Consider the following 144,179-nt stretch of genomic DNA (forward strand, 5'->3'; position numbering starts at 1 on the left):
AACACTCCATATTTAAATTTCACCAATGGTAGAGATTTAAAAATGCCCTATTGTATAGAGTACCCTTGACATAACTAACTCCATCTTTGAATAAGTCTCCATTTTATGTTTCACAGGGCACTCTGCCAACAAGGATGTTTTGTTTAATAAAAAGATAAAGACTGCATCCAATCAGATAAAGACACAAACAAGCACACTCATCCATGATCAGTTCTCACCAGAGGACTCTGTGACTTTAAAATGTCAGACTTTCAGCAGCTCAAAACGCAGCTGTCTTAACTGACACTGTCTTGCAGTCACTCACGATACGAACTTAGCATCTGCTTCTGCCACCTCAAACACTCTTCCTTGCAAGACCGACCTGCTTCCGCTGGACTGGTTCCTTAACCCTTTCTCCTATCTCTTTCTCCTCTTGATGTTCAATGCTACTTTGTTTATTGTGGAATGTTTAATCTGTAACATGTGTATATTGATTAAGCATACTATTATGTGTGATTTGCCATATTGACTGGCTTGTGGAGTGGCTCAAGCCTGTGTGCCTGCGGCTCTGACTACCAAGAGAACAGGAGGTACTAAAGAGAATTGCCTCCTTGGGAATTCCATGTAACTCCTGGCTTTTGTGACTGAATTAGCATCAACAAAAGCCTGACATTGTGGAAAGACACAAGCATGTGTGGACCTCGTTATTTTTAACCTGGCATCGCTCATGACACCTATCTTCAAAAAACGTTTTTTTTTCTTTTTAAAACTGCTATTGGGGCATTATTCAATGTCTTCAAACAAAGAATCCTTGACAAATTTCCTTCAGAACCAAGCACTGGGCAAAAATTTCTTCCTCCTGACGAACTCTTTCCTAAAATTGCACACAAAAAAGAATTCTGCAGCCAGTTTTCTTTTTCTAGGTTGGTGGGCAGCTCAGAAGTAAGTTTCATATTTAATTGCTCTTATTCCTCTCATTCAGAATTTATTGCTAATGTTTCTTCTTTATCCTTTACTTTTTGGTTCATGTTGGTTCTTAAAACTGTTTTTACAACCTCGTTTTTTTTTTCTCAAGTGGGTGGCATAAAAAAAGTTGCAATTAATTTAAGAATTAAAAATGTGGCTCCTAAGACTTTCTTTCTTTCTTTCCCTTCTTTCTTTCTTTCTTCTCCTTCTTTCGTTCTTCCTCTTTCTTTCTTTCCTTCTTCTTTCCTTCCTTCCTTCCTTCTTCCTTCTCTTTCTCTCTCTCTCCTTCCTTCCTTCCTTCCTTCCTTCTTCCTTCTCTTTCTCTCTCTCTCCTTCCTTCCTTCCTTCCTTCCTTCCTTCCTTCCTTCCTTCTTTCCTTCCTCTTTCTTTTTTTTTGATAGCATCTCACTCTGTCACCCAGACTGGAGTGCAGTGGTATGATCTTGGCTCACTGCAACCTCCATCTCCTGGGTCCAAGCGATTCTCCTGCCTCATCCTCCCGAGTAGCTGGGATTACAGGCATGTGCCATGACACCCGGCTAATTTTTGCATTTTTAGTAGAGACAGGGGTTTCTCCATGTTGGCCAGGCTGGTCTCGAGCTCCTGACCTTAGGTGATCCACCTGTCTTAGCCTCCCAAAGTACTGGGATTACAGGTGTGAGCCACCACACCGGGCCTTATTTTCTAGTGGCACTGCATTCCCCTGGCAGAATATTTGCTCCTCCCTCTCCATTGTTTATTTACTTGAAGTGAAAAAGGACAAAAAAGCAAAAGACAGCAAATTGAGGGCAGAAGGTTTGCCTGGAAATTCACGAGGAACAAAGAAAGACCTGGCAAATAATGCCCCCTGAAACAAGTCCTAGGGAGAAATATTATTTCCACGTTTGCAGACTCTCTTTCTCTTGTACAGATGGGTTGGGAGCTGGTTTTGGTTCAGTTCTTTCCTCAATACTCAGGAAACAATTGAAATTACAAATGTGCCCCAGGTGCTGTCTTCACCACCGATGCATGGAAATATGAATGTGTTTACATGTGGTTAGGGGCTGGAAGGTGGAACTTACAAAAGGATTGAAATTAATATGCAGAAGAGGACCTGGGAGAGTTCCCTATCCTTCCTGCTAAGTGCATCCCCAGGTTTCTAAAACATTCATTCAGATCTTTCTATTTGTTTTAATTTGTCCAGAGTTATTAACAAGATTTTAGAAATTAATTAGTTATCTAGTTGGAAGATTACCCATTAGGTAGAAATACAAGAGTCTTGGGGCTATTTCTATTCAAATAGGTAACTTTTGACTTTTGTGCATGTATCTAGTTTTGAGGAGGAAAGATCTGATGTCTCCTAATTTTCTTTGTGTGTTTTTAAAGGCATAGTAACAAATATTAACTATAGTAAGTAGTAGGTGCCAATAGATGTGTTAAATGAGGTTTTAGAAAAGGAGACTTGAAGGAGGCCTGAACGGCAGAGGGAGTACTGGCCTGGGAGTTGAAACACCTGAATTCTATTCTTGCCTTGCCAGTATCCAGTACAGTAGGAACAGTGGGCTGTTTGCCACCTGGCATCCCATGCATTCTCTACCTCCTCCCTGCCCCTGGAGGCTGATCCTTCAGACTGCATCACCCAAGGTCCCTTGCTGTCTGGCATCCTATTAGGTTGGAGATGGGAAACAGAGACTCCATCTCTGGCTGTAGAGATCTCAGTGCAAATACCTCCTGTATGTTTCCCTGTCCCGCTGTTCTGGCTCTTGCTTTTGTCCTTGTCACTCTTTGTTCTCATAACCCTGATCACACCTAGCTAAGTGGTCCCTTTAAGGTCTTTTCATCTGAGCCATCTGGGGTGGACTCTGTTTTCAGGCACGTCTCTGAATGATACAAATGGCAACCAGCTTTAGCAAACTGGAAATGGGTTTGAATTCCAAACCACTGGGATCACAGCGACTGTGTCTGGATTCTTTCCAGGAGGCTTCCAGGTGGGAAGAGAAACGGGGAAGATTAATTGGTACCCACTTGCCTGGTCCTTTGTAGACTGCTGCTCTATCTCCTGAAAAGCGTAAGACCAAAGACAGGTCCGTTTTACCCACCAAGCATATTAATGCACTCAGGCACTTAAGGATAAAGGGCTTTGCTCATGACTCAACCAAAAAAATTTTTAATGGAGTTTTCTTCTTTTTTTTTTCTTTAAATAACAATTTGACAAAAGGGTGAAGAAATCCTAAACAAGGTATCGAGGCCAGTGTCCAGGCTGCATTCTGTTCACAGAACTGTCCTCAGGACGTTGCATGGAGCTAGAAATGTACATAATTATGGAAGAAAACAGGGAGGACTTGGTGCAGAGAGACCAGTGTGGACGGGCAACAGCATCCTTAGGCTTTCGTATTTATATATGGTATATGTATTTTCTATATATATATTTATATATTTTACATCCAGGTATACCAGTCATCTGTACCATTTCCCAGGGAGACATGGGCGCTTCCAAGGCAAGACAGGAAAGGGTTAGGCAGGGAAGGGGCAGCGACAGTGCAGGCTGGGGCTTGGCTCACAAAAGCTGCAGGAGCTTCAGCGACTGTAAAAGGGCCCCGGGCTCCGCGGACGCCAGGTACTGGCAGCAAAGCCAGTCCTCCAGCTCCACGCCCCGCCTGCGATCCACCGCCTTCTCCGCAAACTTCATCATCATCAGGGCCCGCTTCATGTCGATCCAGTTGTGCAGCGTGCCGCACAGCGCCTCCTCCGAGGTGCCCGGCTGCTGCACCAGCTCGCGCCGGGGCCCCCACAGCAGGCACTGCAACACACGCTTGGCCTCGCCGATGCGGATACGCTTGATGGGGTCGGCCTCCAGCAGCAGATGTGCCAGCTGCTGCAGACCGGGTGAGTAGAGGGACAGCGCAGGCAGCGGCGGCAGGTCCTTCTGCCGGTAGTCCCGCTCCCGCAGCTGGGCGCGCACCTCGAACGGGTTGGGCTGGTGCAGCAGCTCGTAGATGAGGATGCCTGTCTGGAACTCATCGAACTTGCGGTACTGGGAGGCAGACACGATCTCGGGGGCCAGCCGGGCCTGGCTCTTCTTCTGCTGCAGGTTTGGAGTGCCGCCTGGCTTCTGCTTGGCCTTCAAAAAGTTGCTGATGATGAGTCTGGGCAGCTGCTTCTCCCGGGGCCCTTCTGGGGAGGCGGGGCCGGCTGCGGGGCTGAGAGTGCCACCAGCGGGCAGGGCGGCAGAGGAGCAGGGAAGCGCGGCGGTGGCGGGGGTGGGCCCAGGGGCGGCCTGGGGGGTGCAGTGCACCAGCAGCAGGTTCTCCAGGCACAGGTCCCGGTGGATGATGCCGTGCTCCTTCAGGTGCTCCAGCCCGTTGCAGAGTTGCAGTAGCAGGAAGCACACGCGCCGCTCGTACGCCTCGGGTTCCGCCTGGTGGCTGGCCGCCGAATCCCGCACGAAGTCGGAGGCGGTCTGATGCGGCACCTCTCGGGTGATGACGACCACGCAATCCTGCTCCTGGGCAGGGGGGTGTGCGGGCAGGGTAGGCACGGGGTCCTTGGGCGCGTCGGGGGAGGTGAGCATGCTGGAGGGCACCGAGGCGACGAAGTGGCCGCAGTCCTGCTGGATGTTAAAGTGCACGGGCACGGACGGGCTGCAGTAGGAGACTGTTTTGGGCTCAGGGGTTTTGCAGATCTGTGGGGAGAAGGAGAAGTGAAATCAAGAGTGGGGCCCATGGTTCTGCCCAACAAAGAGTGTGGAACATTTGAGTATCTATGTGCAATAAACCTATCCACATATGCTTGAGGGTAAGAGCAATCCATACACATGCTAGAAGAAAACATGGGACAGAAATTTTGGGGCCTTGGGTTGGGCAAATATTTCTTAAATACCACACCAATAGCATCGTTCACAAAAGAAAAAAAATCACAAACTTAACCTCAAAGTTCTAAACTTTTGTGCTTCAAAAGGCACCATTAAGAAAGTGGAAAGACAAGTAACAGACTGGGAGAAAATATCTGCCAAAATGTATCTGATAAAGGATTTGTTTCCGGAATTTGTATATAAAAAAACCACTCTTTTACAACTCAATAATACAAACAAAAAAGGATACAGAATCATGGCATAGAGAAAAAAGAAAAAAAAATGGGCAAGAGATATGAATAGGCAATTCACCAAAAAAATTTGTAAATGGCCACAAGCATGTGAAAAGATATTGGACATCATTAGTCATCAGGGAACTGCAAATCAAAACCACAATGAGATATCAGTCCATGCCCACTAGAATGAGTTCTAATAAAAGACAGTTCCTAGCGTCTATGAGGATGAGCAGAAATGGGAATCCTCACACATTGCTGGTGGGAATGTAAAATGGGGCAGACCCTTTGGAGCAGTTTGTCAATTTCTTAAAAAGTTAAACATAAAATGACCATACGACCCAGTGAGTGGGGTCCCTGCTGAGCAACACACAGTGTGGTAGGGAGGTATTGGTAGGAAACATCCCTTTGTGCACAGTGTGGACAAATTCTCACAAAGCCGAATAGCGTTTATAAGAAAGCAGCCTCACTTCCCACACACTTTTCCTCCAAGGTGAGTCACAGCAGCTGAAAGAAACCAGAAAGTTCTCCAGGGAAGAGGGGACCAGAAGGAACCCTCAGAGGAACCCCAGGGCACCCTCTGAGATGAAGGTAGGAAAAACAAGATGGAAGATCTCAAGCTCCTCTGTGGCAAGGGCAGCTGGGGATCCACACAACTGTGTCTTTCTCGCCTCCTCCATCTCTTCTTACACAAATGACAGTGCCAGCCGCCTGGGGACCTCTAGCTATCCTAGTCCACATCTGGCTGCCACTCAACTAGAGAGTCTTGAACCAGCCATAATGGCCCTCTGTCAGGCCTCAATCTCCCTGTCATTACCCTGAAAGGGATTGAAGTCTCCCTTCTCAAATGAATATTATGATGCATCCTCACCCAGGCTTTGTAGAAAAACAAAGATCAGATGTGAGAAGAAAGGCATCTCACATCTACCCATAAAATATTATCCTGCAAACACTCCCAAAATAACCCTGCCTTCAGCCTGCAGTGTTGGAATGATGATGAAGCAGTGTTTTTGAAGTGCCTCAGTGCTTACAGGCGATACTTTTAGAAGTTCTATTGCAAGCACCTTTTCACGGAGATTTATTTATATTGCAGCTGTACAAACCTTCTCAGCATGAAACCTGGCATACAAGAGCTCAGCCTCCAAGAGATGTTTTTAAAGCTAATTGTGGGGAATGGTGGGTAACACATTAATTTAGTAATCTATTATAAAAGCAGAATGGTAATAAAAGGGAAAGACATTTACCCCAGACATTGCTTCCTATTACACTAACAAAAACGATTTTGAAATACATGTCTAAAAGGCATTGTTCAGGCTCTTTCTTATTCTGGCCTACTCAACAGTACTCGGTTTTTATTTATTTTTTACTTTTTGAGACAGGCGGGAGTTCAGTGGTGCAATCACAGCTCACTGCAGTTTTGACCTCTCAGTTTTAAGCAATTCTCCTGCCTCAGCCTCCTGAGTAGCTGGGATTAGAGGTGTGCACCACCATGTCCAACTAATTTTTGGAATTTTTGTACAGACAATGTTATCCCATGTTGCCCAGGCTTGTCTTGAACTCCTGGGCTCAAGTGATCTTCCCACCTTGGCCTCCCAAAGTGCTGGGATTACAAGCGTGAGCCACGGTGCCTGGCCTGCACTTGGTTTTTAAATGGCAGGCTTCTGGAGCACTATTAAACTAAAGGAAATTTGCGGCAATGGAGGGGGTCCTCAAAGAAAGCGTCTTGCATGTATGCAGCTGTGTTGTCAATGGAGATGTGGGAAGGACATCACTGTTATTGTCTCACCCCTAACACATACAGATCGGGCTCTTGCATGTGCAAGGACTGTGCCAATGGTGAGGGCTCCATGCAGCATCCCATTCAATCTCATTAAATCCAAGGAGGAAAATGCTATTACAGAGGAGGAAACTGGGGCTTCCAGCGGTTAAATTATTTGCTCCAGACTATACAACGTAGAAGTGTTCCAGAGGTCAAAAGCGCGGGCTCTGCAGTGAAAAAAGGCCTAGGTTGAAGTATTAGCTCTGTAACTGTTGGCAAGTTACAGGGGATTTTCATTATTTACAGAAGTTATGTTCTATGAAGAAGCCATAAACACTGAATTAGTGAATAGAGAACCATTGCTTAGGGGAAATACAAGGTAAGTTTCCTGGGAACTTCTGGTCACAATATTTTCATTAACTCACCAGTGTTCAACCTTGTTTCATGTGTGCTTCTGTTTAGAGATACCTTGTTTAATACACATTACATGTTTAAAATACATTAACACGTTACATGTACATTAACATACATTAACATGTTAATATTCATTAACATGAATTCACAGGCAACAGCACTAGAGCTCATCCCTGAACAAAGCTTATTTAACACACACGTTTTTATCCGTGAGGCACATCCCAGCCTTGTGGTGGCTGGGTATACTAGACAGCACTTCAGCCCTATGCTGGGACCATTTTATTTTATTTTATTTTATATATATATATATATTTTTTGAGATGGAGTCTCTCTGTCACCCAGGCTGGAATGCAGTGGCATGATCTCGGCTCACCACAACCTCTGCCTCCCGGGTTCAAGCGATTCTCCTGCCTCAGCCTCCTGAGTAGCTGGGAGTACAGGTGCCTGCCACCACACTCGACTAATTTTTTGTATTTTTAGTTGAGACAGGGTTTCACCATGTTGGCCAGGCTGGTCTCGAACTCCTGACCTCAGATGATCCAGCTTCAACCATTTTAAACAGCAAAATCAACAACATGTAAACCCAAAAATAAAATTCTAAGGCCTTCCAACGATCTGAAATGGACCCTTCCTCTCAGCCAAGGGCATTCCAAAGTTAATCTAAAAAAATGAGTTCAGGCCATGATGGGAAGGGGGAGCTGGGCATGCCTCATGCTACCCTCCTCCCTGTTAGAATTACTGATAGAGCAGACTCTTCAAGTCTGATAAAAATATTTACAATTTGTTCTCACTGAAGCCTGCTACCTGGAGGCTTCATCTGTATGATAAAGCCTTGACTCCATAACCCCTTCTCATAACCCAGACATTCCTTTTTAAGGATAATAACTCAACCAAGTGCCAATCAGAAAATCTTTGAATCCACCTATGACTTGAAAGCTTCCCCTGGCCCCCTCAACTTCCATGTACATCACACATGTATTGATTGATACCTATGTCTCCCTAAAATGTACAAAACCAAGTTGTGGCCCGACCACTTTGGGCACATAGTCTCAGGATCTCCTGAGGGCTGTGTCATGGGCCACAGGTGACTTATATTTGGCTCAGAATAAATCTCTTCAAATGTTTTACAGAGTTGGACTCTTTTCATTGACAAACAAAAAGCACATAAATGTGAAAAACAAGACACTAAATAGACTGCAAAAAAACGCCCTTGCTTCCAGGATGAGGGCTGAAACAAGATGGGAGACTGTCGCCTCATTCCCCTTCAGCTGGAAACATGCACGTTGGGTGATACAGTTTGGCCATGTCCCCACACGAATCTCATCTTGAATTGTAGTTCTCATAATCCCCACGTGTGGTGGGAGGAACCTGGTGCTGTTCTCATGATAGTGAGTGAGTTCTCATGAGATCTAATGGCTTTATAAGGTGCTTTCTCCGCTACCCCCACTTTTTTTTTTTTTTTTTGAGACGGAGTCTTGCTCTCTTGCCCAGGCTGGAGTGCAGTGGCACATCTTGGCTCACTGCAACCTCCTCCTTCCGGTTTCATGTGATTCTCCTGCCTCAGCTTACCGAGTAGCTGGGATTACAGGTGCCTGCCACCACACCTGGCTAATTTTTGCATGTTAGTTTTTAGTAGAGATGGGGTTTCACCATGTTGGTCAAGCTGGTCTTGAACTCCTGACCTCATGATCCACTTGCCTCAGCCTCCCAAAGTGCTGGGATTACAGGTATGAGCCACCACACCTGGCTGCTTCTCCCCTTTTGCTTGGTTCTCCTTGCTGTCACCATGTGAAGAAGGACGTGTTTGCTTCCCCTTCCACCATGATTGTAAGTTTCCTGAGGCTTCCCCAGCCATGCTGAACTGTGAGTCAATTAAACTTCTTTCTTTTATTAAATTACCCAATCTTGGGTATGTCTTTATTAGCAGCGTGAGAACAAACTAAAACATCAGGTGACTCACATTTTTCTTTGCCTTACACATATCCAGAAATCACTGGAAAGTGCTTCGAGTATTGATTTTGGAATTACAAATAAATTTGAGCGGGTAGATGATTTTGCAAACACAGAATCCATAAATAATGAAGATGGACGGTATTTATCTCAAAGCATGTTTTCTCCTCTGAATGACAGGGGCAGGGATAGTACTTCCTCGTGGGGCCATTGTGAGGATCAGATGAAATGATGCAGGCATGGCTCTCAGCGCCAGGCCCAGCCCAGGGCCAGGCCCAGCCCAGGGCGAGCACAATGGGAAGGGTTGCTATGGTGACTGCTCTTGCCATCTCGGCTGTAGCCCTCTGGTGGTGCGGAGGCATCCAGAGCTGGCTTGCAGGTATTGTGCAAACCCGAAGAGCACAGCTGCCCAGGGGCCTGGGAAGAGTTTCCATGGCCCCTTTTTCTCAGGGGTATGAAAGGCCCGGGCCCAGCAAACACTTGAGACCTGGAACTCCAGTCAGGCTGCTGACATTTTGCACAGAGATGTAAATGAAGGAGCAGAGTAAATGGCAACTGGGTTGGATGCATTTCAAAATCAGTGCAGTGGGCCTTTGGCAAGACCCGCAGCTTCCTCAAAGCCCAGCAACGGAGAGGGCTGCGTAGGGCGCATGCTAACCAGCCCTGTGAGTGAGCTCTGGGCCCTCGCCGGAGATCATTCTACAGTACTGGATGGGGGAAGAGGCGGTGGCGGGGGAGTGGCTTCTTCTCCATCTCCATCTCCCTACTCCCCGCCCCCACCCTCATTTCATTTTCAGGGGGCCCTGCACTCGGATTTTTAGCTCTAGAACTCTACATAGACCCTTGGTTCAGCTCAAGTTTCAAACGTTTTGCTGAGCCAGGACTCATTTAAACTTTGGAGTCAGGGCCTCATTCACAGGCGAAAGTCTGGGCTAAATCATGTCTGTGAAATAAAAAAGGCCCAGCAGCTTAAAACGGGTCCCTAATCACCAAACTAGAATTACTGTCTAGATGGCTGAGAAATGAAACTGCTTCGAAAACGCACACACAGCTAATGGATTTTTTGTTTTTTTTTTCCCTGTCACCTATTCATGCGGTGGAGCTACAAGAACCAGTTTTATCTCCTCACTGCTGCAGGGTGCTGAGCCCAAGGTAGTAGGTTCCAGTATCAGCAAGGAGCAGGTGTGAGCCTGCTATTGTTAACTGGAACTCCGCAATCGCAAATGAGGCTCCGTCTGCCTTCAGTGCCGGCTCCCTGCTTAACATGCGCAGATGAAATGCGCTCAGTCTCAGACAGGCAACAGCTCGCTGGCTGGGAAGGGAGACCCACTCCCCCTCTTGCGGATCCCCAGATGACTGTATTTCGTCTAGACTGGAGAGCTAATGAAGTGGAACAGCTGCCCCTGCGAGATGATGCTCCAGGGCCCCCACGGCCCACCCCCCAGTGACCAGGCCAGGCACATTTGCAAATTGATACTGTTCCTGGTAACCTCGTTCCAAGAATTACCATCCTCTGCATATTGGATGCTAGTCTCCAAATTTCCTTTTTCACGTGGCACAGAGATGGTCCTTGAGCTACCAGTCTCCAGCAAATTCAAATAGGAAACCCCTGCAGCTCTTGTTTAGAGGGCAAAGGCTTATCTTTTGGTTTCTGTGTGGCTTCTATTGCTAATGAAATAAGGAGCAACACTTGTTTTTAACATTCTTAAGGAAAATTAAATTTCTTTTGTGTTGTTTATTAGAGAATGCGGCTAATTCTGCATGAATATATGGGGCCCTAGAATCCAAGCTGCACAGCACAATTATTTACGGATGTGAAAAAACTGTGGCGGGGCACGGTGGCTCACACCTGTAATCCCAGCACTTTGGGAGGCCGAGGCAGGCAGATCACAAGGTCAGGAGTTCAAGACCAATCAGGCCAATATGGTGAAACCCCCATCTCTACTGAAAGTGCAAAAATTAGCCAGACGTGGTGGGGGGCGCCTGTAGTCCCAGTTACTCAGGAGTCTGAGGCAGGAAAATCGCTTGAACCCGAGTGGTGGAGGTTGCAGTGAGCCAAGATCACACCACACACTCCAGCCTGGGCACAGAGCGAGACTCTGTCTCTAAATAAATAAATAAATAATAAAAAAGTAAAAACAAAACCATTTGTCCCAAGGGCTCCTTCTTGCAGAAGGATCACCTCATTTTCTATCCCATGAGCAAGAGAGATTCAATCCCTTCCACCAGGCTTTTTCCTCTTCCAAATAGAAAGGCCAGCTCTCTCTTGATACTGAATAATATTATTCAGTACATATTATTTATAATAATACTATTACTACTACTATTGATAATATTCAGTACATATAAATAATAATTATAAATATATAATGAACATTAGTATTACTACTATTAATTATAATTACTATATATTATTTATATATACTGAATAATATTATTAATAGTAGCAATATTATTACTTAAATATTATTTAATGTTATTTTTTAAATGTTAGCAATATTATTTTAGAAAATTGTTGGTAAGCAAGCTGCCCCACCAAGGCCATTTCAAATTAGCTTATTCTTCGCACTTTTCTAACTGGAAGAAAAAGGATGTCTTAGGACAGGGGATGAGAGAAAACAGCTCAGGGTCTCCCTCCTGACTCCCAATAAAAGCCTACATTTATAGAAGGGCCAGGGTCTCAATAGGTAATCAAGGAACAGCAAAAGATGAGAAATAGGGCCACAGGAAGGACTGGAGTTCATGGTAGAGACCCCAGTGGCCCAAATGGGTGCAAATGGCTCAACTAGTTCACACAGAGCTGCACTCTGACAGGGCAACGCAGGTGCGGGTAGCAAGAGGCCTGAACCAGCATCAAAGGTTAAAGAGCTGTGCTGCCCTCAGCTAGTCACTTAATGTCTCTGAGCTTCATTTATCTTAACTGGTAGGGACATAACTTAGGCTTTGGAGACAAACACACCAGAGCTCAAATCCTTTCAGTCACCAACTAGCTATGGGCAAATTACTTAACTACTTTAAGCCTCAGATCCCCCATCTGTAAAACCTACCTAACCTGTAGGATTACTGTTAGGATTAGAGGTAAGAGTCTAGTTGTAGAGTGAAGGCTCACACAAATGATATTATTACTATTATTGTTTAAGATGATTCCTAGGTCGAATGCTCCTTCTGGATCTAACATTAGAAGAACGACCTCATTATCCATCTCCCTCACTACATCATAGCTCTATAAGGAAGCTTATATTCACCCCTACATACTCAGATTATGGCAAAGTACCTGGCATATAGTAGACACTCAATAAAAACCTGGTCAATACATGAATAAACTCTCTGTTGCACTAAAAGGCAACTGTTTTCTTAATTCAGCTAAAGCACAGAATGTGTCTTATATTGATACTACAAATCTCATTGCACCATGTCCTGGGGCAGAGAGAGAGTGAAATTGTTGAGCACTAAGTGTTAAAAGAATGCTTAGGGGTCAGGGGTGGTGGCTCACACCTGGAATCCCAGCATTTTGGGAGGCCAAGATGGGTGGATCATCTGAGGTCAGGAGTTCAAGACCAGCCTGGCCAACATGACAAAACCCCATTTCTACTAAATATACAAAAATTAGCTGGGCATGGTGGTGCACACAGATAATCCCAGCTACTCGGGAGGCTGAGGCAGGAGAATCGCTTTAACGTGGGAGGCAGAGGCTGCAGTAAGCCAAGATTGTGCCACTGCACTCCAGCCTGGGCAACAAAGTGAGACTCCTTAAAAAAAAAAAAAAAAGAAAAAAAATCTTAAAAAAAAAAAAAAAAAAAAAAAGAATGCTTAGGAATCAACTCCCCTCCTAATGCCCAGACAGGAGAAATGACTTGCTCAAGCCACAGTTCTGCCCAAGCCAGCACCAGCCAGTGGCACAGCAGAATGGAAAGAGGGAGTGGTACCTACTTTCACAGCATAGGTGCTGCCGGGGTCCTCAGAGCAGGTGGCACAGTAATAAATGGCATCCCCCGAGTCACAGCAGGGTTTGTTACAAGTCAGCTTGAAGAGTGACCAGTTATTCTCATTGAAGTGGAGCTCCTTTTTCTGGCCGCCCATGAAGAGGTCCTCACATTTGGCTACAAGGCGGGCCAGGGACTGGGTGTAGAGTCCCCCCAGCTTGGCGTAGGTGCCCTCCTTGCTGCTGATGTTGCTTAGGAGACCGTGCAGCTGAAACTGGGTGCTCCCGGTGGAGGCTTGACTGGACACACTCAGCTGGGAGGACGAGGCGGATGGGGTCCCTTTGCACTGGAGGCCAGGGCTCCCACAGCCACCTCTGTTGCCCGCCAGCCCTGCTGCTGGAACCCAGTGGCCACTGCCTTTGAAAGCTTTCTCCAGAGGATCAGAAGAGGAGAAGACAGCATGGTGGCGGTTCCCGGGGCTCAACGAAGAGCTAAAGTGAGACTCGTCGTGGACGTTGGTTTCTGAGTGGCTTAGATTCAGTTTGGGGCTTGCTGTTTGGGGCTTGGGGGAGCCTTGGGTCCAGAAGAAGCCATCCGGCGAAGAGGCTGCCCGGCTCACTATCTTTTTCTGGGGGAGTGGAGGGGGTTGCCGGGGTCCACTGGGGGACACATCCTCAGTGGAGCCTGAAGGAAATGGAACAGGAGCAAAGAGCTTCTTCCCACTGTTGGTGGGCGAGTGAGCCAGCTCAGACGAGGGACCTGAAGAGGAGAGACAGAAACCATCAGGCCAAGCAATGCCACTCAATTCCAGGATCCTGCAGACTTTTTTTCCTTTATTTATTTATTTGGTCAAAGCAATTGATTTTATTTTACTTCTTTTCTATTTCTCGAATAGACAATATATGCACAGTGGAAAAAGTGAAAATGCAAAAAAGGTATAGATTGACCATTAAGTCTTCCTCCTAGCATGTCCCTCAGCACCCAGCCTCTCTTATCAGAGGAAACCACTGCCAGTAGTGTTTCATGCATCCCTCCAACAATCCAAACAAATGTGCACACGCACACACACACACACACACACACAATTACATAGAAAAGAGCAAAGAGTGGCTACTGTTTGGAATAATGCTTTTCTTTCACATCTTGGAGAGACTTTTTAATCAAATATTCAGATCTATTTAATTATTTTAAACAGTCTTACCATAATATATCATCATATGTAAGTATCATAATTTATTTAACCATCCCTTTTTGATGGACACTTAAATTGTTTCCAATATTTTGCAAACAATGCTGCAACAGCAATAACAAACTTGAACATGTGTGGTTTCAGTGGAATTTTTAAACAGTCAGGTTTATAGAGGGTGTAATTGACCAATGGTAAAATTCTCCCTTTTGGCTGGGCACGGTGGCTCATGCTTGCAATCCCAGGAGGCCGAGGTGGGCAGATCACCTGAGGTCAGGAGTTCGAGACCAGCCTGGCCAACATGGCGAAACCCCCATCTCTATTAAAAATACAAAAACTAGCCAGGCGTGGTGGCAGATGCCTGTAATCCCAGCTACTCAGGAGGCTGAGGCAGGAGAATCACTTGAACCCGGGAGGAGGAAGTTGCTGTGAGCTGAGATCACATCACTGCAATCTAGCCTGGGAAACAAGAGCGAGACTCCATCTCAAAAAATATATATAAAAATAAAAAGATAAAAAAAAAATTCTCCCTTTTTAGTATGCAGTCACTGGAGATTTCACGCATACCCTGCTGGCTAAGTGAGTAAGGCAGGCCCACAGAGATTTTAGAAAGCAGGAAGGTCATGATTTTAGAAAAAGGAAATGGATCTTAAAGAAAAGTGAGTCTTTTCAAGGCCCCACAGTTTCCGGAGTGGTGCATACGGATAAAGAGTCTGCCTGGGCAAAGGCTCACTCAGGGCCACAGGTGTCTGCAGGGCATGGGGACAGTCAGAAAACCTTTCTAGGTAGCGCGCAGAATGGTGAGATGAAGGTCCAGTCTCTACAAAGGTGAGGGCTGACCTCACTCTTGGCATCAAGATATAAAATAGTGGCTTCACAATGAAAGAAGAGTTTAAGTTTATATATATATATATGAGATATACACTTTTATATATATGTGTGTGTGTGTATATATATATGAGATATACACTATTAGAGCCAAGGGCAAACTGAAATAATACTCATTTCCTATATTCTCAGGACAGCTCTAAGGTGTTATCTGCTATTTTAATAACAGCTTTTAGGGGGATAAAAGAAATAATAAATCATATTCATAGTCTGTAAAATGCATCCTATTATCTTGAGGGTTAAAATATGAAAGAAATATGGCTTGCAGACTGGGTGTGGTGGCTCACACCTGTAATCCCAGCACTTTGGGAGGGTGAGGTGGATGGATCACTTGAGGTCAGGAGTTTGAGACCAGCCTGGCCAACATGGTGAAATCCCATATCTACTAAAAATACAAAAATTAGCTGGGCGTGGTGGTGCGTGCCTGTAATCCCAGTTACTAAGAAGTCTGAGGCAGGAGAATCGCTTGAGCCTGGGAGACGGAGGTTGCAGTGAGCCAAGATTGCGCCACTACACTTCAGCCTGGGTGACAGAGTGAAACTTCATCTAAAAATAATAATGATAATAATGGGTTGCAGCCCTAAGAAAATACGTACTTAGGATGTGTACCCCTCATTGAGTTCTCCGTGCCACATCACCCTAATGGCAGAGCATGGAGTGTCTGTATGCCTTTCCACACCTTGGCAGTGGGGCCAGAAAACAAACAAACAAAAAGGCAGAACAAATGCATAGGAGCAGACAAGGGGTAGAAGGCCCCAAAGGAAGCAAATTATGAGTCTTGTGTCACCGCACTCAGGTGCACAGGACATTTCCAGGGCTTCTCCTGAACAGTTAATAACCTTCTAGCTCACACTGAGCCCTTCTCTGCTTTCTCCAACCCAAGAGGGAGCAGAATAGACCCCTGAGGCTCAAACACCAGTTGCAAGCCGCTCAGATGAAGACTGGGTCTCCCTATTTCTGCTGCTGCACAGGGAGGAGGGTCTCTCTAGGGAGCAAGATGGATGGCCATGGGCTGACATTCATGCCCCAGCCTCGGTGACCAAGGCTGCATTAGTGAGCGACGGCAGGGCAAAACCTTGAATGCAACGCTCACAGGAGGACAAACTCAGCACATGCAACGTGTTGAACACAGGAGCTGAGAACCAATGGGTTCAGGCAAAGAAAAGCGCTGGGCAGCTGAACAAGACTGTGGGGTCTCTGCACCAATATCCTCCTGGGCTCTATCATCTATCATAAACGCAAGAGGAACTGGGCACGGTGGCTTATGCCTGTAATCTCAGCACTTTGGGAGGCCAAGGCGGGAGGACCACTTAAGCTCAGGAGTTCGAGACCAGCCTGGGCAACATGGCGAACCCCCAACTCTACAAAAGATACAAAAATTAGCTGGGCGTGGTGGTGCACACCTATAATCCCAGCTACTCAGGAGGCTGAGGGGAGAGGATCGCTTGAACCCAGGAGGCAGAAATTGCAGTGAGCCGAGATTGTGCCACCGCACTCCCACCTGGGCTACAGAGTGAGACTGTTGCAAGTGAAAAAGAAATTCAAGAGGGGAGCGCCGTGTTTCTTAAGCTCCCCTTGCCCACTTTCCCATCTGCAGTAAGCAATCTTTGTTTCCCTGTGGTTCATCAAGATCATAGGGAGTTGTCCTTCCCATTTGCTAATGACAGGCGGGGCCCCTGGCAGCAAGGCTGAGTGAATGATTTACACCTCTTCCAGGAGGGCTAAAGTTAATAATAAATCAAGCAGTGATGGTGCAGTCTGGACCAGTCACTTTTATATGCCCACAAATTTTCCCCTCAATCGTCAGAATGGAGGATGCACAAGAAATAGCAAGCCAGAGGAAGGAAGATCCAGATGGCAGTGATTTCAGCAGGTGCTGAAACCCTGCAGTCCACAGGTCTCCCCATCCCACGCTCCCCAGGAAAGCAACGGGGACAAACGGAGGCTAGGGCAGATGATTCACTTCCTCTCCCTCCTCCCTCTAGCAGAAGAGGCTGAGAGGAGGAGGAGGATCACTTGCCATCTCCTAGATAAAAAAGGGAGGGCAAGACCACCTACTTATGGGGCTCTCAAAGGACTGTAAGCCTCAACCACCAAACTCCCAGCCTGATGAGCAGGAGAAAAGGGAGTCGTGAGCACACATCCACTTCCTGACCTTTCTGCATTCTGGGCAGCGGAAACCGTCACCAGCGAGGCCTTTGATTCTCAATTTATCATCAACACGACAGAAGCTGAGGCTGGGGGATGGGAGGGGGGTGTGATCAGAGCCCTGGTCAATGCTTTCATCAGTACCCTCAGAGACAAGGACAACCTGCCTACGTTCAGGACTCCTTCCCATCCCCAGTCCAGTTGGTCAGAGAGGTTCATAACAGATTGGTTTCCTGGCTGGTCTCTTCTTTAGACCTTAGGCTTATCTCCCCATGTCTACTGGTTTTGTCTTCCTCGTCTTTACTACAAGGCTCTCCTGATGCCACCAGTATGCCCCTTTTTGCTTCTGCCCCAATTTGAGGATGAGCAGTGGAGTGAACACTTCCCCAGCTGTCAGCCTGCCCCGCCTGAGTTTCCTCCTTTAGAAAATGGCCAATGACATCATTGTGAAGGCCCCTTGCAGCGCTAATAGTCTATAATTTCAGCTACTCTCTCCATTTTCAACCTCTCTAAACATGCATTTTATCTCAAAGCTGCCCCTGAAATCAAATAGCTCTAGGCAGATCGTTATCTTGCTTCAATTGTTCTTCCTTCTATCTCTAGTTCCCACAAATTGCCACTGGTATATTTTTCCAATCTGTGAGGAGACCAGGGATCTTTTAGCAACATAATCAGTAACACTTCTAATTCCCTAGATGACCAAAGAGAATCAAGAGGTTCTGCTTTAGACTGTATGGTAGGTCTCAGCACAAAAAACACTTCGTGTGTTCAGGCAGCTGGAAGGAAGCGATTTTCTCCTTCCTTCTGTTTTCTCTTGCTTTCCTGTGGGAGCTGTTAGTCAGTGACTTTGATCAGATCTATACCCTTTCACTACTTACCTATCATTTACTGGGTAAATCTGACAAGGGATACTATGTATTAGGAGGGAAGCTTGACTTCAAGGATTAGCACACGCGCTGATTAATTTTTCTTTATTTCTTAGATGGATATGAGTTTGGGGCACCAAACTCAGTACTTGCTGCATTATGCACATACTCATCAGGGGCTAGCACTGCATACCCAAACATTCCCTACCCACGCCCTTGCCCAGCAGAAGTAAAGGCATGTAGCTACACAAACCTCATCAGGTGAAATACAGCTCCCTGAAATGTGGACTTTACAGGGATAACTGGGCATTATCTACACATATTACAATTTTTTTTTTTTTTTTTTTGACGAAGTGTTGCTCTTGTTGCCCAGGCTGGAGAGCAATGGTGGGATCTTAGCTCACTGCAAACTCCGCCTCCCGGGTTCAAGTGATTCTCCTGCATCAGCCTCCCAAGTAGCTGGGATTACAAGCACCCACCATCATGCCCAGCTAATTTTTTATATTTTTAGTGGAAACAGGGTTTCAACATGTTGGCCAGGCTGGTCTTGAACTCCTGACCTTCAGGTGATCCACCCACCTTGGCCTCCTGAAGTGCCAGGATTCCAGGCGTGAGCCACTGTGCCCGGCCTATTATGATTTTTGTATTCAGAAAAGATGTGCCTGGTTCTATGACAAGCATACTACATTCCAACCTAATGCATCCTTCCTCTGAGCTTACAGATCCTTAAAGCTCTCCAGGTGTGGAATTACAGCTGATGAGAGGTCAGAATTCACTCTTGGAACCCCCACCCCTGCCTCACCACCTCCAGGCCACTCCAGGCCTCTGAGGATCCTATAGTTTCTCAGGTATTAATATTCTTGGGGATACTTTGAAATAGATGCCAACATGCAGCCCTTGTAGATGAAACTGATTTCTCCACTACATGGCAAATGGTAGCTGTCTTCTGTGGAATCTGAAGGCACTCCTAAAGACCTCCTCTGGCTAATTATCTTGACTCGTACCTGGGGAACTATCTCTCCATAAACACGGCCTTAGGCAACACAGCAGCTATGTTCTTACTGCCTGCAGCAGCTGCCACATTCTGGATTAGGAAAGCCGGAAAGAACACGGAACAAAAACACCCTGACACCTAAAGTAGTTCCAAATTCACAGGCAAACCACTGGTTCAGAAAAGTCTGCCTAAAAAATCCATCCACAACTTTAGCCAACAGCCCATATTCTTGGATGTCCCATGGGACATGAGACTAATTCAAACACATCCTGGTTTGATGCTGGTGTTGGACTGCTGTTTCCAAATTCTGCCTTACAATTAAGGGTGTAAAATGGGTAAGAGGGGAGAACATTTTTCTGGGACCTTGGCCTATGTCTCAGTTGCCTCGTTTGTAGGTTTTTAATAATTTTGCATGCTAATTGGGCCAGAGGGCTCCGAACCCCAGGTCCTAAGTTTTCCTTCCAATTTCCAATTCTGCATATAAAGGAAGTTCCTGGCTATACAGTACAACATGCTCCATGCCTTTAGTGAATGTGCTTCAGGGAAGAGAAAGCATTTCTAGTGGGAAACTACATATCACGTATGCTGCACTGGATGGGATCTTAAAAAGACCAAGGGAAGGTGCACTAGTTTGGTGTCATTATATTTAGAAAGCAGAGACGAGAAATCAGGATTTCAGTGGTTGGGAAGAACAGCTTAACCTCTCTGCAGAAATGCAGGCCAGAAGTTCAAACATGGTACTCTGAGGTTTTCCTTATTATAGAGTCCTCTCTTCTCGCTGGGTTTTAATAGGCACTTTCATTATTCTCTGCAGCCAAAATGAGAGCTGAGTTGACAGAGGAAGTGGTCAGTCCTGTTTTGGCTCTTTCTGTGCACAGCTCTGCTGTCTGATAGCAGCTGCGTCAGAACAAATGCAGAGGCAAAGAGCAGTGTCCCAACTAAGTTTCCCCAAACCTTTAGCTTTTGTGTTTGACCATTCTCCAACTTTAAGTAAGGTAAAGCAAGTGGAATATGGATGGAGAAAACTTCACCCATACTGTGCCCTGTGGCCCTAGTGCAATTCCCTCATGTGAGAGGTGCGAAAACTAAAGCCATCTGCACGGGCACCTTCCAATATCACCCAGGAAGTGGCTGTCATGCAGGTTTCTGCCAACCCCAATTAACTATTCCTGCATCAGAGAGTATGAAGGGTGGGGCCGAGGGATGCTTTGGCTTTACATGGACTTGTTCCTCTGAAGGCAAGTGTTGCAACCTCTTATTTGGTTCCACAATCAGAGCAGGCTCAACATTAAATATAGAAAAAAAACAAAAACAAAAAGCAAAGCAGGCCGGGCTCGGTGACTCACGCCTGCAATCCCGGTATTTTGGGGAGCTGAGGCAGGCAGATCACCTGAGGTCAGGAGTTTGAGAACAGCCTGGCCAACATGGTGAAACCCCATCTCTACTAAAAATACAAAAATTAGCTGGGTATAGTGGTGTGTGCGCCTGTAATCCCAGCTACTCAGGAGGCTGAGGCAAAGAATCACTTGAGCTTGGAAGTGGAGGTTGCAGTGAGCTGAGATTGCACCACTGCACTCCAGCCTTGGTGACTGAGTGAGACTCTATCTCACACACACACACACACAAAAGCATTTCTTTAAAAGAAACCTTTGCTTTTTTTCAAGAAACTAAACGTGTTCTGAAACTGGAAGCAGGTTATTAGCATTTTACAACTGGATGGAAAATGTGGCATTTGTGAGGAGTCTCTCCAGACCACTTAATCATCCCAGGAAACAATAATCAAGATGTGAATGTGATTTACATGCGAAAGAAGAGAAAGCTCTGCCTCACTTTGGAAAACAGGCTCTAGGTACCTCGAATGCCCTGCCTACAGCTCACATGTGGTCCTGGAATTGTGATCTTTCAATCTCCTGTTATAACATAATCATTAAGGGTTTTCTTCCGAGTTAGTAAAATTAAAAGTTAATTCAAAGCACTTTCCATGCCGGGCGCAGTGGCTCATGCCTGTAATCCCAGCACTTTGGGAGGCCGAGGTGAGCAGATCACTTGAGGTCAGGAGTTTGAGACCAACCTGGCCAACATGATGAAATTCCGTCTCTACTAAAAATACAAAAATTAGCCAGGCATGCTGGCATGCCTGCAGTCCTAGCTGCTGAGGCAGGAGAATTGTTTGAACCCTGAAGGTGGGGCTTGCAGTGAGCAGAGATTGTGCCACTCCAGCCTGGGCAACACAGCAAGACTCTGTCAGAAAAAAAAAAAAAAAAAAAAAAAAAAAAAGCACTTTTCAGATGCTGTGATGGAAAGTACATTGACATTTTTAGAGGATACTTTGGTAATATCTATTTAAAATACACATACAGTTTGATATGTCAGTTCCATTTCTTCTAAGGATTTATCTTATAGATTTGCTCACCAAATCATGCGAATGTATGACACAGAGTCTTACTGTAAGTCTTGCAAAAATCAGCCTAGACATGCATCAGCAAGAGAGGGATTTATAGCCAATTCATACAATGAAAAAATAAGCAGCAATTTTGAAAAACGAGGCAGTTCTAGGGGTTCTGATTTGAAAGGCCTCAAGATATGTGAAGTGCAAACATGTGTAGAACTGAATTTTATATTTGACATATGGATACACATTTTTGGGATGATACAGAAAACAATCTTAAAAGTGATGGTAGGAGCTGGGACGGGGTGTCAGAAAACTGACTTTTCATTTTAACCTTTCTCCATTGTTTGAATTTTTATAAGAAATGTATTAACTTTATTGGAGCAATAATATATGATTTAAAATTCAGTTTAATGAGGAAGGTTTAAGTTAGGTTGAAGCTTCACTTCAGTGATATTATGGCTTAGACCACAGAAAATTTTTTTAAAAATAAACGTTTTTTTCCTTTGGAGCACTCCTATCCCTCCCCACCCTGTTCCTGGCTTGATTTTTCTCCCAGCACTCACTGCCCCTCTGACCAGTAGCTACTTTACATCTTATCTTTCTTATTGTCTATCTCTCCCTACCAGAATGTAAGCCCCTTGAAGGGACTGGGAATTATTTCCATTACTGAAACTTCAGCATCTAAAATTGTACCCAGCACAGAGTTTACACTCAACAGTATCTGTCAAATGAATGACTGAATTAATATACATTTTTAAAAAATTTGCCAGTAGTAGTCAGCTTATTGAGAAAAACCAGCTGACTACCGTCAATATATTTAATTAGTGTTCTGTATCTCTGGTTTGCCAGCTATAAAAATAAGAATGATGTCACTGCCCTGGTTCATGTATTCATGCAAGTGAGAATATCTATATGAACTGTATTTTCAGACCTCTTATCTATTGCTGGTGCCAATGGTTTCAGTTCAACAGAGAACTCTCTAATCTCCTCTAATCTCCTGGCATTCAGAAATGTTTGCTGAACTGTTGAACTGAATTTTAATGTTATCCTACATCAAAGAGGGAAATTATCTCAATGAGACATTAGGTTTGCATATTTACAAGTAACCACTTAAAGCAGAAGGGTCTCCTGATGACCATTTCTGATCATCATTTCCCTCACACATCCAACCATCCATTCCCTACAAAAACCTTCCCCTTGGCAGCCTTCATGGATCTGTCCTGACACATGCAGTCTGTCCCTCCTAAACCAAGCATAAACCAAACAACTGCTTCGACAAATTTTCCTTGCACTGAGTTGACTGGCTGTTCAATTGACTTGGACAAATGGGATAACAGATGCACTGGAGGAATATGAAATCTGATACAAGTATAAAGAGGTGAAATTAACATTGATACAAAAGTGGCATTTTGCCACTGTAACATTTAGAACAAACACCTGTTTTAAAAATGTAACAAAGTTAGAGATTTTGATTAGGTTTTCCTTACACAACTAAAACCATCCCCCCCCATAAAACTTGAATCACTAACTTTAGCCATTAACCCTGATACAAGTATAAAGAGGCAAAATTAACATTGATACAAAAGTGGCATTTTGCCACTGAAACATTTAGAATAAACACCTGTTTTAAAAATGTAACAAAGATAGAGATTTCGATTAGGTTTTCCTTATACAACTAAAACCTTCCCCGCCCTGCCACCACCCCCACCCTCCACTCCTTTGCCCCTCCCGCCATAAAACCTGAATCACTAACTTTAGCATTAACGCTATTACATTTCCAAGAAGTTTACACAAACTACTATCATGATATGCCCTGTAATGACTTTTTCCTCCACTCATTCAGGGCAGCCTATACTGTGGATGGAAAAAGTCAATGAAACACAAAGTTTTCACTAGTGGATTCTTACTGACAAAATAAATGTAGAGTCTAATGGTATCTTTTGGCTTAATGTATAATATTAGAAAGGCAGACACTACATGCAAGTTTCAAAGAACTTCAGTGTGAACTGCTTCTACTTCTATTTGGATCTAATCTCTCAGCTTAGGTGCTACATGCCAAATAGTAACTAAAGTTGCAATGGATAAATATTTCAGTTACAAGATAAAAGTGAGTTAAGGACCCATGGGACTGGAAGATAATTGTGCAATAACAGATCTAAGCTGCCTTAGTAAGCGGTGAGAAGTGAATGAAGGATTTCTCATATTACATGACCAGTAGTTCTGTATATTCTCCAGATTAATGATTAATGTTTAAAAGACATCAAAAAGAAAAGAGAGAGAGAGAAGAGAGAGAGAGAGAGAGAGAGAATGTCATGCCTTTGGTCTTTTGCCAGTTTCAAAACATGGTTCCTGGTACAGAGCCATGCCCAGGGGCAGAAGATAGAAAGGTTGGCTCTCAGGGGCCAGAGTTCAGTGACAAGGTACATATCTTCTTATTGACCTGGGAGTCCAAGTTTTGAAGTGCATTTCCACTGAACAACTAGCTTGTGATAAAGGAATACCATGGCAATGCATTCATTTTAATTCATGTTATTCAGAAATGAACATGAGAAAATGTCTGAAGAGGCTTCCCCATTGAACTCACAAACCTCCAGCATTGAAGTCACAAACCTCCAGCAGCTCTCTGTCTCCCATCTGCACAGATTGCTGTGAGAGTCATGTACAATTCAGCCCCTGCTTCCCACCAAGCTCATGTCCCATTTCCCCTTGCCAGTGTCTATTGAAGCGCGTCAGACTGGTCTCATCCTTCTCCCATGTGCACTGCCATCCCTGCGGCTTTGTTTCTCTTTTATTGTTTTCTGAACCTCTAAAGCCCTCTCCTCCTCACCCGCTATCTCCCCAGTTCTGGCCACATTTCAGATATGATCTCTAAGTCCCATGTTCTCATAAAGTCTTCCCTAAACCCTCCATCAGCCTTCATCGATTTCTCTCTCTTCTGGAAGCCTTTACAAGAAGCACTCATGTTCTGGGCTGCCCAATTTCCTACCGTATCCCATCCACCCATGTGCCATGTGTTTTAACCCTATCTTTCCTAGTTAGTTCTTAAGAACCCTGCGAGCAGACATCATGATTTACTGGTTTTGAGAAACAAAGTGGTGAAGCCATGAAGTCCAGTTCGCCTGACACCCGCTGGCTGGTGGCTGATGGTTCATTGTAGATCACTCCCCAGAAGTGGTTACAATCCCCAAGAGAGTGGATCAGAGCTGACCAGCACACAGGCTCATGGTCGAGATGCCGTGCGCTCTATGGAATAATCTGCCTGTTGAATTTGTTGGACAATGGGCTGGGAAAAGGAAGAAGATAAGAGCCTAGAAAAATCTACAGAAAAAGAAAATCTGTTGTTGCTACATTCCTCCCAAATCAAGACTAAGATATTTCCTGTTTTTAAGTAAGAACTGTCAGAGGTTTCTCCTCAGAACACACCACAGACTGCTTATAACACACACTTTTGTCTCAGGCAGTACCTATTGTTTAGGCAGAAAAATGTTGCTGACAGTAAATTTGCAATAGAACCCTCCACTGTGTCATTGCCTACTGAGAAGAAATACTTTCATAGAAGTGAAAAAGGAAGCCATGTGAGTACAAGTCTAAATCCAACATGCTAACGCATGCCTGAGAGAAACACAGGAGAGGACACATACACAAAGAATGCTGAAAGGGTGAGAGGGTTTAAATATGACCCATCCAGGCCACAACTATGGAAAAGCAAGAGTTCTTTTTTAGGGATATGCCCGATGGAGGACAGACCCACCCATAGGCTTTAGAGCTTAATCCAAAAAGCAGGCTAGATGGTAGCCTAATGAAGTCTTCATGCTTAATTCAGCAAACATTATGCAAACATCTGCGTGCATGCACATGTAGATGCAAAAGAGAGAGAGAGAGAGAGAGAGAGAGAGAGAGAGAGAAATGTGTGGTTTAGGACTAATCCTGAGGACAGAAGTAGAAAGCAGGCCTGTACATAGATGGCTCATTATGGCTCATTACCCAAGCGAACAGGAGCCTTTCAACCTCATCTTCCTCCCACCATGTTGCCACGTCCACACACTTATAATTTGGAGAGGGCAATATGGATGGGTTGGCTTGCCATATATTCAGTAGATAATTTACTTCAACAGCTCCCTGGAAGAGTCTGCTTCATTGAGAAAGCAGGACCAAGACAGTAGTCCTTGCTCAGCCCTTCCAAATCCTGCAAGTAACCCACGACTGGTCTGGAAGGTCCAGGAGAATCTAAGCCTCTCCGTCAAGGTCAAGTTTGTTACCTCCATCGCTGCAGGTCCTGGAGTCTGAGGCCAGGCTGTCCGTGGAGCCGGTGGTGAAGCTGACGTGGACACCCCTGAAGGATGGACTGAGGCTCTCTGCAGAGCCCTGGCTCACTTTTTCCAAATCAGAGCTGCTCTTGTTCATTTTTAAAAGGTGCCTGGAAAAGGTAGGAACAAACAATACAAATAACTCATTCAGTTTCCATTCAGAAACCAGGCTGATGGATCATGAATCTACCATGCTCTTGAAACTGGCCAATGTCAGCAAGTTTATTTAAAAAAAAAAAAAAAGGTTTTGGGGAGAAGGTAGAGGTTCTCTTCTGAGTCCTTATGTGCAAGAATGGCAGGAGACTTCCTGAGACTCCTGAGAGGTTAGGAGAAGCGAGTCTATTAAATTTAAACAAGCACCAAAATTCTTATATGGATGGAATTGCCTTCACATTCTGACCCCCTCTGCCAAAACATTTCTGTCACCTATTATATCCTGTGTAAAATCTCTACAAAGAAAAATCAAGATATTATCATACACACCAATGTATAGAGATACATAGAGATGGGGTTGTTTTTGCAAGATGCCAGGACAAATGAATTGCAAACTAGGCCTTTACAAGTGGGATTTCTTTTTTTACCTGGTACTCTTTTGCTAAAGCTTCAAAGGGTCTAGGTTGTTTCTTGGAATTAAGGAAAACTTTAAATGTGAACCAGACTTCCAGTGACATGCTTAGATAGAACCAAGTTGACATAACCCTTATTCCAGAACAATGGAACCAACCTTTGCTTTTCTATGAAATCTTTTGTTGCATCTCTAAATAGCATCACTGACAGATCAAGGACAGAAATACCAACTTCAAGAGAAAAACACTCGCATTGGAGAAAACAGTTCTATTATTAGGTTGGACGTTTAGCTTATTGATTTCTCCTTCTCACTTTCCAAGGGCCACATGAATATTCATTTCTGATCTGATACTTTCATCAAGAAGGGAGACAGATCACACCAGGTCCAGCTCTTTCCCTGTTGGTGGAAACCCACATTTGTCTGAACTGATATTTCCTGATGACATTCCTGTTCCTACTACAGCAGATCCATATCTCAATATCTGCTATGGGAAATATACAATACAGTATTGATTTGACATCAGAATGGCCTTATTTCATGCACATGACCTTACAGTCAAGAATTTATTGGCTGTTCTTTGTGTTCAACATTGCCAGGCCTTGTTTTAATTTTCATAGGCACAGGAATCCCTTGTTTACTAACAGGAGGGTTTAAAGTTTGTTTGTTACCACAAAAAGTGCTCCTTAGAAAACACGTCCTTCTCCCCACTCCCAATCTTTAGAATTGCATTTTAAAAATGTGTTAAAGCTGTCAAATAAAGTGTGACAGTGACGGCAACGTTACGATGGCAACGTTACAACTAATCTTCACCTTTGTATCTCAGTGTCACTGTGGGAATCTTGGAAATATCAGTTCCTTAGGAAATGCTATGGCAGTAGCTGATCTTTATCTAACCTGCTGGCAAAATAAAATCAAAGACAGTTTCATACAATATTCTTATATCCACATCAGATCCACCACTAATAGTTTTCTCCAAGGGAAGCCAGGATATGAAGTCATGCATAACAACTCCTCAGTCTAGGAGAGAAGTCAGCTCTGTGGTTATCCCACTACGTTGCCCCCTCCAAAGTGGTCTCTAGAGTTTCTTGGTCTTCAGGCCCAGAAAATCACTAAGGGAGAAACTCCAGCACCATGGCTACGGAGCTGGCCCAGCTTCCCACTCCACAAACTTCATGAAATGGATGTAAATAGACAAAACGAAAAAATACATAGATATGTGTATGTATGAGCATATATATTCATATACATATGCACACACACACACACACACACTCTTATTTAAAGTAACAGCCACGATTAAAAGAAAGAACACTTCTCAGGTGCCAGATACAGGGGGAATGCCACACACAGGCAGTACAAGGGATACTTCAATACTAAGTGTATGTTTACTATAGGTTTCAGTAGACGTTCTTTATCAGGCTAAGGATGCTTATGTCTATTTCAAGTTTTCTAAGGTTTTGTATTTCAAAATCATTTTTGGCTATTAGGGTTTATGAAATGTCTTTTCTACATCTATGGGGAAAAAATTGTAACATGTTTCTCCTTTACTCTGTGAATGTGATGAGTTATGTTAATAGCTTTTCTTAATTAAGCCATGCTTGCACATGTTGTATGAACTTATTTTACTACACATTGCTGGATTCAGTTTTATTAATATTTAGTTTAGGATTTTTACATTTACATTCAAATAGAGGCTAGCCCATAATTTTTCTTTCTTGTCCTGTCCTTGTCCAATTTGGACATAAAGGTTAAATTAGAATTATAAAATGACAGCTGGGTGCGGTGGCTTCCTCCTGTAATCCCAGCACTTTGGGAGGCAAAGGCGGGCAGATCATTTGGGCGGCAGGAGTTCAAGACCAGCCTGCTCAACAGGCCAACCCCATCTCTACTAATCATACAAAAACTTAGCCGGGCATAGTGGCGTGTGCCTGTAATCCCAGCTACTCAGGAGACTGAGGCAGTAGAATCGCTTGAACCCGGGAGGCGGAGGTTGCAGTGAGCCAAGATGGAGCCACTGCACTCCAGCCTGGGTGACAGAGTGAAACTGTGTCTAAAAAAAAAAAAAAAAAATTATAAAATGAATTGAGTAACTTTCACTTTTTCAATTATCTCATGTAGGTTTTTCTTTTTTTTTTTTTTGAGATGGAGTCTCACTCTGTTGCCCAGGCTGGAGTGCAGTGGCCGGATCTCAGCTCACTGCAAGCTCCGTCTCCTGGGTTCACACCATTCTCCTACCTCAGTCTCCCGAATAGCTGGGACTACAGGCGCCCGCCACCGCGCCCAGCTAATTTTTTGTATTTTCAGTAGAGACAGAGTTTCACTATGTTAGCCAGGATGGTCTCGATCTCTTGACATCGTGATCCGCCAGCTTACGCCTCCCAAAGCGCTGGGATTACAGGCGTGAGCCACCGCACTGGGCCTTATCTCACGTAATTTTTATAAGATAAGCATTATGTGTTCTCTGGAAGATTGCAAAAACTTGCCTATAAAACCATCAAGGACCAGTTGCTGTATAAGTGAGATCAGTAAAGATCTGGTTCTGATAAACCTAGGACCAACATTTTCAAGACAGAGACCCAAGAAACAGACTGGAGGATTAACAAGTCAATTCATGGTACTCACACCAGCTATTTATGATGTGAAGAAAGAAAGAAAGTAGAGCCATATCTCATACCATAGAGAAACATGAATTTTCAACAGAAAAGAAACACCCATTAAATTTTAAATTCATCAGAAAAAATAACAGAGAAAACTTTATGAACTTGGGGTAGGAAATAACTTTTAAAATAAGGGCTAAAAACAGCAATATAAAGAAAAAGATAAATCTGACTACTTTAAAACTTAAAACTTCTGCCTGATAACATAAAAGGCACCGTTAAAAAGTGAAAAAAACCAAACCAAAACAAAAAAAAACAAACCTTGGAGTGGCCAACTCACATCTTTGCAACCCACATAACTAATAAAGTATTGGTATGCAGAATAGAAAAAGAGTGCCTATAAATCTAAGAAACAGACAAATGACCCCATATTTAAAGTGGAAATGAACAGGCAACTCACAAATGAAACATGAAAGGCCACTCAACACATGAAAAGATGATTAAATTTATGAATGATCAGATTATAAATAAAACAGGATTTCATTTCATACCCATCAGATCGGACTGGCAATATCAGATTTTGTTAAACATCTAGGGAACTAGGAACTCTCTCACACTGTTTGTGAGACTGTAGATTGGTAAGCTCCCACACAGGACGACAATGTGATGAATCTTGCGAAGTTAAATACACACATTCCCATAATCCAATCACTCTGTTTTTGGGTATATATATTCTTGAGCAATGTCACTTAAATAACTAGGAATGAATGAATGGCTAAGTCACTTGAGTGGGTCACTAGCAGTTTATTGACCAGCAGTTTATTTTAACAAAATAGAACAGAACAGAAAATATGAAAATATATAGAAAGGATTTGTGAAACTTCGTTTTGTAAAACTTTTGTTTCAGATGTGTGTGTTTGTTGGGTCATGATATTAAATATATTTCTTACTGTTGGTCACGGTTTTTTAAAAAGGTTAAAAATTACTGCTCTAGAATATGAGTCAACAACCTTTTCCTTAAAGGGCCAGATGGTAAATATTTTAGGCTCATGAACCATAAGGACTCTGTTGCAACTATAGAACTCTGCTGTTGTAGCTGGAAAGCCACCATAGAAATTAGTGGCATGAGGCCAGGCGCGGTGGCTCAAGCCTGTAATCCCAGCACTTTGGGAGGCTGAGACGGGCGAATCACGAGGTCAGGAGATCGAGACCATCCTGGCTATCACGGTGAAACCCCGTCTCTACTAAAAAATACAAAAAACTAGCCGGGTGAGGTGGCGGACGCCTGTAGTCCCAGCTACTTGGGAGGCTGAGGCAGGAGAATGGCGTAAACCTGGGAGGCGGAGCTTGCAGTGAGCTGAGATCCGGCCACTGCACCCCAGCCTGGGCGACAAAGCGAGACTCTGTCTCAAAAAAAAAAAAAAAAAAAAAAAAAGAAATTAGTGGCATGTTTTCTAATAAAGCTTTATTTACAAAAACAGATGGCTGGCATGTGGGCAATCAGTTACTGGTTGGTCTTGACCAGCCTTGTCCAGTAGAATTATAATGCAAGTCATATATATAATTTAAAATTTTCTAGTAGCCACATTTAAAAAATATAAAATAAATGGGAAAAAATAATTTTAGTAATATATTTTAACATCATGTATTCAAAATATTGTCATTTTAATCTGTAATCAGTATAACCTATATCAATTATTAATGAGATATTCCATATATTTTTTTCATTCTAAGTCTTTAAAATGTGGCATGCATTTTATATTTACACACATTGCAATTCTGACTAACCACATTTTAAACTAGTGGCTACCACACTGTGCAGTACAGAGCAAGAGAAACTCTTATAAGTGGAGAAAGGTGTTCACAATGTTACAAATAGCAAATAACCTTGTAAACTGTTAAACTGTGCTTCAACAAAAGAATGAACACATTGTGGTATAGTCTTTTAGTGGGATGCTTTATAGCAGTCAAAAAAAATGAACTGGATTTTAGGGTAGCAATATGAAAGAATATCTTAAAATGCTGAGTATTAAAAGTAATTTACTTTTAAAAGGCTCAAGTAAAGTGTGATGCCATTTGTATACAGATTAAAAACATGTAAGGATACATACAGATTTTATGGAGCATGTAATAAAATGTAAATAGTACTCATCAACTTTAAGACAGTGATTGCTCTGGGTAGCAATGGGAGGTTGAAATGGGAATTGGATAGGGAGGGATCTTCCACAGTAGCAGTAATAGTTTATTTTTAAAAATTCTGAAGCAAATGGCAAAATGTTAATATTTGAAAAATCTCAGGGAACACCTGCAGGTCAGTTAAATTATTATCTGAACTTCATTGCATGCTTGGAATATTTGATACACTAAAAATGAAAATTTCTAGTGAGAAAGCAAATCACAGGGCCTGAATGAGGGCAGGGGGTGACTGCTCCTGTTGATCTGTTGTTGTGCCTCTGGGAGGCAAGGAACACACAAAATAACACAGTGGGATTTCCATCAGACCCCTGAGTGGGAACAGGTAGTCTCAACGAGGGTTGGTTTCACTACAGAGCACCGCTGTGGCTGGAAACAGTTGCATCATAGACCTAACTACTCTTTTAAGACTTGGGAGTTAACGCTTCTGTCTATAGTTATTATGAGGCAGAAGTCACCGCTGTGAAAACTCTCATCAAGTGAATGCAGACAAAATTAGTCTATCCCTGTAATTACAGGATAAATTATCCGCAGGGTGTATGTGTGTGTGTGTGTGTGTGTGTGTGTGTGTGTGTGTGTGTATTAGGGAGGAAGGGAGCCTCCCAAAGTGGACTTTGGTAAATCTTAGTTTCTAAGCCACAAGTGGAATTTTCATGACTTTTGGGATCTAACCGCTGCTTCTTTACTGGAAAAACTCGAGAAATCCAGGTATCCTGCCAGGTCACTAAAACCCAATAGGTGACCAGGCATGGTGGCCCAAGCCTGTAATCCCAGCACGTTAGGAGGCTGAGGTGGGAGGATCACTTGAGCCTGGAAGTTTGAGACCAGCCTAAGCAACATAGTGAGACCCTGTCTCTATAAAAAAAGAAAAAAAAAGAAAGAAAGAAAGAAAAAGAAAATCAGAAATCAGTAGGCATTTGGAATGCTCTGTTGTAAATGGGGATATAACATGTCTTCTAATACACATGTAGGTGACCCTTTTGCTTAATAGCAAAATCTTAAGGCTGGACACAATGGCTCACACCTGTAATCCCAGCATTTTGGGAGGCAGAGGCAGGTGGATCACTTGAGGCCAGGAGTTCAAGACCACCCTGGCCAACATGGTAAAACCCCGTCTCCACTAAAAACAAACCAAAAACTTAGCTGGGCATGGTGGTGCATGTCTGTAGTCCCAGCTACTCAGGAGACTGAGGCAGGAGAATCACTTGAATCCAGGAGGTGGAGGTTGCAGTGAGCTGAGATGATGCCACTGCACTCCAGCCTGGGTGACAGAGTGAGACTCTGTCTCAAAAATAAAATAAAATAAAATAAAATAAAATAAAATAAAACCTTACAACGGATGACTCTTTCCTATGAACTGCATTAAAAAGCATCTGCCCTGGAAACCTGTACAATCTGTACTTTTTGAGAACTGCCACTTTAATGAGGGCATGAGCAAAACCACATCAAATTTAAAAATGAAAAGGAAGCTTGCCATCAAAGCACAGACTTACAATCAAGTTGTTTTTGTGTCTTTACACTGCGTGTAAAACAGACTTCTTAAGAATCCCTGGAAAAGGCTTACTATTGCAAAGGTGACTTCTCTGAGCCCTAATGGATTGTTCTATCAGACGTGAAGCCAAATGACAATGAGTGTACTCAACACGGTATAGCAAGGCTACTTCGTTTTTTTAAAGGCACTTTTCCCTCATTAATAATACTTTGATCTGTCTTTCACAAAACTGGTGCAAACCATCTGCAAAATACTTCCACGGACAAAAACCTCATACTCCAGTCTTTTGTCTCTGGTTGGTGAATAACATTCTTATCAGCTACAGTGAGAGTACAGTCTCCACAGATGTCTTCGCTCACGTAGTGTGATAAAAGCCGTCTTGTGCTTAACCTCAAACTTCCTTTCTGCCTCCCACTGTTGATTACATACAGTCCAGGCGGGCAGGGTGAAATGTACAGGCCAGTGGCACAGCGTCCTCGGAGCCCCAGCCCTGCAGCTGCTGCCCAGTGTTTTGAGAATAGCTTTTCCCTCCATTGTCCTTAGAGAGAGAGGTCTTGCCAGAGTGGTCTCCATACTATGTTGGTAGAAAGCTGGAAAAAAAAGACTCCAGCCGGAAGAGCCATCTGCTAGACTTCCTCATTTGTAGGAACAAGCCTCATCTAAAAATACCCTTGAAGCTTTCAGAATGAGAGCTTTCAGAATGCCCACAATCCTTAACGGATGCCGGGCCCCAGTGTGCAGCAGAGAGTGAATCTCAGACTTTCCGTGGCTGCTAGAATCCTCATATGACAGCAATATTCAAAGTGTGATTGAGGCCAATTTTCATTCTCACTGCCCCTGACTTTTGTTCGGTGCACATACATTTGGCCGAGAGCTTTCTGCCACTGGAGCGGAACCTTTGAAAACCCACATAGTGCCAGCGTGCAGTTTCAGACGGGCTCTCTAAATCCCAGCATGCATTCACACCACTGGCTCTTGGGATTGGTCAAATGTACTAGTAAGTTTAGCCAAAGGATCTGGAGAAGATCTAAAGGAAAGTTTTAGAGAATCAAATGAATGCTCTGAAAGCACGAACAAGCTTTTAAAAAGTCTATACATGCTTTTTCAATTAAGAAGAAGAAAGGAAAAGACTGGTTTTAAACTCAAACAACCAATAATTGTCTTAATCAAAGACTTGAGAACCTCTTACCATTCTAGACTCGGGCCCGTGGTGCCGTCCTCATCAGTGAGGCCTCCCCGGCCTTGTGACCAGCTGGGACAGTGACTTCAGGGTCCCAAGGGGCAGCCCTTGGGTGTGAAGAGCAAGCTTCAGAGGCAGCTGGAATGCTTCTCCAGGCTGCTGTGAATTCACCAGCTCAGAGCTCTCTGTTTCCCTTCAGTTCCTCTCTGACTTTTCTATAAAATGCACTTCCTGCAAAAGCACAGGAAAACAGGGACGGCTCTGCCTCTCTGACCTGCAGCTTTCAATCTCCAATTGTCTTATTTGGCTCCATGATTCAAAGCAATTCAAATATGCTCTAGAATACAGTAAGTTTCTCTCCATTTATTCTCTACTATTTAGCCACTCACTAAAGTCAAAATCGTTAAGCAAATCAAGTTTTCTTGGTGGATAAGAACACCCTGTTTTTAACTTATCATATGCCTGTATTACCTGCGGTGGATCTTCCTCCTTGTCTATCCTCAATACCTTTCCCAGACTTTTCAGCATTAAGTCTACTTTGTGCCAAGTACTGTTAGGTGTTGGGGATACAATGGTTAACAGAACTGACAAGATCCCTGTGCTTGAACAAACCTACAGACCTAGAAGAGAAATATTTATCAAGCTCCTCTAGTGAGAGACCAATTAACATCTTCTTTTTAATTTTTTTTTTTTTTTTTTTTGAGGCAGTCTCACTCTGTCACCCAGGCTGGAGTGCAGTGGCATGATCTCAGCTCTCTACAACCTCTGTCACCCAGGCTGGAGTGCAGTGGCATGATCTTGGCTCACTACAACTTCTGCCTCCCAGGTTCAAGATATTCTCATGCTTCAGCCTCCCGTGTGGCTGGGACTACAGGTGCACGCCACCACACCCGGCTAAGTTTTGTATTTTTAATAGAGACAGGGTTTCTTCATGTTGGCTAGGCTGGTCTCGAACTCCTGAGCCGAAGTAATCTACCTGCCTCGGGTTTTCAAAGTGCTGGGATTACAGGCATGAGCCACTGCACCCAGCAAGCCACATCTTCAGAGAATATTTGCAACTTTGGTAAAAGCACCCTGACTCAAAATCTTTGTAAAATACTGTTCTCATAATGATGGACGATCCTGTAAGAGTCGTACCTGGCACTCCTATAAGGATTCTCTCTAGCTTGGCCACCATGTTGGATTGACTCAGGTCCTCTGTAGTGGCAGAAACACACATCTCAGATTTTCTTTGACAATCTCAATTTCAAATATTCCCCCTATAGTCTATTCTTTCAATTGTATGCATTCCAACACATTCCTAGATTTCTGGTTTAGAAAACAAAGTATCACCATTTTGGTTAACATACTGCTACTTCCCCTCCTAACTCCTCTGTTCCAAGCAGCCTCGTCTTTGTCTTCTGATTGTCTCCAAAGCACCAAAGTGCTCCTTCTTTTTTAGAGAATCCTAAACATGGCTCAGAGGAAATGCTCCTGTCTGCCTTTCAAACCATCTCCATCCTCAAGACCCAGCATCAGTTTCACTTACCTACAAATTCCTCCCCAACTATTTCAGTCTTCTCTGACCCTTCTCATCCTTCTGGAACTCACACTGCACTGAGTCTGAATCACATCACTGAGCATTTGGTTATAACCCTGGTTAAATTATTCTAATTGTTTGATGTGAAATAGACTTGTAACCATCCCAAAATTATAAATGGTTTGAGGAGCTGTGTCACAGTCGAGACGTGCTGGAACACAGAGTCATTATTAAATAGTTCTTGATTAAGTTTATCTGCCTCTGTTTTGAGGCCACGGTGACATCTGGGAGAATAAATGTTTCCTTTAAGAAAGAATTACACTTGCCCAGCAAAACTTGCAAAAGGCAGGAACACAGAGCAACTGATAACCATCAAGAATACTGGATTCAACAGCTGAAACTTTCTCATATCTACTTGGTTGGTGCAAAAGTAATTGTGTTTTTTGCTATTACTACAAAAACACCCGTTCTAACATATTCTGAATTTTCACAAATCTTGTAGTTTTTAAATGCTTTTTTATCCAGAAGAGAGGATGAGAAAGGCAGATAACTAAGCTGGGGAGGTTGCTATTATTATTATTATATTTATTTTTTTTTTGAGACGGAGTCTTGCTCTGTCACCCAGGCTGGAGTGCAGTGGCGCGATCTCGGCTCCACCTCCCGGGTTCACGCCATTCTCATGCCTCAGCCTCATGAGTAGCTGGTACTACAGGCGCCTGTCACCACGCCTGGCTATATTTTTGTATTTTTAGTAAAGATGGGGTTTCACCGTGTTAGCCAGGATAGTCTCGATCTCCTGACCTCGTGATCCACCTGCCTCAGCCTCCCAAAGTGCTGAGATTACAGATGTCAGCCACCGTGCCTGGCCAGTTTCTATTATTTTTATCATTGGAGATTTTTGATGAAGATGCTAAGGGAGCTATTTTGCAAATGCCTAAATGCCACCTGAAAAAACTGATAGGGCCAATCTGCTCTGGGGGGATGTTTTCTCCCCGCTGATTTATTAGCATGCATAAAAATAGGAAATCAGTTTCATCTTTGGTCAGATGACCTTTGTGGTCCCCAGGGTGCAGGCCTGTTCATTTGCATTTTCAGTTAATGCACTAGTGACTCTTCTGGAGCTCTGCAAGTTTAAAAGCCCTTTGTTTCAACTTCGCACTCAGTAGAAACCATTTAACACAGGAATAAAGTCATAGTTACATTAAAAGATAGGAAAATACACACACACACAAACACACACCACACAAACACACATACATGCACACACACACATTTGGGTTACTGGTTGGTTTCAGTCAAGGATAAAAATTCTTAAATTGGTCAGATGGAAGTCTGCCCTGACTACATACAGATATACTTTAGGATGAGAGATACAAACAGTTTTTAAAGATGACCATTCAGATTTCAGAAAAGCAAGTCTTTTATTTGTGACCCCAGCCTACACAGTGGTGGAGTTTTCCAAAGAAGCGCTGGGCTGCCTGCTGCAGGAGTGAGGATGGCAGACGTTTAGGGGTATACAGGTGCGGAGGTTTCAGCTGAGGCTGCAGACAGGGAGAGGGAGCTGCTGATGAGCAGGTAAGAGAGTGATGAAGAACTCATAGCTTGGCTCCATCACCCTTGTACAGTACACTTTCATCTCTAAAATGATCACCTAAGAACAACGTGTTCCAACTCATGGCCTGGAGAGTCAAGGAGGAAACTCACATCTGTTCACACAAGAGGAGCAGATGGGAAGAGAAGGAGATGAAAAGAGAAAAAGTGGGAACTAAAGACAGAGTAACTGCAATCCACAAAAGGGCCTCTCCTACCAGCTGCCTTGCCTATAGGCAAGCACAGTGTCCCAGGGCCCTCAGGAGCTACTGGGAAGAACAATGATGCTAGCGGTTGAATAACTTCCTAGACGGATTTCAAAGTCACCAAGGATGGCCAATGGTGTGCTGGTTAAGAGCATGAACACTGCTGCTTCACTGCCTGGGTTCGGGTCCTGACTCACTGCTTACTGGCTGTGTGTTTTGGAAAAGGCCCTTAATCTCTCTCTGTTTCAGCTTCCCATCTATAAAATCTGGATAATGACAATACATACCTCATGCAGTTCTGAGAAAGATTCAATGAGTTAATATTTATAAACTGCTAAAAACAGCACCATATATATAGAAAGTGCTGGTTAAATGGATGGATGGATGGATGGATGAATAGATCAATGGATGGATAAACAGGCAGACAGAGGACTTCTGCAGTCTCCAGTAAACTGAGTGTATTAGTTTGTTCTCATATTGCTATAAAAAAATACCTGGGACCAGGTAATGTATAAAGAAAATAGGTTAATTGGCTCATGGTTCCACAGGCTGTACAGGAAGCATGATGTTGGCATATGGTGGGCTTCTGGGGAGGCCTCATGAAACTTACAAACATGGCAGAAGGCAAATGGGGAGTGAGCACTTCACATGGCAAGAGTAGGAGGAAGAGAGTAAGGGAGGTGTCACACACTCTTTTGAACAACTGGATCTCATGAGAACCCTACCATGAGAACAGCACTAAAGGGGGAAATCTGCTCACATGATCAAATCACCTCCCGCCAGACCCCACCTCCAATACTGGGGATGATAATTCAACATGAGATTTAGGTGGGGACACAGATACAAACCATATGACTGAATAATCTTTTTGCTATCGACAGAAGCAGAAATCTTCAGATAGTCTAGAGGTTCACCCTACCTTGATGTCTCTACTTTTACTACAACATTTAAAAGATCTGCAAGGAAAGATAAATAGAGTGATGCTTTGAGGACATGCGTTATTCTAAAATCACAAGAAAGAGTTGATTTGTCCATTGACCAGACCTCATTTTGAATTTCAAGAACTAGATAATTTATACTATAGCTCTAGATCCAGGAGTTGACATATTCCTCAGCTAATCAGGTTGTTTAGCTCTATCACTTCCCTTTCAGTATATGAAAATCTAGAAAGAGAACAACCTATTTAATTACATCAGCTTGCCTTCCCCTTGCAAAAAAGAATCTCCCATGAGTATCCTTAGCCTCCTAGAATTTTCCTTTCTCCCTTCACACCATCTCCTCATCCCCCAGCACACACCTACTTTGTTTAGTTAAAACTACTTTGTTTAGTTAAACAAAAACACTAGTGAGTTGTTACCCACTTGTGAGTCACTGCAGTCCTGGGCCTGATCGATTCCTATTGAAATCCCACCAAGATCTACTGTGCTTGACCAGAATCTTTGTGTTTCTAGACTAATGGTTTTGGTGACCTTGCTTTCAGAATTCTCAGACCCCACTTTTCTTGATTTGGTGAATATTTCAAATTCACTTTGTTGACCCAGCTTCAGTGTATTTTATAATAGACTTCATTTCTACCCACCTAGCTTGGGAGGTTATTTGGACCAAAGCTCTTAGGATGAGCTACTTTGCCATTCTTCATGCTGGGGCAGACTTTTGCCCAATAAGGACCAGACACCATCACAGGTTCTCTCCACACTCCCTGATCAATTCTTCACTCTCTTATCTGTATCTCAACAGGTCCAGCTCCCAGACTCAGTTGACCTCCCCATTCTGGATATCCCCAAGCATTTTCCATCCTCATTCCTGTACCAGGCAGCCCAGTGCTTCTCCAGGAAAGTCCACAACTATGCAGATTGGGGCCACAATTAATTCATACTAGCTCTCAGGGCTCCCTGGTAATGCTTGTACTTGACCCAAATCAGCTGTTCCAAGCATTCGTCACTTTTATTCATCTTCTTAGTCACCATACTCACCTCTCAGGTAAGTCCTCTCTCTATCTCTCCATGACTCATAGTTTCTTTTCCTGTTAGTTCTTAAGTGCAAAGAAGTGAGATGATCATATGTCTAATTAATGATACATTTTTACATTGGTCTGCATTATTTTAGTTTTTCCCTTCATCTCTAGCCCTACTCTAATTACCCACTTTCCCAATATCTCACTTTTAGGTATACACATTATATTTGGTATATCTGCTTATTTGTTGTATATCTTGAGTTTTTCTTTGAATAAAGATTTTATACCTGCTTACAAAAAATCCGTTTTAGCTTTAAGGGCATGCATAAGCTGAAGGTGAAGGAATGGAAGAAGATATTCCATGTAAATAATAACCAAAAGAGAGCAGAGGTGGCAATATTTATATGAGACAAAATAGACTCCAAGTCAAAAATGGTTACAAGAGACAAAGAAGGGGATCATTTAATAATAAAGGGGGTAATTTATCAAGAGGACATAACACTTGTAAATACATATTTACAAACATTATAGTATCTAAATATAAAAGGCAAATATTAATGAACATAAAAGAAGAAATAGATAGAAATATAATTATAGTAGGAGACTTCAACACCTCATTTTCAACAATGTGATTGATCAACCAGACAGAAAATTAATAAAGAAATACTGAACTGGAATTAAACTTTAGACCACATGGAACTAAAAGGCATATATTGAACTTTGCATATAACAGCAGCATTCTTCTCTAACACATAGGGAACATTTTCTAGGATAGACCATATGTTGGGCCATAAAACAAGTCTTATCAAATTCAGGAAAATTGAAATCATATCTAGTATTGTTTCCAACCACAACAGTGTGAAATTAGAACACAATAACATGAGGAATTTTGCAAAAATCACAGATATGTGAGAATAAAACAACATGCTCCCACAATAACCAGTAGTTAAAGAAAAAAATCACAGAAATTAAAAAATTATCTTGAGAAAAATTACAATAGAAACACAATATATCAAAATGTATAAGATGCAAAAAAAGTAGTTCTAAGAGGAAATTTTATAACAATAAATGCCTTTGTTAAAAAAGAGAGAAAAAGCCGGGCGCTGTGGCTCACACCTGTAGTCCCAGCACTTTGGGAGGCCAAGGCAGGCGGATCACGAGGTCAGAAGATCGAGACCATCCTGGCTAACATGGTCAAACCCCGTCTCTACTAAAAATACAACAAATTAGCCAGGCGTGGTGACAGGCGCCTGTAGTCCCAGCTACTCGGGAGGCTGAGGCAGGAGAATGGCATGAACCCGGGAGGTGGAGCTTACAGTGAGCCGAGATTGCACCACTGTACTCCAGCCTGGGCGACAGAGCAAGATTCTGTCTCAAAAAAAAAAAAAAAAAAAAAAAAAAGGAGAGAGAAAGATCCCAAATAAATAGTGTAACATTATATAACTCAAGGAAGTAGAAAAAGGACAAAACCAGTGTTGTGGCTTATGCCTGTAATTCCAGAACTTTGGGAGGCCAAAGCTGAAAGACTGTTTGAGCCTAGGAGTTTGAGTCTGCAGTAAGCTATGATTGATCCACTGCAGTCTAGCCTGAGTGACAGAGTGAGGCCCTGTTTCAAAAGAGAAGAAGGGGAAGAAGAGAAGGAGGAGGAGGAGGAGGAGGAAGAGAAGGAGAAGAAGAGGAAGAGGAAGAGGAAGAAGAAGAAGAAGAAGAAGAAGAAGAAGAAGAAGAAGAAGAAGAAGAGGAAGAAGAAGAAGAAGAAGAGGAAGAGGAAGAGGAAGAGGAAGAAGAAGAAGAAGAAGAAGAAGAAGAAGAAGAAGAAGAAGAAGAACTAGTAGTGGAAGAGGAAGAAGACCATCATTAGAACAAAAATAAATAAAATAATAGAAAAGCCACATAAGGAAAAAAAGTCAATAGAACTGAGAATTGCTTCTTTGAAAAAAACAGGCAAAACCAACAAACCCCTAGATAGACTAAGAAAATAAGCAGTGAAGACTCAAATAAATAAAATCAGAAATGAAAGTGGGGACATTGTAACAGATGTCTCAGAAATAAAAAAGATCATAAGGGACTATTATGAACAATTATATGCCAACAAATTGGATGACAGAGAGAAAATGGATAAATTCCTAGATTCAATATTGAATCAGGAAGAAATAAAAAGGTTGAACAGACCAATAACAAATAAAGAGATTGAAGAAGTAATTAAAAACCTTCCAACGAAGAAAACCCCAGGACCAGATGGCTTCACAGTTGAATTCTGCCAAACATTCAAAGAACAATTATTACCAATACTTCTTAAATTCTTCCAAAAAAGTAAAATAAATAAAGCTAGAGGGAATACTTCTAAATACATTTTATGAGGCCAGCATCACCTTGATACTGAAGCTTGACAAAGATACCACAAGAAAAGAAAAAGTACAGGCCAATATTGCTGATGAATAGTAATTCAATTCTCAATAAAGTATTGCAGACTGAATTCAACAATACATTCAAAAGATTATGCAATGTGACCAAGTAGGATTTATCCCTGGCATCCAAGGCTGGTTTGGCATATACAAATAAATCATTGTGATATGTCACATTAACAGAATGAAGGATAAAAACCACATCTAAATTGACACAGAAAAAGCATTTGACAAAATCCAGCATCTTTTCTTGAAAAAAACTCTTAACAGCTTGGGTATAAAAGAAAAGTTCCTCAACATAATAAAGGCCATTTATGAAAAACTCACAGCTAATATAATAAGCAATGGGGAACAACTAAACGTTTTTCCATTAAGATCCAGTAGTAGGCAAATACACCCACTTCTACCACTTCATATTCATCATTGTATTGGAGGTACTAGCAAGAGTAATCAGACAAGAAAAAGAAATAAAAGGCATCCAAATAAAAAAGGAAGAAGTAAAATTATCTCTATTTACAGATGACATAATCTTGTTTGTAGAAAATCCCAAGAATTCTGCCAAAAAAAAAGAACTAAAATGAATTCAGTAAAGTTGCAGGATAGAAGATCTACATACAAAAACCAGTAGCATTTCTACACACAAATAACAATCTAGGTGAAAATAAAAAATCAAGAAAACAATCCAACTTACAATGGCATAAAAAATTAGGAATAAACTTAACCAATGAGGTGAAAGATTTGTATACTGAAAACTATAAAACATTAAATGCAAGAAATTGAAGAGGACATAATTAAATGCAAAGATATACCATGTTCATGGATCAGAAGAATTAATATTGTTGAAATGTCCACACTACCAAAAGTGATATACAGATTTAATGCAATCTCTATCAAAATTCCAATGGCATTATTCACAGAAATAGAAAAAACAATCCTAAAATTCATATGGAACCACAAAAAAACCCTTCAAATAGTCAAAGCAGTATTGAAAAAGAAAAAAGAAAAGATGAATTTGGAGCCTTCATACTTCCTGATTTTAAATTATATTACAAGGCTATAGTAATCAAAAAGAGTATGGTAGTGGCATAAAACCAGAATCACAGAGCAATGAAACAGAATAGAGAGATCAGAAATTGATCCAGACATATATGGTCAACTAGTTTTTGACAAGAATATCAAAGGGGCACAATGGAAAAAGGATAGTCTCTTTAATAAATGGGTCTGAGAAAACTGTATTTCCACATGAAAAAGAATGAAACTGAACCCTTACCTTATATCATACACAAAAATGAACTCAAAATGGATAAAAGGCCTAAATTTAGGACTTGAAATCATAAAACTATGAGAAAAAAATAGGGGAAAATCTCTTTGACATTGGCCTTGACAATGATTTTTTGAATATCACACCAAAAGCTCAGACTACAAAAGCAAAAATAAATAAATGGGACTACATCAAACTGAAAACCTTCTGCACAGCAAAGGAAACAGTCAAAAAGTGAAAAGGCAACTTAGGAACTGGGAAAAAACGTTTGAAAACCACGTATCTGATAAGGGGTTAATGTCCAAAACTTATGAAGAATTCTTACAACTCAATAGCAGAGCAATAAGTAGTCACAAGTGGGAGAGCTTCCTCTGCTTTTTCCAATTCAGGACATTCCCTCTTAAAATGACCTGGTCTCCCACATCTGTAACATCTGTCTTGCCACCCCTCTCTTCCAAGCCCAGGGCACTTTTTCTTCTCCTCTTTATTTTCACATCCACAGCCCCTATGGCACTTACCTTTACCTTCTCCTCTAAAATACTGACCTTGCCTTCTTTCTCTCTGCATTCCTGAATTACCAAACTTTCTCCTCTTGCCTCCTCTAGAAAATCTTACAGGCGCGGGTCTAGACTTAGCCCCCTACATCATCTGTCCTGGTGAATTCTGTCAAAAGATTTTCGCTTTCTGCCTTTGCCTTTCCTCATCTCTCCTCACATATACCTTCTGAGCTTCTCCTAACAGTTCCTCTATTGACTTATTCTTCCCATTCTCTAATTTTTGTAACTTCTTAGCAATGTCTGGCCAACTCTTAGTAACAAAGTGCAGTTTTAATATTCCTTGCCCAAAGGGGCTTTCTGGGTCTAAATCTGCATATTTTCTCATTTGTTCTCTTAGTCTATCTAAGAATCTCATAGATCCTTCATCCTTTTCTTGTTGTATGTTAAATACCTTGGAAAGATTTTGGGTTCGGGGTGCTGATTCCCGAATCCCCCTAATTATTATTTCCCTTAAATCTTTCATATTATCTCAGTGGGCGGCATTATTGTTATCCCACTGCGCATCCTGAGCGGGGAATTTGTAATCTGCTGCCAGAATATTTTGGCCTGGAGGATGTTCACATTCCCAAATTGCCATAGCAGCTCTGTGGATTATATTTCTTTCTTCCCCTGAAAAGAGGATACCCAGAATGGACATTGAGCATTTACAAAGTCAATGTCCCCCTCACTGAGGAACTTCCCTCAAAGGAAAGAACGCTGAAGTTGACTCCTTAGTGGGGGAGGAAAGTGAGGATTCTGAATATCCTTTTTACATTGCTCTATCTCCCACTGAAGTCCTTTCTTTAAAGAAGGATATTTAGGGCCGGGCGCGGTGGCTCAAGCCTGTAATCCCAGCACTTTGGGAGGCCGAGACGGGTGGATCACGAGGTCAGGAGATCGAGACCATCCTGGATAACACGGTGAAACCCCGTCTCTACTAAGAAATACAAAAAAAAAACTAGCCGGGCGAGGTGGCGGGCGCCTGTAGTCCCAGCTACTCGGGAGGCTGAGGCCGGAGAATGGCGTGAACCCGGGAGGCGGAGCTTGCAGTGAGCTGAGATCCGGCCACTGCACTCCAGCCTGGGCTACAGAGCGAGACTCCGTCTCAAAAAAAAAAAAAAAAAAAAAAAAAAAAAGGATATTTAGAATGCCCAGATTCCTGGAATTCCCAAGAATCTGGGTTATATGGTAGGGGGGAAATAACATGGAAGGGCCTGGAGTGGCAGTCAGGTCTGGGATCAGGTCCGGAAGGGAGTCCAGGGCAGCAGCAGCTGCCTGGGGAGGTGGTGGTGGGTTACTAAGAAACGGGGGAAGGTAGTCTAGAGGGTCCCATTTCTTATCGGATGAAGCAATCTCTGACTCTTTCTTGCTCTCCCGTCCCCCTTCACCTGTTTTCAGAGGGTAAAGAACAGGTTCTTGCCACCAGCATAGAGCATAATCAATTTCTTCTTGTGATACAGGACTCTTGTCATTAACATACATTATTAAAAGTTGACAGACCCAAACTTCATCTGACCCAAATTTTGGCCAAAAAACTGCTGGCTTGGGGATTGGCTCTTTAGTCCAAATGAAGCAACACTACTTAACCAACTACTGCTTCTTTTTGAATTTAGTTATTTCATTATCTTTCCAATCTTTAACGTAAGCCCTCAAGAACAACCAGGGGGAATCTGATCACTTGCATCTTTCTTCACTCCCGATTTACTAGAAACATTTCCCATATTGAATGCTGGGTACACTCAACTTCTTAATTCTGGAGACTTCTTGTCTATCCTGTTTTTCCCTGGCTTGTTTAAATTCTTAACCTCACACACTAGAGGTTTCATTTTCCCTGGGAAGGATCTTAACTCCTCTTCCCCCACCCCCAGAGGTTTCTTACACTCTTCACTCACTTTGTCCTACGTGACTGCTTCCCTCATGGGAATTTAGGCTCCTCTTAGCATTGGCATGCCAATATAAACCCCACGGTGGGATCCACCCTAAACTTATGAGGCGGCCATGGAACCACAGGTAGGACCCACCCACTCCATCCAGCAGGACTTGCCACCATCCACACAAACACCACCACATGGCTTGCGACAATTCACACACACTTTCAACTTCCAGAATATCTGGACGACCAAGGAAGTACTTTATCATGCCCTTGTGACATTTCTTACCTTGTTCTGTGCACAGAGTTTACCTGGTTGCCACAGCAGTGCAAGCCTGTCCATCCTTTCCTGGGTTGCTGAGAGTCTAGGTTTATTCATTACAACAGGTGAGTTCTGATTCCCAACCCCTGAGGCCACCTCAGCAAGGCACTGGGGCACCTCCCCTGGGGGAAAGATCAGAGACCCTGCCCCAGAGGAGAATGGGTGACCCTGGATGAGCCCCCAAACTGTTGGAAATAAATGCTTACTCCTCAGTGCCACAAAGAAGAATCGGCATTCAGACAAAAAGTTTTCTCAGTACTTTCTGCAGAAAGGGTGCTGCCCATCAGCAATCCTGCCACGAGAGCACACTGAACAAAGAGACACAGGAATATTCACCTCTTACATGTAAAGTCCCTATTGCTGTGTCCTGTCTCCATTGGCTGGAGTTGGACCTCACAGTCTAAGCTTAGTCTGACTGACTAACAATCTAAAACTTTCCTAAATAGGTAAAGACAATGTGGAACAAAGGAAAAGGGGAAGTTGCTTATGTAAAGGCTTATAGAAGCAATAACATTTCCAAATAAGGAAGGGACATAAGCTGTGAGCTGGGACATGCCTGAGCAAGCCAAAACTAATATTGTAGTTAAAGTATAAAGATATATATGTGCTTATATATATATACACACACACATATATAATACGCTTATCCTTTTATACCTAATGACTATATAAGGTTTAATGAAGAGTTATTGCAAAAAGCTAGTCTTTAAGAGAAACTATTAGTTCTAACACTTAGGATTTATTCCTTAATAAAAAGGAAACTTTGAAGAGGAACTTTTTACTTTTCACAACTTTGAAGATTCCAAAAATTTTAAGAGTTGTTTGCCAGGACAGTGGAAGAAGACAAAATATGTATTTCAGAATAATACGACGGTATATACATACAATGGAATATCACTCAACTTTTAAAAGCAAGGAAATTCTGACACATGCTACAAGATGGATGAACCTTGAGAACATTATGCTAAGTGAAACAAGCAAGGACAAAAAGACAAGTACTGCATGATTCCATTTATATGAGGTACCTAGAGTAGTCAAATTTAGAGACAGAAAGTAATGGTGGTTCCCAGAGGCAAAGGGAAGGAAGAAATAGGAAGTTGTTTAAAGGTGGAGAGTTTCAGTTTTGCAAAATGAAAAGATATATGGAGACTGATTTAATATACAACAAATGGAAAATACTACTAAACTTTATACTTTAAAATGGTTGTGATGGTGAATTTTATGTTATATGTAACATACATACATATTTTATGTGTATGTTTACTTTTAAAAACTACATAAAAGGTTAAGAATGCAGTTTTCCTTAAAAAGAGACATAGCGTTATTTTATGAATCTGTTTATATTTAATTTATATTAACTATATTGTGCTATAGATTTCATTCTCGCAGTTATTTCAGTCAATACCAGTATGAGGTTCACCCATGTTTCTGGACATATTTCTAGTTAATTGCTTCTGACTGCTATTAAATAGTTTATTTCATAATCGTAACATTTTACTTACCTATTTCTCTAGAGATGAATACCTGGACTTGCTCTAACTCCCCGCTACTATAATGTTGTGACGAACTTCCTTGTTTGTGTCCCCTTACTGACCTGTGTGAATATATACTCAGGAATGAAGGTTGTGGGGACATGATGTAGTCTCATACTTAATGTAATAGCTGTTTAATAGCCTTTTTCCTGTATTTTTGCTGAAATTTGGTATTATCCCACTTTGTAATTTTCATCAATCTGATTAACATAATGTGCTATTTTACTGTTAACTTTATGCTTCTCTGATTATTAATGAAGTTAAGTAGCTCTTCAAATTCTTGCCCTGCATTTAGCTTTTCTCTCCTGTTAACCGCCTATCCATGTTTTTTGCCTGTTTTGCTACTGGTTTCCGCATATTGTTCTGCTTGAATTACGAGAGCACCTTACATGTTAATCCCGTCTCAGTATTTGATACACTGCTTTAATTTCTCACCCATCTATTAACTGCCGATGGCATCCTCCGTTTAACAGAAATCCTTAATTTGATGAAGTCAAAGCCATCATTTTATGGCTTACTCTTCTAAGGTCTTAAAAATGCTGTGAATGTTTTTAAATTTGCTGTTTGGTCTTATTTTTCTCATTTGGATCATTATTCCATCTGCAGTCCACTTTTACTACACTATATGACACTGTATGGTAGGATTTCAATTTTGTTTTTTTTTTTTTTGTTTCGTTTTCCCCATATGGTCAACCAGTGTGTCAAAATCATCTCATAAGCAATCTGTACTTTTCCTACCAATATATGGTCATGGCTCCACCTGCAACAAGTCTTCAATATTTAGCGATCAAATGAGTGTCAAGATGGAATCTCAGACTCTGAACTGTAAGGATCTTGTCTATTCTGCATGCAAAGTCTTCCTTATCTTTCTCAGGTTTCTGCTTTTTGTAGGAAACACAGACAAGCATCGAGAGTGTTTGAGATCTTCACGTCTTGAAGATGACATGAATGTAGAGAAGATATTTTGAAAGATTTGAAGAAAGGATACCAAGGAAATACGACAGATCAACAAATGTCTCTGTCCTGGTTTTCTTCTATTTTCTCCTAGGGAGACATGATCTGTTTTCAATCAAGCATCTCTATAAAAACGATGGTCTATCTTTTCACCAGTGGAGAAGATTCAGAAAAACTATAAGTAGCATATGTTATGAAAACAATAGTTTTGTTTTCATTTTCCCAATTTAAATTTCTGTTACATCACTGAATTTTCATTGTTAAACTATCCCTCCCAAAGATTCTGACACAGCTCCCGCATCTGCCACCTCACTCCCCAATCCTGGACACTGAAAATCAATACAAATCAATGAAAATCAATACACTGGGCACAGTGGCTCACACCTGTAATTCCAACACTTTGGGAGGCCGAAGCAGATGGATCACCTGAGGTCAGGAGTTCCAGACCACCTGATCAACATGGAGAAACCCCATCTCTACTGAAAATACAAAAAATTAGCCCGGCATGGTGGCAGGTGCCTGTTATCCCAGCTATTCGGGAGGCTGAGGCAGGAGAATCACTTGAACCCAGGAGTTTGAGGTTGTGGTGAGCTGAGATCATGCCATTGCACTCCAGCCTGGGCAACAACGATGAAACTCCATCTCAAAAATAAATAAATAAATAAACAAACAAACAAACAAACAAACAAATAAAGCAACAAGCCAAAGAGAATAAGGCTAAGCAGGCCGGGTGCAGTGGCTCACACCTGTAATCCCAGCACTTTGGGAGGCCAAGGAGGGCGGATCACCTGAGGTCAGGAGTTTAAGAGTTTGAGACCAGCCTGGTCAATGTGGTGAAACCCTATATATATATATATATACACACACACACATATATATATATGCACACAAAAACTAGCTGGACATGGCATGCCCCTGTAATCCCAGTTACCTGGGAGGCTGAGGCAGGAGAATCTCTTGAACCCAAGAGGCAGAGGCTGCAGTGAGCTGAGATCACGCCACTGCACTCCAGCCTGGGCAACAGAGTGAGACCCTGTCTCAAAACAAACAAACAAACAAACAAAATAAGGCTAAGTGAAAACACATTGCTTAATAAGATTTAAGGATAGAAACAGCAAATTGAAGGCCTATAAAGGAAAATAATCCTTTAAATAACGGGTAATAAACTTAATAGTAACTGTTACTTACTAAAATGCAGAGTTCCAAAAATGGTTAAAATTCATGGGACGTTCATAATCACTCACTAAGAGGAAACAAGACATTTTGGCATTTCAGTCTAAAATCAGAGTCTGTATTCAAAGAGAATGGCCATCATCTGCCAAACAGGAATGGCACAGTGTCCCCCCACCACCCAAAGGTATAGAAATTCTTTTTTTTTTGAGACGGAGTTTCGCTCTTGTTGCCCAGGCTAGAGTGCAACTGGCATGATCTCTGCTCACTGCAACCTCCGACTCCCGGGTTCAAGCGATTCTCCTGCCTCAGCCTCCCGAGTAGCTGAGATTACAGGTGCCTGGCACAATGTCCAGCTAATTTTTGTATTTTTAGTAGAGACAGGGTTTCACCATGTTGGCCAGGCTGGTCTTGAACTCCTGACCTCAGATGATCCTCCTGCCTTGGTCTTCTAAAGTGCTGGGATTACAGATGAAAGCCACTGAGCCCAGCCGGGAATTCTTAAACTCTTGAATTACTAACAAAAATGGCTATCAACCACTGGAAATTTTGCATTTTATTTTTATCTTTTTTTTTTTTTTTTTTTTTTTTTTTTTATTGAGACAAGATCTGATCTTGTCACCCAGAATGGAGTGCAGTGATGTGATCATGGCTGACTGCAGCCTTGACCTCCTGACTCAAGCAATCCTCCCACCTCAGCCTTCCAAGTAGCTGTGACCACAGGTATGTGCCACCGTGCCCTACTCATTTTTGTATTTTGTTTTAGAGGTAGTGTCTCACTATGTTGCCCAGGCTGGTCTTGATCTCCTGGGTGCAAGTGATTCTCCTGCTTCCCTAAATGGCTAGGATTATAGGTATGAGCCACCGTGCCCAGCCACATTATGCATTTTAGAAGATAAATTTTAAGTTTTATGGTGGAATCAGCAAATATCCAGCATATGACATGTATCTGCACCCCCACCTCCCTACAACCTGGAGACACCACGAATAGATCATGGCCAGCTTTCCTGATGCATGGGCTCCAAATGATCAGAATTGGCATGGAGGATGCAATCAAGTGTCCTCATGGTTCAAGAATATGCAGTCATAAAATCTTACCATCCTTTTGATCTGTACGTATTATAAGAATTACAGGTGGATCACCTGAGGACAGGAGTTCAAAACCAGTCTGGCCAACATGGTGAACCCCATCTCTACTAATAATACAAAAATCAGCCAGGCGTGGTGGCAGGCACCTGTAATCCCAGCTACTCGGGAGGCCGAGGCAGGGGAATTACTCGAACCTGGGAGGCGGAGGTTGCAGTGAGCTGAGGTCGCGCCACTGCGCTCCAACCTGGGTGAAAGGAGCAAGACTCCATCTCAAAAAAAAAAAAAAGAATTATATTAAGTGATGCCACCACTCTGACTGCTTTTAAAATTGGACTCTGCCTCCTTTTCTTCTTGACCTTCAAGGTCATAAGATCATATTACTTACTACTGTGTCAATTTATCTCAACTGTTCTTGTATGTATCTAGTGGGTTTTTTTTGTTTGTTTGTTTTGAGATGGAGTCTTGCTCTGTCACCCAGGCTGGAGCACAGTGGCGCCATCTCAGCTCACTGCAACCTCCGCCTCCTGAGTTCAACCGATTCTCCTGCCTCAGCCTCCCGAGTAGCTGGGACTACAAGTGCCCGCCACCATGCCCAGCTAATTTTTTGTATTTTTAGTAGAGATGGGGTCTCACCATGTTAGCCAGGATGGTCTCGATCTCCTGACTTCGTGATCCACCTGCCTCAGCCTCCCAAAATGCTGGGATTACAGGCGTGTGCCATGGCGCCTGGCTATATCTAGTGTTTTTTAATATCATTAATTTTGACTGCCATGTGGAGCTCATAAAGAGCAGAAGCTATTCTGAAGAGCTTTCTACAACTCAGGAACATCAAGTAATATCACCAGCAGCTATGTGTTTAGGTTTTAGACTTTAGAAAACTTTTCACAGCACACGTATAAATTGCTATGAAATGGCTAAAAACCAAACTACTGGGAAGTCGGGGGGAACATTTAACCGTGATAGGTACTACTGGAGAGAAAATATCTGAGAATAAAAATGTTTAAAGTAGCCTTTGGCCTGGAAGCGCCCCTCTTCATCCAACAAAGAACAGCTGTTTATATAAGTCTGCCTGTCACAGAAGCGCAGACAAGAAGCCGTCCAGTGCATCGGACTGAAGCTAATTAAAGCAGGGAATTTTACAGAGTTGTATGGGAACAGTATAAACACTCCTAACGCCCAACATTTTCAGGGCTCTGCCCAAAAGTCAATAGAAAGAAATAATGAGCAATGCAAGCACACAGGATGCAGACCCTGATCTTTAAACTCTGAAACCTGTTACTGCAGAAAGGGTCACAGGGTATTCTGTGTAGTTGGTCTATCCACCCTGATAGAAGGAAATGTAAGATCTTTAATGAGGACGTTAACAATCCCAAAACAACAACAACAACCATTCTTTGTGCCACTAACAGAGAAAATTTCCTACCAATTGGTGAGTTTCACAACCAATTATGCAGATCAAATGGAGGCTGGCCATTCTGGGAACAAAGTCCCTCTGACAACGTGAGGGACAGAGGGGGACTGACCACACTGCCTAAGCTTGTATTTTGCAATGCACCTGAGAAAGCACGGAAAATCTATTCTCAGAGAAGCAAAACCACACCTTGGAATTCCTTGTAACTCTCTGGTGGAAAAAAAGGTGTTTAGATGATTACTACCTGAGAACATTATTTTGGCAAGAGAATGCCGGCTCTACACACCTGCTCAGGTTGGAAAAAAAAAAAAAGCAGGGTAATAGAGACCAGCAGCAAGAGTGAAATGTATAATCATTGGAGAGTAATTAATCCATGAAAGGATGCATTGTGCCCACATGGTGTTTGCCCACCTTGAATCTTTAATAATGATTAACCTTGGCCTCTTAGCCTCTTTAACTCAAGGTGGTAATGTTCTATTGAGTGAGAATAGTTGCAGAATTACGATGGGTCCCCAGTGAAATATCAGGCCAGGAACTATCACATTTGTAGTTCACTCTGGCTTGCTTTTTTAAAAGAAAAATCAGTAATTCGCCATTGAATATCTACTACATATCCAACTCTGTGCTGAGGTATGCTATGGAGAAGTCAAGGAAGAATGTATGAGACACATCCCTGCACTCCCACGAGTTTATAATTTCTTGAGGAGATGCAAACGTGGACCCATTTTAATGTAATAAAAGATACACTGTGTTAACAGCCAAACCAGAGGCCTGAACAGAGTACACGGGCAACCTGGAAGTCTGGTTTTAGGATACACTGCATTCAAAGCAATTTGCTTTTTTTCTTCAACATTTCTTGAGCACCTGTTATGTGCAAAGCAAGGAGTCAGGTGCCTTTCTGGAAAATGAAATAAACATGGCATTGTCTCTGTCTACAACTGTCCATTTAACAAACATTTCTTGAGCATCTACTACATGCGATGCTTTGAGTTCCACCTTAGGAGTTGCAGAAGGTTCAGCAAGCTCTTTACCTTCAAAGTGTATCTGGCCTATTTTGTAAAAAATAAAAGTTTTTTTTTTTTTGGTTTGTTTGTTTGTTTTTTACAAGCTTGTACTAATCCTGATCTTGGATCAAGTTGAAACAAACACAGTTAAAGGAGAGGACTATAAGGCACTCCTGGACACAGAGCTGAGCTTACCTTTGTGTTCCCTAAACAGAACAGAGGATGTGGTGAGAATCCAGGTCCTATAAGAACCTGTCTCAACAAAGGGAATCAAAGCAGGGGTCGAGCTTTGACAGTCATACTGCACAGCTGCTGATTTAATTCTTACCAACTCAATCCTGAGGATCGTTAAGGAACAGAACCCCAGTAACTGGCTTTTTAGCGCCTTGCACAGAGCCTAATCAAAAGTAGACAATTAATAGATAGCTGATAAATTAAATAATCTCTCATTGCCAGCCTTAGTCAAGAATGTAAGCTCAAAATTAGAAAGTCTTGTATGTTGAATACATATCGCTGTCAAATCAGTAATTTTTAAAGAAATTGTAGAACAAGACCCTAGGAATCAATTTCAATGGTCCCTGCTTACAGTATCATTAGATGTCCTGTGTTTCAAAGTTCCATCCCCATACTTATGGGAACAGGCCAACTATGAATTTGCCCCTGGCATGGGACAAAATATAAACATGCATTATTGGTACATATGCTTTGTTCTGTTTGCCATACTCTGTGTATCTGTGGGGGCTACTAAAATACAGCCAGTATTTATTCTCCCCTGACCAACTTGACCTCCAGCCTACTTATTTAAGTTTTGTCAAAAAGGCTAAACACAGTCCATGACGATTCTCTAAATATAGTGCTTCCTAATACAAACTGTGATTTTCAAAATGCCACCCAGAAAAGGCAGTTATGCATCAAGAGTATGGGATTTCCTAGTAAAACATTGCCACCCAACTGTCATCCATTATAGTAGAAAGGGTCTGTAGAAGAAAACATTGGAAGCTCTAATCAGATTGGATGTGGAGACTGGAGACAAACACTCGTCTCACTCATGCTACGCCCATCCTCCTGGTTCACGCCCAGAGACCATGTTTCAAGAGAGACCACACAGTGAAGTCATGTCAGTTCCTCTGGTTAGTGATGTGGCCATCTCTGCGGATAGAAACGAACTCCACTCATGACACTGTCACTACCTGTCTACTGAGAAGCAGCTCAGGAGGAGAATTAAGAGTGAGCACAAGACCAGGCGCACAAGACCAGGCACGGTGGCTCACACCTGTAATCCCAGCACTTTGGGAGGCCAAGGCAGGTGGGTCACTTGAAGTCAGGAGTTCAAGATCAGCCTGGGCAACATGGCGAAACCCCATCTCTACTAAAATACAAAAATTAGCCATGCGTGGTGGCGTGCCTATAATCCTAGCTACTTGGGAGGCTGAGGCAGGCATATAACTTGAACGCAGGAGGTGGAGGTTGCAGTAAGGCAAGGTACCACCACTGCCCTCTAGCCTGAGCAACAGAGATTCTGTCTAAAAAAATAAATAAATAAAAGAGTGAAGGGAGCAAAAGCCCAAGAATAGATTTAACCTCTGCTCCCCAGCAGCCCCACAGAAGAAGGGGTGAATTTAGCAAGTAGTGGGTTAAAATTCAAATTGGCATGAGTGATAACTTTAAAACAAAGACATCAGCTGGGCGTGGTCGCTCATGCCTGTAATCCTAACACTTTGGGAGGCTGAGGCAGGTGGATCATTTGAGCCCAGGAGTTTAAGACCAGCCTGGGAAACATGGTGAAAACCCATCTCTACAAAAATATAAAAATTAGCGGGACATGGTGGCATGCACCGGTAGTCCCAGCTACTCAGGAGGCTGGGGTGAGAGGATCACCTGAGTCTGGCAAGAGGAGTCTGTGGTGAGATGGCACCACTGCACTCCAGCCTGGGCAGCAGAGTGAGACTCTGTCTCAAAACAAAACAACACACAAAAAACAAAGACACGGCCCACTTTCTTGGGGAAATTTTCTTTTGATTAGTCTCACCTGGGGCCAGACCATTAGACACTGAAACCACATAAATCTGTCTTATTTCTTAGTCGCCTGTCACCCTCAATTCCACCCGGGCTCAGGCCTCTTCTTCTAATTTGAGGTTTCTTTGTGAAACGCTTGTCTGCACTAACCAGATGATTCTCTTTCAACTAACCTGGTCACCCAAAACTCGTTAAGTCATTTAAAACTGGGTTTGCATCTGTGAAAAAGCAAAAGGCAGAAAGCAATTTGGTTCTTTCTCATCTTAATTGTTTCCCCAGCTCTGCTGTTCTTGTTAATGTTGGCCAGGCTGGTCTCGAACTCCTTACCCCGAGTGATCCACCTGCCTCGGCCTCCCTAAGTGCTGGGATTATAGGCGTGAGCCACCATGCCTGACCAAATAGCCATTAAGTCTTAAGCATGACATTTAAACTAAGAGTCCACCTTTCTTTCCTGAAGTATTTTTGTTTCCTAACCAGCAGTACTTGTTGATCCTCATCTTATAATTCTGCCTTATACTGGGACAGGGGTGACCCAGAGACTCTGTGAGATCCATCATTCTCAGTAAGTGTGACTTTGCGGGTATAAAATCTTGCCTTGACAGCAACAGGAAGGAAGTATCCAGGCCTTGCCATACCTGCCTGGGGAGGAGGGTTGGGCATCCACTTAAACTCCTCCAAAGAAGAACTGTTCTGTGCATGAAATGAGCATGGAGAGCCTTTGTCTTGCAGGACATTCCAGCAAGAGGTTTCTCAGGAACACAAATGGGAGTTTACAAAGGTCAGTATCTCAAAAAGACAGATGAACTACTGCCAAACATTCAACACAGGACTCCAAGAAGCCAAGTCATTCTTAACATCTATTTTTTTTTCCTCCGGGTCAGAATCAGTTTTGCAAAATAGGGCAATAAACAGAACAACAGGTAAAAGAGAAAATCATTCCCTGTTCTTCCATAATGGCCTAAGGAAGCCGACAATCTGTCTTTCTCACACCACGTAAGTGGAAAGGAACAGAGTCCCATATGAAGCAACCCCTTTTTCTAGAGGTTTAAGCATAGGTAACGCACAGAATGAAGCTGATCATTAGAAATAGGATCTATTTACAAAGGGACCCATGTGAAGAAATCAAGTTGACCTTGTATGTTGCCTGAAGACCTTCCACGTTTTTCTATGTTGGAAAACTGACATCAGCCTGCCATAATTACCAGTGTGTACTGGAATTGGTGCCGGATCAACTGCTGGCTGCATTCTCACTGACACTCTGATTTGCCAACACCCTGACCTACTAGGTTGGAAGACTCTGGGGTTCCTGGCACTATCCCCAGGGGAGGTACGGAGTTCCAGAAGTAAAAGTCAGCATATGTTCCCAAGCCTGCCCTCTTATCTTCTCACAGGGAGATTCCAAAGATAATGTCGGTAATGCTTGAGAAATGAAAATGCTTCCCCAAATGAAAATATATTCTAGCTTATTTTAAATAATATAAGATGCTGTTCTTTTTCTGTGTTCTCTTAAGATAATTTTATTTTCTAGATTTTTTTTTTTTTTTGAGACAGGGCCTTCCTCTGCTGCTCAGGCTGGAGTATAGTAGCACAGTCACAGCTCACTGCAAGCTCCGCTTCCTGGGCTCAAGCCATCCTCCCACCTCAGCCCCCAGAGAAGCTGGGATGACAGGTGTGTGCCACCATGCCTGGCTAATTTTCGTATCTTTTTTGGTGGAGACTGGGTTTCACCATGTTGCCCAGGTTGGTCTCGAACTCCTGGGCTCAAGCGGTCCGCCCGCCTTGGCCTCCCAAAGTGCTACGATTACAGGCAAGAGCCACTAACTCCAGCCCTTCTTTTTAATTCTTGTTTCTCCTCTAACTTGTTTATTTTTTAAGAGCTGAAATCTTGAACCTCCGATTCCCACCGAGCTTGAGTTATATGTAATCTAAGGGTTTTATCATAACAAACTGGGCCGAAAAAACTCTGATCTCAACCCAGATGCTAATTAAAACCCTACCTGAGTCATGTTGCTACGGTTACTGGGATTTCTCCAAGCCCTGAGATTCTTAAAGGAGTAAATTTTAGTTACTTCTCCAAGGCTTAGGGTGGAGTTCCTGGGATTGAGCCATGCTAGTTCCTATAGGGTGTGGGTGTCATTGTGCAATCAACAGCCCGGGTGGCTTTTGCCTACATCATAACTAACCTTTGCATTGGATTCCATTGTTTGTCTCATTAGAGGCTTTCAATAGCAGGGTGTTATCGAAGTACTATTATCATCTCATTTTAGAGAAGAGACTCCAGACTCTCAGTTTAGAGACTGACTGACTCTTCTAGAGTAGAGACTGGAGACTCAGTCACAGTGAGTGGCTTATGCAAGGTCACTCTATTTGTAAGTGAGAGAGAGGGAATAGGAACTTGGTCTAGTGCCAATATCTATGCTTTCCACTAATTTACCCAGGACTGAGGCAGGCAGATACAATTTAGACGTTTTACTCTCATGCTCTGCTCAATTTCCATGCTCCTTGATGTCCTATAGGTTCAGGAGGAGCGTAGACTTAGGATTCTTGCGGGTATGGCAGGAACCTTAGGCTGGTTACTCTAGCTCTCCATCTCTGCTTTGTCATCTGTAAATTGGGGCTGGCAATTCCTACCTTTTAGGGCTGTTCTGAGGATGAAATGAGTTGTTATGTCTAACTCTTTTAAATCCATGCCTGGCCCATAGTGAGTGCTGTATAAACGGAAGCTCATCTTAGCTGCTGAATCCCTCATTCATTCGGGGAGTTCACGTGGCTGCCAAAGAGTCTGCAATCACCTCAGGATCTGGAAGACGTCTGTTCTGCATGGTGGGCGGCCAATGCAATTCCAGAACAAAGTAGTGGTCATGAGAAAAAAACCCACGTTAGATCCCATCAGTGCCTGAGACGCCTTGATGTTCAAAGTCAAGTGTCCTAACTGCTTCTCTCTGTGGTCAATTTCCTTGTTTCTGACATCAGCCCAGAGGCACATCAGCTGAAACAGAACCACTGGAAATGACATGACTCAAGCAAGTCTGTTCAGAAAGGCTGTAATTTTTTGAAAAACAGTAGGTTTCTCCTTTTCCTAACAGGAATCAGTTTTGTTCTAATCGAAAGAAATTTTTTTCCCCCAGCATTTAAGTCCCATCCACAGCTCAATAGCTTAAAAAAAAAAAAAGACCATTTATTTTTCTTGAGCCTTTAAAAGGCACTTTAAACTGGTAGGAGATAGCAGGGAAGCAGTAGAGAAAACTGAGTTTCAGCATGCTAACATGAAACTACATTTTTTTTCTCTAAAAACCCACGTCTGAGGGTTCCTAACCATGTGTAAAGCTTCCTATTTTCTGCTTTTGGCCCCAAGACCTAATCACCATTGTGGTAACAGTTTATTGGACACACATTTATTTGGCATTAACTGTTTGCTTCCCCAAATCTTTTTTTTTTTTTTTTTTTTTTTTTTTTTTGAGAAGGAGTCTCGCTCTGTCTCCCAGGCTGGAGTGTAGTGGCTGGATCTCTGCTCACTGCAAGCTCTGCCTCCCAGGTTCACACCATTCTCCTGCCTCAGCCTCCTGAGTAGCTGGGACTATAGGCACCTGCCACCGCGCCCGGCTAATTTTCTTTGTATTTTAAGTAGAGACAGGGTTTCACCGTATTAGCCAGGATGGTCTCGATCTCCTGACCTTGTGATTCACCCGCCTTGGCCTCCCAAAGTGCTGGGATTACAGGCGTGAGCCACTGTGCCCGGCCTTCCCTCCCCAAATCTTTAAAAAATATTTTTTAATATTTTTTAAATCTCCCTAAATCTTATAGCATAACCTCCTTTTGCCCTCTTTTGCATGTTTAAATTAAATGAAAATATTCAGGACTTCCTGGAAAAAAAGCCTACTGAAGACACTTCAGAGAACTGGGCAATAAAAAGAGGACCAGACTATAAAAATGCAGGCACCAAACAAATGGCAACAGCTTGGTGGCGCTTCTTGGAAAGATTGATTTCAAATCACCAATCCCAAGCAGGGCCCCACATGTAGGTTTTTTTGCTGGATACAAAGAGGCCACAACTCCTGCTCTCCTGCTCTCCCAGGGCTGCACTGGGACCCTGGGGGAAATTTACATAAAGGCACAAGGGCCTTTGGGCAGATTCTGGGGCCCAGGTCTGAAAGCTTTCATGAGGGCAAAGGTTTCTGGAAGAGCCCTTTGCCCTGCAGAGAGAGTCCCAGGCAGACAATGGTACTCACCTCGACTTTGGAGGTGGAGGAGGAGGTGAGAATGTCTCAATCCCACTTCTGTCCTTGGGGAACTCAAAGGCAAAAGAGGCCGATTTGCTCATCCCAGTCCCAACTTTGCTGTTCTGCCCAGAGGAGCCATCTGTGGGGTGGAGACGGTGCCAGGTCGTGGAGTTTGAATGGTCCGTGGGGCCATTTTTGGTCTCTCTTCCCCAGCTGTGACTCAGCAATTCCTGCTCCACCTCCTCTTCTTCCTCTATCCGGCACTGACGACTCCAGGTGCCTGCCTGGAACCTGGGCCGCCTCTGGTCCAAGGCTGAGGTCACAGGCTGGGGACACCTGGATGGGTCACTGAGAGTGACACCGTTGGTCCGGCAGGGAGGAATGGGGTCAGCAGGGCCTCGGGATGGAGGCTGGGGCCCAATGCCGCTGCTGCCAGAGCTCCCATCACTGAGGTCAGCCAGCGGTGACACTGGGGGCCCTCCGGCAGATGGTGACACCGGGGACCCTCCAGGGCTACTCTTGGACAACTTGGGGGGAATGGCGGGCCTCTCCTTGGGCTTGCTCTCCTTTGCACTGTGAGCATGGCTTTCCCTGGAGCTCAGCCCCTGCCTAGCCAAAGTCTCCTCTTCACCCACCTCGGAGTTCTGGCTCCCAGGCCCTGGCGGCCACTGCACCCCCACGGCAGAGTCAGGGCTGCTCAGGTAGATCGTCCGATGGTCCTCTTCCGGGTGGGCCGCCATGACGGTGATGGTGGCTGCCACCTGGGGAGTTGGGTCTGGGCTGTCCTGGCCCCAGCCAGATGCTGTTTTCTGGGCCCAGGCATTACCTGTCCATACCTGGCCCTGGCCTTGACCCTGGCCTTGGCCCTGCGCAGCTGCTGCGTGTTCTGTCTTGGCCTGTGGCTTGGAAGGCACCGGAGCTGCCTTCTTCCTCTTGGTACTCTCAGCATAGATGGGTTCAGGCTGTGTAGCCTCCCTGGGGTGGGCCGGGGGCTGGGGCTCCCCCGTCAGCCCAAGGCATCTGCTAGAGGCCACCCCTGGGCAGCCAAGGTCCTGCTGCTTCTCTGGGGTAGGTTCCTTCATGAGGGAACAGTAATCACTCTCGAGATGGGGGACGAAGGGGTTGCTGGCGCCGCTGCCGCTGCCGCTGCCACAGGCGAGGCCGTCAGAAGAAGTGGCAGCCTCCGAGGTGAAGGACGCTTTCTTGGGGCCCAGGCAGGATGGGTGGGCAGTGGGGCCCTGGCTACAGCACTCCTTGGGGAAGCTCAGGCCCCGCTTCTCCTGCTCTGTGGGCCCTGCACACTTCCCCTGCTCCCAGCACGTGGGTGAGCCGTCCCTGCCACTACGCCTGCCCCGGGAGCCTGCAGCCTGGGAGGCAGCCTTGGCAACAGGGCTCCCAGGGCAGCAATCCAGAATGGAGCAGTACTCTCCGCCCTCGCTGTCCCCGGAGGGCGAGCACCTTTGATCACCGTCATCCTCCGAGGGCAGGGATTCCCGCAGGGGCCCAGGACCCTGGTGACAGCCAGATGTGGTCCCAGCAAAGGCAGCCAGTTTCTGGCGGAAGCTCCCCTGGGTGGAGGGCCGGTCTTGGTAAGGAAATGAGGGTTTTTCTTTGTGCCCAGCCTTGTCGTCAGGGAAGCTCACTGGGTGGAAAGCAATGTTCCTCTCGCCGCGGGGCTCAAGGTTGTGCAGGCCAACCATGGTGTAAGCTGGGGGACAGCGAGGGGAGTTGCCGTCAGGGGAGGTAGAGGGACCAGCAGGCTTCTGTACACCTCGGAAGCTGCCCAGGTAGACAACGGGGGCATCCTCCTGCTTCGGGAGGGGAAGCTTGCCGGGCGCTCGTCTCCAGATGACCTACACACAAGCCCAACGCAAAAAGACTTATATTAGAACTTGTCATAGAAAAAAGAGAGAGAGGAAAAGTGAGAGGGAAGGGCAATGATACTGTAGATTGTCTTCTGTAGTGCAGTGCAGGGGCGCTGGGGCCGGGGATTCAGTGCACGCCCACCTTCTGATCTCCCTACGGCCCTGTGATCATTGCTGGGGCACCCGCTGAGCCATTTGTCTTCCCAGACACTGAGCCGTGCTTCCCACCCATGGATTGTAATGCTTTTGGCTTAAGTCTGTGAAGTAGGAAAAGAAAAATATAACTCTGAAAAAGGACACTTTACCTTCTTCCTCCCTTGCAACTTCTCTCACCCAGTGGAAAATGGAGCTTGGGGTTTTGTTTAATTTTTGCTTTGAGTTTGTGAGTTTTTTGATAACCCAGTCACAGCGCATGCCTGAAGAAATCGAAGTCGTTAAGTGTTTTGAAAACACACGGGACACACTGGAGCCAGGCGCCGTGGCTCACACCTGTAATCCCAGCACTATGGGAGGCTGAGGAGGGCAGATTGCTTGAGCCCAGGAGTTCAAGACGAGCCTGGGCAACATGGCAAAATCCCATCTCTACAAAAAAAATACAAAACCTTGCTGGGCGTGGTGCTGTGAGCCTGTAGTCCCAGCTACTTTGGAGGCTGAGGTGGAAGGATGGCTTGAGCCCAGGAGGCGGAGGTTGCAGTGACCCAAATCATGCCACCACATTCCAGCCTGGGCGACAGAGCCAGACTCTGTCTCAAAAAAAAAAAAAAAAAAAAGAAAGAAAGAAAAAAGAAAGAAAAAAGAAACACATTGGGTGGGTGGGTGTGGGCAGAACAGGAGAGTGAGGGGTGGTTTCTGAACTGGATCAGGGTGAGCGGTGGCTTCTGAACTGGATCTGGGCTTCCTCGCTTCTTTCTGTGCTTTGCTTCCAACTATGCCAGAGGTCCTCTTTCTCCCACCTACAGCAGTGACCTCAGCCTGAGCCTGTGCGAGTGGTTGGACTCGTTGGGCTATGAGACAAAGATGTGGACTGGTCAATACCACCCCTGAAGTCACCGTTTCCTCCTCCTTCTGGTCTAAAGTCCTCCCTTACCCCCACTTTTAGAAGCAGCCTCAAAGCAGGGCCTGCCTCTGGCTTCTTTCCCAGGTGGTTCTGAGCTTAAAGAGTCCCTGGCTCAGGTTGGTGAAGGCTGAAGGTATTGAGAATGGCCTGGAGAATGGGTGTAATCAGTTTAGGAAAAAACAGAGCAGCCCGGAAGGGGACATCAAGTTCATCGCAACCCAAGGAAATGCCTTTCCTTAATGAAGCCTCCCCTGATTTAGAATTGACGTTAGCTTTCATATATACTCACAGCCTTCCTCACCTACTCGCCATATTGGTCAAGAAAACTAGAACAGGCAGAGAGGTCAAACAGGTAGCAAGCAGTTCCTAGAACATGTCTTAGCCACATAGCTTCCTAAATGTGTCTAAAGACAGCAGATGCCAGCAGCCCTGGGTTATGTGCCCTTTGACTTTGTAAAGGTTACCTGTAGAATGAGCAGAATGGTCTGGCCTCTAGGGTGTAACTGTTTTTAGTGACCCTAGAAAAAAAGCTGGTAAAATCCAAGCTTCAAAATTGGAAACAGGAGTACTGGCTGGGTATTAGATAATATTAAGGAATTACTGCTAATATTTCGAAGTGTGGAGCCAGGTATGGTGGCTTACGCCTATAATCCCAGCACTATGGGAGGCTGAGGCAGATGGATTACTTGAGCCTAGGAGTTCGAGACCAGGAATTTAAGACCAGCCTGGGCAACATAGTAAGATCCGATCTCCACCAAAAAAAAAAAAAAAGTAACCAAGCATGGTGGCATGCACCTCTAGTCTCAGCTTCCTAGGAGGCTGAGGCAGGAGAATCACTTGAGCCTGGGAGGCGGAGGTTGCAGTGAGCCAAGATCTCAATGCTGCACTTCAGTCTGAGCAACAGTGAGACTGTCTCAACAAAATAATAATAATAAAATAAAAATTAAAAACTAAAAAAACAGGCCAGGTGTGGTGGCTCACACCTGTAATCTCAGCACTTTGGGAGTCCGAGGTGGGTGGATCACTTGAGGTCAGGAGTTAGACACCAGTCTAACCAACTAACCAACATGGTGAAACCTCGTCTCTACTAAAAATACAAAAATTAGTTGGGCATGGAGGTATGCGCCTATAGCCCCAGTTGCTTGGGAGGGTGAGGCAGGAGAATCGCTTGAACCCTAGAGGTGGAAGGTGCAGTGAGCTGAGATCACATCACTGCATTCCAACCTGGGTGACAGAAAAAAAAATTAGTGGTGCCTCACGTCTATAATCACAGCACTTTGGGAGGCCGAGGTGGGCAGATCACGAGGTCAAGAGATCGAGGCCAACATGGTGAAACCTATCTCTACTAAAAACACAAAAATTAGCAGGGCATGGTGGCAGGCGCCTGTAATCCCAGCTACTCAGGAGGCTGAGGCAGGAGAATCGCTTGAACTAGGGAGTCGGAAGTTGCAGTGAGCAGAGATCGTGCCACTACACTCCAGCCTGGGTGACAGAGCAAGACTCCATCTCAAAAAAAAAAAAAAAAAAAATTAAGCGTGATGATGGTATTGTGGTTATGTTTTTCATAAAGACTTTATCTTTGAAAGGTATGTATTGAAATGATGTGATATCTGGGGTTTGCTTTAAAATCATAAGGAAGAGGGATCAGTGCGGGGGGGAGGTGAAATGAGATTGGTCATGAGTTGATGGTTGCTGAAGTTCATATTGAAGGGTATTGGGTGCATGCGATTCACTTTGCAATTACTGCTACTTGTGTATATATTTAAAATGATCTATTAAGAAAATTTAAAACTTTTTTTAAAAAGCTTCATTTTTTGTCTGCCCTACACAGTCTGCAAATCACAGGAGGAAATTCTGGGGGACTAGATTAGCCTAAAGGGACAGAGAGAAAGGAGAGCAGCTACAGCGAATCCCAGGCAAAAGCCATCTCAGGGCCAGCTGACAGGAAGCCATCCTGCAGGTTTCTTGCTGGAACAGCCCTCCCTGGCTGCCAGCCAGTCACCAAGCGTTCAAACAGGAGCAGCCCCTGTAAAAATACCACGAGTGTTAGTCAGCCTCACCTGCGAGACTTCGGCACTCAGGCCGGCCTCTGTCCACACATCAGAGGCCTCGGAGCTCATCATGGTGGGCTTCACGGCAATTGTGGGCTTGGAGTAAGGTGAGCTGTTCACACCTTCATCTTCCAGGCGGCAGTTCTCAGGCCTGGGAGGCAGGCGCGGTGGAGGGGGCAGGCTGCCCGCTCTGGGCTGGGGAGGGCCGGCCACCAGCTGGTGGTCGCTCCGCAGGCAGAAGCAGTTCTTGCAGGACCCGGGCTTCCAGATGTGCTCCACAAAGTCACTGCACGCAGACATTTTCAGGCTCTCGGGTTTCAGGCGGAGGGTCTGGTGCATCTTGAGCCGACAGGCTGCTGGTTCATCTTGCGCCCGGCTCTCTGGTGTGGTCTTGCGGGATTCAGAGGTGGGTCACAGAGTGGCTTCCTAGAAAGGCAGGACACTTTCCTGATTAGAGATTTGCCATGCCAGACAATGGGTGCACTATCGATTACAATCTCATTATTTGATCAGGGAGGAGAAGGAGGAGAAAAAGGTAAAGATTAGGATCCCGTTTATTTTGTGGCCCTTACCCATCTGTCACAAGGCTCTTAGACATTCTCTGGTGGTGTGGCCTTATCAGAAGCTGTAAAAACTAAACACAGCCTTGTTGCTTTAAAAGAGTACATAAAAGACATTTCAGTCCCCTAAAATCCTGGGTGAGGAGTCCCCTAAAATCCTGGGTGAGGAGTCCCCTAACATCCTTGGAGGTTTGGGGCAGTTATGGGAAGAAATCACATAGGGTTTAAGATGAGAAGCCGGTACCTCATCCATGTATTCCCTGCCACCGGGGGCCTAGAGTCTGGGACGCTGACCCAGAGAAACAAGAACTATCAAGTAGTACAGCAAATAAAAACAATGGCTTTTGGAAAATAACCCACAATTTTTGAACAAGAACTGTGTGAGAGGGGAGGCAGGTCTAGGCCCTGAAATGGTCATTGTATTCCAGACTTCCAACCAGGTGGAGATAGGAAAGGCTGGGAAAGGGGAGAAGTGGGGTGCTGCCCTGTCCTCCAGACCTTGTGGAGAGGTCTGGCATCTTGAGAAATATCCCTTGCTTAATATACATTACTTGACCGTGTGCTGCTGAGGTCCACAATGCTGGGTGCTATAGGCCAAAGGAGCAAACCAATAGCAAGACAAACTCATGGTCAAAGGTGACTGGATAGATGATAAGAGAGAGAAGAGATTAACGAAGAGCTATTTCCCAGTGATGGCTCTGGAGAGAAGGCAATTGGCTTGCTCAAAGAGTTCATTGCTTCTGAGAGTAAAACTGCAAGTGACAGTTTACACCATGGTCCCTTGTAAATCCACCATTGAGAAGGAGCTCAAAGGGTTGCAGTCATTAACTGATTACCTTGAAATCATTCCATCAGGTAGCTGTTGTCCCCATTTTACAGGTGGGGAAACTATGACAAAAACAAGAACTTGCACCAGCCCATAGACACAGAGAGTTTGCCTGTTCTGGAAACAGAAGCCAACTTTGCAGGCGACTCCTCACTGCAGTGGTGATCTGCGTGTTGCTCCTGGCTCTTCTTAGCCTATTTAAAATGAACTGACTTCCCATAAGGAGAATGTTCAAGAGAAAAATCTTCCTTAAGAACGTAAGTTAAACAGGTTCTCATTATATAGGGAGCATTTTGCCTTAGGGTTTGCTCTCCACTTTCCTCCCATAAGGATCTGCCTGAAGTTTGATAATCTCTAAACTGTCAACAGGACTAACCAAGTGGAATGAGCCTGGTAACCCCAAAATCATTCCAGAGTGTTTGCGGGAAGTGCTCTCTCTTATCTCCACGCTCACAGACAGGGGCGTTCATTCAACAAGTGCTGAAGCTATATGTGCCTCTTTTCCCTCCAAAGTGAAAAGTGGGTTGGGGCCAGGCGTGGCGGCTCACGCCTGTAATCCCAGCACTTTGGGAGGCCAAGGTGGGTGGATCACCTGAGGTCAGGGGTTCGAGACCAGCCTGACCTACATGGAGAAACCCCATCTTCGCTAAAAATGCTGGGCGTGGTGGTGCATGCCTGTAATCTCAGCTACTTGGGAGGTTGAGGCAGGAGAATCGAGGCAGGAGAATCGAGGCAGGAGAATCGAGGCAGGAGAATCGCTTGAACTCAGGAGGCGGAGGTCGTGGTGAGCCAAGATTGCGCCACTGCACTCCAACCTGGACAACAAGAGTGAAATCTCTTTCTCAAAAAAAAAAATGGGTTGGAAGTGGTGGCTCACACCTATAATCCCACCACTTTGGGAGGCCGAGGCAGGAGGATCGCTTGAGCCCAGGAGTTTGAGAACAGCCTGGGCAACACAGAGCTACCCTGTCTTTACAAAAATAATAATTATAAAAAAAATTATCCAGGTGTTGGAGTGCATGCCTATGGTCCCAGTTACTTGGGAGACTGAAGTAGGAGGATTGCCTGAGCCCTGATCACACCACTGTACTCTGGCCTGGGTGACAAGAGTGAGACCCTGTCTAAAAAACAAAACAAAACGAAAGTTAAGAATAAAGCCCACTGCATCTTTACACTAAATAAATCATCTGAAATAAAAGAAAAGTATCTTTTAGCAATCATCGTTAGGGTCTCACAGGTCCTTTTCTTTAAGAAGACTGTTAGCTAGGTTCTTCTCCTCCTCCAAATACGCCCAAGTAGCAGGTTCCTTCTTTGCCAAGTTCTCCAGAAGAGGTCACACTGGGCTTCAACACGCTGAGGAAACAGCCAGGTTTTATAATCTCAGGCCACAGAGAACTATAGGCTTGTTGCTAAGTTTTGGGAGGCGGAAAAAGCAGAGGAAGTATTCTAGCCTTCAGGAACAGGCAGTAGGTTCCTTCCTGGGAAGCTGATGGGTGAACACTGCCTACACCTTCTAGGCCACAGAAAGGACACTGTCCAGCCCACCTCCACTGCAGGCAGAGGCTCCCATGCCTGCTCCATGGGATGGAGGAAGACAGCTTGGAAACCAGCCCTGTGTGGGCTCTGCAAGTTCCCACAGCTCCTCCTGACAAGGGGCTATCTGAGGAGGTGGGGGCCCAACCACTTCCTCAGGGGCTACCACAGATTCACAAAACAGCAGTTTTGCTTGGCAACATGTTGCCTTCTCAACAGGCAAGTAAGAACACAAACTTGTTATTGGGGAAGGGGCGACATTGGTACCACAGGCCCTACTTTCTAAGATTCCCCAACCTTTGCACAGCCCTGGGAGTGTGGAAGGATCTGGATTGCTAGCATGGGGGAAGTTTCCTTGAGAATGTCTCACCAGTTTACGAGCACTCTCCACTCTGAAATTTCAGAGCATCCTCAGCTCTGAAATTCTTGGATGTTTAGACATGCAACTTTCATCACACGACTGCCGGGGATGGATGCAAAGATTTTTAAAGGGAAGTCATTGAATAAGAAGAGAACAAACGAAGCCCTGGGCTTCCCACTGTCATTGACTCACTGCATCCTGTTAAAACTGGTTTCTCAGTCACAGCAAACAGAATTTACCACCGCATGCAGCCAAAAAAAAAAAAAAAAAAAAAAAGGCTGTTTTCCCGTTGCACTTCTGTGCTTGCTTGGAATTATCTCCTATTTGTTTTAAGTAAAAGATGGTGAGAAACACAAGTGGCACGAAGCCTTGCCTCGCCTTGCCTGGTACAGCAGTGCCAGCTCTCCACAGCATGGGGAAGGCACTTCCCAGCCCACATTCCTTACCTCTGAGGGGAGGCGGCCCCCAGAATTATGCAAATCCCCCCATTTCAGTAGGAGGCTGCAGTGTCAGATTCAAAAAAAGAGCTCAGCATTCTTTCTGATCCAAGTCATGAAAAAAATGTCTTTGCCTCTGCAAACTTCTGCACTAGATTTGTGGCTACAGTTTGCAAGACTGAAGCTGTCAGATACACTCCCACCCCATTTCAAAAAAGAATCTGAAGAATCAAGGTGGCCAGACCTACAAGATTAAATATTTTGGCCCAAAATACCCCCTCAGACTTACATCAGAAGTTGCTTATGCCTTATCCTGAAGTGACAGAATTCCAGAAAACATTCACCTAAATTTTTTTTTTTCTACATTTACAGTGAAATGAATGCAACACCAGAAAAAGGAAAGAAATGTGTGTGGAAAGTGTCTGAACTTCAGCACACTCCACTGGCCAGGGTTGACCAGGCAGAAAGGAGAAAGTGACAACTTTACCACCCGCTAGCCCCCTGCCTCCCCACTCACACAGAGTGTAAATTATTATATTCACCCAACTTTTCCTTTTCTTTTTTCTTCCTCCAGTGCTGTGGAATCTAATCTCAGAGGGAGGAATGCGGTTTTGCACCCACTACAGTCGAAACCAACCAGACCTCAGGAGAGCAAAATAACTGCGGAATTCCCTAGGGCTTCCTGTCAAATTTCCTTCTCAGAAAGGGAAGGGGGAGAGAAGTTGTTCAGGATAGTTCAGGCCAGTGATCAGGAAAGCCTTCTGAACCTGACTCCGGACTGAATGCATGGCAAAACTCCTCGTCCCTAGACCATTGGGTTTTGCTGTCGGCTCTGCAAGACCATGTGCAGGGTGAGCTTACTTGAGAGAAACGCACACACCGTGAGCTGGCGCTCTCCGCTGCGAATGCCCGGCCGCCTCCATGCCCAGCAGAGGATTCTGCGTTCTAAGTGTGTGTGTCCCCGGATACCAGCAAAGGTTAAGAACGTGCTCACAGCATGCGTTTCAGAGGGCTCAGCCAGGGCTTGGGGGAAAGGGCATCATCTCGTTGCCTCTGGAGCCCCGCTGCTGCATACCTGGGAGCTACCCTGGACCCCCAAACCATCCCCCCGGGTCCTGGTCCCAGCAGCCAGGCGGCCTTCCGTCTCCGCCCCTTGACAATACTCTATCGGTGGAAAGCAGTCCTCAAAGCGCTTCAGTCTCCCGCCGCAAACAGAGCAGCGAGACCAGAGAAACCATCCTAACAGTCGGTCCTCCCTCCTGGAACTCGTAGGAAAGTTTCCCCGTTTTAAAGAGCGCGATTCTCGAATGGATCGACAACACCCTCCAGCTCCCCGGTCCTCCCGGCCGGGCGCCTCCCTGCACCTCGGGCACCACCCCGGGCTCACGCGGCCCCGGCGCTACCCACTCCCCGAGTGGCCGCCTGTCACCCCAGGGGTCGCCTGCTCGGCGATCGCAGCGCCCCTCCAAAGCTCCCCTCTGCGACCACGCTCGCCAGACAAAAAGAGGCCGAATTTGGAGAGCGCGTCGCAGGCTCACCTCGGGGCTGCGCTTCCTCTGCCCCTCCGTCGGTCTCCAAGCCGCCCGCCGCCCGGCCGGAGCATTGTTCGCTGAAGGTCTGCGCGCGGTGCGTGCCCGGCCGCTGGCGGGTGGCGTCTGCCTGGGCCCGGCGGCCGGGTGGCAGCTGCGAGCGCGGCTCCGCCCCCTCCGCCTCCGGTGACGCCGCCCGCCCCGGCTCTCGCCGCACCTCCGCAGTCCCTGCCGCTGCCCGGCCCCGCCTGGACCGCGCGCCCCGCCGCCCGGCTCGCGCCTGCCGCTTCCACCCGGCGGGCTCCTACCCCCAGGGCCCCGACTCCTTCAAAGTCTCCACGCCCCGGGCCTCCCTCTCTTGCCCACCCTCCCGCCCCCGACCGCCAGGCTCCGCCCCCAGCCCCAGACTTGGTGCTGGCTGACCCCGGAGCTCAGCACCCGTTTGCACCCGCTCCTCAGTGGGGACCCTGCACAGCCCTGCAGAGGCGAGCTCTAGCGTTCCAATCCTCCTTTGGCCACCATGCATGTATAGGTGCCCGGCATCGCTTCATTCAGCCGGCCCTGCGGGACCCTGGGAAGAGAGGGAGAAGGAAGGGGAAACGAGGAAGTGAGGGGTCGGGAGTGGAATACCAGGTCAGGGTCCGAGGCGGGCTCTGAAAGCCACGTGAGCACAGCGAGCCTCAGCTCCCCCTACCCCTGGGAAGAGGGTGGCGCTGGAGGGAGCAGGGCTGGGAGTCCTGGTGGCGGGTTCCAGGTTCCGCTTAGTCCCTGGACTGCAGGCCTCTGCCAAATTGTTTGACTTCTTTGAACTTTAGTTTTCTGGATGTAGAATGCAAGCGTTGCACTGCAGGGAGCTGGCCTTCTACCATGCTGGGACATCCAAGTCTTCCGCAGCCCAGTAATACACCTGTGTTTACACCGTTTCCAGTAAGTGAGTCATTCACTGAGATAGAACGAGTTCGAGATAGTCCTTGAGCTAAAAACTCTTTTAACTGGGAGTATAATAGCTTAAGACCCAGTCAGTCCTGTAGCTTGACCTGGGTGTTTACTCGGGGAGCCAGGGCTACGGTCACCTCCTAGGGCCATGCCAGGTGGGTAGAATTCAGTGAAATGGAACAGGAAGAGGACCCTACCTCCCCCAAAAAATGCAACACCAGCGGCTTCTCTCACCCTTTCCCCCCTCCCCAGAAAGGCAGTTTATTGTGACTCTAATGAAGGTCCTCTGCCAGTGAGCCTGCGAGCCCCCACCTGCTGAGAGGAGGAAGATGGGCCCCCATCCCCACCCCTAGATCCCTGGCTCTCCTCCTTGCTGCTGTGGGTGTGGACAGAGAGGGAAGATGTGTATTTGAGGTTTGGCTTCTGCGTGAGGAAAGGGAAAAAAGGATCCAGGGAATGCTTCCTCATGTTCCAGTGACACCCATTCCTCCTAAGAGGATAGAATCTGGGGGAAGCTGTAGAGGGATGGGAATGCAATAGACATTCCTTAACGACCTACCCAGCGCTAAGCAACCCTATGAGGAGAGCATCATTATCCCCATTCTACAGATAGGAAAACTGAGGCTCAGGAGGCCGCACAATTTGCCAGGGTTCCTCAGTTGAAAAGTAGTAGTACTAAGGTAGGAACCAAAGGCTGTCTGGCTTTGCTGGTAGGCAAGTCTACTCTGCCACTCCGCCCTCGCCAAGTGCAAGTAGTCCAGCCCTATTCTTCTCTCTTCCTAAGTGAAGAGAAATCATTTGAACAAATACTGGCCGGGCGCGGTGGCTCACACCTGTAATCCCAGCACTTTGGGAGGCCAAGGCGGGCAGATCACCTGAGGTCAGGAGTTCAAGACTAGCCTGGGCAACATGGTGAAACCCCATCTCTACTAAAAATACAAAAATTAGTCTAGTGTGGTGATGGGTGCCTGTAATCCTGGCTATTCGGGAGGCTGAGCCAGGAGACTCGCTTGAACCCAGGAGGTGGAGGTTGCAATGAGCTGAGATCATGCCACTACACTCCAGCTTGGGTGACAGAGCAAGATCCTATCTTTGGTTACACTTCATCAGCATCCGATAGAGCTGAAGGATCCAGACCCTACCAAGACTCAAGAGGGGAAGGTGTTGATAAACAGGTAGGTACAAAGTGGTCTGCACTGGAGAAATACAAAAGTGGCTTCAGAAAGTATGCAATTCATTTACACTGGGAGAGGGCAAACTAAGATGTTTGAGAAGTTCCTGGTTCTCGGGATTCAGGCTAAATGTTTCACTTCTTTCTCTGTAAGAGAGACACTGACCTCACAGAATAAAGGCCATGCTGAATACGTAAAAGAGGCACTTACTTTTGCACTTTATTTTCTTCTCTTTACCCAATTTATTCTTTTTTTTTTTTTTTTTTTTTTTTTTTGAGATGGAGTTTCACTCTTTCGATCATGCTGGAGTGAAGTGGCAAGATCTTGGCTCACTGCAGCCTCCACTCCCCGGGTTCAAGCCATTCTCCTGCCTCAACCTCCTGAGTAGCTGGGATTACAAGCGCCCACCACCATGCCTTGCTAATTTTTCTGTTTTTAGTAGACAGGGTTTCACCATGTTGGCTGGGCTGGTCTTGAACTCCGGACCTCAAGTGATCTGCCTGCCTCAGCCTCCCAAAGTGCTAGGATTACAAGTGTGAGCCACCGTGCCCGGCCTCGGATTTATTCTTATTCTTTTTTTTTTTTTTTTTTTTTGAGACGGAGTCTTGCTCTGTCACCCAGGCTGGAGTGCAGTGGCCGGATCTCAGCTCACTGCAAGCTCCGCCTCCCGGGTTCACGCCATTCTCCTGCCTCAGCCTCCTGAGTAGCTGGGACTACAGGCGCCCGCCACCTCGCCCGGCTAGTTTTTTTATATTTTTTAGTAGAGACGGGGTTTCACCATGTTAGCCAGAATGGTCTCGATCTCCTGACCTCGTGATCCGCCCGTCTCGGCCTCCCAAAGTGCTGGGATTACAGGCTTGAGCCACTGCGCCTGGCCTGGATTTATTCTTAATATATGAACAGGCTAGAGAGGATAATTATAAGAAGAGAAAGCCATACTGTGGCAAGACTTGTAGTTCTGTGGCATGGGGCAGTACTTGAAGGGTTAATTCACTGTGTCTACAAAATAAACTCTGTTCTCAAGTGGTCTGCTGTGCTCACACAAAACAAATGCATTATACTGTAGTTGCTGACATATAATGTGCATCTTCTTAAAAGCCAGCAACATGGCCATAGAGGTGGCTTCATCTTGCCTAATGAAAAGAATCAAAAAACACTTCAAAGGAGCCACTGAGATGCACATAAAATACCCATACTCTTACGCAGTGCTCTACCAGTGAGTGTTAAGTATATGATATCCTCAGTCAAGCTACGGTAAGCTCATGCATTTTCATAAACAATTCTTGCTTGAACTTCCAAACTGTAGCCTGCAATGCCGTGTAATTTGTGTAGACACAGCATTCTGCTTCTAGCTACTTATCAGCCCATTTTTATGACACTTTTAACTGCATGGCGTGGGCTCCTTGATACAGACCAGACCTTGAAGAAGAGCAATTCCCTGTCAGCGTTTTAGTCCAGCAGCACCATTCTGTACAAGAGCAGTTATATTTTAGGAAATTGGGACAAGAGGTTAAGGCTGGGAGTGCTTTGGGGCGAGTACAGTAAGGTAGTTTGGAATTAGGCAAAATGGCAGGATTAGGAAGGGCATGCCATTACATTATACTGCAAAAATACAAGCTGGGGTTTTCGAGAGGGGTCAGGGAGTATGAAGATCGAGCCGAAGAAATCCCACACATGTTATCTCCCCAGCCAGAGAATACGTCTCAAATAATAGAGACGTGCATCTTACCTAAAAGTGAGAAAGATGTTCGGTTTTCTAAATGAATATGTATTGAGTACCTTCTACTTATAAGCACTGCATGAGGTCCTATTGGGAAAAGAAAGACAAGTAAGAGCCAAAAAAAATAAGCTCTATGAGAGGAAGATAAGCCAGGGCAGTGGGGGTTCAAGGGAGAAACAGACAGAAGAAACACAGAAACTGACTTTACAGAGGAGGGGAGCTTTAGAAGATGAGAACGATTTCAATCTGTGGACGATGGGGACTTTCCAGACTGAGACAATAGTATCTGCAAAGGAATGGACGTGGGAGAGGCGGAAGACTTTTCAGAGGTTTTGCATTCTAGCCTGGCTGGATCATGGTTATTGGAGACAGGCCTGGAAACGGAGTGTGGCACTAGAAGAGAAGAACTTGGTTTCCAGGTGAGCCATCAAGAAAGTGTTGACATTTCTGAGCAGCGGAATGACATCACGGAGGCAGTTTTTCATTAGCTTTCTCTGGATCTTGTATCCCAGATGGATTAGGAAGTGGGAGAAGAGATTGGAGACAAGGAGTCTGGCTTAGCATTCCTATCCCTGGTCCAGATGGCAGTTGATGTGTTTTGATAAGGAACATGGCAAGGGAAACAGAAAGAATGGATCGTGTGTGTGCTTTTGAGAGACATGAAGAGGGAGAAATGGGGATTGGTTACTTCACGGATTCACTGTGGGCAATAATCTATTAATGAACAATGGCTTACATTATGGAGCACTTACTCAGCATCAGGCCCTGTGTGCTCAATGATGTACCTGGCTTTTCTCATGTAAGCCTCGCAGAAACACTAGAGTAGGTGCTATTACTGAGGGAGAGGAAGGAATCAAAGGTGACCAGTAGAATTTTAACCCCTAGAGACCAGTGTCACAATGGTATCATTCTTACAAACAGGAAAGTCACAGAATTCAGTTTGTGGTCTCTTGGGTTGGAAGTGTGTAGCCACCATTTGGTGAATGAAGTCGTCCTGCCAGAGTGGTGTTTGGAGCCCCCAGAACAAATGAAGGAGTTGGAGGAGTATTGTAAAGAAGGAGCAAAAGTGATAGGAAGAGGCGAAGAATTGGGGGACCCAGGAATGTAGAAGAATATAGAATATAGGAATATAAAAGAGGCCATGAGAAAAAAAAAAGAAGCATGGCCCCTTCGCTTCCAGACTTTTAAAATGCAGAGCAATCTAAAGAGAGATCTCTTGGGGAGGACAAAAAGGAAAGAGATGCTATCGCAGGAATTCCACCTTCCAGTTAATTGCACGAGCCAGGGAGTGTCTGAGACAAGCGTAAGCTCTTAGTGACTTTGTTTATAGCAGCAGGAGGTTCCAAAGGACCCCACGGAAGAAAAGAATTAGATGGGAGGACAAATGGAATGGATAAGGTAAGCTTGATAGGGATGCCGATACAAAAAAGTATTTTGGCCAGGTGTCGTGGTTCATGTCTGGAATCCCAGCACTTTGGGAGGCCAAGGTGGGAGGGTTGCTTGAGCTCAGGAGTTCAAGACCAGCCTGGCCAACAAGGGGAGACCCTGTCTCTATTAAATTAAAAAATTAGCCAGGCATGGTGGCGTGTGCCTGTAGTCCCAGCTATTCAGGAGGCTGAGGCAGGAGAGTTGCTTGAGCCTGGGAGGTTGAGGCTGCAGTGAGCTATGATTGCGCCTCTGCACTGCAACCTGGGCAAGGGTGAGACCGTGACTCCAAAAAACAAAGCAAAACAAAAGGGAGTATTTCACAAGGGGAGGAGGGCAACTGCAGATGGGAGAGGTTGGTGCCCTGGAAGTCCTGGGCATCTGCTCCCTGAAAACCAGGCTTGAAGCTGAACCTGCCGTCGTGGCAATTTGGGTCCCAAAACCACCATGGAGAGGACTGGGTAGGAAGGGAAGGAAAAAGATCTTTCAAAAACTTGCTGTGATGAGTCCTTCTGGCTTCCTTCTGTCCTGCTAGAAGATAACGTTCTCAGTAAGCCAGTTAGAGCTTGGTCTAGCAAACTCGCACAGCCCCACTCCTCTCTTTCCTCTCAGAGTGATAATTGGCTCTTTCATTTGCCACCCCAAAGCTATCTCTTTCTTCTCTGAGGTGTGGAAATTCACATATCTTATCAGTTAATCCCTGTCCTGTGATTACGGGATCACATCCTCGTGTCCCACCTTTTCTAAGAAAAACATATCCAACATCCCATTCTTCTCAGACGTTAATTCTAGTCAGCACTACACAAGATAAAACATTCTAAATAATTTAGAGTATCATCTTCCAAGCACTGAATAGATTACTTTTTTGCCCAAACTGAAAGCTATTATTTAAATAATAACTGCAGATGTCAGAATCTCAAACCACACAGGACTGAGAGCCAAAGGTTCAAGGTTGTTATGATGTTTCTTTTGTGCTCAAGCACAACAGAGCACAGATGTCAGTGCTGAAGAAGAAAAACACTTCTTTCCCCTTTGATATATGTATTAGTCTGCTCTCACACTGCTAATAAAGACACGCCTGAGACTGGGTGATTTATAAAGGAGAGGTTTCATGGACTTACAGTTCCGCATGGGGCTGGGGAGCCCTCACAATCATGGCAGAAGGCAAATGAGGAGCAAAGTCATATCTTACATGGCAGCAGACAAAGAGAGCTTATGTAGGAAGCTCCCCTTTATAAAACCATCAGGGCCAGGCCCGATGGTTCACGCCTGTAGTTCCAGCACTTTGGGAGGCCGAGGTGGTGGATCACCTGAGGCCGGGAGTTCGAGACCAGTCTGGCCAACATGATGAAACCTTGTCTCTACTAAAACACCAGGCGTTGTGGTGGGCGCCTATAATCCCAGCTACTCAGGAGGCTGAGACAGGAGAATTGCTTGAACCTGGGAGGCAGAGGTTGCAGTGAGCTGAGATCACGCCACTGCATTCCAGCCTGGGTGACAGAGCAAGACTCCTCCGTCTGAAAAAAAAAAAAAAAGTCATCGGATCTCATAAGACTTATTCACTATCAGGAGAACAGCATGAGAAAGACCCACCCCCATGATTCGATTACCTCCCACTAGGTCCCTCCCACGACGTGTGGGAATTATGGGAAAAACAATTCAGGATGAGATTTGGATGGGAACACAGCCAAGTCATATCAATATATAGCTATAGGTAGGTGTGCATTCAGTGACAGATACATTGTTAAATTTTTGCAAACCTCATTTTGTCAAAAGGTTACTGTTATGGGCTAAATTGTGTGGCTCCCCCAGTGTAATCCCCCAGAAAATATATCTTGAAGTCCTAACCCCTAATGCTACAGAATGTGACCTCTTAGAAGTAGGGTCTTTACAGATGTAATCAAGTTGAAATGAGGTCATTAGGATGGGCCCTAATCCAATGACTGGTGTCCATCTATAGAGAGAGATGAAGACAGACATGTGAGGGGAGTGATGCAGCTACAAGCCAAGGAGCACGAAGGACTGCCAACAAACACCAAAAGCTAGGAGAGGCAAGGAAGGCTTCTCCTCTAGGGTCGGCAAAGGGAGCCTGGCCCTGCTGACACGTTGATCTGGGACTTCTAATCCGCAGAACTCTAAGACAATTTATCTTGTTTTAAGCCACGCAGTTTTTGGTACATTGTTATGGTAGCCCTAAAAAACTAATAAAGAGGTCTGGGCATAGTGGCTCATGCCTATAATTTCAGTGCTTTGGGAGGCTGAAGCAGGTGGATTGCTTGAGTCCAGGAGTTTGAGACCAGCCTGGGCAACATGGTGAAACTCCATCTCTACCAAAAATCCAAACAAAAGCCAGCCAGGAGTAGTGGCACTGCCTGTGGTCCCAGCTACTTGGTAGGCTGAGGTAGGAGGATCACTTGAGCCAGGGAGGTGGAAGTTGCAGGGAGTTGAGAAGGTGGAGGTTGCAGGGAGCTGAGATCACGCCACTACACTCCAGGACAATAGAGTGAGACCTTGTTTAAGAAAAAACAAAAAAAAAATCTAGTAAAGCAGTAAAGGTACCAAAACTAAAGTATGCCAGCCAGGTGCGGTGGCTCACACCTGTAATCCCAGCACTTTGGGAGGCTGAGGCGGGCGGATCACGAGGTCAGGAGATCCTGCCTAACAAGGCAAACTCTGTCCCTACCAAAAAATACAAAAAAATTAGCCAGGCATGGTGGCGGGTACCTGTAGTCCCAGCTACTCTGGAGGCTGAGGCAGGAGAATGGTGTGAACCTGGGAGGCAGAGTTTGCAGTGAGCCTAGATTGCACCACTGCACTCCACCCTAGGTGACAGAGCGAGACTCCGTCTAAAAAAAAAAAAATTAAAGTATGCCAATGATTGATATACACTAATGCTCTTAGTTAGAAAGTTAGTATTTTTCCAAAAATCAACTCATAAGAAAGTACATACAGGAGACATGTTAGTGACTGCTACGGATGCAATGCCAGGCAGTTCACTACAGTAGGAAGGTGGGATGTCCCTTCATTCTCTCTGTGGGGGCTTTGATCTGGCCTACAATGAGAAAGGTCATCCTTTTATCTACAACTCCCTCCTTCTCAAATTTTAGGGTCTATGGTCAGGAGAAAGGGCAGGTTCCTTAGTTGAATGGACATGTGCATGATTAGAAACTCTACCTCTACATTCAGAGAGTATGGAGTGAGACACAGCTCAAAGCCCATCAAGAGACTACTCTCGGTTCACAAACACTTCTAGAGACACTACTAGAGATGCATTAATGGATGGTGGGAACATTAGGGATCATCCAGGTCTGATCCTTCACTTTTTTATTTTTAAATTTAAATTTAAATGTGTTTTTGAGATGGAGTCTCCCTCTGTCACCCAGGCTGGAGTGCAGTGGCGTGATCTCGGCTCACTGCAACCTTTGCCTCCTAGGTTCAAGTGATTCTCCTGCCTCAGCCTCCTGAATAGCTGGGATTACAGGTTCCCACCACCACTCCCAGCTAATTTTTGTATTTTCTTTTTAGTGGAGACGGGGGTTTCGCCATGTTAGCCAGGCTGGTCTTGAACTCTTGACCTCAGGTGATCTCCCTGCCTTGGCCTCCCAAAGTGCTGGGATTACAGGCATAAGCCACGATGCCCGGCCCTGATCCTCCACCTTCACAACACTGTTCTTCAGACTTTTCAAGGTTGTTTGGTTTTAATATGAACTCAGCAATGAGTTAAGAACATGAAAATAAGAAATATTTGAGGAATTAATTCACGACTCCCACTGCTTGGCTTTCTGACTGAGCTGAGGTCAGAATCTAAAAGCAGCAAAGTATTTCACCTTAGGAAGGGTCCCAAAGGGAAAAACTAATCCATCTGAAGAATCTGTTCAGTTACCCCAGAGAAAGCCTCTCCATGGTGCAGCCATTTTGGAAAGGCAGTTGGCCAGTTTCATAAAGGTTAAACAGAGATTTGTGGTCTGACCCAGCAACCCCACTCCTGGGCATCCACCTAAGAGAAATGAAAACATGTCCACACTGAGACTTGCACACAAATATTCATGCCACATTATTTATAACAGCCAAAGAATGGAAGCAACCCAAATGTCCATCGATTGGTGTGAATGAATAAACAATTTGTGATGTACCCACACAATGGAATGCTATTCAGCAATAGCAAATAATGAAATACTGATCCGTGCTACAGCATAGATAAACCTCAAAAGCCTTATGCTAAGTGAAAGAAGCCAGACACAGCCGGGCACGGTGGCTCACGCCTGTAATCCCAGCACTTTGGGAGGCTGAGGTGGGCAGATCACCTGAGGTCAGGAGTTCGAGACCAGCCCGACCAACATGGAGAAACCCTGTCTCCACTAAAAATACAAAATTAGCCGGATGTGGTGGCACATGCCTGTAATTCTAGCTACTTGGGAGGCTGAGGTAGGAGAATTGCTTGAACCCGGGAGGCGGAGACTGCAGTGAGCCAAGATCGTGCCATTGCACTCCAGCCTGGGCAACAAGAGTGAAACTTCATCTCAAAATAAATAAATAAATAAATAAAAGAAACCAGACACAAAAGACTACTTATGGTATTATTCCATTATATGAAATATCCAGAAAAGACAAATCTAGAAAGTAGAGTAGTGGTTTCCTAGGGCTGGCAGTGGTAAAGGGATATGGGGCTGGAGATGAACACAAGGAATCCTACTGGAGAATAAAAATGTCCTAAAACTAGATTGTGACAATGATTACAGAACTTGGCAAACTTACTAAAAAGTATTGACTTGTACACTTAAAATGGTTGTACTTAGTTTATATGTAAATTATATTTCAATAACACTGTTTATAAAAAGGGAGAGAATGGGGCCAGGCACAGTGGCTCATGCCTGTAATCCCAGCACTTTGGGAATCCAAGGTGGGAGGATCGCTTGCACCCATCCTAGGCAACATGACGAAATGCCGTCTCTACAAAAAATGCAAAAGTTAGCCTAGAGTGATGGTGCTCACCTATAGTCTCAGCTACTTGGGAGGCTGAGGTGGGAGGATCGCTTGAGCCCAGCTGCAGTGAGCCCTGATCATAACACTATACTCCAGCCTGGAAACAGGGGCGAGGAGAGGAGAGGAGAGGAGAGGAGAGGAGAGGAGAGGAGAGGGGAGGGGAGGGGAGGGGAGGGGAGGGAAGGGAAGGGAAGGGAAGAGGGAGGGGAGGGGAGGGGAGAAGGGAGGAAGGAAAGAAGGAAGGAAGGAAGGAAGGAAGGAAGGAAGGAAGGAAGGAAGGAAGGAAGGAAGGAAGGAAAAGGAATATTATTCATGCTTAATATGCTACAACATGGATGAACCTTAAGAATATGCCAAGTGAAATAAGTCAGTCACAAAAGAACACATACTGTATAATTCCACCTAAAGGAAGGACCTAGAGTTGACAAATGTATAGAGATAGAATGTTGGTAGCCAGAGGCTGGAGGAGAGGTGAATAGTGAGAAGGGAGTTCATGTTTAGTGGGTACAGAACTGCAGTTTGGGAAAATGATAAGTGTTCTGGTGATGGTTGCATGTACTAATGAATGCACCAATGTACTGTGCACTTAAATGGTTAAAATGATGAATTTTATTATATTATATACACATGCATGCACACATAATTACAATTAGTTGTAATTGTAGTTAATACAATTAAACTATAATTGTAGAGAGAGAGGCCACATATGTTTCTGTCAGTGAACTTTTTAAAGTTCAGACCTATGGCTGCTTGATAAACTATGGATGAAAAATTGTCACATGTTTTCTTGTGGCTCAATAGTCCCATCCCTGAATGTTGCTTTTCCCTCTGTCCCTCCGGAGGCAGCTGTGTATTTTTGGTTTTACTAGGTCAGTAGGCTTCAGTCCGTCCTGACCTCTGGGTGGTTTTTGTTGACTTCTACCGGAAGGCTTCTGTGTGATGTTACCTCTGAGACCTACATGTGCCAAAATCCAGCTGTGAAAATGTCATGACATGGGCCATCTCTTAGGGCGTTTTACTTGCAAAGGTAAACCGATGCTCTAAATCAAGTTTTCCTGAGGCCTGTTCAGTGGCAGGAGAAGGAAAGTTTCTATTTATCTAAAAAGAATGTGTCATTTGCCATTTTTAATAGTTTTATAAACCTGTTGAAAAATGGTGTTTCTTTGACCTATTCATCCTTGAAATGGAGTGGCCTTCTCTCTTTCCCTTTTTTTTTCCCCTTATGGTTCTTATAAAAAATAGAGCCATAAAACAAGTTTGTTTTTTTTTTTTGAGATAGAGTCTCACTCTGTAGCCCAAGCTGGAGTGCAGTGGTGCGATCTCAGCTCACTGCAACCTCCGCCTCCGGGACTCAAGCGATTCTTGTGCCTCAGCCTCCTGAGTAGCGGGAACTACAGGCACACGCCACCACACCCAGCTAATATTTTGTATTTTAGTAGAGACAGGGTTTCACTGTGTTGCCCAGGGTGGTCTCAAACACCTGAGCTCAGATGATCCACCCACTTCACCTCCCAAAGTGCTGGGATTACAGGCCATGAAAGGATTTTAAGACAATCTTTTGGACTCTTGGAGCATTTTGCTAATAAAAAGCATTGAGGAAATCCCATTTTGATACAGCACAAGTAACTCTGGGAAAACTTATTTCTCTGCATAGTACACCACACGGTAAAACCCCCCAAAAGACATAATTTGCTTCCTCTTTTTGAGTTTCTGAGAGCACTAATTCGGTCATGAGATAGATGTCTGATCCACATGGGATGCAGTGGGACGAGGTGATAGAGGTGAACAAATAAACCTCCCCTTTAGGGCCTGTGGATATATTGAGTCTTCCTTCAATTTCAGATCCATAGTACCTAATTGACATAGATTAGTTATGACCTACCTATGCCAACGCCAGAGCCTTCTACAAACACTAGCCCTTGTTAGCAAATTACTTCTTCCCCAGTCACGGTGCATAGAACTAACATTGTCATTTTGCATCTCAGAAAATTGAGGCGGGAGGAGTAATAGAGTCAAACCAGTCAGTGATCAAACATAGAAGATTGGAAGAAAGTGACTTATTTGTCTTCCAGATCTCCTATTGAAACTCTATAAAGGCACTGCAAAGTGTCACCACTGTTGGGCTTTGTTTAGGCAAAGGATGATCTTGTGGATTTACATTCCGAACTGGTTCTGCTGGGGAAGCCATACAATAATGGCCATGCATGATCGTATGGCCACACCATACAATAATGGTGGCTGACAGGCTTCCGGAAGGAGACTTGGTAGCATGTCCAGTGGTCACAGAACGTAGCAGGGTCAACAAGTTTTGCAGCCACCAATGAATGGGAGTAGGGAGCACTGTGTCGAGGAAGGAGGAGGGGAGCAAAACTTGGACTAATTTACTGGAAAGCCACAGGCCTTGTTAAGGAGTCTTTAGGATAATAGCCCTTTTGACGGGCTGTTTGGTTTTTTTCTCTTTTAGAAGTAGTAGTCGTGGTTGGCTGGGAGAGAGAGACCGAGAAAGCTGGGTAGGAAGGCAGTCAAAAGACACGTGATGGGACTGATTGACAAACAGGCTTTGTAAGCTGGGCTGCGGGGACACCTGCAGCTTGAGGACAGGCTTGCCCAGCAGGGGTTGTTTGAATGAGAAAACAGCTTCCAAAAAGATGTAGCACAAGAGCATAAAAGGAAAAGAAAAATGCGCATTTGGTTTTATCTCGGGATTCTCCTTTAAATGACTCTTTCATTATCTAATATTCTCAACCCTAGGTCAGCATCACAAGATGCATGAAAGAGGGCTCATTGCCAGGGCATGGAGCTGGTGTTTTGATCAAAATGGAATTTGCTTTCAAACAGACATGTATTCACTAATCTCCTTTCTTTTTAAAATAAATAAATAAATAAATAAAACAAACACAAAATCTCTTCCAGCTCAGCTGATTAAGCCCTAGTGGGGATGACAGCAACATTCACTTGCCAGATCCCACAGAGCTAGTGTCCGAAAATGAAAATAAATGTGACTTTTCATATCAATGCATAGTGTTGCTTTGTTTGCAATTCAGTTAAAGAACAGGCATTACAATGCTATTGTACTACAAGAGATGCACATCTCTGGGGCTCTAACACGGTGAAATCTGTGCTCCACAGATTGGCATCAGTATCTTAAGAGAGGCAGAAGGGCACAGTTCTTGGTTCCAAGGAGCTATGTTTGGGTGGGGTGGAAGTGAGGGAGCAAAGAAAAAAAATCCCCATACCTCCCATGGTCAATCAGCTTAGACCAGATCCATTCCAGATGGCTATGTCTCATATTCATTGATATTTCCCACAGTGAACAGAGCCTTGGTAAATAGCAATTGTGTGATCAATTTGTATATATTAAATTCCCACTGAGATAGCTTCGTTACCAGATAAGGTGAACACTTGAATTTTATTTCAGCAGGACTTGGAAGGAATTAGGCAAGGGTGTCATCACTGTCACCTCCTTTGAAACGCCTTCCTGACTCTGGAAACTGAGTTGGATGTTTTTCCTTTTCTTTTCTTTTTTCTTTTCTTTTCTTTTCTTTCTTTCTCCTTCCTTCCTTCCTTTCTTTTCTTTTCTTTCTTTCTTTCTTTCTTTCTTTCTTTTTTTCTTTCTTTCTTTCTTTCTTTCCTTTCTTTCCTTCTTTCCCTTTCTTTCTTTCTTTCTTTCTTTCTTTCCTTCCTTCCTTCCTTCCTTCCTTCCTTCCTTCCTTCCTTCCTTCCTTCCTTTCTTCCTTCCTTTCCTTCCTTCTTTCTTTCTTTCTTTCTTTCTTTCTTTCTTTCTTTCTTTCTTTCTTTCTTTCTTTCTTTCTTTCTTTCTTTCTTTCTTTCTTTCTTCTTTCTTTCCTTTCTCTCTCCCCTTCTCCCCTTCTCCCTTTCTCTCTCTCTCTCTCTCTCTCTCTCATCTTTCTCTGTTGCCCAGGTTGAAGTGCAGTGGTACAATCATGGATCACTGTAACCCCAACCTCCTGGGCTCCGTGAACCTCCCACCTCAGCCTCCCAAGGAGCTAGGACTACAGGCATGCGACGCCACATTTGGATAATTAAAAAAAAATTTTGGAAGAGACAAGATTTCATTATGTTGCAGAGGCTGGCCTTGAACTCCAGGGCTCAAGTGATCTGCTAGCCTTGGCCTCCCAAAGTGCTGGGATTACAGGTGCAAGTCATCGCACCTGGCCACCCATGCATAGCTGATGACACACTGTGACAGGTGCTCTGAAAGGCCAGTGCACTATAAGGTCATAGACCAGGGGGCTTTGTATTCTAGGAAGTCAAGGCAGTTTTCCCTATCAATGGACATTGGAGCTGAGATTCCAAAAATCAGGGTTGACCCCTTGGAGGATGAGACATGGGAAAGAGGCAGAAAATGGGCAAAGGTGTCTGGTCTGTTAATTTCACACTCCTAGAGGATCAAAATATTGATACCTGTGAACTTGGAAGAACTGAATTCCAGTGCTTTTTCTAGTATGTGAGGAGTAGATATCCTCTGGCATCACAGGGATGGGTTTGGAGGGGACACAGACAGTGCCAGGGAGAACGTTAGGGGTCTGCGGGGAGGACACGTGGCTGGAGGACTATGGAGGTAAGTAGGAAGATGCCAGTGGAATACTGGAGCAAAGTGGCCAAGGAGCACTGGGCTGAGAGTCAGGAGAACAGAATTCTGTCCCTGGTTAGCATTCCTATTTTACAGATGAAACAAACAAACAAACAAACAAAAATGGGTTCACAAAGGTTGTGTATTTACCCAAGATATACACCTAGTAGGCGGTGACACTTAGACTAAAATCTAGGCCTGTTTATTCTAGGTCTCTTGACTATACCACACGGCTGGTCTGTAAAACGGAAAGCTTTAAGAAAACAACTGCTGGCCGGGCACAGTGGCTCACGCCTGTAATCCCAGCACTTTGGGAGGCCGAGGTGGGTGGATCACCTGAGGTCGGGAGTTCGAGACCAGCCTGACCAACATAGAGAAACCCCATCTCTAGCTAAAATACAAAATTCACCGGGTGTGGTGGCACATGCCTGTAATCCCACCTACTCAGGAGGCTGAGGCAGGAGAATCGCTTGAACCCAGGAGGCGGAGGTTGAGGTGAGCCGAGATCGGGCCACTGCACTCCAGCCTGGGTAACAAGAGTGAAACTCTGTCTCAGATCTAAATAAAGTATAATATTATGGAATAGTACCTCCTCAACAGAAGAAAAGAAAAAAGAAGAGAAAGAGAGAAAGAAAGGTAAGGTAAGAGAGGAAGTAAAGAAAGAAACATAAAGGATAAAATAAGAGAAAAAATCCTTAATTTTCTCCATACTCTTTTCCCTTTGGAATATGTCCAATTTAATCATTTCTAGAATATTAAAATCCATGTCAGAGTCACCACCAGTAGAGCATTCTGTCACCATCCTGCTGTAAGGGCAATCGCTAGGAGAGACATGGGACTTCTCCGCCCTATCATTATAATGCTTATTTCAGCCAATGTTTCATTATCTGTGCCAAGCGCAGGCCAAGCCATGGAGACAGGAACCCCTCCGAGAGTTCAGAACCGTTCTGAGTCATTAGCTCTAATATCCTTGCAGCTCCAAAAGCAGCCGCGATGGAGGTGCCCTGCTCAGCGCCATTCCCTTAAGCATTTCCATGTTACTGTTTTGAGCCTATAGGTAAGAGCTTGGAAAAAACACAAAGCAAATAAACCATTCGCTTTGCACCAAGGCCATACAGCAAGTTCAGTCACCTGGCTGAAATTAGGGTCTCCAGGATACCGGACAATGTCTTGCCCTTTTCTGACTTGTGCCAAATCTTCTTCTGGCTGCTCCAGACACAAAACAAATATACTTTTCCCGAAGGCCTTTTTGGCATTTCCTTAATCCCTAAGCCACAGCGACCAAAGACACCGTTCTTCATGCCAGCATGTGCTTTCCTGCCAGCCTCTGCCACCCGCACACAAGTTTTCTGTTAACGCTTTTGTAAAGAATTTAAGTGTGTTGCCAGTTAAATGAGGTATTAAGGGCCCCGGGGTTTTTAATCTCCGGTTTTCTATTAGAAGAAAGGAATCATGGTAAAAATTGTGCTTTGAAGTTCTATTGGAATTTAAATATTTTCTGCATAAAATGTTGGTACCCTCAACATCAAAAAGTCCAAACATCAACATCAACATAAAACCCCTCATTTTATAAAACAAAAGTTTTAAAAAGTGGAATCCACTTTTTCAGTGGAATAGAGGCTCAGGAGTCACACTGAATCCTCTTATTAGTGATAAATAGTGACAGCCCTTGGGCTCTTGTTGTTGAAAGCGAAAGTTAGTGGAGAAGAAATGGAAAGCAAGTAACCAAAATTAAGATACTCTGATGTGCTACTACATAGAAGAATAAATCATCTAAAAGGACAGCATATTAATAGTACACTTATTTTTAGCCAAATCTACAGTAAAACAATCTTTTCAACACTTATCCCAAATTCTATTGTTTAAGACTTTTCTAGGCCTGGCACGGTGGCTCACACCTGTAATCCCAGCACTTTGGGAGGCCGAAGCTTCCCGATTACCTGAGGTCAGGAGTTCGAGACCAGCCTGGCTAACATTGTAAAACCTTGTCTCTACTAAAAATACAAAATTAGCCGAGTATGGTGATTCATACCTGTAATCCCAGCTACTCGGGAGGCTGAGGCAGGAGAATTGCTTGAACCTGAGAGGCAGAGGTTACAGCAAGCTAAGATCGTGCCAATGCACTCCAGCCTGGGCGACAGAGCGAGGCTCTGTCTCACTATTGTAGAAATGTACAGATTAGAAAGTGAGATTTACAAGGCAATCAAGAGAGACAACAAGGGGGCTTGGTGTGGTGGCTCATGCCTGTAATCCCAGCACTTTGGGATGCTGAAGCGGACAGATCACGAGGTCAGGAGATCCAGACCATCCTGGCTAACACAGTGAAACCCCATCCCTACTAAAAATACAAAAAATTAGCCAGGCGTGGTGGCGTGCGCCTGTAGTCCCAGCTACTCGGGAGGCTGAGGCAGGAGAATGGCATGAACTCAGGAGGCGGAGCTTGCAGTGGGCGACAGAGTGAGACGCCGTATCAAAAAAAAAAAAATATATATATATATATATTTTTATATATATATAATATATATATAATATATAATATATATATAATATATATATAAAGAGAGATGATACGGTCAGTTTGCATTGGTACACAAATTACTTCAAAGAAAACTGGACACTTCTGAAGGATCAAGTGACCCTTTTTGGGTACTAGGCCATTAGAAAACCTTTCTTTTCAGAAATGCAATCTATGTTCCTTGGAATCTCTAGTTTAAGACGTAACTCAAGAATGACTCCATGGGGTCTTCTCAATGGGGTTAGTAACCTCCAGGGGTAATTTAAGAAAAGGTGTTGCTAATCTTTGTGATGCTTACGTGAGTCAGGGTATAGACACATTCCTGGTTTCTCTTAATAACCTACCAGGTGTGTATGAACCATGAGTTTATATTTATGCTTTTTGGAAAAATAAATATATAGTCTGTATCTTTTAAGGTTAAGAAGGTTTTAGAATTTACAGCCTAATAAAAAAGACAAAAAGGCCATAAATGGTGGCTCACACCTGCAATCCCAGCACTTTGGAAGGCCGAGGCGGGTGGATCAGCTGAGGTCAGGAGTTTGAGACCAGTCTTACCAACATGGAGAAACCCCGTCTCTACTAAAAATACAAAAAATTGCTGGCCGTGGTGGTGCGTGCCTGTAGTCACAGCTACTCGGGAGGCTGAGACAGGAGAACTGCTTGAACCCGGGAGGTGGAGGTTGCAGTGAGCCAAAATTGTGCCACTGCACTCCAGCCTGGGCGATGGAGCAAAAAAACAAAAAACAAAAACAAAAAGAAAAGAAAAGAAAAGAAAAAGAATCACAGTAATAAAAAGAAAATAAATAGGTTAAGAAGTACTATAAGGTTTCCACCTACTTTGCAAAGTATTACTGAATTTTATTGAATCCAAATGCTGTCTTTTTCAACCTTCAAAGGGTAATCCTGCTTCCCCTTTGGGGTCCAGGGAAGCAACTCATATTCTCTAATCACTTCTGTAAGATTTCCTCAAATCTCTCTTGTTCTTCTCTAAGCTTCAGTACATTCTAGATAACATCCCCTTAAACCCGTCACCATTGACGGAATACATTTACCCTTACCAATGGGTATTTCTTCCAGATTTTCTATTTTAGTCAGTTCTACCTTTAGAGTTATTTTCACACACACACACACACACACACACACACACACACACACACACACACACCATCCCACTTAATTTTATTCATTCTTCAATGTTCATCTTAGGTCCTTTCTTCCCCTTCTTTCCCCCTTGGTCCAATGCATTCTGAACGTTTATACCATTTACATTAATTTTTTTTTTTTTTTTTTGAGATGGATTGTCACGCTTGTTGCCCAGGCTGGAGTGCAGTGGCCTGATCTAGGCTCACTGCAACCTCCTCCTCCAGGGTTCAAACCATTCTTCTACCTCAGCCTCCTGAGTAACTGGGATTACAAGTGTATGCCACCACGCCTGGCTAATTTTCTATTTTTAGTAGAGACGGGGTTTCTCCATGTTGGCCAGGCTGGTCTCGAACTCCCGACCTCAGGTGATCCGCCCGCCCTGGCCTCCCAAAGTGCTGGGATTACAGGCATGAGCCACCGCACCCAGCCTACATTGATTCTTTAATGTTTACTTCTCTACCTTCTTTTATTGTTCATAACCATTTTACAGGTTTCTCTCTCACTCTTGTCTCAACAATAAGAGCCCAGAGGTCAGAAATCCTGATTTACAACTCATTTTGTGTCCCTTTTAACCTGTAGAGGTGAGCTGCACGATGTGCCATGTATTAGTCTTTGACGTTTCCCTGTCAATCTTTGTCAAGACATTGAGTTCAAGTTGATCCTCTTGTCAAGTTCATTTCCTACTCGGATCACTTGTATTGCTGTCTGTGCACACGAGGACATTTGAGATAACTATGGAAGCTGGTTATTTCAGTATGAAGTTGCAGGAAAGGAGTTCAATGGATGATCATGTTGGTGGGTGAAAATGATGCGGTATATAGAACATTGACAGATTTCACGGAGGCATAGACTAAGAATTTCATTTTAACTTTGTGTGATAGAAGGGAAAATAAATATTTGTGTTGAACTGGAGCCATTTCTGGCTGAAGCAGCTGGTTATTACTCATTGCTAATTTGATCCACTAGCTCTCTGGACTTTGTAGACTGTATGACTCTCACAGGCTCATCCTCCCACCGACAGCATTACTGACCTTCAGGCTGCCAATACAGCCTGGGTCCTCTGCCTTAGTCAGACTCACCACACACACCAGGCTCTCATCACCACTTTTCTGAGTCACGGGACCTTTTTTTTTTTTTTTTTTTTTTTGATGCAATTTCTATCATTACAGGCTCAGTGGTAAGCCAACAACAAGGTGATGGGTACCTAAAATAAGTGAATACAATCTTAGCCTCATTATAATGTTGGGTGTCGAGCTGATGGATGAGGTAATGGATATAGCCAGGAGACTGGACACTGTTGGTAGGAAGCAGTAAGGAACTGGAAGCTGTTTCACACAGAAAAGATGGCTGGAGATGGAGATGGACCTTGTATTTCTTTTTTTGTGTGTGTGAGACGGAGTCTCGCTCTGTCGCCCAGGCTGGAGTGAGTGGCGCCATCTTGGCTCACTGCAAGCTCCGCCCCCCGGGTTCCCGCCATTCTCCTGCCTCAGCCTCCCGAGTAGCTGGGGCTACAGGCGCCCGCCACCACGCCTGCCTACTTTCTTTGTATTTTTTAGTAGAGACGGGGTTTCACCGTGTTAGCCAGGATGGTGTCGATCTGCTGACCTCGTGATCCACCCGCCTCGGCCTCCTAAAGTGCTGGGATTACAGGCGTGAGCCACCGCGCCCGGCCGGACCTTGTATTTTCATCCACACATGTGGAAGTGAGACTTAGTTTATATGAAAGCTAGAACTCGTAAGCGTAGGTTACAGAAAGGCTCAATGTGTTTAAAAATTGAAGGAGCTGTTCCTTATTACTGAAGGAACGCAGCGAGTGAGCTCCAGCTCTTCTAAGATTTAAAGATTTGAGTTGAGATAATTAATTGAGATATAATGGAAGAGATTCCTACATTGCATGTAACTAAAACTTAAACGCTCCCTAATGACACACGCAAATTAATCTGACTCCAAGGTTCTTTAAACCTGTGATGATTTCCAATTCATTTATGTCTTTCATGAGATATAGCAGCTGTAAACAAATAGAATTCCAGCTTCAGATGAATCAAGGTTTTATACAGGGGCAGGATTTGCGGGTCTGTGTATGGGAAGGGGAAAGTCTTGCACCCAATCGGTCTTGATGTCTTCATTCTAGGAATTCTTTCTGAAAAGATAGTAGCCATGCAGAAGACAATACAATACTAATTTTGTTCCTTCCTTCACATCCAGTGCACAACTCAATACATACACCAGGGTTTTAGGCATTCTGCAACCTTTAAAAGTTTGAAAAACATGCGTTGCTTTACACATGTCCAGGCATGTCTATGTACAATGACTGGGAGTAGAAAATAATTTGACTTTTAGGGAATGGTATTATTCTTGGGAGAAAAAGTACCATTTGTTGAGTTAATTTCACACACACTACCACAATCAAACTCTTAAATGATTCTATGAGATAAGCATTGTTATTCTAATTTTACAGTTGATACAGCTGGAAGAACAAGCAACTCACTTGTGTTTACACAATCATTAAGTTGTTGAGCCAGGATTTGAATCTAGGCCAAAGTGATGCTATATCCCTTTCTCGCAGGATCTTATAGCCCCTAATCATAAATCCTTCATATTTTGAAAGATAAAAGGCCATGTTTAGAGATGCCCATGACTTCAGAGAGAAAAAAAAACCAGCTTGACTTTACAAGGGTGGAGTAGTCTTTGCTGAATGGATGAGAACTCTAGTCTTGTCAATGCACAGGCTAAATATCAGCTCTGCCCTCTAAGTAGCTGAACGCCTTTCAATAAATACCTTCACTTCTCTAGGTCTCTGTGTTCTTATTGGGAAAACGGAAGTGCTAACAGCACCTTCCTTACAGGACTGTTTTTATTTTTTATTTTTTTATATTTTGAGACAGAGTCTCGCTCCATTGCCCAGGCTGGAGTGCAGTGGTGCAATTTTGGCTTACTGCAACCACCACCTCCCAGGTTGAAGTGATTCTCCTGACTCAGCCTACGAAGTAGCCGGGACTATAGGCGTGTGCCACCATGCCCAGCTAATTTTTATGTCTTTAGGAGAGACAGGGTTTCTCCATGTTGGCCAGGCTGGTCTCAAACTCCTGACCTCAGGTGATCTGCCCACCTCGGCCTCCCAAAGTGCTAGGATTATAGGTGTGAACCACTGCGCCAGGCCAGGACTGTTTTTAATAGTAAATAAAATAATATGTGGAAAGCACCTAGCACCATATGAACACAGGAAGTAAGTTTTAGCTATTATGAAGAGTATATATTCTTTTTTATCTCTCTACACCGAAGGTTGCTGGTGGGCTCAAAAGATATTCCTGAAGAGTCAAGTTATGGGGAAGCATCCTAGGAAAGGAGAGGCAGGACAAGCAGACTATTCCTGGGAAGCTAGACTTACTGATAACAGTAGAACTCTCCATGGCTCCAACTGATGTCTTCGCCTGGGGTTATTCTCTATAGGTGACTCTGATAATCTCTCCATCTCTCCCGCAGCATTTAGCACAGGGCTCGAATGCTCGCTGTCTGATTAACACAGGTGTGCACAATGAGTGGTCTCAGGTGAGGGAAGAAAAAAAGCACAGAGCTTGCAAAAGGCAGAGATCTGCAGCTTATTCCCAATGCAAGACGGAGCTGATAAGCAAGCTGGCAGGAATGATGCGGTGCATTTTTCAGAGGATCTTGAGGTAAGGTACAGACAGCAATTCCAGGGCAAGTCAGCAGTATGTCTGGGCGGCACAAATGGCTTTCCAACATTCCCCTGTGGGGAGAATGCAGAGCATGCATTAATGACCGTATTTTGCAGAGAAGAAAACAGATTTAAGGCCCTAGGAAATCAGGGCATATGGCACTAGGAAAGGAGATGTTTAAATGATACAGTATACTTTGGAGATAGCTCAGTAGTTCAAGTCACTGGTGGATGCAATTTGAGATGCCTACTTCAATCTATTAAGACCTACATTCTCTTCTCTCTCTCTCTCTCTTTTTTTTTTTCTGATAGAGTCGGCTCTGTCACCCAGGCTGGAGTGCGGTGGCATGATCTCTGCTCACTGCAACCTCCGCCTCCCTGGCTCAAGCAATTCTCCTGCTTCAGCCTCCCGAGTAGCTGGGATTACAGGCGTGCACCACCACACCTGGTTAATTTTTGGATTTTTAGTAGAGACGGGGTCCTCACCATGTTAGCCAGGCTGTTCTCGAACTCCTGACCTCAGGTGATCTGCCTGCCTTGGCCTTCCAAAGTGCTGGAATTACAGGTGTGAGCCACCGTTCCTGGCCCTCTTTTTCTTTTAACTCTCTCTTCTCACCCGTCAAGGCTTTTATTTCACTACTCCTCCCCTTCTGATGACAGTTAGGATTCAGTCACACTGTTTCTGCTACCTGTCACTGGCTTTGAGTCCACATGAAACACGAGCTGGCACTTTTAGTGGCACAGCACTGCTCCGAAACTCCTGTGCTGACTTATTCTGGCACCCTCCCCCTATTTTTGGTTGGCTCTTCAAGGCAAATAAAAGACTCCTTTAAAATATATACATATATATATATATATATTTTCTTTTCCTTTTTTCTTATATGCCACCAAAAGGCACAGTCCAGAAACAGAAAGAAGGAAACACAACTAACTCCACTTAATACACCCATGAAGAAAGTGCACCAACTGGAACAGAACACGGCTTCTCTTCTCGGGTGATCACCTCTCCATCACCTTCATGCACCAAGAAGCTTTAAATTGTTGTATATGTTTTCAACCTTCAAATAGGGCAAGTGAGGCCAGGCGTGGTGGCTCACGTCTGTAATCTCAACACTTTGGGAGGCTAAGGCGGGTGAATCACTTGAGCTCAGGGGTTCAAGACAAGCCTGGCTAACATGGCAAAACCATGTCTCTACTAAAAATACAAAAATTAGCCAGGTGTACTGGCGCATGCCTGTAATCCCAGCTACTAGGGACGCTGAGGCCGGAGAATCGCTTGAACCCGGGAGGCAGAGGTTACAGTGAGCGGAGATCACACCATTGCACTCCAGCCTGGGTGACAGAGCAAAAAAAAAAAAAAAAAAAAAAAAAAAAAAAAAAAAAAAAAAAAAAGATAGAGTAAGTGTTGAAGAAACAGCAGCACAAGCAAATCTTAGCAGAAGGGTCTAGAATTGCACAGAGAATAGGATTGTGCTCTGTTACTTCCAGTTGCTCAGTGCCCTTCCTTGTTGAATGGAGCTGCAGGAGAGCATGAGGGGTTGGTAATTCATAATTGCCATCTTTTCCGTGCTGAAACCATTTGCTAGAAATCATTGTCTCTCTTTGCAGACATTTGCATCATCCTACATCATGTTTTCAGAGGTCACCTTTATTGAGGTATAATTCATATTCAGTAAATTTACCCTTTTAGATGTTACTGTTTTATAAATTTTGACAAACAAGCAGTCATGTAACCACCACCACAATCAAAATACAGAATATTCTCATAACCCCTAAAAAATCCCTCACACCCCTTATAGGCAACCCCATCCTGCCATCACAAGTCCCTAGCAATTGCTGGCCTGATTCCTGTTCCTACAGTTTTGCTTTTTCCAAAAAGTTATATAAGTAGAGTCATGCAGTGCGTAGTATTTTAAGTCTGGCTTCTTTCGCCTAGCATAATGCTTTTGAAATTTATCCAGTTGTTACAAGTAGTCATGCTTTGTTTCTTTTTATTGTTTTAATTTTAATTTTAATTTTTTTGAGACAGAGTTTTGCTCTTGTCGCCCAGGCTGGAGTGCAATGGTGCGATCTCGGCTCACTGCAACCTCCGCCTCCCAAGTTCAAGTGATTCTCCTGCCTCAGCCTCCTCATTAGCTGGGATTACAGGCACGTGCCACCACACCTGGCTAATTTTTGTATTTTTAGTAAAGACAGGGTTCACCGAGTTGGCCACGCTGGTCTTGAACTCCTGACCTTGAGTGATCCACCTGCCTTGGCCTCCCAAAGTGCTGGGATTACAGGCATGAGCCACCGCACCTGGCTCCTTTTTATTGTTACATGGTATTTTCTTCACGTGGATGAACCAAATTTGTTTATCCATTTGCCAACTGGTGGACAGTTGAGTTGTTCATGGGGTTTGGCAATTTAAAACAAAAATTTACTTTGAAAGTTTTTTTTTGTTAAATTAAATCAACCTTGTTTTATCAAGCAACATATCAAAACTTACTCATCTAAGAGTTAGCAATTGTGCTTTTAGTTTGATTTGAAATTAAAGAATTTTATTCTGCCCTTTCAGCTAATGCATTCATTCTAAAATATAATCATTACGAGGGCAGCCTTGTCCTAGATGTTCTAAAAGGTATCCCTCTTTCTGCACTTGTCATTCCAGGCCTGTGACTTTCCATGTGGAGAAGAGAACCCTGGTTCTTGTCCACATCTGAACCAGCAAAGCTGCTCTTAGCTGAAGGGCTCAGAAGAAAGCAGGACGATTGCCTGAGATCCAGTAGTCCCTTTTGCAATAAAGCTATGATGTAAGTAATCATATGTAAAAGGTTTTTAAACTTTACCTATAGGAAATTGGGAGCCAAAATTTAATACATCAAACTTGACTTCATTTTAAAAATTGCCTACCTGAGAAGGGAGAAATCTCTATAAAGACATCAAAGTTCTAAGATCCATAAGTGCTGATTTATTATATAGTTAACATGCATCTAAAAATAAAGCTTGTCTTTTAGATACACTTGCCTCAGGCATAATAGTGTTGCAACATGCTACCATATCACTGCTGCAAAACTATTGCTGTTGAAACTTATCTTTCTTTCTCTAACCTCTTTCTCTGCCCAGCAAAAAGGGAGGTGGAGGGAAAAAAAGAAGAAAATGGGAGTGGGGAGAGTGGAGAAGAAGGAAGCAGAAAGCCTGGGTAATGATACAGCACCTTTTATCTCAGAATCTCAAAAGCTGTTTTCTGGATCAGACTCATTGAACATTACCGGGTGGATAGGACATGGAAAACTAAGTAGGAACTGGAATGAGTTATGGTGGAAAGCCACAGGGTGATGGTTAATTTTATATGTCAGTTTGGCTGGACTGTGGGGCACGCAGGTATTTGGTCAAACGTCATCCTGGATGTTTCTTCTGTGAAGGTGTTTTTTGGATAAGATCAACATTTTTTTTTTCTTTTGAGACAGTCTCCTTCTGTTGCCCAGGCTGAAGTGAGTGGTGTGACCTCTGCTCACTGCAACCTCCACCTCCCGGGTTCAAGCAATTCTCCTACCTCAGCCTCCTAAGTAGCTGGGATTACAGGCGCTCGCCACCACGCCTGGCTGATTTTTGTATTTTTAGTAGAGATGGGGTTTCACCATATTGGCCAAGCTGGTCTCAAACTCCTGACCTCAAGGGCTCCACCCACCTTGGCCTCGCAAAGTGTCAGGATTACAGGCGTGAGCCACCGCGCCTGGCCTAGATCAACATTTAAATTGGCGGACTTTGAGTAGAGCAGATTACCCTCTGTAATGTGGGTAGGGCTCATCCAGTCAGTGAAAAGCCAGAATGGAATAAGAGACTGACCTCTCCCAAGGCAAGATGGGAGTTCTGCCTTTGAACTTCAGCAGCAATTCTTCCCTCTGTCTCCAGCCTGCTAGCCTTCTCTGAAGATTTTGAGTTTACTAAGCCTCCATGATTGCATGAGTCAATTCGTCTCTCTTTCTTTTTCTCTCAGTATACACACACACACCCTTCCTAAGAAATCGCAGAACTTCTATATTTGAGAAAGTATTAAAGATAATTTATTCCAACCCTTAGCCATAAATTTCTTCTCTAGCATCTGCCTAAGCAAGCACTGAACTGCAACTGAATATTTTCTGCCCAGTAAACCACTAGCTAAAGAGGCAGCTACTTTTATTTCTGGACAACTTTAATTGCTTCAAGTTCTTTTGCTTTGATTATTTGTTTGTTTGTTTGTTTGTTTGTTTTATCTGGCAAGCCCAATCTATTTCCCAATGTCTTCTATCCTTTGGCCCAAAATTGTGTCTGGGAGTCACATAGGCTGTTTGTACACAGGTGTACATTCCCCTTGTCCAGTTAATCTTAATTAACTAATTATGTTAATTTTTTTGAGATGGAGTTTCACTCTGTCACCCAGGCTGCTAGAATGTGGTGGCGTGATCTCAGTTTACTGCAATTTCTGCCTCCTGCATTCAAGCTATTCTCCTGCCTCAGCCTCGTGAGTATTTGGGATTCCAGGCATGCACCACCACACCCAGCTGATTTTTGTATTTTTGGTAAAGAAGGGGTTTTGTCATTTTGCCCAGGCTTGTCTTGAACTCCTGACCTCAAGTGATCCACGTGCCTCAGCCTCCCAAAGTGCTGGGATTACAGGAGTGAGTCACAGCACCTGGCCAGTTAATCTGAATTTGAATAATCTATGTAGCAGAATAATTCTGGAATATTAACTAGTTTTGTTCACATGTTTAGGATGTCATAAAGCACCTAGGACAGTCATGCCTACTGCTCCACGGAAGGGAAGATGGCGGAACATAGAGAACGGAGTCGATTCTGGGTGCCTGGAGGGAGGAGGGACAGAGCAGAAACAGCACTGCATCAGAGGGAATTGCCCAGATGGCAATGGAGCACGGCACACATGGACTGTGCACCTGGTGACCAAGGCTAGGCAAGATGATGAGTCTCTCAGGGATGTGGCTTGGAAATGTGATATCCAAGGACTAGATGAACCCCAGCTCCCACAATGCTGTAGACAAAATGACGGAGCAAGAAAGAAAGAAGAAAACTGGAATTGACTGAGTTTAAATCTCTTCCACTGAATAGGGGGATGAGAGAAAATTTTAGTTGAGTTTATAGAAAAATCTAGCCAGTTACATGTCTTACATTTCTAGTGACATTTCTTCACTACTGAGAGTATAGAATGAGTTCCACAGTGGCTTTTATCCATCACTGAAAAGAAGCTAGAGAAAAACGACTCTTTGCTTTGAGAATAATCCTGTCCCTGGAAGGGTCTGGATATAGAATGAGAAACCACGGTCTTGGGAAACACGCTGGGAATCACAGACAGGTACTTTTATTTTAAATTGGTTCCTCGTCTCCATTCTATCCTGTTACAAGTATTCCTTCAAAAGACGTTTATTAAGTGCTTGCTGTATTGGGGTTGCTCTTCTCAAGGAGTATCTTTGTGGTGTTCTCTGTATTTCCTGAATTTGAATGTTGGCCTGTCTTGCTAGGTTGGGGAAATTCTCCTGGATAATATCCTGAAGAGTGTTTTCCAACTTGGTTCCATTCTCTGTGTCACTTTCAGGTATACCAATCAAACGTAGGTTTGGTCTTTTCATATAGTTCCATATTTCTTGGAGACTTTGTTCATTCCTTTTCGTTCTTTTTTCTCTAATCTTGTATTCATGCTTTATTCCATTAAGTTGATCTTCAATCTTTGATATCCTTTCTTCTGCTTGATCGATTTGGCTATTGATACTTGTGTATTCCTTACCAGCTCTTGTGCTGTGTTTTTCAGCTCCATCAGGTCATTTATGTTCTTCTCTAAACTGGTTATTCTAGTTAGCAATTCCTCTAACCTTTTGCCAAGGTTCTTAGCTTCCTTGCATTAGGTTAGAGTATGCTCCTTTAGTTCGAAGTAGTTTGTTATTACCCACCTTCTGAAGCCTACTTCTGTCAATTCGTTAAATTTGTTCTCTGTCCAGTTTTTCTCCTTTGCTGGCAAGGAGTTGTGATCCTTTGGAGGAGAAGAGGCATTCTGGTTTGGAACGCAAACATTCTTGTTTGATTGGAAAATCAAAGACAAAGGAGCCTTGTTCCCTGGAAGAGAACATGAAATTGTGAGCAAATGCAATTAAATGACAACATTACATTAATTATAAAAATGTAAAAAGGTCTCATGTCTTTTTGCTATGCAGGCCTGCTTAAAGGTATTTATGATAATTTTTTTTTTTTTGAGATGAAGTCTCACTCTGTTACCCAGGCTGGAGTGCAATGGCACGATCTTGGCTCACTGCTACCTCCACCTCCCGGGTTCAAGTGATTCTTCTGCCTCAGCCTTCCAAGTAACTGGGATTACAGCCAGCTAATTTTCGTATTTTTAGTGGAGAAGGGGTTTCACCATGTTGGCCAGGCTGGTCTCAAACTCCTGACCTCAAATCATCCACCCACCTTGGCCTCCCAAAGTACTGGAATTACAAGCGTGAGCCAACACACCTGGCCGGGTTACCTTAATTTTTATCCTTAAAGGTAATCATTAGGTGAGACCCCGAAGGAGCTAGTCATGGTATGGAACTTACAGGGAGCCAAAATTTGTAATGGTTGGGAATCACCCTGTAGAATTTAAAATCACTGAGTTCACAGGCAGGCTTGGCTTTCTTGGTGATGAATGTGGCATTTTTTGAGGACATTGTAAATGCATGTCACAGATAACATTTATTTATCTATCTGTCTATTTATTTGTTTATTTATTTATTTTTTAGATGGAGTCTTACTCTGTCACCTAGGCTGGAGTACAGTGGTGTGATCTTGGCTCAGTGCAACCTCTGCCTCCTGGGTTCAAGCAATTCTCATGCCTCAGCCTCTCGAGCAGCTGGAATTACAGGCACGTGCCACGACACCCAGCTAATTTTTGTGTTTTTAGTAGAGACGGGGTTTTACCATATTGCCCAGGTTGGTCTCAAACTCCTGGCCTCAAGTGATCTGCTCGCCTCAGACTCCCAAAGTACTGGGATTACAGGCATAAGCCACCATGTCTGGCTATTTAATTATTTTTATAGGGCTTTATTCTGTTACTCAGGCTAGAGTGCAGTGGTGCAATCATAGCTCACCACAGCCTCGAACTCCTGGGCTCAAGCAGTCCTCCCACCTGAGCCTACTAAGTAGCTGGGACCACAGTCGCGTGCAACCAAGCCTGGCTATGTATTTTTTACTTTTCGTAGATACGGTGTCTTGCCCAGGCTGATTTGGAACTCCTGGCCTCTCGCAATTCTCTCTCCTTAGCCTCCCACAATGCTGGGATTACAAGTGTCAGCGACCATGCCTGCCCACAGATGACATTATTAAGCAGTTATCCTGCTCTGTGCTTGACAGCTATTGTATTTAATCCCCACAACAACCCAATGACATAACTACAAGTGTTAATCTATATTATTGATAAGGAAGTCAAGGCATAGAAAGTTAAATGACATTGCCCAGTGTCACAAAACTAGTTAGGGACAGAGCAAGCATTCAAATCCTGATACTACCCAGATCAAAATTCTTTACCCACTATATGTTATTGCAGCCTGAAATGCAGAGAGGGTATTAAAAAAACACCAAAGAGCAAGAAACCCTTTCTTATACTACTACAATTTTATTGAAACACAGCCATACAAATTTGTTTGCATATTACCTATGGCTGCTTTCACACGACAATGGCACAGTTAAGTCATGGGGACAGAGACAGTGTGGTATGCAAAGATGAAAATATTTGCCATCTGGCCCTTTCTAGAATAAGTTTGCTGACTTCTGACCTATCATAGGGAAAATGGTGACAGTAATAACTCACAAGTAATTTGACTAGGTAATGTTATTTTTAATCAGGAGTCACATTCTTACATAGCTATCTTTATGTTGGTTTCCCTAATATTAGATTTAAAAGATTTTATTTTTTATTCTTTTTATTTTTTTAACAGAGGCAGAGTCTCACTACATTGTACAGGCTGGTCTTGAACTCCTGGGCTCAAGCACTCCTCCCACCTCAGACTCCCAAAGTGCTGGGATTACAGGCATGATCCACCACGCTCAGCCCCAGTTAGAGACACCAGGCAGTCTTGCTAGACCTCTGTGACCCAGTTTATTATATTTGAACAAAAATTAGTCATCCTTACGTCTTCTTGAGTAGGGTCCTTCTGAATCTATTAACAGTGCCAATACCATGAGTAACAGCCTTCTCATGGATCTCTTTTTTGATAAGGCTGGGAATTAGTAGTGTGGCCTAATCACCTCTGAGAGAAGGACAGAAATAATTACCTTAAAACTTGGAATGTTATCTGGGTTTTGGAGTGACGAGGTAAGTGATTCTGCTGGGATTATCTCATTTGAATTAACGCCAGCCATGGCATGCCCAGAAAATTCCTCTCAAAAGCAAAGGGAAACATGCCAAGAAAGGCTGGCACAAGTGTTTACACTTTCAGTGTAATGTATATGCTGTCTATATACACATGTATCCACACATATGTACACATGCACACATATTTCAGGCACTCCAGCCTTCTCCCTGTTGAGATTTATTTTGTCATAACTCCTTTTTTGCTTCCGAGAGAGAGAGTTAGTCCTGTCCTCACTCTGTTCCTCTTCTCTTCCAGTCTGGGAGTGACTACACTTGCCTTGGTCTTTTTCCTCTTGTGCTGAAATCCACACTGGTGATTTCAGAGTAGGCTGCATTCTGTCTTGCAAATCATTCTCCTTCCGACCAATTCCCCATCACCCTTCATTATCACATTCTCGCTTCTCTTTAAAGTTTTGTCTGGACAAATGTTCAAGTAGTGACTGGAATTGCCATGTACTGCTGGAGTAGTGACATCATAAAGAGAATTCAAGGGGCGCCCACACACCCTGCAGGTGGTAACTGCTACAAGGTATGGTGGGACCATGGGGGCAACTAAGTTATCCTGGCACACAATATGTCCCCTTCCCTTTCCCCTTCCCCCTCTTTCTTTCTTCTCTTTCTTTCTTTCTTTCTTTCTTTCTTTCTTTCTTTCTTTCTTTCTTTCTTTCTTTCTTTCTTTCTTTCTTTCTTTCTTTCTTTCTTTCTTTCTTTCTTTCTCTCTCTCTCTCTCTCTCCTTCCTTCCTTCCTTCTTTCCTTCCTTCCTTCCTTCCTTCCTTCCTTCCTTCCTTCCTTCCTTCCTTCCTTCCTTCCTTCCTTCCTTCCTTCCTTCCTTCTCTCTCTCTCTCGACGGACTCTTGCTCTGTCACCCAGGTTGGAGTACAGTGGTGCAATCTCAGCTCCCTGCAGCCTCAACCTCCAGCGTTCAAGCGATTTTCGTGCCTCAGCCTTGCAAATAGCTGGGATTACAGGCATGTGTCATCACACTCAGCTTTTTTTTAAATTTTTTTTTATTTTTTTCATTTTTTTTTTTATGACTGAGTCTTGCTGTGTCACCCAGGCTGGAGTGCAATGGCACAATCTCAGCTCACTGCAACCTCTGCCTCCCGGTTTCAAGCGATTCTTCTGCCTCAGTCTCCCAAGTAGCTGGGATTACAGGTGCCTGGCAGCACACCCAGCTAATTTTTGTATTTTTAATAGAGACGAGGTTTCACCATGTTGGCCACGATGGTCTTGAACTCCTGACCTCAAGTGATCCACCAGCTTCAGCCTCTCGAAGTGCTGAGATTACAGGCGTGAGCCACCACACCTGGCTATGTTTGTATTTTTTAGTAGAGACAGGGTTTCGCCATGTTGGCCAGGCTGGTCACAAGAAATATTTCCTGGCACAGGTGGTGTCTGGTTAGAATCATAAAGGATGAGTAATGGTTATTCCCAAGAAAGTGAAGGGGAGAAAAGAGAAAAGGAGGAAGGTTAAGGAAGAAGAATAGCAAATGCTCTGCAGACTTGGACAGCCACTTGGCCATGATGTCTGGATAGCCTTTCCCGGGAGTTAATTCCTGCCTCAGTCTACTACCCACCACAGTTCTGCAGGACAATGTCCTGAGAGATGAATGAAGCCCAGCCCTGTAACTGAGGAAGTGTCTTCTATTGAATCACGGACCTCAGTGAAGCCCCAACTCCTGTCTGTTTCTTCTTCTGGTCACAGAACCTTACTCAGTATGAAACACTGTCAGGTTTTTCCTCCGCATGCCGGGAAGGGTGCGCTCACCCTGGGTGGTGCCAGTTGCAGCTCCTCCGCAGGGTTCTCCTTACCTACATTTGATTTGAGGCATGATCTGCCAGTGTACTGTTGAATCAAAGAACTGCCTTCAGGACTGTCCTTATTTAGTGCAACTGTTGTTGACAAACCAAAACTGCACCCAGACTTTCACCCACAGTTTATTCAAGTCAGGTAATATACTAAGTGCTTTGTGTAAGCCGTAGTCTCCTTTCAGAAATGGTTGGCTCTCACAAAAGGAGAGTTCAGACGTCAGCCTGGCACTTGCATAAATATCTTCCACTGAGATTCAGCATTAGCAAACTCTCTGCCGGATACAATTTAAACACTCAATAAAGCATGGTGGGGGTATTTCTAATTTACACATAAATAACATTTTTTTTATTCTAATGTTCATAAATTAAAACTGTATCTTTCCTGAATTAAGTAATAAATAAGAATTTTAATAAAACATTTTCTACATAAAATCCTTAGAAAGTCTACTGCAAGGTTTGATGGCTGGGAGACTGAGCTGAGAGAGTTTACAGCTCATATGTCAGCATTAGGATTTGTTGGTAGTGCTTATCTATTCTACATAATAAGGTTTTGTGTATTGATGCAGGCACTGCCTTACACAGTAACATAACACGAGACCATGATATTCAGCACATTTTGAAGTAAGTGTGACACTAAGACCCTCTGAAATGTGTCCACTTTGCCCCTTACAACATTACAATGGGGACATTCTTTTTCTGAGACAGTCATTGAGAACAGCACTAACAGATTATGGCTTGATAACTATTTATCACTTTGGATTGCTGTGGAAACCAGGCATCCCTAATCACCAACAACTTTAAAAAGTCAAAATATTATCAGAGAAGACAGTTTTATAGAAATATTCAAAATCATTTCATTAGCTTTCTAAACCTTTAAAAAAAATCTGGCCCTCTATTCAAATATTTAGCTAAATAGTACATGATGCAGTCAAAACCGATCAGTTTTCTAAACCACTTTGCTTTGTGCATTTAATGTGGAAAGGACCTGGAGAACAGAAAGAATTTCATTACCCTCACAAAGATTTGTCAAAAACCTCTTAGTTTTTACTCATAGAAGATGTTGCAAAGAGAAGCTGGAACATAGTAAGAAAGAAGGTTGATTCCGTTACATATGATGCATTTGGAAATTGATTGAAGTGATCACGTTTCAGATACACCTCACGACAGAAGAGGCAATCTCTTGAAAGTGACAGCCAAATTTTGTGTGAGGGGAGGGGACTGGGCAGAAAGGATTCCTCCTCTGAGTAACAGCTTTCTGTCCTGTGTTTCATCATGCCTATCTTGGCACTTCTCTAGCCTAAACCTCATCATAATGTGAGGTATAATTATCTGCCCATTCATCTGCTTCTTGTGCTAGACTGTGAGCTCCTTGATACCAACCATATGTTATTTATATTGATTTTCCTAAATCCTAACCAAAGCAGATGCTCAATAAGCATTTTAATATGAAGGAAGAGAGGGAGTATGGGAGAAGGGAGCGGGGGAAGAAGGAAGGAGAGAAAAAAGTTCACTTATAATGTCTATAATGGTATTAAACAAAATAGAACATGTATTTAGTTTGATGAGACTCTTTTTCAAAACTAAGTATGATTTACTTAGGATTAAAACACAAGTTATAATAGCTATGATGGGCCTTATATAAAGAAAAGTAAGTATAACACGTTTTTAAAGGCTTTTAAGTATCTGTATTAAATATAAACTAAATGGACAAGATTTTTCATCCCCAAGAATTACCTGGGATATTAGCTTTGCAAAGAAAAGCAAAAAGAGGGAAATGAGGTTGAGTGAATTATTTGAATAAACATATGCAGTCACTATAAACTTCCAAAGGACTTTAAAATGAGCGAGGAAATACTGCTAGAAGAAAGCTTTACTTATCACTTTTATGAATTATAAAAACAAAATATTTTAGTAAGTCTTACTGTTAAGTGATTGATTTAATTACTTATACATGAAGTTCTTTCTAAACCTGGATAGTGTAAACATGTTGGTTAATCATTACAGAACTTCAAGTCTTTCTCTTTGTTCCACGCCTTAAACAACAAAAGGATCGTAAATCCTTCAAGTTTCCTTGGAGTTAGCTCAGGCAAAGTCCAAAGTTTAAGAAGGTGTTCCATGAACCATAAACGTTGCCAGCATTGAAGAGTCAAAGCATATCCCAACATTCTGGGGCAGTTCTCACCCAGCTTGCCTTCATCCTATTATCTTTAAAGATTCATATATATTTAGCATTTACTCATGCCCTATCTAGAGATTTAAATACTTTTTTTTTAAGAATAGAGATGGGGTTCTGCCACATTGCCCAGGCTGGTCTCAAATTCCTGGGCTCAAGCGATCCTCCTGCCTTGGCCTCCCATAGTGCTGGGATTACAAGTGTGAGGCACTGTGCCCAGCTTTAAACACTTTTTATTTTAGAATAGTTTTAGATTTAGAGAAAAATCACAAGGATAGTATAGAAAGTTGCCATATACCTTGTACTCAGGTCCCCCTATTATTAGCATCTTACATTAGTATAATATGCTTGTTATAATTAGTGTATCAATATTGATATAATATTATTAACTAAAGTTTATAGTTTATTCAGATTTCCTTTATTTTTACCTAATATTCCTCTTCTGGTTCAGGATACCACATCACACATACATATAGTGTATATATATAATATATGTATAGTAATACTAAATATAGCATATAATATACATACACCATATACATATATAATTTTATATAATATATAAGTATGTGAACATTATATACATATAATATATTGTTATATTTTTAAATAATATATTATATTATACGTGTGTGTGTGTGTGTGTGTGTGTGTGTGTGTATATATATATATATATAGAGAGAGAGAGAGAGAGAGAGAGAGACGGGAGTCTCACTATGTTGCCCAGGCAGGTCTTGAACTCCTGGGCTCGAGTGACCCTCCTGCCTCAGCCTCCCAAAGTGCTAGGATTACAGGCATGAGCCACCGCACCTGGCAAGGATATCACATTATATTTAACGGTCAAGTTTTTATAGGCTCCTCCTTGTGGCTGTAACAGTTACTCAGACTTTCCTTATTTTGGATAACTTTGATGGATGGTTAGGTATTTTGTACAGTGTCTCTCAGTTGGGATTTGACTGCTGTTTTTCTCATGGTTAGACTGGGATTGTGGGCTTTTAGGAGGAAGAGGTCAGATAAATTACATCTCTCAGCACATCATATCAAGAGTATGCCAGCCTGAGAAATATGGTGAGACCTTGTCTCTACAAACAATTTTTAAATAAATTACCTGGGAGTGGTGGCACACCTGTGGTCCCAGCTACTGGGGAGGCTGAGGTGGGAGGATTGCTTGAGCCCAGGAGGTTGAGACCACAGTGAGCTATGACTATGCCACTGCACTCCAGCCTGGGCAATAGAGTAAGACCCTGTCTCTTACCAAAAACAAATAAATAAATAAATGTATGTCCCATCAATATGACTTATCGCTGTTGATGTTGAACTTGATCTCCTGGCTGAGGTAGCATTTGTCAGATTTTTCCAGGTTAAGTTACTTTTTCCTTCCCTTTCCACACTGTATAGTTTTGAAAGAGGTCACTAAGTACAACCAACACTTAAGAGGTGAGGTGTTACACGCCACCTTGAGAGAAGAGTACATAAATTAGTTGGAATTTTTCTGCACAGGAAATTTGTCCCTTTTCCTCATTTATTTATTTATTCAATCATTTATATTGGTATAGACTTACGAATACTTATTTTATACTTCAGGTTATAATCCAATTCTGGTTTACTTTATTTCATTGCTCCAATTATTCCAGTTTTGGCCATTAAGAGCTCTTTCTGTAGGTTCCTTCGTGTTTTTGACGTACTCCTATTATTGTGGGATTCTGTGGTTCTTTTTTTAAAGCACTTTCTTACTTTCTAGCACTATAAGAAACTCCAGGCTGATCTTGGGGATTTCTGGCCCCAGTCCTAGAGTCAGTCAATTTCTCCAAGTAGTCCTGGTTTTTTTAATTGCTGAATGGTATTAGAAACCAATATCCACATGCTAGATATGTGTGATAATTGTTTCTTCTAGTCCTTCTTAGCTGATAGAGCAATGAAACACATCTAAAAATATTTCCATACATACATATCCATTTGTATCTATATTAAATTAACATTCATACAATGTTTCCAATTGAAATCCATTAAAACAGCTATCCCCAACCTTTTTGGCACCAGGGATCGGTTTCATGGAAGACAATTTTTCCACGAACAGGGTGGGGGGGATGCAGAGATGCTTTCAGGATGATTCAAGCACATTACATCTATTGAGCACTTTATTCTATTATTATTATATTATAATATATAATGAAATAATCATACAACTCACTGTAATGTAGAATCAGTGGAAGCCCTGAGCTTGTTTTCTTGCAACTAGATGGTCCCATCTAGGGGTGATGGGAAACAGTGACAGATCATCAGGCTTTTTTTTTTTTTTTCTTTTGAGACAGAGTCTTACTCTGTTGCCCAGGCTGGAGTACAGCGGTGTGTCCGTGGCTCACTGCAACCTCCGCCTCCCAGGTTCAAGTGATTCTTCTGCCTTAGCCTCCCGAGTAGCCAAGATTACAGGTACCCGCCACCATGCCTGGCTAATTTTTGTATTTTTATTAAAGACAGGGTTTCACCATGTTGGCCAGGCTGGTCTCAAACTCCTGACCTCAGGACATCCACCCGCCCTGGCCTCTCACAGTGCTGGGATTACAGGTGTGAGCGGCCGCACCTGGCCAGGCATTAGAGTCTCATAAGGAGTGTGCAACCTAGATCCCTTGCATGTACAGTTCACGATAGGCTTTGTGCTTCTATGAGAATCTAATGCTATCGCTGATCTGAAAGGAGGTGGAGCTCAGGCAGTAATGCGAGAGATGGGGTGTGGCTGTTAAGTACAGATCAAGCCTCGCTCGCTTACCTGCTGCTGGCCTCCTGATGTGCAGCCTGGTTCCTAATAAGCCACAGGACTTCGTGACCCAGGAGCTGGGAACCCCTGCATTAACACATGGATGCTTCTGGCCTTCTCTCTTTGCTAAACTCTCATTCAGCAATGATAAATCTAACTCCCACCATCTGTCATCCATTTACTTAAATTGTTCATTTCCAGAATACATGTACAGCAGTATCTGAATTATTAGCCCATACCCCACAGGAAACTACTTTATCAACCAGAGTGCAAGGCTTAGGTGCAGCTTCTTTTGCCTTTAGTCTCACAGACGCTACTCATTTCCAAAGTTACTAAGGTCACACCTTTTCCCCCAACCTCCTTCAGTGAGGTTGTTTTATACAGTACAGTTAGATCATAATATGGTTAAATCACAATACAGTGAGATTGCAATACAGTGAGATTTGTTTTGTCACTTTCTGCATTCCATCTTGGAATTCCTCAACCTCCTGATTTTAAAAAATCTGTATACATTAAGGCTCGCTCTTTGTGCTGATTTGTTTTAATAGAAAAAATATTTTAAATTACTTAACATCCAGTAAAACTGATTAGCTAGGGGGATTCATTAATTCAACAAATATTTCCCAAGGGCCTACCTTGTGTTAGGTCCTGTACCAGTGTCACTCTGGGGAACCTTATCTTATAGTTTCTTGTCCCCAGTACATCTTTGCATAATCAGAGCATGGATATGCCAGTTTAAAAAGCACCAACTAAGGAAACTAGATTGTTATATTTATGGCCGCATCTCCGGAATTCTAGAATTCCTTAGATCTGTGACTATGCCTCCCTCAGTGGTTCCAGAATCTGGGAAAATAATCTATTTGTAGAAATGCATTTACATAAGGTTAGAATTGTTTTTCTCCTACTGCTCTTTTGCGCCTAGTAAAAAAGCAATTTAAACTGCAAGGGAGAATAATAACTACTAAAGTCAACACTAGGTTTTGTCTAATACAAAAGCCATCGGCCCAACTTAAATTATAACTCCCTTTGTTAATCTGCGATTGCTGAAAACAACAATTAAGCCACTCTACACTTCCAAGTGATCTACGATATTGTTTTTTTCATTGGCTTTATTTGTTATGCCAACCACATTATCTAAACAGCTAATACAATTGCTCATGTAAAATTATGCCAATAAAGGAAGGAAAGATAGTTGTTTGTTGCTGTTATCATGGGGAGGTGAGGGAGGAGGAATGGGCTTGCTGGCATTAGCAAATCAACCAATAGATTATCTTCCTTAAGAATATTAATGCTTTGTAAATCTTTCCTCCTTCCCCTTGCCTAACTCCCAGGATGGCCACGCACCCTATAGTGCTGTAAGATCATCTTTTTTTTTCTTCCCCTTCAGACGGAGTTTCACTCTTGTTGCCCAAGCTGGAGTGCAATGGTGCAATCTCAGCTCACTGCAGCCTCCGACTACTGAGTTCAAGCAATTTTCCTGCCTCAGCCTTCCAAGTAGCTGGGATTACAGGCATGCACAACCACACCCAGCTAATTTTGTATCTTTAGTAGAGATGGGGTTTCACCATGTTGTCCAGGATGGTTGAACTCCTGACCTCAGGTGATCCACCTGCCTCAGGCTCCCAAGGAGTTGGGATTACAGGCGTGAGCCACTGCGCCCAGCTGTAAGGCAGTCTTAAATGGGGGAATATCCGTTACTACAACTGCCACAGCAGGTGTATATGATCGAGACAAGGTAGGAGCTGTACTCTGGAATCGTATGTTTGAGTTGAAAAGTTGAACAAAGATTTACTTAAAATCTTAACATTTATGTAATATAATAGGGTGCTCGACTGACACTGGACTGTATCTTTTGATGTGTAAAACACTGCCACACTAGGGGATGTAAACAGTATTTTGGGGGTTGAGCCTCCCCCTGTGATAGGAGGGACTGTTTGGCAAGACATTTTGGAAGATAAATCACAAGGCAAACAACTGCCCCTTATTCTAGGGGAACTTGGAACACGGGAAAGGAAACCAAGGGCAGATGCTTCACTCTGAGTCTGCAGAGATAGAAAAGAGTTTTCCCCAAATCTTTGCAGATTATTATTTTTCTTCATGAGAGGTATGTGTGCTTTGTTATCCAAACAGTTGTTTTTAAAAAGTTGGGAGCAATCAGCAGCTTAGTTGGGAAGACGAGCTTCCCCGAACATCTGTTCCCTCCAGGCTGGAGGAAGGAATGTGAGAGCAAATGGCTGGACCAAGCTCACGCAGCTCGCAAGGCTGCCATTTCCCATATGAGTGGGTGTCAAAGGTGAAATATACCAGGCATTGGGCCGTTCTCATGAATGCTGTGATTGTCGTGCTTGAGCTCTGAGCGTCAGATTATACCTGGTTGGGAGAAGGGCATCAAAAGAGAATGAACAATGATCAATTAATCCAGGAAAAGAGAGGAGTCGATCCAGGGGTTTTGGAGCAGGAAGAGCAGGCTCTTTTTTCTTTTTTGGAGACTGAACAGGGCTTGGGCTCTGAAGTACTGGAGATGCACTGGGGAGGCCCTTGCGTTGGGGGACACCTATGGAAACTCGGCCAGAGTGCAGAGTTGGGTCTGAGCCTGAAAATCTAAGAGCATCCAATTCTAAATGCAGTTGGGAATTACATTAGTTTATGACTAAGTCTTTTGTAAAATCCTACTGCGAGCCTGAGCAAAGATGTACTATATAGTACATACCGATGTACTAAGGGAAGTTGAAGAGACTGTATCCCTCCTGGAGGCTGGGAAGGGATGCTTGTGATGACCCAGAAGCTTGGCCTCAAAGAGCAGCACTGTTATAAGGGGCAGCAAAGGCTGCAGGCCAAGAAGTAAAAAATAAGCAAACCCCAAAACTTGTCCTTGATAACGTATATTGTAGCAACTTGAGAAACCTCAGAATAGCCGGGAGGCAATGGATGGGGGTGCGCTGTGGGTCACATGCTAGTAACTACACCAGGAAAGGCTCATGCATGAATATCTTTGGAGTGCAAAGACGGTATGATTTCAGTTGTAAGCCACAGTTCAGAAATGCCAGGGACACAGAGGTTACACTTAAGTTTTACCTTCTCCGTAACACATTTTTATAAATTTTCTACTATAAAAGGTGTGATTACTCATCAGAAACAAATTCAGTACCTACTTTGAAAAAAATAGCATTTAAAAATAGAATACTAGGCTGACCATGGTGGCTCACGCCTGTAATCCCAGCACTTTGACAGGCTAAGGCAGGTGGATCACTTGAGGTCAGGAATTCGAGACCAGGCTGGCCAACATGGTGAAATCCCATCTCTACTAAAAATACAAAAATGAGCCAGGCATGGTGGTGGGCACCTACAGTCCCAGCTACTCGGGAGGCTGAGGCATGAGAATCACTTAAAGCCGGGAGGTGGAGGTTGCAGTGAGAAAAAGTCACACCACTGCATTTCAGCATGGGCAACAGAATGAATCTCCATCTCAAACAAACAAACAACAACAACAACAACAACAACAAAAACTATGTCAAACATTTTAAGCTAATGGCAGCCCATAAGTGCCACATCTCCCTTTTGTCCTCTTCCCATAGGCCCTGGAGTCTGTGTACTCCCAGGCACACATACCCTGTTCTCTCTCAAGCATCCTCAGTGCAGGTGGAGGACTTATGTTCTGACAATCCTAAAACCTTTGATTATAACCCACACTAAAATAACAAAGGTAATCAAATGTGTGGGTGGAAGCTTGCCAGATATTTGTAGAGTTCCGTACCATTCATAAAGTGCTTAAAAATGTTTAATTTCATTTGAATAACACTTGCCATTGTAGCTATATAGATTTTTCTCTTTTTTCTTTTTTAAAAAGCAAAGGTATATAAACAGCTTATTTAAAAAGACTGGACAGACCCTAGCTCCAACTAGTTCTCTAGATTGAGCACGTGGGAGAACTATGTTCCATTCCCTTTTTTGGTATCGCAGGCCTTGATCTCCAAACAAACACATGAAGTAAGTCTCTAAACTCTGGGTGGACGTAAGCTAATCATTGACATTCAAAACACTTTGCTACTTGACACACTTAAACAATAAATGCCCAGCTGCTCTGCAGGCTAAAATTCTACTGCTACAAAGAATTATCTCTTTAAGGAGTCCACACAAATCTATGCAGGTGTTTGAAAGACTATAACCTGTCCGAGACTTTTTTCTGCATCTCTGGGAGTGTTCGGCTCAGAGATTGGCACAAAGGAATGATGACTGTGCCTTTGTGGGTGGAGGAAAGGTAAGGTAATTGCCACCGAGGGACTTGCTCTGACCCAGGTGGCTGTCAACAAGCAATAGATTGAATCCCTTTAACTCATGGAGCAAATAGATTATTCTCATTTCACAGGTGAAGAAACAGAGGCTCAGAGAGGTTAACTTGTTTAATTTCATACAGCATGAGAGTGGGAGAGGTGAGATTTGAACCTAAGTTCCTCAGATTTAAATTGTATAATATCTTGCTGTTTACTCTTTCTTCTCTCTCTCTCTCTCTCTCTCTCTCTCTCTGTTGTTGTTGTTGTTGAGACAGGGTCTCGCTCCATCACTCAAGCTGGAATGCAGCAACACGATCATGGCTCACCGCAACCTCCACCTCCCGGGCTCAAGAGATCCTCCTACCTCAGTCTCCTGAGTAGCTGGGACTATAGGCACACACCATCGTACCTGGCTAATATTTGTATTTTTTGTAGAGATGGAGTTTTGCCATGTTGCCCAAGCTGGTCTCAAACTCCTGGACTGAAGCAATTCACCCACCTGTGCCTTCCAAAGTGCTGCAGTTACAGGCATGAGCCATCATGCTTGGCCTACTTTTTTTTTTTTTTTTAAAACAATCAGTTTAACTTCTGAAATGTTCATATTAATCCTGATGCTGCTAAAAATTGTATTTCTAGAGAAACTCACATTGGCACTTCAGAATGGATATTTGTGTAACCTTTACCAAAATACAACAAAGCTTGAGAACACCACTCAATGTCACAGTGATTTGTTTGGCTGGAGAGCTGCCTGGGAATTAAGGCTCAGGTCCCAGGTTCACTATGGAATAAAAATACTATTTCTGATAAGATAGATGGTCTCTCACTTTGGTTCATTTTCTTCCACTCTTTTAAAACAAAAATGACTCTTTTTCTGTGTTTTTGTTTCTGAGATAATATGAAACTTCAGGAAGTCCTGTTTGCTTCAATGGAGCCAACTGGGACAAAGTTGCTACAGAAATCTGAAGAATCAGCCCCTGTAAGGAACAATTTCACAACCACGACCGCAGCCAGCAAAAACATCATTAACACCATCACCATCAATACTACCACAGCCATCACCGCCATGACCACTGTCATCAATATCACCAACACTATCATTGCTTTCGCCATCGTCATCATCATCATCGACTTTTCTAGGATAGGACAGAAGTGGTAGTTTTCTCTTCCTCATGCGAATTTATGATTTTCCAATCATAAATTATCCCCCGCAAGTTATCCCCCCACAATTACCCACGCCTGTTCAAACTTCAAATATTTTAACCATGACTTTGACAGGATACAGACTTTGTGTAAGTGAAAACAAATATTCAAGCTGCAGGCATGGCAGAGGTCATTTACAAACTTCTCTCTTTGATCAGTCAAATTCTTTTCATTGTTTATATAATAGTGGTCAGCCTTCAAAAGTGTCTTTGAAGTAAGTTTGAATATATGCTTTGCCTTACTAACCCACAAACCCAAAACACACACACACACACGCACACACACGCACGCGTGCATGCGAGCACATACACACACACTTACTTGCATAACAACTTGCTTATATACTGACGTTCTGTAAGTACTAATGTCCTCCCATGGCCTGTCTCTCAAGGCCCAGATTTACACACTGTGTCACTACTAAACTTGGGATCAGATGTTGCTCTCAAAGTACAGGCGATTCTTTTTTACTTTTTCGAAACAGAGTGGAGTGCCGCCCAGGCTGGAGTGCAGTGGCGAGATCTTGGCTCACTGAAACCTCCGCCCCCCCGGGTTCAAGCGATTCTCCTGCCTCAGCCTCCGGAGTAGCTGGGACTACAGGCACCCGCCACCATGCCCAGCTAATTTTTGTATTTTTAGTAGAGATGAGGTTTCACCATGTTGGTCAGGTTGGTCTCGAATGCCTGACCTCAGGTGATCTGCCCACCTCAGTCTCCCAAAGTGCTGGGATTACAGACATGAGCCACCATGCCTGGCCAAGTACATGTGATTCTAATCTACAATGACATATAACACAAGAACAATATTTATTTTATTATTATTATTATTATTTTGAGATGGAGTCTCACTCTGTCGCCTGCGCTGGAGTGCAGTGGCACAATCTTGGCTCACTGCGAGCTCTGCCTCCCGGGTTCACGCCATTCTCCTGCCTCAGCCTCCCAAGTGGCTGGGACTATAGGTGCCCGCCACCACTCCCGGCTAATTTTTTTGTATTTTTAGTAGAGACGGGGTTTCACTGTGTTAGCCAGGTTGGTTTTGATCTCCTGACCTCGTGATCTGCCCGCCTCAGCCTCCCAAAGTGCTGAGATTACAGGCGTGAGCCACTGCGCCCGGCCCGAACAATCTTTATGTTTAAAAACTGTACCTCATAGATATGAGTATTAAGATTAATTTTTTAAATTAATCTATTGGATTTTGAACACACAAACAGCTATTGTCCTTTTCAGAATATCAATATAAAAAGTCCTTAAGAATCTGTCTGAAATCACCCCTCAAAGTCTGTGACATCTCTTATTTCATGGTGGCAAATCCCTATTCAGATTTTTGAAAACGGCTTTATTCAGAGGCAGGGTATTGAGTAAAGTGAAAACTCAGGCTGAGAGTTAAACTTTTTTGGATCAAGAACATGCTTTGGCTAAAAGGTAATGCTGTGATTCCTAGTGGGTAAGTAAAAATCCTGGTGATAGTATACTGGTGGTGTATTTTAAAAATGTTTTTGCAATTGAAAAATAGAAAAAAGTCGTGCCTTTATTACATAAACAACAGATATGAATTTCAACTTTAAATCTAAGCCTTCGCACTTTGGAAGGCCGAGGTGCGAGGATCACGAGGTCAGGAGTTAGAGACCATTCTGGCCAATATGGTGAAACCCTGTCTCTACTAAAAGATATGAAAATTAGCTGGGCATGCTGGCATGCCCTGTAGTCCCAGCTACTCAGGAGGCTGAGGCAGGAGAATCCCCTGAACCGAGGAGGGGAAGGTTGCAGTGAGCCAAGATTGCACCGTTGAACTCCAGCCTGGGTGACAGAGTGATTCTCTCTCAAAAAAAACAAAAAACAAAAAACAAAAAAAGGAAACCCTAAGCCTTCTTAGATGATATAAGTCATATGAGGTTTGGGATAGGGAGTAGCTGAGGGTCCTTTTTTTTTTTTTTTTAACATTTCAAAAAATATATGAGCTTTAAAAAGGTTAAAGTATATTGTAATAAGACTACTTTTCTGGGGTGGCTCCTAACTCAATTTTAAATGCAATTCAAAAATAATTCTCTGAAATATCTTGAGAACTAGCAGTTGCATTGAGCTATAGGCATAACCTTCTAGGTTCTGAAAATTAATGCTCACTTTAATCTTAATATTCTACTATATTCACTTAAAAATTAGGTTAATACTTGATAATCATATCTTTCCCATCCAGCTATTTCCCACAAAGTTGGAGGGCTTTGCAAATTTCAGACGGAAATTTTCCACAATCCTTATGAAAAAATAGCAAGTTATATACGATGGTTAATACTGAGTGTCAACTTGATTGGATTGAAGGATACAAAGTATCGATCCTGGGTGTGTCTGTGAGGGTGTTACCAGAGGAGATTAACATTTAAATCAGTGGGCTGGCAAAGGCTGACCCACCCTTAATCTGGGTGGGCACAATCTAATCTAGCTACTAAGTCAGCTAGAATATAAGCAGGCAGCGAAATGTGAAAAGAGAGACGTGCCTAATCTCCCAGCCTACATCTTTCTCCCATGCTGGATGCTTCCTGCCCTGGAATATCAGACTCCAGGTTCTTCAGTTTTGGGACTCGGACTGGCTCACCTTGCTCCTCAGCCTGCAGACGGCCTATTGTGGGACCTTGTGATCGTGTGATTAATACTTAATAAACTCATATATATATATATATATATATTCCATTAGTTCTGTCCCTCTAGAGAACCCTGACTAATACATTATATAATGTTTTTTTAGTGAGTTCTCAGGTTCTCTGAAATTTCAGATTCTAGAGAAATACAATACCAATATTACAGTTTGGTTGTTGCTGTTTAAGCCAGTGCATAGTTCTAGATGTTATATTCACAAAACCACCATACTGCGACTTCTGTCAACGTATCTAAGTATCCTCATGATGTCTTCTGAAGGAAAATGGATCTTGGAACCATCTCCCCAGGTTTTTCCTGCCCTAAGGGAATCACCTGGCTTTACCAACCACCATAAAAACAAAACAAAACAAAACACAGTGTGATAGAATCTAGACAAACAAAGCCATATACATTGGTTCCTGCTCTGTGGTATCTCCAGCATCTAATCGTAGAGACGGGGTGGCCGCTCGAGTGTGATGCGTTCCTACACCCAAGGCGCCAGCAAATGCATTTCCTCCCCTGCACAACTTCCCTATTCGAGACCTAGAGGTTTTGACAATGTTCAGCTTCTTGGACGAGAAAATAGCAAGTCAAATGTTGGGGCACTCGTGACCAGCGTCTCTGAAATGTGAGAGTCTTTGTTTCATCACTGTGGGGCAGTTTTGCATGGCCCCGGGCAGCTGTGCATTCATGGAAATCCACTGAAGACAAATGTCTAGAAGGAATTCTCTGATTGGGCCTCAGACATGGTTCAGCTATTTTTAGGGTTTCAGCTGGTGCCCTGACCAGCGCCATATGACCTAGAAGGTGCCTCATTCCTTCGGTTGATATAATTTGGGAAATCAGTGTCAGATGGAATTTTAGTCTCTGCGCATATCACTAATGCTGCTTTAAAATAAACAAGTTCTTAGAATTCTTTATCCCAGCCTGATAAAATTGACTTGTCTCCTCTGATACAGGAGCATAGGAAATTACTGGAAAATCAAGTAAAATGGGTTGAGACTGTTGGGCCTCCATCGCTTTATTGCTAACTCAAAGAGTGAGCCTAACTTTGGATGCCCTTGCATGGCAGTTTTCACTTTGGGCTCTACTGAGACCATCACAGAGATGGCAATACAGGCCTTGGGACTCACAGTCCTTTTAATTTTTTCTGAGATGGAGTCTTGCTCTGTCACCCAGGCTGGGTACAGTGGCATGATCTCGGCTCACTGCAACCTCTATCTCCCAGGTTCAAGCAATTCTCCTGTCTCAGCCTCCTAAGAAGCTGGCAGTACAGGTGCACTCCACCACACCCCGCTAATTTTTGTATTTTCAGTAGAGACAGGGTTTCACCATATTGGTCAGGCTGGTCTTGAACTCCTGACCTCAGCCGATCCACCTGCCTTGGCCTCCCAAAGTGCTGGGATTACAGGCACGAATGCCTGGCCAGCCTCACAGTCTCCACAACCCCTGGGGTACATGTTAAAATTTAGACTCTCAAGCTCCACTCAGACCTTCTAATCAGATTCTCCAGGGGTTAGACCCACTAACCTGCATTTATGGAATCCCAGCTGATTCTTGATATGCTAAAGTTTGGGAACCACTGCTGATTAAGAGCTCATAGAGCTAGAAATTGGAAATTGGGGTTCTCAGATGCCCCACCCCCATTCCACATTTATCTATTTTATATTTCAGATTCCTCCCTATGCTTTCATTTGCAGAAATGCTTTTGTGGCAAGAAAAACAAAAGTAAGAAACAATTATTCCAACATGCATATTTAGACGGGGACCACTTCAAGCTTATCTTCAATGGCTATTTCTTTCTGTTTAGAATACAAATGAATGCATGAGAAAGTGATTTTGTCCAAATAACTTCAGTACATAGAAAGCTACTTACTTCATCTACCACTAAGATTCAGTTTAGCACCTCCAGCTGCAACTGATCTGTACAACTCAGGGGTCCCTGAAAACTCCATTAAGTGTTGGTTTGGGTATCTAGGATTACTGCTTTACCCCCAGTTCCACACCCAAGACCCTACCCTCAGCTAATACTCAAATCTGGCCTTTAGCCCAACAGATCCCGATTTCAGATAAAATTTAAGAAGGTAACATCTACAAACATGATCATGCAGAACATTCCACATGCAGACTTTTAGGTCACACAAAATGAAGACATTAAGAACATGTCAATATGGTGGCTTATAATATAATTTTACATCGTTTTTTTGCTTTTCTAAATGCCTGAAGTAAGGCTTCCCTGTTGTGCCAAATTTAGCAAGCAATCTAGAAGATGCAAGAAACCTGTAAACTTTCAAATTTAAAGCCAAAAAAACTCATCTTGCATTCCATTGCATATCGTGTTATAAAAATCTCAATATGATTCAGATAAAATTAATAGCTTAAACAATTTCAAACCCATAAAATACGGCACATAGTAACTTCTATATGTTAATTATTTATTTAGCAACTACTATATGTTATACAAAGTTTTTTTTTGTATTGATACTAGAAATCCTTCCAATATTCAAAGCTTTATACTATATGTTTTATGAGCATGAGAAAGGAAATAATATAATTGAGTCAGGCTTTCAAGAAACGTACAATCAAAGAGGGTGCAGAGGAGAGAAGGAGTAATGCTTATACTAGACATCCCAACAAATGCAAGAATTAGAGCTTGGTAATCATATGTGAGAGGAGGGAAAGCGAGAGTGCTTCTTTTAGCTGCTTTTCTCCCACAAAGGTACACTGTTTAAAGATGGAACGTTTTGTCACGGGTTCCTTTATGAATTTATATTTGTGTATGTGTATGTGTGCATGTGTATCTTTCTCTGAGTATTGGTTTCTGTGTGTTTATCTCCTGCATTTTGCTGTTATTGTTTATTTGATTAGTTTTTAAAAGAAATCTTTCTTTTGAATACATATGCATTAGGAAATTCAAAAGTCAACCCACAGACAATTAGTGTTGTCAGTTTCCTATGTATTTTTAAGGATATCTTATGAAAATACAGGCATCTAAGTATGTGCATACTTTTTTTGTCCCTTCTACTAATTTTTTTCCACTAAAATTAGTTGCACCTGATATGCACCATTCTGAACTTTGCTTTTACTGTGGAGACTCTTTCAAAGAAATATATGTGTATCTATTGCATTTTTTTTTTCATTTTTTTGAGACAGAGTCTCATTCTTGTTGCCCAGGCTGGAGTGCAGTGGCACAATCTTGGCTCACTGAAACCTCTGCCTCCCAGGTTCAAGCGATTCTTCTGCCTCAGCCTCCAAAGTAGCTGGGATTACAGGTTCCTGCCACCATGCCCAGCTAATTTTTTGTATTTTTAGTAGATACAGGGTTTTGCCATGTTGGGCAGGCTGATCTCAAACTCCTGACTTCAGGTGATCCGCCTGGCTCAGCCTCTCAGAGTACCAGGATTACAGGCATGAGCCACCGCACCTGGCCTCTACTGCAACTTTAATGGCTGTTTACCATTCTACTGTCATAACATAAATATGTTAACTAATTTTCTATTAATAGTCATTTATAATGTTTCAGGTTTGTTGCTATTCTTGGAAGTTCTTAGAAGTAGAATTGTTGAATATGTGCATTGTATTCCTTTACTGGTTACCCTGGAAATTTTTAATATGAATGCAAGTGATGTCTAAAACTAACCAATATATTTAGCATTCTCACAAACAACTCAATCTATAAACATTTAACTCCAATCACCTCTTTATTACTTCCATGCCATTGTGTAGTTTATATTTTTTGTTTATCCCTGAAAGAAGATACTATTATTGTCTTCCACATTAAAATGTGCTTATGTATACCCACAATTTTAAGAATTTCTTTACTCATCATTTTTTATTTCATCCCAGATCTTATATCTGGGATTTGTTTCTTTCTGTATAAAACACTTATTTAGAAATTCTTATAGCAAAGGTCTGTTTGATGAAAACATTATAAACATTATTAGTTTTTATGTATCTTAAAATGTCTTTATTCTACCCTCAAATAATAGATTTGTTGTATAAAATTCTAGGTTTTGAGCATTTTTTCCCTCTCAGCTTAGTGAAAGTATTGTTCCACCGTCTTCTGACTTCCATTGTTGCTGTAAAGAAGTCAGTTGCCAGTCTAATTGTTACCCCTTTTGTAGCTGACACTTCTTTCTGGTTGCTTTTAGATAAATCTTCTCTTCTCATTATTTTCCTTCTGCAATTTGATTATGATGTGTATAGCTGTAGATTCTTAAAGATTTAATCTTCTTTGAATGTGTTTTAAATATAAGAACTGGAATCTTTCAACAGTAACAGAAAATTCTTAGTCTTTTTTTTTTTTTTTTTTTTTTGAGACAGGGTCTCAACTCACTGCAACCTCCACTTCCCGGGGTGAAGGGATTCTCCCTCCTCAGCCTCCTGAGTAGCTGGGACTACAGGCGTGTACTACCTCACCTGGCTAATTTTTGTATTTTTTGTAGAGACAGGATTTTGCCATGTTGCCCAAGCTGGCCTCAAACTCCTGGGCTCAAAGTAATCCACCCACTTCAGCCTTCCAAAATGTTGGAATTAAAGATATGGGCCACCATGCCCAGCTGAAAATTCTTAGCCATTTTCAGTTTGAATATTTCTACTTCCCCATTCTTCCTATTATGTTCTGTAATTCTGATTGTGATTCCATGATTCTTCAACTCACTCCATACTACAAAATTCTTAATATCTTCTTAAAATTTTTAATTTAGTTTTCTCTTTGTGCTGCATTCTGGTTAATTCCTGAAGAGCTTTTTTTTTTTTTTTTTTTTTTTTTTTTGAGACAGAGTCTTGCTCTGTCACCCAGGCTGGAATACAGTGGCAAAATCTTGGCTCACTGCTAGCTCTGCCTCCCAGGTTCATGCCATTCTCCTGCCTCAGCCTCTGGAGCAGCTGGGACGACAGGCACCCACTACAATGCCCAGCTAATTTTTTGTATTTTTAGTAGAGATGGGATTTCACCGTGTTAGCCAGGATGATCTTGATCTCCTGACCTCGTGATCCACCCACCTTGGCCTTCCAAAGTGCTGGGATTACAGGCATGAGCCATCTCGCCCGGCCCTGAAGAGCTATTTTCCATTTCACTAACCTAGTCTTAAACTGTATTTGTTATGTAATTTGAATATTGGGTTTTAAATTGAATTTACTGTATTTTTGTTTTCAAACATTCTTTTTAGATCTTTTATATTGATTTTATAATCTTTCACTCATGATGCCTTGCGTTTATATATTTGCTATAATTTTGACTGTAGATGCATGTTCCTTGGTGCTTTACTTTTAGTAATTTTTGAAGTCATGTTTGAAGATAAGTTCCTTCAGAGAGAATATGCATTTACTTCTACCTGGCACCAGGAGGGCACTCCCTTCAAAGGGAAACTTTAAAATCAATTCTAGGTTTGAAGTATTTGTGCTAAAAAATTCTCATGAAAATTGGATTATGGTTGTGAGTTCTCAGTAAAGGAAACTAGCTCCAAGATTGAAAAAAGATGTACTTCTTAACAGTTCCTTTGGTGAGTTCTTAGCTTTTTCACATGTTCCTAGATTGCTCATGGGTTTTTCCTTACAGACTCTCCTCTTTGGTTGGACTCAAGGATTTGTTTTATGTCTCTCACACTTTGCACAGTTGTCAAAACTGGAACTCAAATAACTGACATTTTAAAAGATTTGTCCAGCATAAAAGGTGGATTCAGTGCTCAGTTGCCTATAAGTATTTATTCTTTTAACTAACTCATACTCTGGCCAGGCACAGTGGCTCATGCCTGCAGTCCTAGCACTTTGGGAGGCAGATGTGGGCAGATTACTTGAGGTCAAGAGTTCAAGACCAGTTTGGCCAACATGGTGAAACTCCATCTCTACCAAAAATACAAAAATTCGCCAGGCATGGTGGCGTACACCTGGAGTCCCAGCTACTCAGGAGGCTGAGGTGGGAGAATGACTTCAACTCAGGAGGCAGAGGTTGCCGTGAGCTGAGATACCACCATTGCACTCCAGCCTGGGTGACAGAGCGAGACTCTGTCTCAAAACAAACAAACAAAACAAACAAACAAATCATACTCTCCAATGATTTTTCTTCTTTTGTATGTTCATAAATGCATTTAGAAAGAGGTTTATTTACTTAAAAATAAGTAAATGAGACTAGTATCTACTTTTGTTGTTTTCAGTGGAACAGCAGATGAGGCTCTCTCTTCAGAATTATGTCAAGAAAGAGCAGTGCAGAAAATTCTCAAGAGCTGACCTTCAGTTTCTAATTACTTCTCACAGCCACTTTAATTTTTGCCTCTCTGAGGCATATGCTGAAATCAATTAGGACATGGGAGTGGTTACAGCATGGCACAGTGAGGAAGCTGGTACATTTCTGAAACTCCATAAACTCATCAGATTATTTTTACTTTAAATGCTATAAACCTGAAGTATTCCTTTACTCAACACACACACACACACACACACACACACACACACACACACTCGTATACATTTCATACTTTCGCATCAAAGTTGGTCATAAAGTTGGTACCAGAAAACAAACTTGGTAGAGTTCACAGAGTTTTGAGTAAAGGAATAATCTGTGTTTATAAAGTTGACACTAAAGATATAATAAGGTAAGTTTTTTTTTGAAGTCTTTTACAAATTCACCTATATACCTGTCAGGTGTTAAGGGACATGCCATGATTAAGGCAGTGACAGTCAGTTTTAAGTATTTTTGGAGGATTTTGCTGTGATGTTTATTTTCTTGATGAAGCACTAGCCCTATGTTCACAAGCAGGATTCTGAAACCCCAAGGTGGAGTGGACAGTCTATTAAGGGAGAGAACAAAATATTTGAGCTCTATTTGTAATGATTTCATCTTATCATTTTACAATTTATTTCAGTGGAATTTTATAACATACGAAATGTGCTTGTTCAATTTTATATGCATGTACTTTATGTAGTTATAAATATGCTCATAACAGGGAACATGTCCAAAATAGTTACTGATGGATGTGTAACCACAAAGGCTCAGAGATCAATGTAAGAAACCAGGTGGCCTTTTCCATGGGTGTAATATAGGAATTAATAAGCACAGTTAAGATACTAAAACTTGATAGCAAGAATAGACCACAAGAAAAAAAATCATCGAAGAAACTGATGAAGAGAATGCTGACAGGAAGGAGCAAAAAAGATAATCCATGCCACTCAACACTAAAGGAAAGGAAAAAAAGAAACAAAAGAAGAAGATATTGCCTTTATCTGCTTTGTTTGGCCTGTGCATTCTTAATAATCAGCTTGGTGGCATGAATCCAACCAACCGCAAATGATAATCATGCAAGTGTTTGCACTTGCTGCTACAATGATTTCTTGCAAAGCACTCTGAATTGCTTACGGGGTTTATCCTGAACCATCTCTGTGCTTCCTTCAAAGGAGAATAATGGTTGGCCTTGGCCAAACGTCTCTCTGCTGCCTGATTAGAGAACTGAGAAGCTGAGTTAATTTCACTTCCATGATTCTCTTCAGTTGCAGGAAAACCCATTAATTGTTTTCTTTGAGAAGATATTTTAAAACTTGAGCTGTTAAATCATTTCCTCCTGAAAGGGGAAAACCCAGTTATGGGATTGTCTACCTTGCAGACATAAAAGGGCTTAGAAAAGGATAAGAGCATCTGTGCTTTCGTACCTGGCTCCTACGAGGCATGTAGAGTTATGGGGGCAATCCCCAAATCATCTAGAACCAGAGTGGCCACTTCTAATCAGTTTCTGCAAAAAGTCAGTGCTTGGCTCTCAGAGACAAGTACACAGACATGCAACACACAAAGAGCAGAGTCTTCTGTTAGTACCAGGCATGCACAGAGAGTCTGAGGTGGACAAAGAAGTGCGGGAAGATTTGCTGTCTCTTGTGGTACTATAGAAAGACATTATCCATGGGCTGGAGGCTGGAGTGGGAGGAGAATGGGTCTACCTCCTTGAGTTTATTCTCCGCTAGGTGTTGAAGGTTCAGGAACCAGTAAAGCAACTTTCTCTCTGAGAAGAATTCAAACACAGCAGAGAGCTCAGTAATTTGCCTAAAATTTTATGACAAATTGCATATGCATTTGGATCTATGCATCTTTTTTTTTTTTTTTTTTTCTGGGAAGGTGCTTAGAGATTGCAAAAAGGCCTTTGACCTAGAAAATGTTAACAATGATTGCTTTAGAGGAATTAGAAGCACACAATTGTTTCTTGGGCATCTTTTCATTCAAAAAGGATGATGGTTCTTAGATAGAACCTTCAAGGGGCTGAGTATGGTGACTCAGGCCTGTAATCCCAGCACTTTTGGAGGCCGAGGTGGGTGGATCACTTGAGGTCAGGAGTTCGAGACCAACCTGACCAATATGGTGAAACCCCCTCTCTACTAAAAATACAAAAATTAGCCAGGGCTGGTGGTGTATGCCTGTGATCCCCCCTAGTCGGGAGGCTGAGATAGGAGAATCACTTGAACCCAAGAGGCAGAGGTTGCAGTGCATGAGCCGAGATGGTGCCACTGCACTCCAGCCCAGGTGATAGAGCAAGACTCTGTCTCAAAACAAAACAAAACAAAGCAAAGCCCTCTAATTCTTACCCCACTGCTGAAGGGTCTAATAAATACTTCCAAGCAGATGAAGGCAATGGTGTTGCTCATGGTAGGAGATTGTATTTAAAGACTTCTTGACTTTTCTTTCTTTAACAGGCACACAAATGACTGATAGTTTTCTCATAAAAAACAAAATTTGTTAAATCCCAGCAAAAGCACTTTGAATTGAATAAGAAGCCTCCATCATAATATTTTTAAACTTTTCTTTTCCCACACATCTTCAAAGAAGAAGAATCCACAATAGAATAACATGTGGTGGGGCATTGATGTATAAGAAGCTATCATTTTTGTGGGTAAGTGTGCAAATTCTGGAGCTAGAGTGCCTGGGTTCAAGTTCTAACTCCCCCACTTGGTTCCTACTCAGTTTTCTCATCCGTAAAATGGGAATAACAGTATCTGCCCCATTGCGTTGCTGTGATTTAATGACTTAATGTCTGCAAAGTCCTTAGAGCAGTGCCTGATTCCTTGTAAAACTAGAGAAATGCCTGCTTATCTTCTTTTTTTTTTTTTTTTTTTTTTTTGAGACGGAGTCTTGCTCTGTCGCTCGGGCTGGAGTGCAGTGGCCGGATCTCAGCTCACTGCAAGCTCCGCCTCCCGGGTTCACGCCATTCTCCTGCCTCAGCCTCCCGAGTAGCTGGGACTACAGGCGCCCGCCACCTCGCCCGGCTAGTTTTTTTTGTATTTTTTAGTAGAGACGGGGTTTCACCGTGTTAGCCAGGATGGTCTCGATCTTCTGACCTCGTGATCCGCCCGTCTCAGCCTCCCAAAGTGCTGGGATTACAGGCTTGAGCCACCGTGTTTTCCCTTGTGAATTTCCTTTGACACTTTGCTCCTTCTCTCCAGCCAAGGACTAGACTATAGTCTATGATCATTGACACAGGGAAGGGATGTGACAGCAAAGATCAGAGAGAGAAAAAAGTCTTATTGTGGCTTTTAAGTTTCAAAGGTAAGCTCTGAGGAAATGGAGACAGGACAGAGATAAGAGATACATAGAATATCAAATGAATAATAGGAAGAGGTTCTGCCTTTCACACCTGCATATATATTGGCTAGAAAAGGCTGCCTTAGACTGGGAGGAGAATGAATTGGGTCCGGGAGTTCAGAGTGTAGATACTGGTAGGTCTCTGAGAAAGAGGTCCATGAACCTCCAGTCCCATGTCAAGTTTTAGGGATGCTGGAGCCAAAACCAACCAAACCAAGCAAACGACAAGCCAACCAATTAAAAACCTTCACATAGGGGCAGGCATGGTGGCTCACGCCTGTAATCCCAGCACTTTGGGAGGCCAAGGTGGGCGAATCACCTAAGGTCGGGAGTTTGAGACCAGCCTGACCAACATGGAGAAACCTTGTCTCTACTAAAAATACAAAATTAGCCTAGTGTGGTGGCGCATGCTTGTAATCCCAGCTACTTGGGAGGCTGAGGCAGGAGAATCGCTTGAACCTGGGAGGCAGAGGTTGCGGTGAGCCGAGATCTTGCCCCTGCACTCTAGCCTGGGCAAGAAGAGCGAAACTCCGTCTCAAAACAAACAAACAAACAAAAAACCAAAAAAAACCTTCACATAAAAGTTTATGGGATCTGAGAATACGGGAAACTATCTCCTATCTCTTTAAGGTTCTGGAAAAGTGACAGTGACTGTATAGTGTGGCTTTGCAGATGTGGCCTTAATCAGCCTACGGTATTCTCTAGACCCTATCATGGCCCTCACATGGTTTCTGGGCCCTGTAGATTGCCAGGCGGTGGATGGGAATGAGGCTCCTTCAGCAGCTACCTGGGTGGACAGTGATGTCCGACAAGATGGGGCCTCCCACCCAGAACCAGAGTGAACAAACGATGCTGAGGATGAGGACAAGATACATCTCACTCAGCACCACACAAACTCCCTGGTGCTCTGATGCCACACTAAGGAAAAGAGAGAGGATGAAAACTGACTCTGCCACCCCAGGAAAAGAAATGGGACGTTAAATAGAAGTTAAATTGAGTTACAAAAAAAAAAAAAAAAAAAAAAAATCAAGATACGTATTTTTGCACATTTGAATTTGCAGATAAAGATTCATACCTGCTCTACCTGTTTCTCTGTGACTCAGGCATTGCCCTTATTTAGCAAAAATGAAGTAAGGTTTGGCTTGGAAACCTCAACTCACCATTGGCAATGCAGGAGTCATCAGGGCATGTCTCTACTGCCTGCCAAGGCCTAATAAAGATGAAAAGAGGCTGGAACTGGGAGCAACTGATACCATGAGATCACAGCTGTGGCACATTAGAATTGTGGGGTGGGTGTTGGGGAGCTCTCTATTGTGAAGGGGCAGGGAAGGGGACCATTGCTCAGATTGCTGGGACTATGGTCATATCCATGCCTATAAGACTGGAATTATCCTACACCCCTACTCCAGCCAGGATTCTCTAGACAAATAGAAACCCGTGTCTACTATATTCCAGGCATTGTATTGGATGCCAGGCACCTTACAAGGTGAAAAAGACATGGTGTCTGGCCTCAGAGTATCCATTCCAGGGTTCCAAAGAGATGCTTTCAATGTGCAGTGGGGAGTAGGCATGATGGGAACATGAGGGGAGGAGAGTTTGGTTAGTTTGAGGGACCGGGAGAACTTTCTGGAAAAGAGGACTCCTAACCTGAGTCTTGGAGGCTAAGTAGGAGCTCACTACATCAGACAAGATGACTGGGGAAGAAATTGCTGCCAAGGATATAGCCTGAGCAAAGGCATAAAGGAGAGGGAAGCAGAGCATGCAGAAAGGACGAGGCATTTGGCATCGCAGGATTGTCAGGTGAGGTTACGGAGTGGGGAGAGATGAGGTTGGAGATGGAAGTTTGGGCCAAGTCATGGTGGGTCTTGAATGCCATGATTAGGAATTTAGTCTCTGTTCTGTAGTTGATGGGGGCCTGCTGACAGGTTTTCAGCAAGACAGTGGGATAGCCAAGATTATATTTTACAAAGATGTGTCTGGATGCAGAGGTGCAGTAAGAATACCAAGCCAAGATTGTCCTGAAGTCCTCTTGTGCTATCCCGGTTCCAGTTAAGTCCCCAGATTAAACCAAGGACTTCACAGACCAATCACCAAGTCTTGCTTGTAGAAGGAGATCCAAAGGAGGGCTCAGACTAGATGAGAACAGTCTGGGATCAGAAATAATCTGAGGCTGGTTGCAGTGGCTCACGCCTGGAATCTTAGCACTTTGCACGGCCGAGGCAGGAGGATCGCTTGAGTCCAGGAGTTCGAGACCACCCTGGGCAACATAGTGAGGGCAACTGTCTCCAAAAAAATAAAAATGAAAAAGAAATGCTCTGAGCCCAGGGCCGATGCTTAGGTTGACTTCTAATGACCTGGGAAGAGCAATGGTGCCCTCCTTGGCTTCCAGAGCTCTGGCCTATTTCCCCTCTGGCAACCTCAAACTCTAGTCTTCCCTGTTTCCTCATCTGGCTGCTATGTGGAATTTCTAGTTCCAGACCCTCTAACCAGCCCAGTTCAGACCCCACCCCCGACCCCCAGGTGTGGCAGTGATAACTCTGGAATGAGCTAGCAGGCTGTCTAGCCCATCAGGGCAATGGGGTCAGGTAAGCTCCGAGTTTCAGCCCCAAAGCATGGGAGGAAGCTTCAGTCGGCCTCTGGAAGACTACAGTTTCTTACTTAGTCAGAACTCCGTTTTCGTAATTAACAGTGTGTCTGGGTCTTCCGGGGATTGCAGGATTGCCTCTCACTAAATGATTTGGCTGCATTTCTGAGATACTGTTCTCAGTTCCACTGGCTTCAGTCTGGCTCTCCTGATTCGTTATTCATGCCTGTGTTTCCGATTTTCACATCCTCACAGCCATTGGTGGCCCAGCAATACCGGCTGGGAAACGGAGGGGTAGGAAGAAGTGGGGCAGCACACAAAAGTGGGGGCGAGAATCAAAGATTACAAAGAGGGCCCTGCAGAAGGAGTTGGGGACACGCAGCAGTAGGGCAGGTCTGCGGATGATGTGACTTGGGGATGGATGGGCTGAAAAGAAGTCAGAGAAAAAATGAAAAGCTTTGAGAGATGAGAGGACTCAGAGAAGTGTGGCGCTGCCCTGGAAAAGGAAATTATGTGACATGATTACGAGATCAAAATGCAGCTCTTGCCGTTGATTAAATTAGTTTATCTCTGCAGCACAGCGCTGTGCTGCAAAAGAGGAATGGTAGCCGAGTGCAAACTGGCAAATGAGCTTGCGGTGCAGAGTTCCAAGGGAGAAAAGAGCTGGCTTCGCTGCTGCCGTTCCGCAGTTTTCTTAGGAACCATGAAGATTTCCTTTAACAACAGCTCCTTCTCTCCACTCTCTCAATCTCTTCACCCTTTAGGGTGGGCAGTCCAGCTAATTAGGTTGATCGTTCCAGCAGATTCTGTTGGGGCTGCGGTCCTAATGTCTTATGCACATGGAACCTTCCATTAAAGACAGAACGGGTGGGCAAGGCAGACAGCTGAGGAGATGGAGCTGGCCCCGTGGGCACCTGACTTGACAGGAGCATATCTAAGTAGGGTTTGCACTGTGGAGACCTCAGAGGGCACGGAGACGCACCCAGGAGCTTTAAACAACATACCCAGATCTGGATTTCAGCCCCAGAGGTTTAATTTAATTGGTCTGGAGTAAGGCTTTTGCATTACTATTTTTAAAAAAAGAAATGAAGTGAGTCTAATGTACAGCCAGAGTGCAGACCTCCTGACTTAGTCCAAACTTTTCATCTTCCAGATTAAAATAAAAAAGAACCTGCAGCCCCCAACAAGGGTCTCCTGACCCCAGGCCAATGCTCTGTCTACTAAGCTGAAGCCTCTCAGCATGAGTGCCTTCACGACACAACTTCTGACCCTTCCTGTAAAGAGGTGACTGAGCCGTCACTCTCTGACATGTCCATTTGCGGTTTAGCAGTCTCCAGAGAGGTTAATTCCAGCCTACTGAATGTTTTGTAATAGCCTGAAGAAAGTAACACTATTGAAAGTTAGACATGTAAATAACACCTCTTACATGGAAACATACAGATCGATATTCTCCAACACAGACACACACACATGCCTGCATGCACACACACAAAGCCTTTTCCTTCACTTGTGTTGGATAGCAGGAGGCTTTGTTTCTGAAATGTAGTCACAGCTAATAGTAAAAAAAAATAACGTGGAGCGGAAAACATGAACAAAGGAAGCTGCACTGCTGATATGCCATTCTGAAAGCTTTCTCTTTGATCCTGACTAGGGCAGGGCGTTTCTTAGAACGTTTTGAGCTTCGTACACATCTGACTGGGCATGGTAAAAGTGAACACTGAGCTGGAGAAATCCAACAAATAGATGCCCTTCGCTCCTTATGGGAAGAATGCAGTCTCCCGACAGCTTGCAGAATTGCAAACGTAGAACACCCTGTATAGCTTTCTCTTTTTAATGTTTAACTCAAATGGCTTTCCCTATTTCTTTTCTTTATTATTCATAAATATTAATAGAATAGCTTTGCAGGCTAATAATACTCAGGACAAATATTCTCTGGTGAAATAAAAATAAGCAATTAATTTGATTTCATACAAGGCTGACTGCATTCCATTTTAGAAGATCTTTTGGCCACATTTAAGTGCAAGAGGACAAGAAAACAGATGAACTAGCTGAACGTGGAAATGGCATTCTTGAACATCGGTTTTTATTCACTCCCAAGCCCAGTGGGGCATGATGTAGAATAACAGTTCCCACAAGGACGACTGGGGCTAGCTCCTCCCCCAAACACACAGAATGTTTCCAGTCACATCCTAAACCCTAAACCATGGAAGATGAAAACAGCGTCTCACAACACACCTGGCAGTTGGCAGCACTCAGTCCCGGGAGAACTATCTCCTCCAGATGCTGCAGTAGGAGGCTTAATTTATACATGCTGTGGAATTCACATTCATGTGCTCACCATTTAGGCCTCATTATGTTTACAGATTCTCTTCTGATGAATGAGAAGTCAATAAACACCCAGAGAAACTGTGAATGTAGAACCAGAAGAAAAACAGAGTATACCGTCCACGACAATAAGTGCCATCTGCATTCACAGTGTTCTGGAGTCTAAAACGATGCCGTCAATTCCACTTGTGCAGTTACCTAAGGGTACAATTTGCAATTATTTATCTTAGAAAGGGACCATGGAGGCCAGGCGTGGTGGCTCAAGCCTGTGGTCCCAACGCTTTGGGAGGCCAAGACGGGAGGCTCACTTGAGTCCGGGAGTTTGAAACCAGCCTGAGCAACATAGCAAGACCTCGTCTGTAGAAAAATACAAAAATTAACCGGGCACAGTGGCACATGCCTAAAGTCCCAGCTACTTGGGAGGCTGAGGTGGGAGGATCTCCACTGCACTCCAGTCTGGGGGACAGAGAGAGACCCCGTCTAAAAAAAAAAAAAAATGCTGGGCACAGTGACTCACGTCTGTAATCCCAGCACTTTGGGAGGCCGAGGTGAGGATCACCGAAAGTCAGGAGTTTGAGACTAGCCTGGCCAACATGGAGAAACCCTGTCTCTACTAAAAATACAAAGTTAGCTGGGTATGGCACATGCCTGTAATCCCAACCACTCAGGAGGCTGAGGCAGGAGAATAACTTGATCCCAGGATGCAGAGGTTTCAGCCAGCCGAGATCAAGTCATCGCACTCCAGCCTGGGCAACAAGAGTGAAACTCCATCGCACAAAAAAAAAAAAAAAAAAAAGGAAAAATTGTGTAAAACAGATATCCTATGGGTACATTATTGAGATTTGCATGGCTGCAGTGGGCAATTTCAGAACCTCTTTGAATGTTTTCCAGGTACAAATCCTCCCAAAGCTCTATGAAAGAAAAGCAAAATTTCACCCGTGATGGCAAGACTTCCATGGGACCTTGGAGTCAGTGCAAGAGGCCTGCAAGGAACGTATCAACCATTACCTGCAAGCTGAACAGGTGATATTACACGACAGTGTGCTCTCTTTTCTCAGCATCACACATTTTCTCATGACAGCCACTATCGTTTAGAAATTTGAGACATTAAAAAATATTTTTAAAGAAAATTCTGTACTTGAAGGGGCTAGGAATTATCGGCATAGAACTTTAGGCCTTGATGGGTGGGTGACAAAGTCATGGGCTGGCTGCCTGATGGAGGGCTAAGGCGCTGAATGGAAAATATTTGGAACTGTTGTGAGCAATTAAGTTTATTATAACTTTGGAGAAGCCCTGAAGTTAGAAAGCATGAATTGGTAGTAGACCCAGTGGATTTTTTAATGGCCCAAGATAACAAATGGCAAAAATCACAGTCGTGTTTTTCCAGTCTGATGGGAAGTCAAGGAACAAAGCGATCTAGGGTACTGGTGAGTGTTACTGAGTTAACAGAGCACATTTGTCTCGTTTCTCAGCTTGACATCGGCGACCTGTCTGGTGCTCTGCAGATGCTGGGTGGCACAGTATCCAGCACAGACGGGTCAGGCAATAAAGATTTACTTCACTGGATAATAAAAGGCATTCTTTAATTTTTAAGATGGACTCTTGCATCCACATTAAGCTCTGACACATAGGAGTCACTTTTCTTTCTTTCCTACATTTGTTCTGTCCATCTGATTAAAAAATAACAAGATGTTTTCGGAATCACCCCTGTGGAGAGATCAGGTGGTGATGGCAATGGGAAAACACGAAGTAGAAATTAGAAAGAAATACATGAATATATTTGCAGTAGCATTTGAGGAAGGAACTGGGAATGTTTAGTGACTGTGTGTGTGTGTGTGTGTGTGTGTGTGTATTTTCTTCTAACCACAAGTGCTGATGTTCTGAGATGAGGTAGTGCATGAGTCATATACCCAAAGGATTTACGAACCAAAAAAAAAAAAAAAAAAAAAAGAAAAGAAAAGAAAGAACAAGATGGTGGGCGAGAAAATCTGGGGAGAATATAGGGTGGCCAACCATCTCAGTTTGCCTTGGACAGAAGGGTTTCCCAGGATGTGAGACTTTCTGTGCTAAAATGGAAAAGTTCCCAGAGATTCTGATTTAATTCGCCTGAGGTGTCGCCTTGACTTCTTAGGTGCAGCCAAGATTGACAACCCTTGAGCAGAGCTCAGGAGACACAGCCTAGGTCAGTGATTCTCAAACTGCAATGTGCCTAAGAATGGCCTGAAGGTCTTGGTAAACAGCTTCCAGGAGCCCATCAGAGTTTCTGATTCAGAATGATTTTTCACCCTAACACGTGGGAACAAACATGGACAATAATACTCAATATTCATTGCTGCATAAATAGAGTTGTTTCAGAACTCTTGGAGACTTCGTGGAAAATGGCACCCTGGGAAATACTCTGTGAATTAACATTTGTTTTAGATTGGCAGACTAAAAATTGTTAACTCCGCAAACTGTACATATTTCTAAATTGGGCTTCTCGGAAGAGTTCTAAACCTTCCAAGTAATTGATCTGAAGCTAACGGCATGAGCCTAGCCTTTATGACAACCTCGTGTACTGTCCTACTGCCCTAATTTTCAATATAGTACTTTCGTTAGGACCTGAAAGAGTTGATCCTAAGTCTACCGGCCAGCTTTCTTGCAGTGTAATCCACAGAAAACTTCAAGAATAACTGATTCTGTTTTCCTATCCTTGCCCCTTCATCTCCCAGCTGAGGAAGCACTGGTGAGAATCACCCCCTCTCACTGATAAGTACCAGGCGAAAACTTGACGTGTTTCAAAGGCCAAAGAAAACATGAAACAAAGGCGGCCTTATTAGCCTGCCTTGGTGCTGATCTGAATTAAAAGCTGAATAAAATGCATAAACATAACAAGAACACTAGACAAAATCCAACAGAAAAGAGACACATATGTCAGAAACATAATTATCTCTAATTTGCAAATTTGCATGGCATCCTAAGGGTCTGGAATGAATGGAGGCTCTTCTTCAGTCTTCCTTAGCATGAGCCAAAGAATTCAACTTCATTGAATCAACAGTGGTAGTGGTGAGTGAATAGGTAGGGGTAACAAGTGTATTCGAAACTTCTGTGGGATACAGAATTTGCACAGAACCGTTGAAGAAGTACTGGTAGAAATAAAACAGAAACACTAAACACAAGGAAAGGAGGTGGGTCCCAGCATTTGGAGTTGATGGCTACTGTTTTGCGTTGCAGGATTCTAACAAACATTGTGAATGACTTAGAGATTCATTCAAATTCTTGTTCTGAACCAGTGGGACTCAAGCTTGGCTGCACATTGAAATCAGTGGTGGAGTTTTTTTAAAAAGCTGGTACCTGGTCCAATCCCAGAGACTCCGATTAAATTGGCCTCAGGTGTAGTAGCCTTGACTTTTCAGGTACAGCCAAGATTGACAGCCATGGAGCAGAGCTAAGAATTGCCTGGAGGGCTTGTAAACAGTTTCCTGGAGCCTATCCTCAGAGTGTCTGATTCTGAAGGTAAAGGTGGGGCAGGAGTTCCTTCATTTCTATCAAGCTCACTGGTGATGCTGATGCTGCTGGACTAAGAACCACGCTTTGAGGACCCCTGGCCAAGGTGTACCATGTTAATGTGTCCTGAGGCAAGGAAACCATCCAGCATTCCTTGTGGCCCTCTCAAAGCAGAGACAGAGCTCCCTGGATGCTCTTTTACGTATGCTTGAAGGGCAAGTTGTGCATTTTATTTGCCCAACTCTCTGAAGTCCGCTGAAGTGAGACAGCCTCTTCTTTTCCAGCCTCGAAGTATAGGGGCTTCAGTCTTTGCTGTTCTTGTTTTTTATTTATTTTTTAAAATTTTTCTAGAAGTCATCTAATTTCCCCTGTGGTGTCAGATAATCCCAAAGAACATGGTGTCCTGGGTGTACATGAGCCAGCTGCCTGGAGTCCCTCACACCTACCGGCACTCCAACCATCGAGGGCAGCCTTCTCTCTCTCCTCTGCCCCATTCTGATCTGTGGCCTCCCTCTGTGCTCTGAATCTGCCCTAATCCAATAAGCAAGACCCACAGGGCATTGGGAATCCTGCCCCAGATAAGGCCCGTCATGCGCAGAGAACTGCAGTGGCCAAGGTAATATTAACAGTCATAAGTCATAGCTACCACTTGTGGGACACTTGTTCTGCTAGCAACTGCACTGACACTTTACACACATCGTTTAATTGAATCCTATGTTAACCTTGAAAGATGAGAATTATTATGCTGGTTTTATAGATGAGGAGACTGAGGCTCAGAGACAGTGACTTGCCCAGAGCCTTGGAGCCATGAAGGAAGATGGGATGCAGAGCTGGGTCTGGCTCGGAAGTCTGTTTTCCCACCATAGCCTTCCACCTCTCTGGCCACGGGTGGGATGGCGTTGGGGGCGAGAACGCTGGACGCCGGCTGGTAAATGGTGTGGTATCCACTCCCAGAAGCAGCTGATGGATGGCGGCCCTGGGCAGGTGGCTGGCCTGACCCCACCCTGCGTGCCTGTCCTCAGATCCTTATCTACAAAAAGAGGGGGTTTGTCTAGATCACTGCAGCCCTTTCTTGCTCTGCCTTTCTAGAAGTCTCTCTGTGACTCATGCAGCTGTGCCTCCTTTCCTGGGACTCTGCCCTGCCTGGTGATGACACGGCACGTTCAGCACATCCGTTTCCAGGGAGAGCCCTCTCCAGAAGGAACCAGGGCCAGTTCCTTTGGCGCCACTTGGTCAAGGAAGCTGGAGGTTGTGTCAACCTCTCGGAGAGCTCCTTGATTACAGTTTATAACCCGGTTGTAAAGTGTCCATTCTCAGGCGAAACTTGGCTTTCAGCTCTCCGAGATGGCAGAGCACTGCAAACTGGTCACTTTGAAAGCTGAGGGAGAGGTGGATGGAAATCAGGTCCGCTCCAGGTGGCAACCCCGCCCTTGCTTGCCAGTCCCAGAGCAGCTGCTGTGGGGTGGGTCCTCCCAAGAGGAGATGGGGCAATGCTGCGAGCTTGCACCAAGCTGGGCACAGTTCTCTGTGGCTCTCTCTTCTCCTAGGGCCAGTGGGAGTGGGTGTGCTGATGGGGACTCTTACAGATTTTTTTATGATAGCTACTAATATCATGGGTTGTTGCTACTGACAATACATAGGATGATGTGTTACTTTCCTCTATGACGACTGCATTTGACCTTGAATTAGGAAACTTACATTGGAGTTGGCCCTGTCATTCAAACGGGCCTCATTCCTCATCTATTATGTGGGAAGAAGGAGTGAAATAAACCCGTGATCTTATCCTCTGTGAAAATTCTACACCAAGCACAAGAGCAAGCACACAAATAGAGAAACAGGGGGGCACAGAGAGTTACCTGAACAATATAAAGATTTTCGTTGTTGTTGTGATTTATTTTTATATGTTTATTTTATTTATTTACTTTTTTAAAATTTTTAAGTTCTGGGATACATGTGCAGAATGTGCAAGTTTGTTGCATAAGTATACATGTGCCATGGTGGTTTCCTGCACCCATCAACTCATCATCTAGGTTTTAAGCCCCATATGCATTAGATGTTTGTCCTAACACTCTCCCTCCCCTTGCCTCCCACCCCCCAACAGGTCCTGGTGTGTGTTGCTCCCCTCCCTGTGTCCATGTGTTCTCATTGTTCAACCTCCACTTATGAGTGAGAACATGTGGTGTTTGGTTTTCTGTTCCTGTGTTAGTTTGCTGAGAATGATGGCTTCCAACTTCATCCATGTCCCTGCAAAGAACATGAACTTACCCTTTTTTAGGGCTGCATACATTTATTTTTAAAATTGCAGTAAAATACATATAAAGTAAAATTTACTCCTTTAACCATCTTTAAGTGTACAGTTCAGTGACATCAAGTGCATTCACACTGTTGTACCACCATTACCATCTGTCCACAGAACTCTTTTCATCAATACAAATATTTTAACAGCGTTGGCATAGCACTAAAAATAGCATCTCAAAAATCAATAGTGTTTTGAATTGATAAACCTCCTTTGCAGGAATTTAAGGCATTTCACAAACATTATCTTGTTTGTCTTCACAGTGGCCTTAGACAGAAGCAGAGAGAATAAGAGAGTGGGAAGATAAGACAGAGAGAAAGAAGGAAAAAGAGGAGAAAATGCAATTTTGCCCAATTTGTAAACGACCCAGAGAGGCTTAATGAAACATCATGGGTCTCACAGGGATCACACGGAGGATGATCTTAGAACCTGGATGTTTGGTTATTCGTTCAATTTTTATTTTCCAGGCTAGACTATGATGTCACTGGGTGATTGTAGCTTCAACCAGAGAGGGGAGGATATATTTTTCATGTTACCGAACAGCCATGCCTGTAACATTAAAAGGGGCTCTCCATGTCTTTCAAGAGGATTTTTCTTCGTGGACACATTGTTGGGATGGGTGTGTCAGTCTGGGGGTGGGGACTGGGGGGAAAAGGCAAGTTTTGGCAGAGGCCAGAGTGGGGTGGGTTATTCTCCCAGCTTCTGTCGGTTTCTGGGCAGCTGCTAATACGAGGATTTGGGTTGTAAGACCTGACTCAGTTGTAAGGCCAAGAGGAAAGCTCTCACCTGTGCAAAAGCTTTCATGGACTGAGAATGAAAGGTTTGTGGCTCCAGCCTGTGTGCATGTGTGTGTGTGTATGTGTGTGTGTGCGCGTGTGTGTGTGTGTGTGCATGTGTGCGTGTGTGTGTGTGCGTGTGTGTGTGTGTGAGAGAGAGAGAGACAGAAGAGAAAGAGAGAGAGACAGAGAGAGAGAGAAAGACAGAAAGAGAGAGATCAGATATAAAAGAAAAAATATAATTTTTCCTGGTTGCGAATGAGGGATCAGATGAAGAAATTAGAAACGAAGTTTGATAAATTGTATTTACTTATTCATTTTTTAACTTGGTGAGTCTTTAAGAAACCAATTTTCTTTGGTGGAGAAGACAACAACAACAAATTGTGTTCATTTAAAATTGTGTTTCAGGTTAGGCATGGTGGCTTGCACCTGTAATCCCTGCATTTTGAAAAGCCGAGGTGGGCGGATTGCTTGAGCCCAGGCGTTCAACACCAGCTTGGGCAACATAAGGAGATCCCATCCCTACCAAAAATAAGAAAACTTAGCTGGGCTTGGTGGTACGCACCTGTGGTCCCAGCTACTTGGGAAGCTGAGGTGGGAGACGTGCTTAAACCTGGGAGGTCCAGGCTGCAGTGAACTGTGAATGCACCACTGCACTCCAGCCTGGGTAACAGAGTGAGACTCTGTCTCAAAGAAAAAAAAAAGGTATTTCAATTAAACTTAGTCTTTTTGTTCCTGGAAAATTTTACAATACATTTCTGGGAGCAAGAACATGTTACTGCTCCTGGTGCAAGGTTTGAATTCCTAAGATCCAGGAACAAAGATGCATATAAACTTTGATTAAAAGACAGAAATGAACCTGAGAAACACTCTGGCAATTAGTACTGTTATTTAGCCTGGAACATCCTTTCCAAGTAAGTGGGGAGAAGGGCACTGCTTCTTAGTGAACAGAGTATATAATTAATTGGTCCAGTGGTCTCCACTCAACCAGTTATATGTGTAATTGGTTTCTCACTGAGAACAAAGGGAAACACACAATAAATGCTAGCTTTGTTGTTGTTGTTGTTACCTCTGCAGCTGGCTAAGCTCTGGTGAACCCACAAGAAGACCAAAAGTAGCTGATTTCAAATCTCCTTCCTTCCTTTATTCACTCACTTTATTAAGAACCTGCTTTGTACCAGGCACTGTGCTAGAAGATGGTAGAAAGGGTTTCAGGCTTGGTCATGAATGAGTTTACAGACCAGCAGAAGGAGACAGACATGTCAGTGCATCAGTGCAACTAAACATCATCAATGCCATGAAAGACATATATGCAGACAGTGTAATGAAGGGAGTGATTAGTTTGTTTGGATGGTGTACAAGGAAGCAGAGAAGGCTTCTGCAAGAAGTGACGTCTAAGCCATGTTTTTAAAAAAGTCAATGAAGTTTCCCAGGCAGGAGAAGTTTGGGAGGATAGGTGAGAAGCACTGCAGGGAATGGTGTATTTGTTGCTACTGATAAATACATATCCGAGACTGGGTAATTTATACGGAAAAAGAGGTTTAATGGACTCACAGTTCCATGTGACTGGGGAGGCCTCACAATCATGGCAGAAGGTGAAAGTCACATCTTACATGGCAGCAGACAAGAGACAATAAGAGCCAAATGAAAGGGGAAAGTCTTCATAAAACCATCAGATCTTGTGAGACTTATTCACCACCATGAGAACAGTATGGGGGAAATTGCCCCCATAATTCAATTATCTCCCACCAGGTCCCTCCCACAACAGGTGAGAATTATGGGAGATACAATTCAAGATGAGATTTGGGTGGGGACACCGCCAAACCATATCAAATGGTGAGCAACTGAAGTGAAGGTTCATGCTCCCCAGAGGTTCTTTATGAAATGACTGCTGAATGGAATGGAGTCACTGGCAAAATGCACAGCCTGGGGGAAAGAGGCGCTCAGCTGGTCATGCATCCTCAGAAGAAAGGAGCAAGGTGGGATGAATAATGGCAAGAAGAAAAGTCATGAAACAATAAACGAGAGTACTTGGATGATAAAAGAGTACAAAAAAGTGGAAAGGTTAAGAACAATCTTCTATTAACCCCCAGAAGAAGAATTACAAAGCACCCAGAGTTGAGTCGAATGATTAGCAGACAGGCCTTTCCAGTTCACGTTTTATTTTATTTTAATTTTTTTTTCTGTGACTTCAGAAATTCCTGCTAACCTTTCCACATTAAAGCTGGAGATAACATGGCCTGTATTAGGCAAAAATCCTCAACAGTACTAGGGTTAAGATGATGCCATCTAGGTGGCATCTACAGTCTCTAAGACTAGAAGTCATCATTCTCTTTGTATCTGATCCAGCCTGGTCCCACTGTCTGCTGAAGCTGCACTCCCAGAAGAAAGGGACCCCCTGGAGATGGCTCCAAGGGGCAACAATCAGCCCATCCTCTGTCCTGTGCCTGTAAACTCCTTCACCTCCATCTCAAGGGCTGGTCATGATCCCAGGTGCCAGGAGGCTGAGAGGATCAAGAGTCCCAGATAGCAGAAAACCCACAGAATCTGGCTACCACCAGGAGACCAGTTGTCTTTTTGTGTGTGTGTTTTTTGTTTTTTGGTTTTTTTTTGAGACAGAGTCTCGCTCTGTCACTCAGGCTGGAGTGCAGTGGTATAATCTCAGCTCATTGCAACCTCTGCCTCCAGGGTTCAAGCGATTCTCTTGCCTCAGCCTCCTGAGTAGCTGGGACTACAGGTGCTCACCACCATGCCCAGCCAATTTTTGTATTTTTAGTAGAGACAGGGTTTCACCATATTGGCCAGGCTGGTCTTGAACTCCTGACCTCAAGTGATCCACCCACCTCAGCCTCCCAAAGTGCTGGGATTACAGGTGTGAAGAGGTATGCGCCACTGTGCCCAGCTGAGACCAGTTTTGCCTCAATTGTCAGTTTTCTCCTCTCGCCCCTTCTCAGGTCTATCACGGCAGAACTTGTCCCAGAATATAAAACTACAGAACCACAGCGTTTTAGTGTGAGAAAAGAGCCTAGGCATCTCCTAATTTAATGGGCTTCATATGATTTGGCTCAGTTGCCCTAAGCAATAAAAATAATTTGAGTATGTAACCTCAATGGATGTATATTTATTCATGTATAAACGACATACGTCTGTACTGATATACTTTAAGACATATACAAAAATTATATTTAAAAAGAAAAATAATTAAAAGTGATAATATTTTCTCCTGTGCCTTAATGGATTATCTTTGTTCCTTTTGGGATATGTGAATCTGTTTTAGAGACAGCTTATCTAATTCAGCCTGATCTGCTAATCTTCTCTGTAACTCTCCACCAAGAGGAAACTCAACCTTTTCATGAACACTTGGAGGGACACCCAGGCCATTTTTGGAAACATCTGGGTGTTTCTTGATTACCATGCTCCGGATGGCCAAACTGGGGGATTTTCATGCGGAATCACACCTGGACTTTGAGGCAGAAGTGAACACTTCTCTGGGTGCCTCAGTTCTGGCCCTCCCTGGATCTCACTGCAACCTGAGTGCCAGAGCTGTGAAGACTGCAGCAAAGTCCTCCAACTGCCACGGTAAATATTATCATTGCCTCTGGTATGCAGAAAAGCAAGCAGAGCCACATTTGCTGCTTCCAGGTGGCAGACACAGAAATGAGAGCAGGGCGAGAGGGGCTGGGAGGGGCTGAGAGGGTGTCTGGGAAGAAAGAGATCAATAAGGCCTCACTAGTGTGCAGTATTTACTGTAAACAGCCCAAGGTGTTTCAGGGTAGGGGGGAACTGTCAACACAGAGCAGTTCTTTCTCAGGGATTGTGGGAGCAGGTGTTCTAAAAGGAAAGATGAAGATAGCAGTCGTAGTGGGCTCCGGGAAGTCACTGAGTGTTAATGTGGCCTGGCAGCCAGCGCCACGGCACACGAGGCCCCGGCCACATTTTACACACACATTTCAAGGTCCTGTATCGCCACAGTGTGTCATTACTTTGAGACCACGGACTACTTTCTCAATTCTTCAGCAGAGAGGTTTTATCCAAAGCACGCAAATGCTAGTGGTGGAGCTGGTTTAAGGCCAAGAATCCCCAACTGACGAACAGCTCAGTAAGCCCTGGGTAGGATAAAAAATGCAGGTGTGTCTTGCCCTAAAACATCTCAGGATGAAAGAACTGGTTGGAAGTGCCTCTCCATCCAGCTTTTGGCTAACGCATTTAAAGGAGGCTCTCTTTCAACAGTTAAGCTGGTGTGGGATGGAAGAACTTTCCTGCAGTTAGGGGAAAACCGCCCTCTTCCTCTTTCCCAGTTCCAGTTGCTTTTGAGTGACAGGCTAACCTGGGTCCTGAAGCCAGATTCAGAATTACTGTGGCTTTGAATTTGATCTCTTATTGTTCCATACTGAAAGAGCAATTTTCTTTTTGAGGTGAGTGAGCTCCCCGTATTGGAAGCTGCTCTGGGTGTGGGGTAGAATCTTCAGGGTCCGAGGGAAGAGGACTGAACTCAAAGGGAAAACAACTTGGGTAGTAGTGGGTGGTGAGACTATGCTAACTTTGCTTTCTTTTATTTTTTATTTTTGCTTGCCAAGAAAACGTTTCCTAATTCACCACTTCCAGAAACCTGCCTGCTTCCCTGGCCACAGGGGTAGGTATGTATTCAGGTGTGACCAGTCATTCTGTCCTGACATTAGTGATTGACCCAAGGGTCAAACTGGGTCTAGCCCAGGTCTGATAAATATAAAGTAAACACCCATGGTTGCTACATAGAAGGATGTGAATTTGGGGATCTTGGACACCGTGTTATTACCTGACATGGGAAGACTTGGAATGAAGCCGACAGACAGGTGGCAGGGATAAAAGAGAAATGCAGGCAGGCATGAAGATGCATGATGACAGGGAGAGTCCTGGGAGTGTGGAGTCGGCCACAACTCCTCGCTCTGCCCAACCCCATGTGAAACCCATCAGGGAGGCTTTCATCTCCACCTTTGAAAGAGAACCAAATTCTGATGATGTGATGACATCTCACCAGCCCCGCTTCGACAATCTTAACTCCAGAGGGCAGACGGTCTCTCCTGGAAAACAACAGTCATGTTTTATCTGGCCTCCCTGCTCTCTGCTTTGCTTCCACATAGGATGCTTTCCATGCAGCAAAGAGGTCATTTGGTCGTTGTCTGCTTGGCCAGAGAGCTTTGAAACAGTCCTTACATTCTGTCATTTCTCTGCTCAAACTCTCCAAAGGATTCCCATCTCACTCAGAGTAAAAGCCAATGCCTTACGGTAGTTTACCACTCCCTGCAACCTGCTGTCCACCTCTGCTCATGGTCCTCCCCACTGTTCCTTGAACAGTACATGTACGTTCCCAGCTTCATGTCTTTGTATTGACTGTTCTATTTGCCTGGAAGATGGCAGAGCTCACTTCCTAACCCCTACAGGCCTTTATTCAATGTCACCTTAGTAGTAAGGCCTTCCCTGACCCCACCACATCCCTCTCCTCCACTCACACAATTCTCTGTCTTCTGACACAGTTATTTTTTTTTGTAAGTTTTGCACACTATATATTTATTTTTCTGTTTGTTGTTGATGTCATAATTTTCATCACTGTGTAGCTGAAACCTGAAACGTTCAGCTGAAACACTGAATGGCCCCTGAAACCGAATGAGTACAATGAGTTGCAATCCTGCCATTCCAGGTGCTGGTCCCAGCTGTTCTTTCCTTTATTCTGCTGGTTACAACGGCAGCCTTCCCAGCTACCAGAGCCTATTAATTCCCTCTTTTGCATAGGCTAGTTTGACTTGTGTTGGAGTACTGCCATTTTTAAACCTGGAAATTTGGGGGCAGATGTGTAAAATGTCTAAAGACAAAATTGGTTTCCCCCCACCCCAAGCTTTTGATATTGCTTCAAACTATGGACTTTCAAGATGCCAATAGCTAAACCCAACACAAATGTAGAGCTTATTCACAGTTTTCATATTACTGTCTCTTGTTAAATTGTACACACTTAATTTTTTTTGCTACATTCTTAAGCCTGAATTTTGGTATCTCTTAGAATCAGCATTCTCCTGTGGGAATTTATCTCTGAAATCAAACCTAATTCAGAGAGTACATGGGGTTCAATTTCGATAACTGCTTACGGTCAACTTTTTCAGATGGGCAACTCATAAAATGAGGAGTACTGTGGTGTTAACACTCTAACTCCTTATCATCGGGATAGTGTAGGGCTGAAGTGGAATGACTGACAAGGAAACATCTGGAATCAGCTATTTTGCATCAGGAATCATGTCTCCTGACCCAGTTCTTCATGGAAGCTTCCTCTAGGCTGCAGGCCATTGGTATTCCACCTTTGCTGTACCTTAAAATCACCTGGGTAGAGTTGAAAACTCCTTATATCCAGACTGCACCCTGGACCATTTAAATCAGATCTCTGGGGCTAGAAAAACATCAGTGAGAAAAATAGCAGGTAGTCCTGAGCATCTGCTGTCTACCAGGTTCCAAGCTATGTGCTTTACCTGAATGATTTCATTTAATCCTAACAATTATTCTATAAGGTGGTACTCTTACTATCCCACCTAAACAGAAGAGGAACCAGATAGAGGTGCACAGAGTTTAAGTGGATTTTCCAGGGCTTTTTGCAGGGAGTCAGTAAAGAGAACCAGTTACTAATTTAGACAATCTGACTTCAGAGGCAAAATTCTTTCATAATTTATTGTTTATTTAAAACATGAAATATACATAATTAATTTTATTTTATATGTGGGTGTGTATATATCTATATCTATACATATAGATATAGATTTTTTTTTGTTGTTTTTGAGATGGAGTCTCACTCTGTCACCCAGGCTGGAGTGCAGTGGCATGATCTTGGCTCACTGCAAGCTCCGCCTCCCGGGTTCCCGCCATTCTCCTGCCTCAGCCTCCCGAGTAGCTGGGACTACAGGTGACCACCACCATGACCAGCTAATTTTTTGTATTTTTTAGTAGAGACAGGGTTTCACCGTGTTAGCCAAGATGGTCTTGATCTCCTGACCTCGTGATCTGCCCGCCTTGGCCTCCCAGAGTGCTGGGATTACAGGCGTGAGCCATTGCACCTGGCCTGTATTTTTTTTGAGACGGAGTTTTGCTCTGTTGCCCAGACTGGAGTGCAGTGGCACAATCTCAGCTCACTGCAACCTCCACCTCCTAGGTTCAAGAAATTCTCCTGCCTCAGCCTCCCAAGTAGCTGGAATTACAGGTGTGCAACACCACACCTGGCTAATTTTTGTATTTTTGCTAGAGATGGGCTTTTACCATGTTGGCCAGGCTGGTCTCCAACTCCTGACCTCAAGCGATCCACCTGCCCCGGCCTTCCAAAGTGTTGGGATTATAGGGGTGAGCCACCTCACCCGGCTGAAATATACGTAATTTAAAGAGCCAAATGTTTCTCCGGAACTCATTCCCAAAAATATCAGTCTGTCAGTCCCCTCCTTATCCCCCAACGAGGGTGATCTACTTCCTCATCCTCAAGGTGATCACTTTTAATCATTTTAGCTATTTCTTTTCGTATTGATTTATAATATCATTGTTTATAATGTGGCTTTTGCTTTTTCCACTTTAAGCCTTGGCTCTTACCTTCCCAAATGGAAAATGAGGGTGTAGATTTCATTGTCCATTACTGCTCACTTCTCCTGATATACCTTTGATTGTATCAGAGGGGATTACGTTATTTGGACTGTGTAAGTCCTGTTAATTGTGTAAATAGCTGAGCTATGCAGTATGTTCACCATATGAGTACTCTTTCCTTACTTAAACAACTCTGTTCTTTTTACCATGTTGTAGAACCCGTTGTTATCTCTCTCAGGGTAATGATGGTTGTTGGTTTCTTGTTTGTTTCTTTGTTTGTTTTCATTGGTGGGGTGAGGTGTAATCTTGTGTTCTTGCATAGTTTCTGTTTACTTCAAGTTGCTTTTTTGTGTGTCTCTTCTGGAATCCGCCTCAGATGTTCTGTGATCTTTGGCTGTTTGCTTGTGAGTGTCAGAGAGGAACAAAAAGCAGACTGGAAACTGAATAAATGGGGAGAAGGAGGGTTGTCTCTGCTGGCTTCACTGAACGTTTCCTCAGGAAATTCCAGCATCGGTATCTCTGAGTCTCCTCTCAGGCTGATAACATCTCCCAAGAGAATCATCTTCCGTCTCCTCGTTGGATTGAGTCACTGTGGATTCCAGCATTCTAGGAGAGTGGGAGAGGAAGAATGGGGTATTTCTGTTAATTCTCCTGTTTTCAACCAAGTACTCTTGCCCTTAGCTGGGTCTGGTGTTCCACGGTTTGTGAATCACCTGTTTTGTCCAGAGAACAAGTCTCCAATCTTCCGCAGGGCACAGAGGAGGGACACTAGCAGTCCCCTCTACCACTATCATGCAGAGTTAGGAAGGGGATCTGTGCATCTAAATGTTTTGGAAAAGCATTTTTCACCAACGTCTTCTTTTAAGCTCCTAGTTTACCCTCCCTTCCAAAGGTACCCATGCTATCCATTCCTGAGGCTTTTTGAGGACCTGGATGCAAACTAAGTTGCATCAGCTTTTCCCATTGGCTGACTTGGAATGCAACAGTCTAGAATGTACTCTGCCAGTGATCATTTGTGCTCCTGTTTTTAAAAAAATCATGCACATGGGCTGGGTGTGGTGGCTCACA

General features: G+C 43.7%; 1 protein-coding gene and 1 long non-coding RNA gene across 2 annotated transcripts; both read right to left on the reverse strand.

Moving 5' to 3' along the window:
- Positions 1-1,230: 1,230 nt before the first annotated feature.
- PRAG1 (PEAK1 related, kinase-activating pseudokinase 1) lies at positions 1,231-69,329 on the reverse strand. Its single transcript, XM_050800257.1, has 6 exons — positions 69,152-69,329; positions 63,906-64,322; positions 58,933-60,776; positions 25,787-25,944; positions 13,061-13,812; positions 1,231-4,606 (listed from the first exon to the last, which is right to left on the reverse strand). The coding sequence occupies exons 2-6, from the start codon at positions 64,233-64,235 to the stop codon at positions 3,482-3,484; spliced, it is 4,209 nt and encodes a 1,402-aa protein (XP_050656214.1). The 5' UTR covers positions 64,236-64,322; positions 69,152-69,329; the 3' UTR covers positions 1,231-3,481.
- A 20,289-nt stretch (positions 69,330-89,618) lies between these two features.
- LOC126960582 (uncharacterized) lies at positions 89,619-97,386 on the reverse strand. Its single transcript, XR_007728063.1, has 3 exons — positions 97,228-97,386; positions 91,019-91,378; positions 89,619-89,879 (listed from the first exon to the last, which is right to left on the reverse strand). It is a non-coding gene; the product is annotated as an uncharacterized LOC126960582 (long non-coding RNA).
- Positions 97,387-144,179: the final 46,793 nt, after the last annotated feature.

This window comes from Macaca thibetana, chromosome 8, assembly GCF_024542745.1.
Source record: "Macaca thibetana thibetana isolate TM-01 chromosome 8, ASM2454274v1, whole genome shotgun sequence".
NCBI classification, from domain to species: Eukaryota; Metazoa; Chordata; class Mammalia; order Primates; family Cercopithecidae; genus Macaca; species Macaca thibetana.

Bases quoted from the DNA above. Each gene is read 5' to 3' on its own strand.
- PRAG1 (XM_050800257.1), bottom strand. From the start codon at position 64,235: ATGCACCAGACCCTCCGCCTGAAACCCGAGAGCCTGAAAATGTCTGCG. The intron at 13,813-25,786 runs GTAACAAACTTG...TCTCCTCTTCAG, and splicing joins CAGGACCTGCAGCGATGGAG to GTCCCTCGTCTGAGCTGGCT. The intron at 4,607-13,060 runs GTAGGTACCACT...TTCTCCCCACAG, and splicing joins GCAGCACCTATGCTGTGAAA to ATCTGCAAAACCCCTGAGCC.